Source organism: Lutjanus erythropterus, chromosome 20, assembly GCF_056507025.1.
Source record: "Lutjanus erythropterus isolate fLutEry1 chromosome 20, fLutEry1.hap2, whole genome shotgun sequence".
Taxonomy (NCBI): domain Eukaryota; kingdom Metazoa; phylum Chordata; class Actinopteri; order Lutjaniformes; family Lutjanidae; genus Lutjanus; species Lutjanus erythropterus.
Window position 1 is genome coordinate 22,846,184 of NC_139336.1, and position 144,179 is coordinate 22,990,362.

Genomic DNA, 144,179 nt, shown 5'->3' on the forward strand with positions numbered 1-144,179 from the left:
TGGTTCTTCTTTGCATCCAAATATGCACAAACATGGAACACAAAGTCCGGTTATGCCTCGCCTATCAAACGTTATGTATTTTTCTTCAAACATCAACTATAAGTCGGCAATTAGGACCATGCGCCAGAGACACTGCGCGCCTGGCGCGCACACACGTTTTCAGAACCACCCGCAAGCGTGTGTGCGTTTCGATCACTGTGGGTTCACAGCAACACATGTGTGTTTTTATGTTACAGAACGACCACAAACTTTGCTGTTGTGTTCACTGTCGCTGGTTGACATGAACACCAGCATGCAGCAGGAGGCGTTCAGTGACCACTGTAAGGATCCAGTGCATTTTTGCACTGAACATTAAAGGAACAAATGATTTCGTTCAGTTTTTATGGGCTGTTATGACGTGACTGGTCTTTATAGGGGAGGGGGGGGTAAAAATTTACATATTTCATATAGTGGAGGGGACGTGACCCCCGCCCCCCCGTGGCGATTACGCGCTTGCATAAATGTGCTTCCACTGTATGAACCATGCATGTCCTGTATGGCTGCAGGCTGGACTCATGTTCCTAAGATCACTGCATTCAAAATGGCACATACGCCCCCTCTGAAATGCAATGCTTTTTTTTTTTTACAAAATAAAAATGGAGCCGATAACTTTAACAGCAGGGTAGGAAGAGGAGAGAAAAAAAAGAACCCGTCTGGCAGCAGTCGATATTAAAAACATGCAGAGGGAGACAAGCTCGGGGCCTTCCAGAGTCAGGAAAAAGACTTCGGAGAGCTGCAGACAGGAGGAGATGGGTATGGCATTCCTATTTTCCCCCAGCCCATTGATTTGTATATGAAAACATAGCGCTTTTATTCTCCCCCCTTCTGGGCTCTGCTTCTGAGTGATCAGCTGATGAAGAGACTAGCAGCTCGCCGCTATGCTGGCTTGCTAATTCTCTCCCCCACAGCTGCAGCCGATCCTGATAGCCAGCCTGCAGATTGCACTCAGGTAAATATCCTCCTCCATCCATGTCTTTTCCTTTCCTTTCCTCTCTCAGGCTTCAGGATTCAGCCAGGCTACATCGCATGGGAAGAGAGGAAGGAAGAGATGGATAAAATGTGTGTGTGTGTCTGTGTAAGTGTGTGTGTGTGTGAGAGCAGAGAGAGGGGGGAAAGAGGAGGGAGGGAGTGTGTAGGTGTGTGTTGTAACAGATGAGAGGGAATCTTTGCCAGATTAGTCAGGGAAGAGGCAGGCTTGTTAGGAGATAGCATGGAGCATCACATGCACACACACTGACAGCCTTCCTCTGCACTCACACACATGCACACAGTCAATCAGCTGCGTTATACATCTCTGAGGATTACCCCCTCTCCATCCCTCCAGTATGCCTCTGGAAGGATTGCAGCCCCCTCAGAGAGAGCAGCGGGGCTTTCAAAGCCTGCATTTGAGCCGAGCGATGATGAGCAGGATCTCTATTGTTGCCTCTCTAGTGCTGTTGTCTCCTCCAACTCAATTATCTGCCATGTCTTCTTGGTTCGGAAGTGCAGGGATGCATTTTTTGAGGCTTTAATTTTTACAGTATCAGCAGTGTTTTGCACCGTCAATCTTTTTTTTTTGATGCTTGGGAGTTGTTATTTTTGTTTTTCTCTGACCAATGTGTGCAAAAATCCAATATTCCAGCATGCTTTCATGTCTTGTCCTTGAGAAATGCATCCTCACAAGCGCATGCTCTCGCCTATTATATGATTTAAATGCTTGTGTGTGTTACTGTCTGATTGATGCATCAATATTCTGTTAGGATTGGATAGCATGCATTCTCTATTTCCTCCTTCTCTTCTCTCCTCCAGCCGGGCTGCTGCTGCTGCCCCTGCTGCATGCATACTCATGTTTCTGGCCCTCTAATTGCCTTTGTGGAAAAAAAATACAGTGGTTGTTGCAGCAAGATATTCGGAAGGAAGCAGTGGTTGAAAATCCTTGTCAAACAACACACACCTAAAAAGCTTCTGTTTCATTTTTGTGCACGAACCGGAGAGATATGGGTTGATATTTTCTGCATTAATAGCATTTTTTTAAGGTGTAACATGGCTTCTTTAAGTGTATTCCCAAATAAAATCCAGCCTCCCCTCGATAGTCATCTGACATCAAAGCCTCCAGATAAAATAATCTGCCCTAAATTTGCAGAGACAGCGCAGCAGTTGGGTTGCTCCAGTCCAATGCAAATTTGGGATGCTATTGTGATAAATAAATAAACCCCCTCTTTCATTTGAATACAAAACCCATACTCTGTAATTCCGAATGCTTCAACTCCAGCCAGCACTGCTAATTAGGTGGAGACTGTGAGCGCCTTTAATTCGAGGGTTTCAGACTCTACAGCTTGATGTCTGAGGTGCTTCAGGTTTCTGTTTTGTGGCATATTAGAGGAATAGTTTGGATGATTTAATGTGGGGTTGTATGGGGTACATACAGTATCCTTAGTTAGTGTATTAACTACAGCAGATGGCAGTCAGCATGGCCCCGGTTTGGAAAAGCAGAGTACCAGCACTACATTTCAGATATTTTTTACCACTTTACTTTGCCATCAGACAGCCTTTTCCAACAAGAAACCAATTCTATAAAAGCCAAATATCTCTCTCTCCAAACCAACCAAACCCCATAGGCAAAATCAGTAATTTTACCTTGCACAACACAGGAGGTGCTGGTCTAGTGCTGCCTTGATCTCTTAGTTTGTCTGTGTTATTGTGTGACTTTGGTGAATCCAAACAAACCTTTTAAAACTCTGAAGTCACACAATAACACAAAAAGCAAATTGAGGCAGTTGTAGAACAGCAACCTCTGCGAGGTACAATTTCTAATTTCACCTATGAAGTTTGGTTGGTTGGGAGAGAGAGCTGTTTGGCTCTTTGAGTCTTTAGTGGGAGATAGCAGGTCAAGAGTATATGCCTCATAGAAGTGGTGCACATTACCTGAAATCTGGGAACCTGAAGATTAATTTGAAATGCAGCTCAGCACTCTGTGTGAAGTTTTTCTAGTCATAAACTTGTAGCAAACATCGTGCTTTCTTTAGGATCCTATCCAAATTTAGAAAGCTTCAAATGTGTAATGGCTTAGAACATTATAATTATTATTATAACTATGTTTTATCTTACCTCATGAAGTATTTATCTGAAGGGGTGCGCATAAGACATTACACTGTCATAACCATGTCATAACATCAGTGATGAACATGGCCAGTTTGACGATGTTAAAGTTAACATCCAGGAAATTATTCATGATACCGTTACAAATGAATTTGACAGTGTAATAAAACTTAATGAATCTTTATGGCAAGTCAAAAATGTACCTCTGTACTTGAGGCCAAGGGAAATATTCATGACACACTTATAATGGTTTTATAACAGCCAGAGTTACAACCAAGCGTATGACAGTTTAATGTAATGTCAAAACAGGAAGCTAAACAGGTTCTATAAGTTTGATAATGTCAGGTTGTCATGGCAAAGACATTGACAGGTTATGTTGTCTTGGTTAATGTCAAGTTGATATAACAAAGACATCTCAAACAATCAGCTTTGCATTAAAAGTTACATAACTGACTGAGTGACAGTTGGAACATTCATGAAGTCTCCTTCATGTTCATGACAGGTGTCAAGTCTTGATTTGTAACTGTCATTTACATTTTTAAATTCTTCTTAAGAAGATAGTCTATGGTATGAAGTGTGATATAACAGCTGATAATCTATTTAGTCTCATCTTTGAAGTGTTTTTTATTTTTTCTTTGGACACATGCTGCAAGTAGGCAGGGAGAATAATTGATTCTGCTTCTTTATTTCTTTTATTAAAATTAAAAGCTCATTGTGAGCAACTTTGAATTTAATATTGAAATTGTGACACCCCTGTTCATGACAGGAGTATGACATGGTTGACAGTGTAATGACAGTTTTATGCACACTCCTTCAAATAGAGCGTTAACCTAATTTTGACATTTGGAGATTTCTGTAAGAATTGCATTTTCAAATGATAAGATGTCGAGCCTATCTGTTCTGGGGATTGTTCAGAGCCCCCCTTGTTTTAAATATACCCATGAAAGCGAGAAATCGTCTGAATGCCCCAGATCTTTAGTTTGCGGTTGTAAAGTCTCATGAGGCTGTGATTCATGTGTGAGGTCACTACAGGTCATTTTATGCACTGACGTCAAGTTTCACTGCAATGAATTGGCTACTATCAGGACTTACATCATTATACATGAATGCAGTTTGTCTCATTTTTCAAAGAGTCTCAGTTTCCAGTCAGACTCCAGTTATGCAATTCCAATGCTGTTTACGGACCCCAGCATGGATAAATATTCACATAGAATAGGTGAAGACAATACATTTATACTGCATTCAAAAAGTACAGTTTTTGCCTAAAACTGTATGGTATTAGCATAAAGTGGACATGTTTGTAAAGAGGAAACTCTTGAGCAGCTATTCGACCCATTTTTATTCCGATATCTTGAAGTGAGACGTCCAAGGACTCCTTTGAATATTGCCATGCCAGTTTTACACTTTTCATGTGTTATCTAGCTTTAAAGCTGAGGCCTCTGAAAGAGAGTAAAGAGTATAAAAGGTTCATGTTTGAAAATACATAGTGTGTTTAGCAGCGTATGAGCATCCGACTGTCACATGAAGGTCTCATCGCAGTTGTCTTTTTGTTTTTCCTATTCCAAGTTGTTATTGTCCTTGTAATGCTGAGGTGTGAACTTAACAACTAAAGAACATGACAGTCTGTGTGTACAACATATACAGTACATGTTTTATGGGGGGAGAGCTGGAATGAAAGTCACACTTCTCAGATGAACATTGTTTTGAAAGATAACATTACAGATAGAGACCAATTTTCACTGTGATCAAAAGCTCACATGAGTGCTCTGTCAATACTGGGTGCTATTTTTGTACAAATGTGGAGCGACTTTGGTATAATTTGGCTTTGAATGGGAGCTGCATCTTGTAACCTTCAACTCTGTAAGTTTGGATCATTAATATAAATAAAGCTGGATGATGACGCCTCCACTTCCTCCCACTGTGCAAAACTGAAGCCAAAATATCAGAGATATACGAGTGCTGCCATCTTGCGCTGGTGACTGTTTTGCGGTCCCGACTCAGTCGTGAGCAGAGCTCAACTGTCAGTCATGGTGTGAAATCCCTTATGTCACATAATTAATTAAAAATAAATTTATCAGAAAAACAACCACTTGAACAAACATCAGCATAATAAGAACCTAAAATGACAGAAACCATCTTTGGGAAAAAAAAATATATTTCACATGTGCTTTGATGTTTGGCCAGTGTCCTGTCTACTTAAATGAAAGAGGCACAGTTTATGATCTATACTGCAGCCAGCCACCAGAGGGAAACAGAGATGTTTTGACTTTACTTTTGGGGAGCTGTCATGTTGTCCATTTTTATATTTCAGTGGTCAGGACGCAAGTAAAACACAGGTGGGTCAAAAATAATGTCTTAAACTCGAGACATTGTTTATATTATTCTTATTTTAATTAAAGAATATCTGCCAATGTTAGTATGTAAATGCAAACATATAACATCCTTTATCTTAATAAAAAAAAAGACCATTTATTTTAAATTTTTCAATGTCATCAAACATTTTACACCAACAGTAAGAACACTGACTGTTTTAACTGGAAATTTAACAGTATATCATTGTAAAAAATAACTTCACTTCACTTCATTTGATATTAATTAGCCTATTTTACTTTTATTTGTAAGTAAAATCAAATAAATGACAAAAAGGGACAACCAGTTCACTTTCTGTCATTCTTGCCCTGACTCTTGGCATATTCTGTTGGAGAAATATGACACAAACGTTTTAATAAATCCTGTGGGACTGCATTAGCAGCGAGGCAAAATAAACATTTGTTCTTACTGTAAAGTGATGAAAGAACAACTGTTGTTTGCTTGCTTGTGTTAAAATTATAACTATGACACATTAATTAATAACCACAAGAAAAAACCACCCAAAAAAATATTGCTTGAGTATATTTACTTTCAAAATAGCCTTCAAGGTGAAACTTGTTAGTAGTGTTGTCATGCTGTAATTAGCTGACACAGTTGGCATATCAGATTCGTATGGGCTCAGAGATAATCACCGTGTTACTTTCATACCGCGTTACTTTTGTACCAGCTCTCCCCTACTATAATGTTCCATTCACTTTATTATACTTCAGTTCATTTGATGCCACCAACACTCATCGCTCCCTCTTCCTGCAGCCTCAGACAGGAGAGAACGGGTCCCTGGAGGAGATGGAAGAGGACATCAGTCTGAAGAAACGTAAAAGCGATCCTCAAGGGGAGAAAGAACTGCAGGCCGGGCAGGAAACCGGTGAAAAGGTCAAAAGGAAGCGAGGACGCCCTCCAGCTGAGAAACTGCCTCCGAATCCACCTGAACTCACCAGAACTCTGAGCACACTGGTAGACATGGTTATCAACTACAAGGACGGGTGAGGGCGCTCAATTATTTGTGGACCGTGATGCAACTCTGTGAATTGTCAGTCGTGAACTGGCTCAGGAAGACAACTGCTTTGCTTTCACAGAGAGCCTGATGTCCTTAATTCTAATTGTTGAGTCCAGTTATTGACACAAAATCCCATTATCCCAAAATGCTGAAGAAAAGTCAAACAGAACAGGATCTTTATTGCAACAACATAAAAAATAAATAAATACAGAAAAACAATTTACATAGTCAAGGTCACATTATACATTTAAAACAGCTAGTGTCTGTGGCTTAAATCTTAACAAAAACTTTTGTATAGTTAGGAATATTAATGGAACTTGGGATGAAGGACTTCTGAAAGATATTTTGAGCTCTATAGCGCCTCCTGGAGTTCAAAGTCTCTAACTAGTTGATAAGAGGATGGAAACTCCTGTATCTACCAGGATACTCCTTGTCTTCTTCCTTGTTCTTTCTGTAAGAGTCAGGGGCTTTTGGGGTTTGTCAACTACTAATATTTTGCTTGCTGTCGACACGATCCTTGAAAGCTTATTGTGAGATCTACAGTTCAAGTGACTGTACCAGGCAGGAAGGTGAAAAGTTGAAACACTCAACAGTAGTTTTGCATATTAGCTCTGAAATCTGATAACGTCGAAGCCGCTGAAAACATACTCCGTATTTTCAGAGAAACTCACCTGCAAGCCCAAAACTGTAGGCCTACCAAGTTTCTGAGTGTCTATTTGTGCCTGGGTACGAAAAGACAGACAACAGCTGTTCAGTTTTTCACACCCAACCCACTTATTTCACCTACAGAGCATGACCTGTTAACTGTTACAGTTTTTTTAATTATTATTGTTGCTGTTGTTAGTTTTCAGGCTCAGTTTGGTGAGGTTTAGGCAAAAAACTACTTGTTTTGGTTTAGGGGAAGACTGGGTACAGTAGTACAGTTTTAGTTACCTCAAAATATTTGTGAAGAAAGTTTTTAGCATATAGTCTGTTTGGTGGTATATTGTAATAAGAGTAAGATAATTCAGCCATGCTAGAAACTCTGTACAGACATTATCTGTAATCTAGCAAGAGAACAAAAGAAGCACTAACCATGATCTCAGTGTAAAAGATATTATCACCAAACATGGCTATTCTGGCATGTTGATCAAACAGTTTCTTGATCTTTCGGCTTCCAGGTTGGGTCGACAGATCAGTAAAGGCTTTGTGCAGCTTCCCTCTAAGAAAGAGGTGCCTGAGTACTACGAGCTGATCCGAAAGCCTGTGGACTTCAGAAGGATCAGGGTAAGTGTCACCAAACACCCTCAGAACTCACACACTGATATCGTGATGATATCGTCACAGTGATATCTGCGGAAAGAAACTTAAACGAAGGGGGATCCAACAGCATGCATTAAAAGACTGCATTAAATCTATATCTGTATTAAATATCCAAACACCTCTCTTAGTAAACATTGATTGAGAGATTATGTACTTAATGCTTCGGTACAGTGAGGTGCCAAATAGATGATATGCATCTGAAATGTATAAAATAACTCCAGCTAGCCTAGCAAACCCTTATACAAAATAACATCTATTTATAAAGTGCACTTTCTAGAACCTAAACGCATTAAAGACTGTAGTGAGTCAAGCTTTTGTGGCAGGTAATTCCAAACCTATAAAATATGGCTCTACTATGAGTGAAAAATTTGCTGCCTGTACCAGAGGTGAATGATGCAATTCCCAAATTTCTAGATTTCAGATATACTTGACTTATATAAAGTGTGACTGTAATGACTTGATATTAATTTTTTTATGTGGCTTGAGGCACACAATCTTTTTTTTATTTAATATTGCATACCACATATTTTATTTTAGCTCTAGGTGTTAAGTAAATGTATGAAACAAGACTAAGAGTCCCCAGCTACAGTAGCGGCTTTGTGAGGCTTTACTTTGGCACAGTGGTGGTTTGAGTTTAATGCTAATGCCAGTATGATCAACACAATGCTGACAATGCTACCATGCTGATTTTTAGCGCATGTTCATGATTGTATTTAACATTTCCTGATTGGCACAAAAAGTAGCCGACAGCTGAGAATCACAGAAATGTCTTTTATCTTACAGGTAGCTGGTCATAAACCAAAGTTGAACCAAAGTATAATCAAGATTTTTTAATCATGCTGTTAACTGAAAAATTAAAAATAACCGTGAAAGTTATTGTAGTTCATCCTGAGGGGACGTGAATGTCTGAATTAAATTCCGTATCGATCCATCCGGTTAACACATTTTACTTAAAACAACAAATGTCAGCTTCATAGAGGAAAAGTCAGAGGATCACCAAAGAAAGGCAATTTCTCAGGAGACGAATTTAAGAAAATAGTCCAAGTCTCACATTGTTTTTAAATTGAGTCCATTTATGTCTAAGAGACACAGGCTACTCAAACACAAGATCTTAGTGTGAACTTTTTCTTTCCTCTGGGTATGGACAAAATTGCATTGCTTTACTGTGAGGCAGGATCTTGACAGAATGGCTAAAAAATATTGTATGACACACACAAACAAGAAATAGCTAACAAGAGCTAATTGGCCAATACATTTGACAACACTTATGGGATTGCTAACACTTGACATCATTATCAAGCTATCACGTATAGAGAAATGGTAAAGTCCAAATTGGTAGCATCTTTATTCTGTACCTCCTCACTCTAAATGGAGTTGCAGGTGTTCACTTCAAAATAAATGACCTAAATTTGTAAAACAAATCAGCCAAAACCTCGCTATAAACACAGGTAAGGTTTCATTTAACAAGCTTAGCAACAGAAAATGTAAGCTGTTACGTTTGGGATTCAGTCGCACATCAAAAGGTTTAAAAGATCAGAAAAAGATAAAAATTTGATCAAAGGATCTACTCATTCTCATGTTACCCAAAATCAGTGAAATATGCATGTGCTCCTAACACTGAGGCAGAAAACACTGCAAATAAAAATCATGTTCTTAAAAGTAGGATTTGTTGAAATAAGAAAAAATCAAAATTGTCAGCATGTACTTATCAGCCCAAAGTTGTACCGACCGTCAATATTTGGGACTGAATATGTCGCATTTCATATTAAACATAAATTCAGAAGTGGAATTGCTGATAAAATCATTCAATTTCACCTCTGACTGACTTCTCTAATGAGGGCCTTACCTTATCCTACATGACTTAAAGTCTGCACGCCACTAATGTGCTCTACTCGTGTAACTTGAGACCTGAATTTATACTTGAAAGGTTAAAGGAATTCTTGACCATTTTGGAAAAAATACTTATTTCCCCTCTTACTGACAGTTAGATGAGAAGATTGATAGCACACTCAGAGCTACAGTGGGGAGGTGATTAGCTACAATTAGCAGTCCAGAAGAGAGGGCAGAGCTAGGCAAAACGGTCTTTGGAAAAAAAAAATAACGGTGGAGAAACCATCCTGAACTCTTGTTGACACCATGAGGTTGCCAGGTAACCCGTGGAGCCTCCAGGAAGTGACTGGGCCCAGTCACGCAATAGCCTCCTTACAAACCATAATTTCATTATTTGCACAGATAAAGGAAATAACATAAATGATGTGTTATTTAATTAGCTTTAAAGCAGCTGGTGGGCAGATTTCTTTTACCTTTGGACAGAGCCAAGCTGATTGTTTCCCCTTTGTTTCAAGTCGTCTTTATGCCAACCTAAGCTAATTTTATGGTGCCAGCTTAATATTTAATGCACTGATCCTCCCATCTAACTATCTGCAAGAAAGGAAATAGTTAAGCATAGTTTTAAATGTTTAGGATACTCATTATTATGAGACTTTATATTATTTGGGAATGTATGTTTTGTTTTGCTTGTAATAATTCCCTCTCTTGGACTGCTACTTATTAAATTATTTAATAATAATAATAATAATTTAATTTGATTATTTATTATGTCTTTATCTGCTTCACAGGAGCGTGTGCGTAATCACAAGTACAGAAGTGTGGGAGATTTGGAAAAGGACATTTTCCTCCTGTGTCACAATGCTCAGACTTATAACTTGGAGGGATCTCAGGTGAACCCCAAGGATTTCTTTCATTTGAAAGCAACAATGTCGTTTTTCACAGACTCCATTCTGTTATTGCAGCTGTAAATGGGTTTGGATCTTGATGTGTTGAGGAACGACCCGTGTTCTGTTTATCTGTGTGTGTGTGTCTGCATTTGTGTCTCGCATGTGTCTGTGTTGACAACTGCAGATCTATGAGGATTCAATTGTCATTAAGTCCGTCTTCGAGAGCGCGAGACAGAGAATTGTCACAGATGAGGAGCAGAAAGAGACGGTTAGCGCCGGTCACAGCGATAACGGCCGCGGAGCTGAAGACCAATTTGTCCCATCAGCAGGTGAGAGCTAAAACACAAACATCAGGAGGGGTGCTGCTTTTACAAGTGACCAAATAAAAACAAATATGGTTTAAAATGGTCATCTTTGTCTTTAAAATGATTATTTGCCAGTTGTCCATACAATTAATAACTTGATGACGAGCTGATCATTTGAATCACTGATCTAAGGCACTGAGGTGATTATCAGCACTTTCCAAACTCATAACTCAGTTACTCAAGATAATCTGCCAACTTTGTTTTGAGCAGTTTCATGTAGGAGGTGCTTTGAGCACCACAGTTCGAGTGCTACTTAGTTCCATTCCATTGGAGAGAAGGCTAACATCGCTGCGGCCGATATCTCCAAAACTCACACCAAAACAATAAATAAATAGTACTACAGGTCAGAGACGCTACACTGTGCAAGTAGAGAATACAATGCATTTGCATTAGACTCATCTTGTTTTCTCTTTTTCTAACCAGTGAAACCTTTACCAGTCCAGCTAAAGACGGGGAACAAGGACGAGAGAAGCAGAAATACCATGGCCAAGAGGCTCCACAGTGATTTAGACAGTGACGAGGATCTAGAGGATAACACCACAAAAGATGAAGGTTGAACTGAAGGGCCCTCCAGTTTTTTTGTATTCTGGTTCATGTCTATTCTCTGCCACATCCCCTTTCACTGGTTTCTTCATTTCTCAAGCAAAAGAAAGGTCTTTGAAAATAAAATGGGAAAGACCACTCAAAGAGAGGCACTTATGAATCAATGCTTTTTTTTTTTTCTTTTAGATAGCTCATGCCATTCAAACACGTCTTGCTGCACATAGTGCTGTTCTTTTAATTCAGCTAGTCTTTTACAACAACTTCCATTTTATATGCCTTAGTCCCTGTGATTGCTTCTGCAAAATATTCTGTAAAAAAAACACCAGTTCCACTGACTGTTTTTAATCCATATATTTGATTGTATGAAATGCCTTCATATGTCTTGGAGCATGATATGTACAGTATATCTCTCCTGAAGCTGGCTCCTCCTGAGCGGCACTCGCTGATGACAATGTTGATGTGTTCAGGGCTAGAGAATCGAAGCACACAAGGAAGATGTTTTTAAAGTAAACAAATGAACACTGTAGGTTTGTTTAAAATCTCTGAATGTGATTTTAGAGATGACACATCTTTGATAAAAAAAAAAACAAAAAACATAATGGACGTATGAATCAAAGAGACTATACTTGATGGAATAAGTTTTGGTCAAATCAAGGGTACTCTAGTTGAACATTTGTATCCCTTGTGCTACAGTATATTCACATATTGTACAGTTTGTGTGAAAACTAAGTAAAAACTAAAATTTCTTTTCATTTACTCTCCTGGCCGTTGCCGGGAGGGATGGAAGAAATCATTGTTAAGACAATCCCTGGAAACATGTATCACTTAAACACTTGCAAAATAAATTTTACCAAAACGTCCCACTGGTTGGTGATTATTATCGTTATTAATAGTAGTCATAAAGTCATGTAAATGAAAAAGATCTGGTTTGGGAGGCTCACATAGAAAGCTACCAGTGTTTGAGCAGTATTCCCACGCTTTTGAGACCAGGAAGTGAGGCAGGGGTCCTTAGGGTACAGCTAACCGTTTTTATGCCTGATTAAATTAGATTTTTGTGCAGATCTGACGGAGCTGAGGTCTTGTAGAGTTGACAAAGTGTTCCCTCAATGCCAATCAAAATATACATTTTTAAACCATAATTCTTATTTAGCTTTGATTTAGAAGGGCTGCAGAGTTGACATGTTATGGTCGATAGGAATATTACTTAATGAATTTGTTGAAAAATAGAAAACTTGCCAGTGCATAAGCAGTTTTCCTGCCTTTTTGAAACCAGGAAATGAGGCAGGGGTCTTTAGGACGGAGCTAACCTTTTTATGGCAAATTAAATCATATTTTATGTAAAAATCTGACAGAGTTGTTAGATTATACATATATATTATTAATGCATTATCAGTATTGTTGGTTTTATATTTTTGAGGGCTTTTAAGACATTTTTGAATTGTTTGAAGTTGTGAATTCTTGTCTAAGACATTAAATATTAAAAATATTTGAAAATATTTAATGAATTACATATATTTCATAGATATAAGTCCTTGAAGAATACATTTTCACCAAAAAAAAGAATTTGAGTGTTGGTATTAATCATTTTCAATCTTATTTATTTATTTATTTATTTATTTATTTATGTAAGACATGATTTGTCCCATTTCTCAAGAATGGGTCACTGTTCACATGTTCAGAACATGTAAGTGGTCATCAAAGGATAAAAAAAGATCCACCAGAGGAGGCTTAAATATAGCAATTTCTCAGCCACATCTAACCTCTCCATTAAGGCAGGAGGTACTATCACACTCAGCACCATTTCATTTAGAGTGTAAACCCTGTATGTGATGTGTATTTTTGACAGTGTGCCAATAGGTGGTGCAAGAGAACTATATAATTGTCTCTATTTCTGGTTGCCACATGCTTATATAACACAGTCACCTTTCATTTTCTGCCCTGACCCACTTTATTCTCTGTATTAGATGCAGCAGTTGACCAGAATATTACATGTTTTGTACAGCACTTGCGAATGAAAGGTTACACCAAACCCTGGATTGTGACAAAATTTTATTCTGATAAATAAATAAATACCCAAAACGCAAGAGATGTGACACCACTTCCAAGAAATACAATGATACAGTGGTGGAAGATCTTAGATCTTTTACTTGAACCTACTGCAAGGAGTATTTAACTGGTTATGAAACAGTCTCAGTTTAATTCTGAATGACCTACATAAACAAACAAGACCACCAACAAGAAGATCAGCTGTTTCTATGTATAGTTGTTCTCAAGTAAAAGTACAAAAGTATTGGGATCAAAATAAGCTTCAAGTATCAAAAGTAAAAGTATTCATCGTGCAGAATGTCCCATTTCAGAGTTATACTCATTATATTACTGGATTAAAATTAGATTAGAAATGTGTTCATCACTTAAATATTGCCACTGGTAAAGGTGGAGCTAATTTTAACTACATCATTTACTGCTGGGTGGCTTATGAATTTCCCCCTAAGGATTAATATTTATTTGTTGATCATATTTTGTATTAGTAATATGAATCTGCAAAGCAAAAAGTAGCTTATGTTCTCAAAGTGTTTCCAGTTTGTTAGTAGCACACTGTTATTGCTCAACCATGAAACGTTTAGTGGTTTTTAGTATCTATAAATTGATGTTTACGTTTTGACGATCATCTCTCTCATGCTTCAGTCGTATCTTCCATGATGACTGCTTTTTTACGTCATGTGTCGCAGGGTCCCATCTGTGGCACATGTCACAGCCAGTCTGTGCCAATCCGCTCGCCCACCCCTCCAAGAGGTTCAATTTACATCAGTTAAAGAGGTTAAATTGGCACCAGTCAAAAGTGACATATGGGTAACATGGAAGCCTTCACCAGTTCACATGCTGTAACTCGCAAGTAACCCCCTGATATGACGCTGAATAGGCTATTGAATTTGCATCAGCCCGCCTCTGTCTGAAGTTTAGGGGCCAGTAGGGACTTACTAACCCCACCTGTAAGTTCAGGAGGCTGTAAGCACCTGAAGTTAAGTTATAGGTGTTCATTAAAAGCAACAAAAGGAATTTTTGCCCATGTTTGCCTCAATACAATCTTATTTTCTGAGAATAATAAATGATTGGTCAGTATTTCCTGAGGTAAATAAATGCAATAACCAACTAATTAGACAATAGTTTATCTGACACTTATCTGTTCACAACAAGTAGTGAATACAGATGGTTTTATTATATAACAGGACAAGTCGTCAGTTTAATCAATAACTGACATGTTATGGGGTAAACACTGACTGCTTTAAAGTTCCCACGAAGTCAAAATCTGCTCTGAGTTTGTCACACCACAGAAACATGTGTTATTAACCACTCAGCCAAATGTGAATGATTAAAAAAAAAATCACCACATATATATAAAAATAGGTCTCAATAGGAACTGAGCAGGAACTTCTCTCGCTGAGGTACGTTCATATCTGACCATTAGATAAGGTGAGGTGGGTGGGTTCATATCATATCAGGTCTGCCCAAAAAATCCTGAACACAGAAATCGTGATCAGCAGTTTACTGGTTTAACTCTACAGTTCAGAACTGAAAAGTTCTCAGTGTTTTCATGTTTTCACTGATGTCTTTAGAAGGAAAACTCCTTTACATTGACTTTAAGTGTTTTTATCACATATATACATATATACGTCATGGGTCTTCAACAGGGGTCCGCGATCGGGACCCCAAATTATTGTTTGATCATTTTTGAAAATAAAATATGAAATATGTAAAAATATACATGTTCTATTCTGCTGTTTATGTTTGATTTGGAACTATATAAGATGGCGCAACTTTCGTGCAGGTCGTGAAAGTTATAGTTAAGATCGGTGGAGTGATATGTAAGATGTGAGATGACAGTTTTGTTGTTAGTATTCAGTTGTCCTACGTTCATTCAGACACTAAAGTGGATCGAGTTACACAGACGAAGCTGCCCCCGTGCTCCTGCTTTACCCACAGCCTTTCATAGTTAAGTAACAAGTAAGTTTATAGTCAAGACGTTCAAAAACCTGCCTTACAGTTGTTGCTAAAGTAGCTAACTGTAGACTGTAGAGACTCTTAGGCAGATGGGCAACACAGTACAAGTTAGCAGTGACTCAGCTCTTGGTGCTGGGAGCCAAACCCAGCGAGAAGTAACCTATTCTCTGTTGACAAACTGGCCTCCATTTGTCTCTGAGGCTGTTTTGGTCCCAGTCTGGCTGTGTTCGCTGGGTGCTCTCAGTCATGAATGCTCTTTCTAAGCCACTTGTTGAATCGAATTTATTCACAGCCTTCATCGAAGGTCTAATGTGGTCAGAAATCTCCTGAGAAAAGCATGTGGATCTCTTACTTGTTAGACGTTCAACTCACTTCACCAGCCACCTGTTTACTTTGGTTCTTTGCTGTTTTACACGATGTCCTCCGGCCGCTCCCACAGTTTTATGTTGGGTAGAGAGCCGCTGGGATTTAACCATATGGGCTGAAAAAGAAAATCTGAAAGCTGCAGCCTGAGCTGATTCTCTGTGGGATTCTCAGTTTACACAAACCTTTCACATCTCAGAGAGTTGAGTGAATCAGAGACAACGAGGGAAGGTATCTGTGAGCAGGGGTGAGTGGCGAGTGTTAGATGGCGTGCTTGCATTAAAATTCAACTCCATCTCTAGTGCACCAGTTTACATCATTGCTGGGATATGAGTGAATGTATAATATGAAGCCGTGGCTACAGACACAAGCAGGCATTGATATTCAAGAGTCAGCTTGAGATTAGTTTTTGGTGATAAAATTACATGAGAGCTATGGGAGAGTGTTAGGGCCAGGCACGGGGAAAAGATTGAGAGGAGGAAGATTTAAATTCTGCATTTTGATAATAATTTTGAAATATCCAGGATAAAATTCACATGCAATTTTAACTTTATTCCGGACATATCGACTTCACTGTCAACGTTTCAGATGTATTCTCAGCACTAATATTTAAAGTTTGACTTTAACCTTCAAATGCAAATGAAAACAAATTCATCCTCCTCTGCTTATTCATCATTAAAGTGGCCCTGCTACTCCATCATATCAAACCACCACTCAAGTGTAATCAAGCATTCCTAGTGGAGCCTCTATCTAGAAGCTCAACATGTTTCATGTAGGAAAAAAATAGCATATACTGTATATAACTGCATGACACCATGATGGCAGGTGTCAGTTCCTCCTCTCACACACCCTCCCCCACCTCATACATCCACACAGCCTTTGAGATGGGAGCTTTGTGATACTGTTTAAGCTAAGGCTAACCCTATGAACACAAGCTTAATAATGTGGGACATAACAGTCCTGCTCACTGATATTTAGACCTTAGAATTTCCTTCTATCGGCACTGACGAATATCTGCCCGCCTGCTTTGGTCCCAGGATTTATTATAACTATTATATTACAGCCTGTTCTTGTCTGCAGTCTGAAGATGTAGTAGGCAGTGTAACCTTAGCTATATGCAAAAAAATAGTACAGTGTTTTAGTCACCAGCCTGTAGACTTGATTGACAATTGATTTTGACTTCACACTTCATTATTGCAGTTCTTCCTGAGAGCTGATTCTCAAGACTGAAGGTCAGAGCATCCTTGAGTGAAGCACAATGAAGGCTGCTTGTAGTTATGTGAGTACATTTTTGTAGCACAGTAAAATAAACAAAGCCAAGTGGTTGTCTGAGATACAGGAACTAAAAATTACCGCTTGTGCAGAGTATTTAGCAAAGAAGAGTGAGGATCAAGCTGTAACCAGTGGGCAAAAATATGCAAATTGTAAAATGTGTTTTGCTACAATGCCATTTCTACCCAAACAAAGCCAAAACAACCATTTCCCTGAATACAAACATATTTGATATTTTAAATACTCAATGAAATGGAAAAAAAATGACTCATGTAAAGTGCCCTTTCTCACTGGAAAAGTCTGCCACACTTTATATATCAAAAATTTAGTGTAAAGTTTTTATGAAAAAACTTAAGGGGCTATTTCTGAAGACTGCAAAATAAGTGAACTTAACTTCAGTATAAATTGAGATTGAGATTTTTTTCATTTTATTTTAATATAAACAAATATTTAAAACACACACACATCTACAGAGCTTTTAGAAAGGTGGTTCCAGCTTCAGGGGATTTAGACATTTAAATGTCAGGCTCACCCCACTTGCAAATAGTCCACCAAAACTAGTTCCCCATAGTGCTATTTTGCAGGGAAAACAGTTATTGCATCCTGGGTTTAGCTCTGCATAAGGCGATTGTTATTAGTTTAGTGAAACAGGCCTACAAAATTTATTTTATTATTTATAGCAGAATATCAATGAGTGGAGCCAATCCTTTCTCCAGCACGGGGCGCAGTGGAGAGAGATCTGGCTATGCAAGACTACAACGGAGTCCACTGTGTTGCACTACCATGTTTCTACAGTAGTATGGAATGGAGAAACCAAACACTTGCTTTCGATATGATCTTGAGCATTAGGCATGAGTTTCACAGCCACTATTTCTTCTAAACGCTTGGCAGGCGAGTTGGTTGTAGTTTTTCATCATGTCTGTGTGTTGAAGGTTTGCCAATCATTAGTGTCAATGTAAAAGTCCACGACATTCCAGATGGACAACTGAAAAAGACCACTCAAACATTCTTTACAGCGATTATCCAAATAAATAATAAACCAATCTTTCTGTTTTCCTCAGTGATAATATATTGATTTGAATTGCAGTTGTTCTCTATATGTCAATATCCAAATCAATCATCAGAAAACTCATGAGATTTTTCTCAACACGTCCCTGTGTTCAAGATCCAATATAAAATGTCAATCACCTCGTTCAGTCAAATCTTCTGCAGCGCTCCCCAGGTAGGATAAGATAATGAAAACTAAATAAATCAATTTACAATATTGCAATATGCTCCCGAACATTTAATGAAGTGCGGTGTCAGTCAGAAGTGAAAAGCTCCTCACAGATGTTCAGAGATTAACAGCGTCCTCAGCGTGGGGCAGCTAAAAGGCGTGGGCTCTTGCAGTAAATAGCTCAGGGAAACAAAGTGGCACGTATGTCTTCTTGATGAAAATCTCACATAAAATGACACATAAACCTAATGGAAGAGCGGGGATAGACATATAGCTGAAGGTAGACACACTAATGGCTTTTGGAGATTAGTGGGCCCAGAAGGTGACTTTAATCTGTTGAGAAGACAATCCATTTTGTCTTTACCCACAGGACACAGATTTAATAGATAGTTAGTGGGGTTGCTAATCACCTGTATTATCAGTTGATCACATTTATCCTCATTGCTCTTTCACTGTCTGTCTTGGTAGGAAAGTGTCAACACTAACATTTATCTTTCATTTAGTGCTTCATTTGGAGTCGGATCATTTTGAATATCTCATCATTTGTGTGACATTTTTTACATTTATCTCGTCTTCATCAAGGAGCCCGTCCCTGCAGATGGCTGCCAGCTACTTTTGAAAAACCTACACAGAGTTGGTCACATATTTTTCACTGTCATACGATTGAAAATCAAGTTTTCAAGTCACTAACCCACGCTGTCAGAACGCCGACAAGTTGGTTGGTACAGAATAGTAAAACGCATAAACTGTCTACTGCCGCAACACACATATGCTTTCACTAGAACCATAAAGGGTTCTTCGTCCTGTCCCCATAGAGTGAACCCTTTTTGGGTCCTAGTAGATTCTTGCAGAAAAGTTCCACTTGGATCCCTTTCAGAGAGTTCAACCTGGAACCCCAGATACCAAGACCCATCCACGAAAGACCCTCCTGTGGGCCATTTTTCACCAAAACATGAAACCAGCCTCGTTCTGGTTAATCTGGCTAATTTTGAACCGTTCTGATCTTTTCTACCAAAAAGGAACTAGTTCAGAATCTGAAAAGTTGGTTCCCAATTGGAACCAAGAAGTAAAAGGTTTTCAATGAGAACCAAAGTCGGCACTTCATATTCCACTGGTTGTTCTGTTTTGTTCAGCGGTCCTTGCTGATGACGTCCTTGATTACAATGGTTCCGCTCAAAATTGGTGAAAATGCAGGCTGGTTCACTAGATGTCACCAAGGGTCTAAGGTTTCTGAACAAAACAAATTAAAGAACCACATCTTATTTGGTGAAATATGGCCCTTTGAGAGGTTCTGATAATGATAACACTAAGAACCCTCTCTGGGGGTTCTATCTCAAGTCTTTCCACCTTCCTCAGTTCCTAATATGAGCTCAGCTAGACCTTTTTATATTCCAAGGCATTTATCAAGAACACACCCAGAGGGTTCTACAGAGAACCATTTTATACGATGATACAAAGACCCATTAAGTGCTATTTGGGTTGGCTCCACAGGAGAATCTGTTTTGGTTCCTTGTAGAACATTTGATGAGGTTCCACTTGAAACCATTTCGGAGAGTTCTGCCTAGATCCCAACATAAAGCGTTATACCTAGAAGTTAGAACCATCTGTGAAAGGTTTTAGCTAGAACCCCCTATGTAAGGTTCTGTGAACCCTCCTATGGTGTACTGCAATGGTTCTATCCAGAACCTTTTCACCTTCCTCAGGTGCTAACAAGAACTCATTCAGGGGGTTCCACCAATAACCTTTTTATATTCTAAGGGTTTTATTTAGAACCTACACAAAGGGTTCTACAAATAACTCTTTCATTTTATGATACAAAGGACCATAAAGGGTTCTTTGGCTTGACCCCAAAGGACAACTCATTTTGGTTCCTGGTAGAACGTTTTAGAAAGGCTCCACTTGGAGCACATTCAGAGAGTTCTACCTAGAACTCAGTATGAAGGATTATACTTAGAACCACATGTGAAGTGTTCCCTGTCTGAGGATTCTATCAGAAACCTTACAAGAACTCAGTCACAGGGTTCTACCAAGCTCCCTTTTATATTTGAAGGGTTTTATCAAGATCCCACACAAGATTTTATCTAGAATCCACCCTGGCAGGTTCTACTGAGAGTCTTTTTTATTATGACACAAAGAACCCTTGGCGAGCTGGTTCTTTGGATGAAAAGTGTTCTTATTGAAACCCTTGGTCTGACAGATGGACACTTAATTCAAAATAGGGTTCTTTAGATGGAAGGTAAAACATCAGGACTTCAAGATCCATGGTTTGGAACCCTTATCTCTATGAGTGTACAATTTGTGTAACAGAGCTGCTCTATCACGAAGAGAGTACCACGTTATTGGACACAGCAGCTTGAGGAATAATATCCTGAATGCAAAAATCAATAATTCAATTACTGTATTTCCTCTGCCGGTGTTGCTGTTCTCTGCTTCGCTGAGCACCGTGCAGCGTTCCTATAAACACTGTGATCTTGGGGACAACCTGGCTCTGCATTATGCTTTGGCAATGTACTGTATAGAGAAGATATTCTTAAGTCTGAGGTGGTAACTTTCTGGTTTAGCTAGCATGGTAAGTCTCATTTTAAAAAACGTCAACAACATCCACCTGTTATTGAACAAGCAGTCAAGGTAGATTTCTATGACCGGTGTGTTCATCCTCTTCAGGTCAAGGTACGTGCTGCTGCCTCCTCTTCTCAAGCTGTTCATCTTTCATAGGATCATAGAGCTGCTGGTGCAGGAGAGCAAATGTATCTTTGTACTTATCAGTGTCATATTTCAACTTCTGTGGGTCACTGTGGCTGCAAATATAATATCTTATCTTCTGAGGTGACGCTTTATGACTGTTGTCATTAAGTGTCATTCAGTCAGTTATGTTATTTTTGCATGAGATGACAACTTGACATTGAACAAGGCAAAAATGTCTTTGCTATGACAACTTCACATTAACCATGCGAGCATAACCTGTCAGTGTTATTGTCATGACAACTTGACATAGACAAAAATGTTGATGTGATGTGATTTCTTATGACATGATTTCTTATGACAACTTGACATTAACCAAGGCAAAAATATCTTTGTTATGACAACTTCACATTAACTATGACAGCATAACCTGTCAATGTTTTGTCATAACAACTTGACATTAACTGAGGCAAAAATGTTGATGTCATGTGATTTCTTACGACCGCTTGACATAATCAAGCCAGAACTGTCTAAGTGGTACATTTTGGACACCATTACAAAAACATTTGACAGTGTAATAAAGCTTAATACCATCTTTATAAGTCCAAAATGTACCACTTAAGTTGAGGTCAAGAAAAATATTCATAACACACGTAAAATGTCTCATGAAAGCCACTGACAAAACCAACCACATATTAAAATACAAAACTATACAGTGTCTTTAAGGAATGTCTCTACATATAAATACCACATGTGGCAATAATCAGGTATAAGAGAAGCAATGAAATGCTCACAGATCACTGATATTTTTTATATATTATGTATTAGTATGGGTGCATTTTTAACTGTTAGGGAGAAAAGGAAAGCGGTGAGTGATATAATTCTCAGTGAGTGAATAATATACCAGAGGGAGACAGAAAAGTGTTTTTCCATTTTTGTCAGGGGAGGTTTCTCAGCAGCAGATTTCCAGGAATATTTGAAAATGTCTCTATCCTTTTAAACTTATAAAACTCATGTCTGGGATAAGTAAATGCATGGAAGGGAAAGTTTCACTGTAAAAGTGACTTTAAAAAATAATTGATATCTGACATCTGACTTGCATTGATTCTTGTAGCTCTGAATTCTAATTCAGGCTCGTAATCTTCATATAACATATATGTCTACATCAACTGCAAGTTCATTTTAGGTGCTATTTTAGGAGCTTCACGGGACATTTCTGGCACAGAAAAACACAATAAAAAATTAGTTTGACTCACAGTATGTAGACTGGATATAAGCCTACCACTGGTTGCCTGTTTCAGATTGCATCCATCTATCTACAGATATCTACAGTCCCTGTTGCTATGGGAAACAACAACCACCTCTGAGATAGAAAGTAAGTTAGCCCCTGGGTTAATAATGGTGCACATGTAGACATTTGGCAATGTTGATCAGGTACAGGTTGAGGTACAAAAATAATATTGTAATATAACGGGCAATGTAACTGATTACTTTTGATACAGAGCAAAAAGAAGAGTAATATTATTTCTTTTTAAAGGAGGTGAAAAGCAACTTATTACAAGTTCTGTTTTTATGTTTTATGGCATTATTTAATCATTTTTTATGATTAAAAGTGGTCATTATTATGTATTAATTAAAGGTGGTACCTACATGATCTGAGAATTAATTATGGTCCATATTAGGCTGTGGGAATATATATGTAATTTATAGGTAATTCTGGTTATGTGTTTCTAGACAGTGTCACATTGAAGAGTTAAAGATTTTCATTAAAATGATTTTTTAGGTCCAACTGCTACAGTAGCAGAAGCACTACAACGGCTATTCAGCCTATAATGGCCCAAGTTATTAAAGCTATTATGAAAGAAATGAAAAGACTACTGGCCATACACATGTAAGACAGGTCTAACCTAGGCTGCACATATTAATCACATATCTTATAGAATATCTTGAAAGCCCAGTGTGGACCATACTGTAGCACATGACCATTGTACTGTTAGCATAATGTAAAGCAAAAGCAAGTAAATGGTCACATTTTCTGAATATCCAAGCCTACATCTCTCTTACGTTGTGCTCTCTGTTATGTCCATCGTCTGTGCAGCTTTACTGCGTATATGCTAATTTTCTTCTTCTTTATTAAAGGTCCAGTTTGTAATATTTATGGGATCAATTCACATAATATAGCAGACATTTAAGTATATTTGCATGAGTGTAATATCACCAGAAAATAAGAATCATTGTATTTTTGGTACCATAGAATGAGCTCTTTATATCTAAAGAAGGTGTGGGTCGTCCACTTCCATAGAAGCCCCCATGTTGCATTCACATGTTTCTACAGTGGCCCAAAATGGACAAACAAAACAGTGGCTCTAGAGAGAGTCTTTTGCATTTTTTTGAGTTTAGCAGCCACCATAGTTTCTCCCTCTAAAAGCTTGGAAGGGGAAGGTAAGGCAAGAGGTACTCAGTACCCAGTCAAAAGTACTAGCAATCCAAGCAGAAATAACCTGTAGTTCTTCCTTATATCCTGTGACATCACTGTGACATCACTGGATACAGGAAGAACAACAGATTTTGTAATATAAGTCAATTTTCTTGGTAAATATATAGCATGCGGTGAGGAATTTATTGCTTTAATTGCTTTTGACTACATTTACCATGAACACTGGCCGGACATCCACATGAAAAGTTGCAAATATTCCCTTTAACTTTGAGCTGGCCAAATCAAGGAGTGGTCTGAAGGTTTTTCCATCTGCAAGGTACATAAAAGTAACTAACTACACACTAATTTCCTGTTATTAAATCCCAACGGTGCTGTGTTTAATAGGCACTGTTGCTGGGCTGCTTTTTTCTGTTAACATATTTAATTTCTATTTTTGCCTACAAATCCCATTAAAATCCAACAGTGCAATAGTAGGGTATCTAAGGCCTTACTCTTTTGTGGCTTGGACTTTCACTGATGTCCGCAAACCAATAAAAGCACGTTAATGTACCATACAACTGCAGTGGAGGACGTTTTCTCTCATTTTGAGGAAAATGAGCACTAAGAATAGTCATTCAGAACAGATTGTCACAACATTCTGTCTTGGAACTGCTTGTTTTTATTTTTCATTAGTAAACTGTCGGTTTTTTATATTTTGCAAACAAGCAGCTTTGGCAGTACAATATCTTTAACCATATGTTTTTCAGTGCAAATCAAAGCATGGAATAGACCAAAAAGGGTGGATGAAACATATTTATAATACATTTTATGAACATATATTTATGTGTATGAAGACAGACAGGTTCACGCATAAAAAGGTACCACAAGACTGTGTTTAGACATTTTTCATATTTCCTCACAACCTTATAGTGATAAACAAGCCAGTCTGATGCAATCTATGTGCAGATTAGCAAAGAACCAAAAATTTAAAAACACAGCCAATATCATCAAAATAATCAGAAAAATACATTAACTATGCACTGAATGATACACTGTGTACACATCATGGCTCTGTCAGTGAGGTATTCTGTTTTTTCCTTCAGTCCCTGAGGCTGGTTATCTGCCAGATCTCTGATGTGTCACAGAGTGCTTTTCAGTGCAGTTCCTGCCTCATAAAACAGGTGCAAATTTTTATTATTATTTTTTTTAATCGTGAATCATTTACATTTGCTAGCTTGCTTGCTTTTTGCTGAGATCTGTTGGCACATTGTTACATTTCTTGCAGCAGCACCGCCACCAGATGTCAATCAGGAGAACGACAGCAGGAATCTGTGTCACGTCTTGTGCATTTGTGCAAACACAAGAAGGAACCACCCACTCTTAAAAATGTTGCTCTCTAGCGCTACTAGTGGTCAAAAACTCCACAGGGTACCTTTAAGATTTTGGCACAATACGTACATACATACATACATACTGTAGCTTCACAGATACTGACCAACAAAATTAAATGACAATTATTTAAGTAATAATTATACAAAATAATAATCATACAAAATAATAACAAATATTATTGCAAAAGAAAATATTAGTACAATGAATTAATACAAGAATTAACATCAAATATTTTTTTTAAATTAATATCTATCAAATATATGCACTCTTAACTGTACACATTTATATTATCTGTCACACTTTAGAACAACTTAACAACATATAAATTATGGTTATTGTAAAGTGTGACTGATAAAGGTTATCCTGCTCCAGTATCAGCATCATCACTGTTCGATAACACATCTTATATTGAGGTAACAATGAGGTTTCAAATGAAAGTGCACGTGCTAAAAGAGCAGAAACCCTATTTTCCAGAAAATAACCTTAACATCAGTGGTGTACATTATTAACAGAGCTATTACCTTTGTGGTAATGAAAAAATAATACCATCATTATTATGCGAGAATGTCGGGCCAGCTCACAGCCATGACAGCTACTTCAAATTCAGGGCATACAGAGACATAAGGTGTAGGTTAATACCTAAATGCACTGTGACAGTGTATAGACTCATGTATAGTCAAATGGTTCTGAAATACACAGAACATGCCTTGTATAGATGATTATAAAGCATTATAGATTAATAAGCATTGTTTCCATGTTTGATTCGGTCTTAAACCCTCTTTATGTACATTATACATATCTGCTTGTGCATTCTGTTGGTACAGCTGCACCCCTTTGTCACCTGGTATTAAAATGGAATCTGTATCCCGATACTTTATCCGGAGAGTAAATGATCCAATCTCGCCTTTGTGTTTATACCAGGTTCATTTTAATGCATTCTTAATCGGATCTCTGTCCTCCAGCTGCTTGTGAGTAATTTGAGAAGGCTGCAAATCAACCCCAGACTCCTTTTAAAAATCACAGTTTTCTGAGTTGTTGAGTCAGAGTAAACTTCACAAACTTTGTGAAACACCGTCTATAGCAAACTCTTAATTACTTAATCCCTCTTGCAAATTCGGCAAATGTAATACATCAAGTTATTCCTTTCATTGTATAAAAATATTGTGTCCGTATGTACTGGTGTGTTGCGGTTCCAGTGCATAGACGGGACCTATCCCTCCCTCCCTTGCCTGCTCTCTAAATTTGAACAACAACTTAGATTTTTTTTTTTCTGAAAACTACTCCTATCAGTGTTATGTTGTGTGTGAATGCTAGCATGTTGTACAGATTGCATTTGCAACTATCTAAGATCCAAACACAAAGCCAGTCAGACAACCTGTATATGTTTCTAGTCATGGCACATTGACATCTTGCATTAACATGCCTTTTTCTGTATCTGGGTAACACATCTGGATACAGATCACATACCAGCTGTAAACCTTGTCTCATTACATCTTGTATGCTCTGCTGTCAGGTGCACTTTACTTCTTTGCCCAAATCCTACCTCTGCTAAAAATTGTAACTTTCCTCTTTGACATGGCACTTTTTTAAGTATTCAAATTTCACAGTGCCCTGCGAGGAAGAAGAGAACAGGAGGGCACATTGAAGCTTTTTTTTTTTTATAAAAAGCCTGCAATCCTCTTCCCCTACCACTACATGTCACAGCTATCAGCCCAGCTCAACTGCCTCGAGCTATTAGAATATGCACTTTGACTGGAGGAACCTGACACAGTTCTCATCACACTGCCTTGCATCTCACCCTAGAGAGGTTTGTTAGCTTCAATTGCGAAAAATGCCTATATACTCCTTCATTCCTCCTGAAACATTAAAATCTCCCAGCAGCACGGGTAAAGTTCATTACGATCCTGAATAAAAGCCTGATTGAACTGAGCCATTAATTGAATCTAACAGGCGGTACTGCACCTTTGTAATGAGTTAACACAGTTGGATATGTTTAAAGTATGTGAACAACATAAACACAATCCAAGCCATTAATGAGAAATGCTCATGTTTGACTAATTTGTCAATATATTAATATTATGTCGTTACCTCGTTATGTTGCAGTTTTCATTTCCTCCTACTGTTGCTTCATGTAAAAAATATTGAGAAACAGTCACAGGAAACACAATGCATTCATTACCAAGGTTAGCAATAACATTAACCATGGTTGTTCATCAAAAACAAGACAATGAGGTTTTTATTTTTTGTATTTTATGGTCATCAGATCATGTTTTTGCAGGGGAGTAATGGAACAAGATACATAAAGAGCTGCAGATTTACATAAAGAGCTGCAGATAACGGGCTGCTCACCTCCAACTCTTCGGCAAGTTAACTAACTTTTAACTCAAGATAACTTAGAATGATTGGAGCCCTGCAATGTGAAAAGGCTTTGTGTATTTCCGACAAATCAACTGATGAACTGTATTAGCAACAGCACCTCCTCTTATCGACAGCTATCCTTTACTGTACTAAACTGTGGCACAGCCCACTAGATATTATAACGTTCCATCCATTACAAATTTGTTCTCACTAGCACTGGTCCCCCTCTTAGTTCACTCTCTATGTCACTCTCCCTCTCTCTATTTCATTGAGCTGGGGAGGCGGGGCCAAATTTGAATACAAACACCCCTGTATATTCTATCTTTAAGGACTGCTAATACCTAAGGGTGTTTTCCCAAATGTTAACTTTGATTGTTGCTCATTTAGTCATTAATATTTATTATAGAAAAATACTTTTAAAATAAGATTTCAGCGCCTTTAAACTCTTTGTTTACTTTTCTTTTCTATGTACAATATAATATATTCACATGAGCTATACAAATTGAGTCATGGTGACAAATGTTGCAGAGCTTGCAAGTATACAAACATCAAGTTTAATCACGTAATCATGAGGCCTGTGTTTCACTGTCCTTGAGATATAATACATGATTCTCTAGAAGCCTCAGATCCTTTCAAAGTGTCTGCACACTCGCAGTCTGTCTAAATCTGAGACACCTTCTCCAGGTCCTCCATGATCAGGTCCTGTTCTTTGATATCACTTCTACCAGCCAAGCATCCTCCTTCCTGACACAAGCACTTCCCATTCCCTACTAACCCTGATCTGACTCCAGAGCCCGATCGGCTGAGGGCAGCGGCAGGCTGGACCGGGAGCACAGCGTTCCCACGAATCCGATGGGAGTGGGTCTTCTGACGCTCGATGCCGGCAGAGCACAGCTGGAATTTGAACGCGGCCTGAAAGCCTCTGCGAAAGTTCTCGTTGAAGAACCCGTAGATGATGGGGTTGACGCTGCTGTTGAAGAAGGCCAACCAGTGAGCTAAGGGATACACGTAGATGTTAATGACACGATACTGGTGCTCCGTCAGGCTTGCGTAGTCACTCAGCATCATCAGCGTCCACAGGGGGAGCCAAGATAAGATGAAGAGCAGAGCCACAACCAGCAGCATCATTATAACCCGAGTCTTCTTCTTTGAAATCGTGTGACGACCCTCCATGCTTGATTTGCTGTTGCCAACGCCCTCTTCTGACGCTGTTCCACTGCCCCTCATTGGAGGAATGGTGGTCTTGGAGAGGGTGAAGCCGATGCGGGCGTACATGATGACAATAAGGCTGAGAGGAGCGAGGTAGATGTTAGCGAAGAGGACGGTGGTGTAGATTTTCCGCATCTCCTGATTGGGCCAGTTTTCCCGGCACCAGTAGAAGGGACGGGTGGCATTGTTGTGGCCAAGGACTATTCGCACCCTCTGCTCCTTTGTGACCTGGAGCATGACCCCAGAAGGACACATGATGGACACAGCCAGCACCCATATGATGACAATGATTAGCTTTGAGGTGGCGATGGTCAGCTTCTGCTTGAAAGGGTAGACGATGCAGCGGAACCTGACACAAAGGGAATGCATGAAGGAAAATGAGGCTCGCCCAGACAAGCACATAATAAGCACTGATATGATTATAACACTCACCTGTCTACAGCTATTGCCACTAGGGTGAACACAGATGCTGACACAGATATCCCCTGAACCATCCCACTGAGTTTACACACCACGCTGCCGAATGGCCATCCTGCAGGAAAGAGAATAACTGTTAAAATCGGCAATCAGTGCAAAAAATAAAGAGAAACAGACTGCAAGAATAGCTTAAATGCTAAAATTACTCATAATAGACATTCATTTGAGAGAACATGTCGAACTGAAAACATATAAAACAATAGTAATTACAATAAAATTAGCAATTAAACCCTTAACTTGTCTCAGTGGTATTAATTCAGGCATCTATAAGTTTTTTCTGGAGCAAATTTCAAGTATTCAATTCAATGTTTTGTAGCGCCAAATCAAAACAAAGTTATCTAAGGGCACTTTTCAAACAGAGTGAATCTATACCATACTCTTTATAAACCCAGTCGTTCCCACCAAGAGCAAGAGCCGACTCTGTCGAGGAAAAACTTCCTTTTAACAAGCAGAAACCTCTAGTGGATCCAAGCTCTTTAGAGCCAGAAAGAGCACAGTAACAGAAAGCCAGGTATTTGTAAAATTGTCTCCTCTCATATTAGAGTCAGTGTAAAGACAGAGAGTGCTCAACTGTGTCAAAAATTATTAATTAAAGTGACAAAAAAGCAGCACAATATTTTCTTTTATCTCATGCTGAGACTATATTATTCAAAATTAGTGATGCATCACAAGTAGTGCCATGCTTAGGCCCAAACCAGACTGAAAATGGAAATAGTAAGGAACCATTTAAAAGAGTATTCAAGCATTCATATTTTCTGACCTGTTATGATGTTGTCCACTAGCGTGGTTGGCATGCAAAATATGCCAACCAGCAGGTCACTGATGGCGAGGTTGAGAATAAACAGGTTGGTGACCGAGCGCATGTTCTTGCTGCGCAGCACAATGAAACACACCACCCCATTTCCCACCATGCACACCAGGAAGATGAGCAGGTAGGACACGGTGAAGACGGCAGCTACAGATGGTTTGTGGAGGTAGAAATCAACGTAGGTGATGTTCTGGAAAGTCAAAGGGTTCTCTTGCAAGCTTGAGAAATTGGAGGGGTTCAAGCCCTCCCACGTAGCGTTGATGACTGGATTGTGAGTCATGATGATATCTGTGTGTAAGAAAGACAGAGAAATACAAAGAGAGATAGACAGAGGTGTGATAACCTATCATGTGCTCTGTATATTAGTGCACATGTTCTGGGTTAAATATCTAATTAATGAAATGAACCAATTACAAAGCAGAACACTGTTAGAGACATGCTTCTGGCAGGAGTGCAATCCTTCACAGCAGAAAACAGGAATCAATTGGTAATTACATAAAACAATAGAACCTATCAAGAAATCAATAGTCCAATTCCTGTGTCTTTCAAGTATTGTGAGTGGGTTGATTCAGTCAAGTGTATGCTCTCTCACCTTCTCCAATGATAACAACATGACTGAAATGACCAATCTGTTCTGAGAGCAGAGGGGATGATAACTTGCCGATTGTTTACATCAATCATCCGAATCGAGCAATCTGGGAAGAAAATGATTTAAAACTATTTCTGACACGTATAAAATTGGTAAATTTTACACATCTTGAGGAATTTCGAAACTTTCTCTCTCCTAACTTTCCTACCATCTCTCCTTGTCCTGTTCAGAGACCAAGAGGCATTTTTTTAATTTGATGTATTCGTTTCTTGCAGCTCAACATTTGCGCAACTAAATGATTGTCAGTCACACTTTATTTTACAGTACACAAACAAGACATAACAGACAGTATTACACCCATTATTAGACCCTTATTAGGTTTTCTTAGTGGGAAATTGCAAGAGAACTATACTGTAAACTAAAGCGTATTGTTTCCCACAGTAATTAGTCTTTATTGGAAGTTAATTAGGAAACATTTCGACTTGTATCAGAAATCAAAGTGTATTATATCCCACTGATAACTTTTGTTAGAATTTATGAAAGGATAATTACAGATACATTACAACAGTGTATTGTAAACTTGAGTATATTATTTCAAATTTTTAGACTTTCTTAGAGGGTAATTAGGGACACATTATAACAGAATCTCTAATTAACCTCTAATAAAGTCTAATAGTGGTAAACTATACACTTTAGTTTACCATACAGTTCTGCTGTAGTGTGTCCTTAACTACCCTCAAATAAAGGCTAATATGGGTCTAATAAAGGGTATATTATTCAAATCTTTGTATAATTTAATACAAAATACAGCTTGTTATATGTTATTAATGTACTGTAAAATGCAGTGTGACCAGATTGTCAAACTGCAGCCTTTGTTGTGTGAATATTGTTTTCAGTAAACAGACCGAAGTGGGTCACATTTACATAGTAGTGAATATTTAATTGATGTCATGAGATGAATCAACATTTAGAAATTAATAATCACTTGCATATGAAATCATGCCTTGATAATTCCATTTTCACACTTAATTGCACAAGACACAAGAAACTTAATATCTTCTAATGAATTCTAATAGAGTTTGCATCAAAATGAGCTGTTATACATACTTTTCCCTAAACCTCTCAATTTAGTTTTTTCTTTGACTCAGATTCACACCTTTGTGTTTCTCACTCTTCAAAAAGACAATCAGAGTAAATGAGAATATTTGATTACAATACAATCACGTTCATCATGCTGCTTATTATACTGTAGAAAACACCAAAAAAGATTAAGATAATCTAAGTCTAGCAAAAAATCTGGAAAACTTTTTGAGGTGCGATCAGTTTTTGTTTGTCTTTGAGCTCCAATATTACATTTATCACATAGAAGTATTGTACTTGGCAAGTATGAGGCAGCATAAATATTGTACTTATAGTTTCAAAAGTCATGTGTGATGGTAATTTTGTCTTTGCAGTGCCTCTTTACTTTCCTGACCATCATATAGCCTTAAAGGTATAATATGCATAATTTTCCTTTAAAAAAATAAATAAATAAAGATAAAGATATGGTGTTCTGGTGTCTGAATCTGCAGGGATTCTGTCCTCTGGCTCTATGTCCTTATTTTTGTCCTTATTTTTGATGTGCTTGGGACACTTTACAAACCCAAAACATCAGTTTGTGACGTCCTGGTATCTTTCTGATGCAGCTCAGACAAATCCTACTGATTCTACCTTTAATATGTCCACAGTTTTATTATTTATGGTTCATTTGATAAAGACAGATACAGTATACATAGACAAACTGAAAACAGCTATGATAGGGTTTATAGCAAATGATAATTTGCTGCCAATCTGTCTGAAGACTTCCTCTTTTTTAAAAAAATAAAAGACTGGAACAGTGAGGCAAAAACTGAGTACAGCAAAATATCATGAAGCTAAGTAAAACAATCACTTAAATAATTACATTTAAAAACAAGACGAGTACATTTTTGCTGCTGAAATAAGAAGGATTTGGAAGCTTTCTTAAAAATGTTGACATTTGCAGCAGATTTCAAGTGATCATGTAGCGCGTTCCAAGACTGAGCAAAATCTGTTTCCCCATGGGATACGTTACCTTTCAGATATAATAAATAATGACAGTCTAATGTCTTTGAACGATTTGAAATATATATATAATCTACCTGGTTCTTTCTTTTTGTATTTGTAATCATGCACAGCCATGCAAACATATGGTGTACCCTGGAATTATCCTCTGCCAACACATCCAACGGTTGAGATCCTGCAGAGTTTAAATGGTGATATCGGCCTTACATTCATACAAAAACAATAAGACGCAACAAAAATTACTTGGCTATATCACCATACGATATGGATTGCAGATTTGAAAAATATGAAAAACTAGAAACCTGCTACTGGTACCTATGTCCATGTGTTCTTCACTTCTTTTCTCTGGTTTAACAGCAGACAAGAAATCCTTATCACAAGGTGGATACCCCCACATAATCTTCCTACCACATTATCTTAGCTTTAGAATAGAGAATAGAGAATAGAGAATAGAGGCTATTAAAAGAGAGACTGACCTGGTGATGTCCTGATATGTAGTTTACTGACAAAGTAGATCTTATTTAGCACAAGTGATAGAATAGAAAGTGATAAGATAATCCTTTAGTAGAAGTTTGCAGTGTTATAGAAGCAAAGGGGATAGCAAAACAGAAAAGAAGTGATCATAACAAGCAATAGTTAATAAATGAGTAATTGTTAAAAATAGGAAACAATATATGCAAAAAAAGGGTTAAAGGTTAAAATTCCCTAGGCTTTTATTTTCTTACCTCACAGGAAACAGAATCTGAGTTGTATTCCTTTCCTCTGTCCTTTAGAGATAGTATATATCCGTTTGACAGAAATTCCACTCTTTCAGAGCAAAAAGCGGCACACTCTCTTCCCTCTGTGAGACCCTGTGCATCTGCTCAGTGCGCCTGCCAACCACAGACTGCTGTAGTGCTTATAGATGACAGAGAGGAGATGAGATTCACTGGGGAGAGCTGTGCGAGGCGGCGCTGGTGCAAGGAGTAATATATGTCAAGAGGAGGTGCGAATATAATGTACAGAGAAGATGTGCACTCCCTTTTGACAATGAGGGACAGAGGTTGAGCGTGTGAAGACAGACACCTGTTTTCTTTGATATCAGTCAGTCAAATAGGTGATGGAGAAAGGTCACTGCTCATCTTGGATGAGTGCTCACCCCAGGTGTCACCTTTTACTTTTCAGCACTCACACCTTCGCTGCTCAAGTGGAGAAAATGTGAAGTCTAAGTGTGGCACAGAGGTCTCTCTGCCATCAAATCAAATAATTGAAGTACAGAATTTCAGCACATTCCACAAATTATAGTGAAGACAGATACTGTATCCAAAATATTTTCACATATTCAGGACATTATTATCATTATACACCAGTATACACAACACAACTCCTTCACATGAAAAATCTGAAAATTGAAAATTGTCAACCTTTGTCTGGTAGTAAGCCCCGCCCCCCTTGCCAAAATAATCCATCCACCTGATGTAGCAAATAGAGATGCTGATTAAACAGCATAATTATTGCACACATGTGCTTTGGACTGGTCACAATAAATGGCTACTCTAAAATGTGCAATTTTATTGCAAAAAAACAAAACAAAAACAGAATTATTAGGCACTGAGCTGTGGATATTTTCATATTTTTCCTCAGGAGGACAAAGTCCTGACCCACACTATAATGCCTCATACTTGCCAGCCCTCCCAGTTTCCCCGGGAGACTCATATTTTTCTTTGCCCTCACCCAATTTTCTCCAAGGGTCGAATTTGTCTCACATTTTCACACCTTTCCTTCCTTTTCATTATCACAGTGTGTTTCTGGCAAGTCTACAGTTTACACCCAGACAGCAGCACAGCTACACCAAATGTTGTTTTGTGATGCAGAACAGAGCTGCTTCAGTCCATCCATGCTCGCACCTCATCCTCCTCAGAGCAGTGGAGAGCATTAAGAAAAAAGAAATAGAAAGATTTTAATTTCTTATTAAAAAGTGGGGCACATTTTTTTCTATGAGCAGACTAACATGCCTTTAATAAAACATTTGTAAAATATTCATCTTCATCTTTGAAAATTTGAAAGTGGACAAGGTAAGGATAAATGCTGTGTGCTCACATTGTGTTTTCCAGCAAATAAAATCAGTTGCGGGCATTTGTTTGGAGAAAAATGTGTACTTGGAATTTTGTTATTTTCATTCTTTAATAGTCACAAGAATGCAGTGAACAAAGTCTATGACACTCCTGACCCCTAGTTCGTCCTACTATATTAAATGATCCTTATTTCTGAGGTCTCAGGGTTGCAAATATGCTTTGCCCCAGTATTCCTACACTCGTCCTAACCCTCTCGTCACTCCTCATGCTTAAACCTAACCAACCCAACAAAGAGAAGTAGCCAATCAGAGGCAGAATGGGGCGAGTCATAACTTTGCCCTCCTGGGAAAAAATTGTATCTGCAGCCCTGTGTGAAATAGTGCCTAATAAATGATGTTTTTTCCAGATAAAACTTAACATTTTAGAGTGGCTTTTGACTGTGACCAGTCCAAGTGCACACCAGCACTGATTTGAACAAATTTGTGAGCAACATTTGAGGGACATAAACCTTTTGTACGCATTGAAGAAGTCTTTTTTTTTACTTCAGCTCATGAAAATTGCAAAAACAAAAGGGTTGCACCTATATTTTATACTAATGCAAACAGAAGTAATGGTTGACAGCACCTTCAAGAGAAACTTGGCTTAGACAGTACAACACAAATAGAAAACAAGTATAGGGGTCAGGAGCACAAGTGAGCTTTAATGAGGGGTCAATATCTGATCGATGCAGGAGCGAGAGGTGAGAAAAAGGAGGTGAGGACTGAATAAGCAAAGTGACACCTGACCAGTGAGGAGCAGACTGAAAAGGAGGGCTGATGCATAAGTGGATGGATGCTAATGTGGTCGCCATACAAAACAGTTCATTACTGTCAGTGTCGACTTAGACAAACCCTTTAAGCCACTGTAACTGCAGTTGTTGCAGAATGCTTCATTAACACATTAAAATGCCTTGAGCGTAAATCCTGTCAAAACTGTTGGGGTTCTCATCTTAGAGGGAAGTGTGAGGGAGGAAACATATGTCAGCTAGAGTTTGCATGAAATTTTAAAATCTTTGACAATAGAGCTTTCGGGGTGAACTGAAGTTTGAAATGACTGCCACATTAAGTTATAAGAATTTTGTTGAAAGTGATACACAGAGAACATCCGACAATTTGTGATGGTTTGTGTATGTGTGTGTGTGTGACTGTGTGTGATTTTGTGTCAAGGACATGTGGAATATCAAGGATGTAATAAATCCAACATTAAAATTAAGCAGAGCCCAGTTAATCTCAGTTTAGTCAAAGTTTAGTGATGTAAACTTAAATTACATAAGAGTTTAATCGACACGGAGATGGACACTTAACTAAATTAAAATAAATAAATAAACAAACAGATTTGGCTCTTCATCAAAATATTGCATTGTATGCTAGCAAGCAAAAAGGCAAAATGCTACACTGTAAAGCAACATAATTAAAAGTTAAACTATGATTTAAACTTCTTTTTTTTAATTAGTCCTTGTTGATGCAACCCTATGCTCTTTCTGTGTTCAATTAATTAAAAAATAATGTTAAATTGTGAAATGGTAATTAGTTTTTACACACACACACACACACACACACACACACACACACACACACACACACGCAATATAAGAAACAAAAGTCATTCATTTCAAACAATTCCAGCAAGATGCTTCCCTCAGGGCGATGCTACAGAGTACAAACACTGCATAACATCAATAAGGGATCTTTTGTTCCCTGTTCAATAACGTCCGTTCCTTTAATCTGCACTATTGTGTGTTGAACGCGTGTTGTACACTGTCTATATGTTGTTTTGATCGTTGTACAATCGTTGTGAGGCGATGAGATTTGTTGTATTGATGTAATGTGATGTTTCTGGTGTATCTGGTGAGACCAAAGGTGATTTTCCTGCCTAGGCTGAACAATAAAGATGTTTTCACTCTATTCATTCATGCATTTTCTAATTATGCTTCTTTTCAGTTGATCTCATTAAGGGAAACAATTGAGTGTTTTTGTTTAATTAGTTTATTCTGTAATAACTGTAATGATGAAAATAGTGAGGCAGTACAGGGAGAGAATAAGATCTGGGTGACGATGAACTATGACTGGATAAAATTTGTTTATTTTTTTATTTAAAGGGACAGTTTGGATTATTTGAAATGAGGTTGCATGAAGTATTTAACCACAGTCAGTGTATTACCTACAGTGGATGAGGGTCAGTACAACCGCAGTCTGGAGAGGCAGGAGTCCCATTGAAGGAAGTTAAGTGCTGTACTGCTGTTAACAGATTCAACAGCAAAACCTACTTTAGTCATTTAAAATAATCAATATCTGTGTAGACTATATTTAGAATATTTTCACTGCTTTACCTTGCCATCAGACAGACTTTTATCGTCATCTCTGATCACCAGACTCCTTTGACAAAAACAGAGTTGCTGGTCTAATGCTGTGTCAGTGAGGGTTTTTTGTTTGTGTTATTGAGTGACTGGTGTTTTAATGATTCAGTTTAGAGCCACAGAGGTCACACAATAACACAATAAACAGACTGAGGCAGCAATAGAGCAACAACTTTTGTGTGGTAAAATTAGTATTTTTGCCAAATGAGTCTGGTTGGTTTGTATTTGGCTTATGTAATGGCAGCTTCGCCTTTTTTTGAGTTGTTAAAGATAGAATGAGTTGTCTGAGCTGTTCCTAAAGGCACCAGGAAGATACAGACGTCAAATGTTTTGGGGAGGTGAAGCGTACCGAACACAGCAAAATAATAAGAAAAATAAGGAAATACAGATGCAGAGCATGGGGTCTATTATATCTTTAAAATATTGACTCTGCCCACAGTAGTTCATTGCTCAGCTTCCTTTACCAACACTCCTGTTGCTTTTCCAAACTGAGGGTGCCGACCGCCATCTACTGTAGGTAAAACACTGACTATGGATAAGTTTCTCACACAACCCCACTTCAAAAACTCCTAACCGCCCCTTTAAGTATAAGTATTGGACAAATTAAAACTTTTACCGGTTCTCAAAAGTTGTTGCAAAGTTAATCCCCTTCCTTCTCTCCTTCCCCAAGGCTATTAGGCAGTTTCCAGTGGTGCTCTTTTTTTTCCTCCATGAGCTGCCTGTGCTCGTCCCTTCAGGCTACGTTTCCTATAATATTTGTCCCCAAAATACTGATGTCATTTACGGCTCATCATTGCATTTCACCTGACTGATCTCTGCAGGATCAATGCTCGGCACTTCTGTTTTTTATCAGCAGTGTGTTGAACAGTTTGATAAAGTAACTGGCTGCCGACAAAGATCATTTATTCATATTGGCTGTCCTCAAGAGTAAATCCACAAAAAAGGAGAAGGCAAAGGGAGAAAGAGAATAAATGAATTCCAACACTCAGAGGAAGCCATGTCTACATAGGGAGCAGATCTTAAAACATGGGTAATTAGCGTTCGCTTCCTCCGATTCCTGTCAAAACTTTCACAGCAGTGTTTGAAAAAGTTAAAGCTGAGCTGATGTCAACCTGCTGCTAATGAAAAAAACATGGATCAGCCTTTCAGTGTCATCTGAAGAGATAAATGCACAACCTTTTTTCTATATTTCTGCAGTTTTTTATGCTCATAATGGGCTTTTCATAATTGTCAAAGTCAAAGCTTTATATCATATACTGACAGTCATTATCTGCCCCTTTGTGCACCATGGGTAAAACCCACTGAAATGGGTTTTATCTGAATTGCAAAATACATGGCCTTTTATCATAGCTTTAAGAGCTGTAGGCTACAATGTGATGTGCTTTTAAAAAAAAAGGAAAATACATACAGTTTCTGTGATACAGTGAACTGCAAACGTATTTTGCAGATGGATGCATTTGGACATATGCTCCTAACTACACTGACAGTATCAGTGTTCGCTTGCAGCAGGAAAGTCATTAATTCGAAGCAGACATCCAGCTGGGATCTGATCTGTCTGTGTGGGTTTACATGTTCTCCCAGTATCTGTGAGGATTTCCTCCCACTGTCCAAAAACATGCACGTCTGATAAACCGGGAACTCTATAAGTATTTGTTTGTCTATACAGTCCTCTTCAGACATCGAAGACGTAACTTTGCTGACTTCAACCAGCTGCTAAAGACACAGACAGGAAATGTTCCTTACTGCTTTATTTGGATTTGACAAGACATTTACGCAGTGTTTTTGTTCTTCCACAGGCTGCATCAGCAGTAATGGATTTTAAAAATTTATTTTGCACCAGGGGGGGGAAGAATAGATTTAAGCATGATGAGAATACAAATATAATTATAATAATAATTTTCTAAGTCAAACATTTTATTCAGTTAAGAAAAGTTTACTGGGAGACAGGCAATGCCAGCAGGTAAGAGGCAGGCAGGTTCGGCAACAGGAGATCAGGCAGGTAAGGAGTGCTGGAAAGTCTTGCATGTGTGCTGAAGAACAATCTGGAGAAGAGTGGGAGTGCTGGAGACGCTTATATGCAGGGCTGACTGGGAATGAGCTGCCGCTGTGTTTGCAGGTGAGTGGAGTTGGGCTGATGAGGTGGGAGTGTCCGGCAGGTAGAGTGGAAAATTACTGAGGCAGAGGGACAGGAGGGAAACTGGGAGAATGGAGCTGGGACAGTTCGTCCATTCAGGGCTGCTTGTGAACACGGTGGTGTAACGTGGCAGCTTTTGTGGAGGAGGACCTTGGCTCATTCTAGGGTAACAAAAGCACAAAGATTCTTTTTTTTTTTCCAGGTGATTACACACTAATTAACATACACAAATGACTATTACATTCCATTCCATTCAAATGATCAGGTTGTTATCAGGCTTCTGCAGAGGCTTGATTAGCTGATCATGTGAATCAGGTGTGTTGGAGCAGGGAAACATCTAAAACATGCAGGACAGTGGGCCCTGAGGACCAGGATTGGGAAACACTGTGCTAATAAATCCCTGTAAATCTTACACACAGGGGTGAAAATGATCCACTGTACAATTCTTCTATTAGTAGAGTCTTGTTTTTTACAACTTCCTCAAGTAGAATTACAGACGATATACTGTAAGTATCAAAAACATTCATCATTTTCAGTGTTATATTATACTATTGATTAATTACGACTAATTAAAGTAGCACTAATAGCCCGTCAAAGTGGAACTAATTTTTACAGCTCTATTTAATTGTGAGCAGTTTAATCTATGAGTGCATCATAATATATGAAATTATTGTATGTTTTGTTAAAAATTTCCTAATCTGTAAAGTAACTATCACTGCAAATGTAGTTGACAAGTACAATATTTACAACTGTGAAATGGAGCAAAAGAATGGAAAAACTCTACACAGAACACTTGAAATAGAACAATAATTGCAGTCCACACCAATGGAAAAGAAAACGTGTGGCAGCATTGTTTTCTGCTCCATTTACCTCATTATTAAATTGTCTATGTAAAGTCCCCCTCCTCATCTTATTAACTCCCCCTGAGAACTATAATTGCAACATGTTTTTTTTTCCTTTGCTTTATGTAGATTGTACATGCATACGTTTGGCAATGCTTTTGTTTTCTCTTGCACATAATAGCGACAGTATAACTACATACTGTTCTTGTCACCGTGAGTAAAGTAAACCTCAGCTGCACTCTTACGACAGTTTTCTTGAAACATTATCTTCTTTGTATGAGAGTTAGAACAGAAAATCATTAATTAACACGTACACACACCAACATGAAGTGTCAGACAGCAGCCTAATTAAATCATAAATATAGACTGGGTTTTATTAACTGCAATATCATGAATAACAAACCAATGATTGCCTCAACTGGAAAGAAAAGGACACTTTATTTAGAAAAAAAAAAAAAACCTGACTGCGTGGTTTTATAACACCCAGGGGGAAAACACACTAATGGCTCCTCTTGACTGAGAAATGACACAATGAGCAGAGTCTTCACAGAGAATCACAGGACATTGTTCTGAACCTTGGAGACCATGTCATGGGGGCGATGTACAGCAGGTGTCGAGAGCCAGCGGGGGCACTGTCAATTTATTAAGAGTGTTAAAGCTGTTGGAGGAGGAAGCTGCTGAGCAGAACATCTATTTCTATCACTGGCATAAGTTGATTGTTTTTCCGTAGTTAAAGTTTTCACATTTTCATAGAAGTTATTAATGATATGCTTCTTTAAACTTCGTTTGATGAGGTGTCACCACTAATCTGACGAAAATGTAATGAGTGTTTTGAATAAAACTTGAAAGTAGAGTTAGGAAAAAAAAAGTTATACCGGCAAGATCTTCACTCAGTAAACATCCATATCATACACTCATGATTTTTGGGGACATTTGATGAAAGCATTGGTGAAGTTTTATCAAAGTAAACGCTGGTAATTGTAATAGATTGTTAAAAATAATAGAGGATAGTTATTTGGTCTCATCTGTAGAATACAGAATACAAATACAGTTCTTCACAGAACCTTTGGAAGACAAAAGAGTTACAGGTGAAATCCTCTTAAAATGTATTCTAGATAAAAACCCTTTTGAATATAAATGGGTTCTTGGTAGAACCTCCTGGGTGGGTTCTTGATAAAACCCCTGGAATATAAAAAGGTTCATTGTAGAACACCCTAGTGAATTATAGATGAAAGCCTTAGAATACAAAAGGGTTCTGGATAAGACGCCCTGAGTGGGTTCTGGATAAAAACCTTGGAAAATAAAAGTGTTTTTGGAAGAATCTCCTGGGGTTCTGGTTAGAATGCGCTGGGTGGGTTCTAGTTAAAAAATCTTTGGAAACAAAAAGGTTCTTGGAAGAATCTCTTGGGAGGGTTCTAAATAAAACCTTTGCAATATAAAAGGGTTCTGGGTAGAATGCCCTGGGTGGTTGCTAGTTAAAAAAAAAAACCTTGGGAAACAAAAGGGTCTTGGTCGAATCTCCTGAGTGGGTTTTCTGTTAGCACCCTTAGAAGGTGAGAGAAAGAGAGGGTTTTGGGTGAAAGTGAAGAAGCCACAGGAGTATCCTCTGGAGAACAATAATTAATATTTGACAGTAATGGATGATATGTCTATGTTAAAATCTGTGTGTGTGAATATATAATGAATTTGTTAATAAGTTGATGTTTTAGTTTTACAGAGTCATCGACACTGTATGACTGATTTAACTGCTCATCAGAGTGATGAACTGCAGGAAGAAACTGTTCATGTGTCTGATTGTTTTGGGGCTCTGCAGCACCTCCCAGAGGTGAGAAGATGGTTGTGTGCAGAGTATAATGAGGTTGGATTGATGTTTCATGACTCTTGAGTAGAGGCCACGTTGGCACCAGTGATTTTCTCAGCAGTCTGACTGGATGTTTGTAGTTTGTTCCTGTCTGTTTGGTGGACGATTCAAACCAGACAGTGATGGATGTGCAGAGAACAGACTGAATTACAGAGTAGAGCTGGATGGGCAGCTCCTGCTGGAAGGAAGCAAGACGTACGTCCTCTGCTGGGCCTTTTTGATTATGGAGTTGGTGTTGGATGCCCACTTTTGGAGAAATCTGGAGGCTTCCACAGCAGACGCAGTCAGTGTGGTGTCGAGGGACTCCTCCTGACATCTCTGAATTCATGAGCGTGATATTGGATTTAAGCAATTGTGGAACACAGTTTCTGTTGAGATATTTGATTAAATGCTAATAATTGTGTTGCCTCTTTGCAGAGCTTAGACCACACACAAATACGTTTCCACATACAGTTTGTTTCTTTTGGGAAGATGAATTGAATGATTTAATAGCTTGGAAACATTTTTTCAGAAGAATTTACAAAACAATTGATTCATCCAATTTAATATGTCTGTTGTCTATATATTGTTTCTCCAAAATTGGCTCAGGCCACTCGCCATTCACTTTAAATTAAATTTACACCTTTAAACATTACATTAGGAGTTCTGGATAAAAACTGTCCCCTGATAATAAATACAATTATTTTGTTGTTAAATTTTTTTATATTTAAGCCCAGAACTAGTCTAAATCTAACTTAATAATAATAATAGGAAATGGGAAAAGATCTGCTCCAGAGACGAGTTGGACTGTATAAAAAGTTATGATTTGTTTGTGTTTCTCCTATTTTTATCCAATTGTTTTGTATTTCCATTTCATTAATTGGCTTTCTTTTGAGTTACATTATAATGTCTTCATATTGTCATGAGTGTTATGTGTATTATTTGCCTGTATTCATTAAATCAACTAAAAAAAAAGATGATATATAAGCAGGAGCAAGGTGGGTGGTGGTATAATTCAACTTGGTTATGTATTTGCTATGTGCATTTTTGTTTACACACATATTTACATCACATTAACAACATTCAGCAGAATGTGATGTGTTTTGTGGACACATGCTGAGGCTCTGGATGGTTTTAAGGACACTCTGGTAGTGTCAGTCACGTAAATCCGTTCCTGAGCTCCGACTGTCACACCATCATTCATATTCAGTCACTTATGCAACACCGGTAATAATCCAATAACATTAACACGAGCAGAAAACACTGAGGTTCTCTCCCACACCAGCGCTTAATTATTACACATTTTTCCCCTGTTGCCAATGACAAGAACACAGTGACTCGCAGTAATGAGCCAATTAGTTTCATTACAAGCGACTCAAGTCCTGTGATCACGGAAACTATGCAGCCTTCCTTTCTTATCTCTGCTGTGAGGCTGAGTGTGATGATGATGGTGCTTACGGCTTAGCTCCTCAACCCAAGTCATCCCCTTAAAAACACACGTGCACTCCACGTGTCTCCAAAACCAGATAGAGATGTGCTGCAGTAACCACCATTCTTATGGTACTGGCAGAAATCATAAAACACTTCAAAAAAATATATATATATATAAATACAACACTTTTGTTTTTGCTCCCATTTTTCAAAAATCTTAGATGACATCTATGCACACAAAAGATTTCTTTTAAATTCAAAGGTGTCACCAGTTTCTTAAAATTCATGTTAGAAAGAACTTCTCTACCAAGGTAACCCATCCACCTGACAGGTGTGGCGTGTAGAGATGCAGTTGTTGCACAGGTGTAAATGAAATCAGTGTCACTCTAAACTGTGCAGTTTTATAGTGGAAAAAATACTTATTAGGCTCTGTACAATCACTATTTCACACAGGGCTACAGATACCATATTTTACCTAAGAATGGCAAAGTCATGACCTGCCCTACAGTAACTGCCCTAATGAGTAATAGCCAACCAGAGGCAGAGCAGAGCAGGTCATGACCTTGCCATCCTGGGAAAAAATTGGTAGCCGTAACCCTATGTGAAAAAGCCACAGTTCAGTGTCTAATCTGTGCTCACTAGCACAGAAGTTTATCAGCAAAACCTGAGAGGAATAAACATTTTGTGTGCACAGAAAAGATTTGTTTCAACTCATGAAAAATGGGCGCAAAAACAAAAGCTGTTCCCATCACATGTGGAGTAGCCCATCGTCCATATTATTTATCTTACACGTTTCCACTTTTCCACAATAACGCAGTTAGGCCCCTCTTTGAATGACTCTGGGACATTAAATATTGGATGATGAGAAACTGTTTTCAACTAAATGACAGTAAGACCGATTTGGTCCCTCCAACTCCAGCAGGAGTAAACAGTAGCTGATCACTTGGGGCCCTTGGCACCTAACCTTCACACACATGCCAGAAATCTCAGCGTCATCTTTGACAAATTTCACATGTTTTTTGGATAAAACTCAAATCTTTCCTCTGTGTTAATAACCTTGTGATTGTGACAAATGCCTTAATTTTCTCTTGGCTGGATAACTGCATGTCTTACATGTGTCGCCTGCAGCTGTTGCAGACTGCTGCTGCTAGACTATTGACTGACACCAGGAGGCGTGACAGCATCACACCCGTACTGGTGTCCCGTCTGTTGCCTCCATTGTTTTTAAAGCTGTTTACGGTGTGTCTGCAGTAGCTATCCCAAAGCTATGGAACCATCTACCATTTTCAATCAAGTGTTCCCCCTCTTTAGATACTTTTAAGGCAAAACCTAGAACCTATATGTAACCCTCTGTATGTTGTGCTGATCATAAACTTCACAACTCATCATCTGAAATATCTCTCAGGAGCTGCATGGTCCAAACATTTATCATAAGGATTAAATAATACACAACTATGCATTTAAGAATCATTGACTGTTTTATTGCTCTCATTCGAAACACTGCTCCATACAAAAAACACACAGACATCTGCTTCCTTCTGAGTAACCTATGGTTATTGAGTACACAAGATCTTTGTATAAAATTGGTTTCAGAGTTAGAACATGAAAAATAGTACATTTATTGTGGAATCAAAAGTCCAAAAGTCAAGATATACAGATCACAGAACAAAGTGGAAGACAATGTGGTTTTTGATTTTTGGTTATAACAGTCTTGCGCTTCACATCTGGACAGCGTGTGATTGTGAAAGCATTAATTAAAGCCCTTATTTTCACTACAAACCAGACACCACAGTGATTGTAATGTCATCTTTCTTCAAAGAATATATGCACATTTAAAATGATTGAGATGTATTACACTCAGACCTGCAGTCATATCCTAAAATCAAATGAATCAGTTTAAATTACAGTGTATGTATACTTCAATCAGACACAGATGTATGATCAGGTCATTGAATAATAAAAAAAAATTAAGACTCTGCACACCAGACTGTCACTAAATGGAATTTACTAGTGGTGCATGAAAGATAGTGTCAAAGTAAAATGTGAATTTTAAAATGAACCTGTTGCACAAACACTTTTTACCCTGCACACTACAAAGCAGTAGTTCTTCCAGGACTGGAAGTCACAACATTGCATTGCCTCACAGTGATTGATTGTTGATTTGCATTTAAAAAAAACAAAAAAAAAAAAACACACACACACATTACATAGTTTAAAAAAAACAAAACAAAAATTTACTCAAAAGATTGAACATTTCTCACATTAACAGCTTTTAAATAAGATCACATTTTAAAGGAAAAATCAACTCAAATAGGCTTTTAGGGTTGATTTCACAGTCAAGTGTGTGAGAATATTAAACTGCATTCATTTCGATGGCTTCAAAACGACAGGTCGTCACTTTCCCCATAATTTTAGTACACAAAACATCAAAAAAAAAGTTTTATTGATGTTTTAATATCAGATTTTCCTTGTATCTGTAGAGATAACATTTTGCTTTTGGGGTTAAAAAACATAAAATGTAAATTGGATTGGATTAACCTTTAAAACACTGCAAAAATCATACATAATTATTAATCTTGACAAACAAGAAAAACAAAAATAAAATATCTTAAGTGTCACAGAGCAAAAAGGAACTCAATGTGAAGATCCTATGCAGTGCCAGCTGAAAAAAAAAATAAATCAGTGTTTGATCACAAATAATTGCACAACAAATGATTTAATATATAATGCCTGGCACCTACAGAAAAATAATAAGAGGTAGAGCTAAATACAGGTATAATACATCTATATCTCCCTAAAACAGGGAAAAGACAGCCGAGTGGATACAGACCACAAGAAGAATACCTTCAAATTTGCACAAAATTTGGGGAAGTCCAACAGCAAATAATTTTTCCAAAGTTTAAATATAATAAATATAGAAAAAAGGAGAAATAAAAGAAAGTAGAAAGAAGTTCCAGTCTCTATGGTGTTCCATTTACTTCTTACCATACTGAGACAAACAAGGTTATTCTTACATTATCTTCTGGATGTGTTTTGTGAATATGCAGCCTTAAATGGATGCTTGATAAATAATGAATATGCCCATAAATATAAAATTAATGTCCTCTCACGACTGTGCACAGATGACCTTTTGTAGCCCTTTTGTTCATACAAATAAAGGAAGATTTCTCATGTCACGCCTCCAAATGCAGTACCTCCACTATGTTTTGATCTCAAGATTTCCGTAGTACGCGTAATATTTAGGAATAACTAAAAACAGTTCTATGAGAAAAGAGGCTGGTTATGTTTGATTTTATAATCTGTACATGTTAGACGGAGTTCCCCACAGATTTTTATAGAATGAATTAAAAACTGATCATCTGATTCCTGGACATTTCTTTTATGAAAAAACACCTTTAGCTGGACGCTTATTATAAATTATTAGCGTACGCTTTCATAAGATATTAATGTCCCATTAAAACTGCATACAAATGACTTGAATAGCCCTTTTGTTTTCTTCAAGAACTCAACGCAGATGAGCTCAAACGTAGCCCTCATTTAAAATTCAGTACCACCAAAGTGTTTTAATTTTAAGACAAATACTTCCAGCCGTTCTGATTTAAATCCTCACACGAGGAATATTAATAAAATACCATCATGAAGCGGCGCTATAGTACAAAATAGGATGTTTGCCATGTTGTGCTGGTTCTGCTGTCGTCTTGGGATAATTTCATTCACAGATCTGTTTCGGAGTTCTTCCTCCAGAAGTAACCGTTCTCCTCGGTGTTCCTATCTATCCGAATCTGAGGCAAACCCTTTGTGTAAGAATCCCTGTCAAGACTGAAAGAGGCAGAGATATAGAATAACATAAATATGCTGTTGTATGAAAACAGGATGAATTACTTGTGCATTAAATTTCAGACGGATATGTGTGATGTGAAAATGACAGCTGGTACTCACTTACTCAGCCACGGTGGAAGAATCCAAGTAGTGCTCAGCACGGCGAATGCGTGTTAAGGAAAGTCTGGGATTGATCTCCTGAAGGAAAATAACAGAAAAACATTTTTAAAAACACACTTTACAAACACTTGGCTGCACCAACAAAGATGAATTTAATTTAAGATTATTTCTAATCAAAGTTTAGCAAAACTAGGTTTAAAATGAGTAAATCCAGAGTTAAAATTAAGCAGATCATTCTTCATGTTAAAGTATAATTTACAGTTAAACCATGCTTTAATTTGGTTTAGAAATGAATCCTTGTTAGTACAACACAGCCTTAAAGTATGGACCACAAACACTTGAAGTATGAACCAGCAGAAAGGACAAGAAAAAGAAAAGAATGTGAGCAACGCAAAGCTGCTTTTAGTTTGAATGTGGCAGGTTACAGCGGTGTCAAAGAAAAGTCAAAAAAGCGCATTCAACCTTTCTAAAAATGTTTGTAAATGCATGCAAGAAGGCAGGTATGACAAGAGGAAATGTGAGCATGAAGCTTTTAGAAGCAAAGTTCAAGTAGCCCTTGAAAGCTGTGGCAAAGCAAACCTCGGCTAGTACTCACTATCGAATGATTTATCCCCCAACATGGGCTCCTGCTCCATCATATCCATAGAGATTTTTATACTGGGGATATTGGGATGGTAGGGGTAGTCAGACTGTGGGAGGAGGGAGGGAGAACATTAACACTTGTGGACATTAAATTAATAGTTTGGATTATTTGAAGTATAGTTAAGATTCTTCTCTACAGTCAGTTTATTAACTACAGTAGATGGTGGTTGGTATTGCTTAGCTTCCTACGCCACTACTCCTGCTGCTTCTCCAAACTGTGGGCATGTCGGCCACCATATACTGTAGATAATACACCGACTATGGATAAGTGCCTCATATAACCCCACTTCAAATAATCCGAACTATCCCTTTAAGGACCTACAGGAGGCTGTAGACAATCACATGACAACAATGATTTGGTGCACGTCGTCTACATAAACAGGATGTTTAAATATTTAGGTTGAAAGAATTCTTACAAATTCGATTTCGCTGTCAATGCTTCCCTTCTTCTTCTTGTTTTTCTTCTTCTCATCCTCTTTCTTCTTCTTGTCTTTCTCTGGGATGACATCGTCCAGGTAGCTGAGGTCATGCTGGGAGAACACATAGTCCATCGCCTTACGAACGGCAACCAGTGCCAAGATCTGTAGGAAAACCGTTTGATTAGCTTTCATGCAAAGACTGAGGTGTGAGCATTTGTGTTAAAGCAGTGGTTCGCGGCCACTCCTCACCATGACAGGGAAGATTATGGCAGCCACAGTAGACTTGAGGATCCAGAGGAGGGCCAGACACAGGCCCTGGATGAAGGTGAAGAGGTGGATCCGTCTCTGAGGGACGTGCCGCAGGTAGATCAGGTCCGGCTGGTGCTTGGCTGGCATCAGGAGCAGCTTCAGCCGGTCCATGAACTGACGCAAGCACACAGACAAACAGGTCAAGAGAATGAACATGCTGCAGACAAAAGCTTAAAAATATTTCTGTCAGTTTGTGATCAGTTTTAAGGCTGTAATGTAATGAAATGTAGTTACTTTTTCCTGTACGTTTTCCATAAATAAGTGTGAGAGACACACACAATTTGAAATTCAGTAATTACAATACAGTTACTACTCCCAATAATGTCCCGTTGTGTCATTAGCTTCAAGGTTGTCACCAGTAGTTTTGCTGACATGTTATTTCTTAGCCAGCCACCAGTAAATTTGCTTATTGTGTTGTAGCATCAAGCAAGCCACCATGAGTTTAATTCACATATTGTGTCTTAATGTCTAGCTAACCACCAGTTGCTTTGTTCACATGTTGTGGCTCAGCGTCTAGCTAGCCAGCAGTAGCTTTGCATTTAGCTTCTAGCTAGCTAGTTTTGCTTGCTTTTAATTGGTGAGGCTACATCTGGGTAGGTTTTGTTAAGAGTTGGGGGTGCATGACCAGGACTAAGCTAACGTTAGGTGGTGATGAATATATAATGTGGGCTGGGTGCTGGGCGTAAAACACAATGTATTATGTCCCATTTCTCAGTGTTAAATATAAAAGATGTGGAGGCTTTCGAGTTCTTTAAGAGGCACCATTGTAAGAGCTGTAAGGAAAATAAGGTAATTTAATTACTTAGTAATGAGCAACACTTGCAGGGCTCTGGTTGACGGGCACTAAACAAGTCAAACTTACCTGGACACCATTTAGAGACGCCACACCCATGTAGAGGAACACACCATAGAGCACAGGCATGGGAATAAACTGAAGAACACAAAGCACAATGAAAATATTAAAAGCAGTTTATAAAAAATACATTCTATCATGTGTAATATATTGCATAAGGGATGTTAGGGATGTTAGAGCTCTCTTCATACAGGTAAGGAGTATGTTTTATGTTTATTTTAAGCATCATTGCTTAGTTTTAAAAATAGTCCACAAGCAGCTTTTCTAGGAATGTTCTTTTCGTAGGCACGTCAGAGTAACCGGTTAGTTACTTGGCTGCCATCGGTGCAGGTCTGGCAACTATCTGCTCAGTGTTAGGCATCAGACTTAAATACACTACAATCTGACAAGCTAGTGCAGAAATGTGCAATCTAAACAAGCACACAATAATTAATCCAGAAAGATGCAAAGATGTGAAACAGCATGATCAGCTATTATTTAGACAACACATTTTGAATATTGCCCAAGGAAAGGAAAAGGAAAGAAAAGGGAGAGAAAAGGGGGAGGCAAAGGAAAAGAAAGGAAAATGATTTTAGAGGACCAGAGGCACAATATTCAAAATGTCCACAGGGGGGAGTTGCAGCTCTAATTATCTCCTCTATGTGACTTCACATTTTTGTTTTGGCAGCTTAATGTGGGAATGGAAACTCGAGAAGGCACTCAGCTGCAATTGGAGCTTAAGCCCTGATGAACATGCTTATTTCACATCACATTACCTCAACTATGGGAGTTCCTAATCGGATGAATGGAAGATTTGAAATTATTTTAAATTTCAGAGGGGTGACAGGAGTTTGTCCTAAAAGAGGCGGACAGTAATCCAGATTTCCATGGAGGAATTAAGAAGTTTGATCACTTACCTTGAGGATGGGGGCCATGAAGACAGAGAGTCCCGTCAGGAGGAACACAAAGATACCAGTGACTCTTTGTTCCCTGGAGCGGTGGAAACAAAGTGGAAAAAACAGATAAATGATCAATAAACCTTGAACATGAAAGGCATTTTTGGTTTCTAGCCTCATGACTCATTTTTTCAGCAGTTGTGAACACACAAAATGGGGCATTTTCCTAAACATCTATCTGTAGACCCCTACCTTCTGCTTGTATTTTCTTAAATTCTCCTTATTTTGCTGTGTTTAGGATGCTTTACCAGCACAAAGCATCAGTATTTCTGGTGCTTTTATAAACAGCAATTGACAAGTTATGCATATTTTATCTTTAAAAGTTGTGAACAGAAAAGTAAAGTTACATCACATCTGTGATGCCATAATAAGTCATGTTTAAAGACTTGAAAAACAGTCTCAGCAATTAAATCTCGATCCTGATTACTTTATCCATGATTCATTAAGTGGGATTGTTCATTTATGGCGTCCCCCTGTTTATTGTTGGAAAATACGTCTCACTCAAAAAAACTCATAAAGGGCTCTGCATTGACCATTTATGGTTAATCCCTGGAGTATAACAGGAGGACACGAGGGTTGTCCACCTGCACATATTCAAATTAATTCTCATTCATATAGGGAAAACAATGCATGACACATGAAATGGTCTTTTTTGTGCATGCAAGCTTTTTGTTTTGATTTCTCACAACATTATGTCCATCCAAATCACCTTAGTCTGCCTTCTATCCACCTGCTAGAGATTTTTTACACCTGGGAATCCAAAACAAATGTAATAAACTACTTGTTACTGTCGGAAGTTGATTGGACCATCATGTAAGAAACAGTTTAATTCTCAAAGGACATCAAGAGCTGTGTTAACTCACCTCACACCCAGGAACTTGGGCTGCTCCCCGGGCGCCGACGTCTGGGTCTCCATTTTCAGAGAGTCGATGTGGGCGATGGAGATGACGGTGGCGGCCACATACCACGGCAGACCCATGAAGGAGCAGACCATCATCAGGATGGCCACCCAGAACAGGTCCAGGTGATAGCCTGCCCCTTTCTGAGAGGAGACACGAGGAACGAGCAGAAGAAGTAGTTTGTCAGGAGTTGAATCATGACGGGAAAGACTTACAGTGAAACAAAGTGTTGATGAAACATTGATGACGCATCACAAAGCTTTCTCCAGACATTAAAATGATCTTACGGTGCCTTGATGAAAAGGTGTTTACGTTTACAAGCCTCTATATTATTTTGATTAAATTTGACTGTTTTAGGTCAAAATGATAAATTGAAATGATGGGACTTTGCAGGAATTCTGATGAAGTATACATCAAGAGGATTTCAGCAGACATCAAAATGATCTTATGGTACAAACAAATGTACACTATTACATGTATATACTTGTAAATAGTTTTTACAGTTCATTTTCTATTTTTGATTTGTGATTCTTGGTCCAAGAATCACAAATTCCTTGTATGTGTAGGTCTACTTGGCAATAAATCAATAAATACCAAGTCTATACTAATTAACTCTAAGTAATCTCTAAGTTATCTCCAGATGATTTCAAGAAAATTGGGAGCTTTAATGACATTAATGAGAGACATTCACATCCTACAGTTATCTTTAAACTGTAGATTTTACTATTTTCTGTTAAAAAAAACATTTAAGTATTATTACAATTGTGCAGACAGACATAATTTGCAGAAAATATATTTTAACAGCTAAATTAATATAGAAAATGTGGGAAAAGAACATTTTTCAGACAGTTTTGGGTGGTTGAATCATTTCCAAAACTTGGCTTTTCAGTAGTTTTTTTCTTTTTAATTGCACTTAGCATTTTTAAAATGAATAAAACTAACCTTTAGTTTGTGCTCTTTCCTGTTGACGATCACAGCAGTGATCTGCTGATCCATAAATATCAGAATGGTGACCAGAAGAGCAGGGAGTGCGGCTGCCAGGTACACCCACCAGGGGTTCCCGCCAAAAGGAGGAATAAACCAGCCCCTCAGTGGACTCGTGGGCTAGAAGAAAAGTAAGGAGAACGAGACCTTTAAAATGACCTGGACCCCTGTTACATAGAGACATCTGACTAACATATCATCTTATTTCTGCATGGACGCAGTCCAGATCTCAAATAGAACAGAAAAAATACCTTATTCAAAGTGGCTACTCCACACTTTCAGGGAGTCTGAGCGGAGGCTGAAATTACTGGTGCGTCATTACACAACAGAAATCTGTGGTTTAAGACTCTGTGGTCAAACAAAGCTAGCTCTGTACTCACAACTCTAAGATCCTCTGTGTTCTCACATCACCTATAATCAAGTTGTTATTTGATGCAGGTACCTGCTCCTCTACCCCATCGTTCCCCTTCCTCTGTGTCAAAGTGGGGGGGCCTAAACGCCAGCTGAGGAACATTTGAGCTTTTCAATCTCCCAGACTGGCTGTGCTTTAGTTTCAGGTAGTATGCATCACTTACTTCACAAACCACAAAGACAGCTTTATAGTGGGATTTTAAAGAATTACAGCTTTCTGGCAGAAACGTGGATCATTATCAGTGTAATCAGAGGAAAGTGCACCTGGCTGGCCACTAAAAACAACTCGCAACACACAATGAATGTGTTTGTGAATAAACATTTTTCTATTACTACTTCTTCCATGTTCATGTACCTTGAATTCACTTGGCACTATGAGCTTTGGAGTGTTCACGCCGACAAAGGCGTCCACGCCGCAGAAGAGGAGGATGGTCAAGATGATCGCAAAGTCACTGATGAGCTTCCTCACCTGGAGGGAGGAAATGTTCACATTAGGTTTGACAGTGTTTCTTCAGCCTGTAGCAGCATGAACTCTTAGCTCCGGTGACATTTGTTTCCTCATGTTTGACAAAGAATTACAACCTGTTAAACTACATGACCGTAGATAAAGAAACACTGGAGGATATTATCTTGCAGAGTCTGTTTTTCCTGCTTCAAGTGCAACTACATCATCATTTATGGTAAGTAAACACAGTTATTCACCAGTGCGTGACTATTAATTGTTAACAGGTTTTAAACCAGACCTAAGTTTTTTTTATTAGCCATGCAAATAGCATGGCTCTAGGGATGGCAATGTTGGTCTTTCAGATGTAAATATCTCAACAACTACTGGATGATTTGACATGAAATTTGATTCAGGCACTGATATTCCTTCCAGGATGAAATGTAAGATGTTTGGTGCTACCTTCACTTCCCATCCAGCACCATCATCTGTTTGTCCATTACTTTGGTTTACTACAAATACCTGAAAAACCTGAGTTCACAACTCCAGCTTTGAGTGATTGTACTTTTTCTAGTAGGATGTCAGAAACTTTTGAGGTCCAAGCTGTATGGAATGAAGTATTAGTCTGTAGTAGTTAAAAAATTATTTTTTTCCGATCTGGCAGGACTTGAACTGAAATTACAGCTGCACATCTGTTTAATAGGTGCCATCACTCACTGTGGTGGGGAAGAAGCGGCTCGTTTTAAACTGCTTCAGAGCCATGGAGCAGGCATAAGTCCCAAAGAACAGGATGAAGGACATCAGGGTGATGTCAGGCACGAAGCCACAGGTGTCTCCGACCAGCTCTCCTTTGTACTTCAGACACTGCTCCCTGGTCAGGGACGCCCAGGTGGCGTTCACTGGCTGCAGAGACAAGGACACAGACGTCTCTTTAACCAACAAGATTTGAAGAAAAACAACTTTGTCAAGGAATTAAACTCCAGTTTTCAAACTTTGAATCCGTGCTACTAAATGTCACAAAAACAAGGTCGCCACATACCAGATCAGTACTGTTCGTCCAAGCAGAGACATCAAGGAGTTCTGATGAGTTGCCTAGTAAAGCGAAACAATGATATCTAATCACCAAAATGAGAATTACTTGCAGTATCACACTCGCTGTTTTTGATCTGTGTCAACATCTCTCTCCCTAACAATCCTGCCAAGTCATTCACGACACAGAAACTGATAGGGCTGTTGAGAAAGTAAACAGTGGTATCTACAGGCCGACACATACTAGTATCACTTGTTATCTCTACTGTAAACACTGCAGAAATAATGTTGAAAGCTTTGTTTAACATACAATAGTCACGTCACTGACAAATGGGACAAAACCAAATACAGTGTTCAGCTTTCACTGTCCGGTATCACTGGTGATACTGAGATCCTGATGGCGCCCAAAAAATAATCAACAATGAGGAGTTTTAAAGCAAAGGTGGAATCAGACACTGTCTATGTTACTGGATAAAGTGAAATCTATCTTTACTTGGCTATTCCAACAATTTCTCTTAAAGGGATAGTTTTGATTTTTTTGAAGTGTGCTTGTAGAGGTTGTACTTAACAGTACTAACAATCTTTGAGGCAATGAAGACAAAGGCACCAAAATAAATAGATTCATAAACTGATAGATTATATTTAGGTTTGCCTGCTGCAGTGTACATTATTATTACTCATACAACCCCACTTCAAAAAATCCAGACTATCCCTTTAATCTGCTGTAGAAAAAGCCGAGACTACGTACCAGGAACGCAGTGGCAGCCGTACTGAGTGACCAGGTTGGGATCGTAGTGCGACTGAATCGGGTTGTGATGGCCCAGCTTTATCATCTTTTTAAACGCGTCGTAGATGAAGATGAAGCTGATGAGCGCAGAGAAGCCCTCCTCGGTGAAACGCGTGAAGTATTGCACCAGGAAGCTGGCGTCTGTGGCGACCAGCACCAGACAGAATATACCCGACCACAGGCCGATCCACAGCCGGAACTCAAGGTAGTCGAAGCCGTTGTCTCTGAGGAGGAGGAGAAGGGACAGATTTGATACAAAGGAAGTGTTAATTTAGTACAATTGTATTCCTACAACTCCATATTGAATTTCCAAGTAGTTATGATCCCCCCCAACAATTCACTGTACTTTCAAGTCCAACCTAAATTCTGTTTGACTGGTCATTTTGGTGTTTTGAAAGGTTAGTTTGGATTCACTGTAGTTGCAAAATAACACACAAAAAAACAAACAGATTGAGGGAGCAGTAGACCAGCAACTCCCATGTTACGCAAGGTAAAATTGCTGACTTTGCCTTTGGAGTTTGGTTGGTTTTCAGACTGCAATTTTTGACTTGTATTTATTTCCCATCAGAAAAGGCTGCGTGACAGCAAAGTAAAGCAGTTAAATTATTCTAAATGTACTGAAACTTTTTTTTTAAGTGGCTAAAATGCTTTGTGTTGCTGATACTCATAAACTAATTATGGATAAGTACCTCATTCAACCCCACTTAAAATAATCTGAACTATCCCTTTAAAGTGTTTCTAATGGTTTGTAGGTTTAAGTAACACTCCGGAGCCCTTCAAAATAAAACAATTTTGATTTTGAAGCTGTGAAACACTTGCAAAGAGACCATTCAAACACCTTTGGTCTTTATGGAAAATATGTAGTATATACACATGGTACACATATCCAACAGCTGTAGACAGGCTAGCAGCTGCCACTGACTCAGCAGACGTTGACTTGAGGCATGGAAACATTGGGAGGACACAGACGCCACAACATTCTTTGCTCACAGTGTAAAATTAAATGAGAGTGAATTATTAATAATGGAACATCATGAGCATGGTGTTTGGTAATGCTAGAAGACTCTCTCCGGGACTGGAAGGGAGTACAGTGGAAGGAGGAGGGAGAAGTCAATATTTAACAGCCTTTAGCACAATACACGGCAGGTATTATGAAATTCCATGTTAAGTCAGCACATTAATCACTTCCCAAAAGTTAAACAGGTGCACTGCATGTGTATTAATATACAAACAAAGTGCCATAGAATACATTTTCGTTTTTACATAGAGAGTGCTATGACAGGAGGTCTTTTGTCGAATGTCCTTTAATACTATTACGTCTGGTTCTACACAACGATGTCTATTGTGTTGATCTTGTGCTCGACTCAATTAGGACAGAAAGCTCACAACAAAAAAACACATGGGAAATCAACTTCTGTAAATGTGAAATTATTTGTATTCCTTGAGCTTTTATTAATATTTGATTTATTTATTCATATGGGGGCAAACAAGGACAGAATCTCTGTAAACAATCAAATATCTGCCCTGTGGGGATGGACGACAATCTATGAATATCTCCCAGGCTACAGCTCACTCTTTCCTTCAGCCTCACTGCTGCTACCGAATAGGGCCGTACCCCACCCAGAATTTTGTCAGTCGAGTCAAATTTGGCTGATCGATATGAAGATTTGACAATTTGTACTTTTTTTTTCAGTCCACCAACACACTTAATTCATAAATTCTACCAGTTTTACCAGTAAGACTCACATTTTAATGGCTTTCTTCGTCATCTGTGATATGAAAACACTGGATTATCACACAGTCAGGGAAAGTTCAGGTATAATTAAGTAGACTTGGCATCCTATTGGCGATTTCAGCAAAATCTTTTTCACTATTTTCCCTGCTGCTGAACGAGTCCATGATCAGTAACTGCTCACCTGCTGAAGTGGAAGAGGAGTCTTTCGAAGACGAGCACCGGGCCTGTGCTGCTGAGAATAGTCAGAGGCTGACCGGCCAGCAGGCAGAACACTGCTCCCGTCAGTGCAGTGCCCAGGAAACTTTCCAACACTCCCTGCAACACAGACATAAAAACAGACTTTACACACAGCTCATGGAGCATGTCACACTGTGACAGTTTGACTTGCTGCTTGAGTTGTTATTGAGTATCTGGGGTGTGTTTAGGTGCTGCATCCTGGCGCTGAGATCCAGGGTGTCACAATACATTGAACATGACTCCACTTTAACCATTGTGGAATTAATTTGTTCAGATACATTCTTTCATCATTTTTCTCAGCTGGAAGTTTTGTTTTCCCTATACACATCGCACAGCTGTGAAGCCGACCCACCAGGACATGTTTGCTTAATTTCTGGTCCTGTCAGTTGTTCAGATGCTACTTTACAAGCCTGATGCTACATTGGTACAATAAAGAGATGAGTAAATGACAACTAGGTCATATATCGGAGACCTGCGCTGAGAAAGGGCAGGTGAGGGCAGGGATTCCCTCTGGTGCGCTCAGAGTGGGATTGAGGAGTTCTGGCGGTGGGGGGTGGAGGGAGATGCAGCCATGACGAGGCTGCAGCGCCTGAGTAATCTGGATCTGTGGTTATTTACAGCCTGGGTAAATCCCTGAGGCCGGCGCTCTGCAGGTCTGCCGTGGCGCAGCTCTCTGCCAGGAGAGAGGCCAAAGCAACGCACCATAGTGACGGGCGGTACAAGCTCATATACAATCAGCCGTCTGAGGCGCCAGGATGGATGCAGCAGTGTGTGCTTTTGTATCGCAGTTGTACCAACTCGTCCATATGCAGCCCTGTCAACAGCAGGTCCAACAGATGGATGCAGTGTGAGCCTTTGAGCTCTACATTAGCATGGCTTATCAGCTGAAGTTAACACTTTTTGTTGTTCATTAGTTGGGGACTTAACACAGAGAGCTATAAAACATCTTAAAACAGATTCAGTCTCGTGCCACTGTCATCAAACATTGCAGTTATGCATTGGCATGTGCATTTGAGCCAATTTACTAGCACTTAACTTTTTAGTCTAGTTCCTTTCACGCTGTGTGAGCAAAATAAAGGCTCAGAATCATCTCTCTGCAAAACACACCCTACTTTAGCATTAGAATTTATCTAGAAAAGATGAAACATTTTGATTAAGTGCATCGACTTTTTTGTCTCAAAGGGAATGTGCTGTGTTAACTGCTCATTTATGACTGTTCAAGGATCATTCCACCACTTTACACATGAGGTTTAGTTTACTTGATGAACTTGAAAATCTGTTTTGACAGAAGCATGTCATTGCTTCTAGCAGGTGCCATTATTTTCCTTTTATTCTTTTTAGCCCCTGATCCCAGTATGTTTTGTATCCGATTACTGTCTGCTGGATGCATTTTTATATGAAACCTTTTATTTTATGCTGCCCATCTTGACCAGGGCTCCATGGCAGAAGAGTGATTGAATTTCACTGGGACCCTCCTAGTCAAATAAAGGATATATATAAATAAAATAAATTCTTGTCATGACTACTATTCACTTGGCAGTTATGCCTTCTGTGGCCCTATTGGGAGCTTTTTAAAGCTTGAAAAAATAACCATGATGACGTTGTCGGGGTTTTCTTGGCTTGAGAATTAGTAGTGAACAGCTTTTCTAAGAAACGGGGGCTGTGGTCTTTGAAAGAGGATCAAAATTGACCTATATTGGGGATGAAAAGTCAGGATATCTTGGCCTCTGCTGCTTTGATTTTGACCATTGTTTGTGAGTCCTCCAACTTTATAAAACGACAAAACAAATCACTGGAGTAGCCCTTTAATTCCATTTTTCGGTCCTTTAATAGATCCAACATCCTTTGCATTATTTCGCTTTTTTTTTTTTTTCAAATAAAAAGCTGTCATTCACACATTCGGTCTAGGGATGGATATTTGAGCAAAATATTACTATTAATGTGTGACAAAACAGCCTTACAATGATGTACTGAAGTGCTGCAGAGATGCCCTGGCCTACAAATCTGTAACAGAACATGTTTGTTTGGTATATGCCCTAACAAATCATGATTTTAATAGTTTTTTTCAGTGAAAATTGAGTAGCAATAATGATCATTCCCACTAATGATGAGCCAATCTCAATATCTGTCAAAATAATCACAATATATATATTTTTTAATCATTATGTAGCCCTCATCTAGTCACTACTGTGTGATTTAGGTCAGAGTCCCCTGAACCCAAACTGGATCAATCTTTTGAGTGGTCATATTTCGGTAGGGGTTCATGTTTCAGGAGCCAAGTTAAATTTTGGCAGCAAGATTTGTTTTGTCTACAGTTGGGTGTATACAGCAGCTGTGTGGTTTTCCCTTTCAATGTGCACCAGTTTCTCTCTACAAACTTTACTTAGGCACAATAAAAATGGCTGGGAGGTTTTTACCTGCATATTTTCTGTAGCATCACCAAGTAACCCTCCAAACGTGATCGCATTGGTGACCGTGCCCAGATAGATGAACAGGATGGTGGACAGAGACTGGATATGTAGGGCATCATAGAAGTCACTGGCAAAAAACGGCAGCTTCCGCTTGACATCCAGGATGAGACCTCCACAAAACCTTGAAGACAGAACCGTTCATGTTAGTAGCTGCAGCATCATTTTATGTAATAACTTGGGCTTACTTTGAAAACAGTTATGCCAAAGATTCCAGAGAAAAGAAGACAAAAAGTTATACAATAGTGAAGGGCTTTCATTGTTCCTCAGTTATGGAAGACTAGAGGAGTTATGATTTTTACTTAACACACAAGAATCAACAACAATCATGTCATCAGAACGATAATGCCCTCATGGGGGCACGATCCCACCCAAAGGTATGAAGATCATATCAATTTTACACATTTACTCTATCTACAATCATTTCATTTGAGGAAGTGACATTATTATTACTTTCTTGTGCGCTGGAGCTCCTCTCCAACCTGGTGTCCCCCTCCCCCTCCGTGTCCCGCATCATGGGGAGTGTCGCCGTTCATCTGAGGCGGCTCTAATCCAGCATACATGTTCTTCCTTTAAAACAGAAGATAAACACAGTTACATTCCACAAGCGCACAAGACTTTTCTTAAGAAGACATTTGTGATCTTTTTACATATATACACAAACATGTCTTTAATTTTGATAATGTTTGATTCATTAGCAATAAAATACATCCTTGCTCAGCTCAATACACTCAGTAGCTTATGGTGGCTAATGTTAGCTCATATTAGCAAACTTCAGGTAAAAGCTGTTGAAAAGATTGTTTGTTCTGTGACCTCTGGCTTTTCTACACTTGTGCTACTGTTACAATAGCTCAGTCTTTCAGCTAAATGCTAAATACTCTCGTGCACTTAGCATTTTAAGCTAATAGCTTAACAGTCTTGTGCTACCGTTACAATAGCTCAGCCTTTCAGCTAAATGCTAAACAGTCTTTTGCATTTCTGCTGCTGTTAGCAAACGTTAGGTAAATATTACTGAAAATGGAAATTACAGTCTCCTCTCAGACTTTATGACTCTTCTCCACATGTGCTACTGTTACAATTGCTTGGCATTTCTGCTAAAAGCTAAACTTATGAATATTCCATCTTTTCCATATTCTGTCAATAAATCCCAACCAGTCAATAAATTTTATTTGGAGCCACTGCTCAGCAAGTTGCATAGTCTCACTTTAAGAAACACAGAACAAGGTAACATAGGGATTTTTTTCATGGTGTCAAATATATGTTCATGTCACACAGTAGATAGATGTGTTAACATATTTATGTGCAGTGACTTCATTCATTTGGATTAGGTGGTGTGGATTAGAGCAGACCTCTTGTCTGAAGAGGGCAGAGACTTGGGAGGCTCTATCCTGATGTCAGGGTCCCACTCTCCAGGAGGCAGGACGATGACCTCATCCAGGAACTCCTCGATACCAGCCAGCAGGTCCTGTCTGTCCTTTGCTTTGTAGGCAATATCATGGAAGACCTGCCAGCAAACAAACGTGACCAACCTATTAGTAATCTGCCAAACAATAATGTAACATGTGCGTATCCTGACAGAAAAACAACAAAATGTGCAACTACAATGAATCACTGTGTCCCTGGCATCAAGCGAATAGGACATGTTCTTCAAAGTGTAGCAGGTCACTGAAATGCAAATCATGATGACAGACCTCACCACTATAAAGCTGACGGAAACTAAGATTTCACAACATACACAAATAATGAGTCATTATCTGTGCAGCAGGTAGAGTACTACTGGCCTCTCATAGGAGAGCTGGAACGTTAAAGTTTAACCTGAGGAAATCCTGGAAAAACACTTCCTATCCTATCCTGCCATGTTGACATGCAAGATATACTGGGAAGAGCTGAGGCCTGTGGGAATTTCCTCTCAGGGTTAGGAACATTACGAGCTGTCTGTTAACATTCCTGACAACGCGGAGAGGTTAAACCAGGAGATATGAAGGCACACACCACGGATACAAAGCACACGGAGCTGAAAATATTGGCGTACGTGTTGTTTGCCTTGTTGTATTGCATTTACTCTGCTCACACCAAAACAGATTTGTCTCCCACAACTTCCAACACAAAGCTTAACGAATGAGCTACAAGTTCTGCCAAGAGGACCGGCCAGGCAAACTGCTGTGATGATTAATACAGCAATATCCGGAGAGCTGAGAGATTTGGCAAAAGGACAAGAGCTTGAGGAGGTGTAGTTAATCGGTGCAACAGGACCTTATAAATAAATGAGGAAAAGTCATCAGTATTGATTATCTTGTCACCTTTTAGCTCTGCTAACAGCGTGGCTCTAGGCATCTTTCCAAAACACATGAGCTCACACTGCCTGACTACCGTCTGACGTCTTATTTTCATGAAAGAAAACACATATAAGATAATGAATGCAAACGACGAACAAGGCTGTTGTTTGGGAGCTGAATAAAATGATTAGATGGGCTTATTACTGACCTGTGACAGCCACAGACTGGATTTTTTTCCTTTTGTCAGAGCGAGGAGAATTAATGAGAATTCAAAACAATGCGGCGAAAAATGCTTCTGAATTACATCACCTACTCCAGCTTTAATTTCTAGGCTAGCATCTGCCAAAACCTTAATGGGGTGCATCGCTGTCTGGAGGATCAGACATCTCATTCCAAAAGAGATCTCCAGATGCTGTTATCTTAGGTTTATAAGCAATCATGGATTAATGAATTAAATTAGAGCTAAAAGAGGATGAGCTCTATTGTGACAGGGCTTATTTAGCCTTTTTAATTGATAGGACAGCTGTAGATGGACGGGAGAGGGGTGAAGACATGCAGGAAAGGGACTCAGCCTCTGTACATGGCCATCAGGACTCCCAGATCTATTGTGTTAAGGTTCATTTAAGTGCTCTGTGTCAGTCCTGTTGCTTTACAGTTTGAAACAAAACCAATTAAACAAAGCTTATTAATTCTTGTAATACTTGAAAGACAAAACATAACTTTTAGAAAAACATGGCATCCAAGGTTAAAATAATCCCTTAACAACCTCACCAATCTGCACGTTGTCAAGAGCGAATAAAGTGAAGCTAAAAAAAAAAAAAACTTAAATTAGAGTCTTCAAGTACCTCATCTGACATCAGAGTGGCGATGGCTCTTCCAATTTCATGATAGGACTTTGCTTTCCCTTTGGGTCCCAGCAGGACAAAGAGAAACCTGAGTAACAAGAACAAGAGATGTTATGGGATATTTTTCATACATTAAGCCAGAATCTCCTGGTGATATTTTTTTCAATTAATGATGCAGTTATTGTATGCTCTACCTCGTGGGCACTGGGACCTCGGTCAGGGCCCCCAGCATGACAGCCTGCTGCAGACGGACAAACGCCACGAAGGGGGTTTCCAGAAAGTCTACCTCACCGACCAGCACGTTTGATGCCTCTGCATCGCGGGGCAGTTTCTTCATGAACTTATTCTTCAACTGTCACGACAGAGAGAGATAAAAATCAACCACTGAAAATGTCAGGAAGGACTGTAACAATGCAGACATAAGAAGGAGATCTTGCTCAGTCAAACCATTTTCCCTTTCTCTGTCACACGCAGTTTGATCAATGATGGATGTGACATTTTAATAAAGGAGGTGATTAAAATATGGCAGGCAGAGACTGACGTGGTGTTTTTACTGTCTTTATAAGCACATAAGAACAGGTAGTACCCGCCCTTTCCTAGAATTATGTGCTGAGCAGCAGCTTGACTTTATGCCATCTAATAAACGCTCCTTTACTACAGCGTATGACATTGCATCTACAGTCTTACACTAAACTCACAAGTACGCTGTGCTAAATGAGAATACACACACAAGCTGTGGATGAAAGAAAAGCTCACCTGCAGGGAGATAATTAACAAAGGTACTGCTGTTATGTCAAAGGCCAGAACATTTAGACAAATCTACAGTTTTGCCAACTGTCGCTGGAGTGTAACACCAGTTGTTACAGTTTAACTACGACTGCTTTTTATCTACATGCGCTGAATCTCCACAACACACGGCCAAAAAAAAAAAAAAAAACATTACAGTTGGCTTCTCGATCATTAGTCATGACAGGCAGAGAAACTGCATGTGTGGGTGATAGAAACTCAGTGATGGGAAACAGTGAGCTTTTGTTGCACAGAGCAGAAAGAGACACAGGGGTCTTATCTATCACAAGCTCATGCATACACACAGCCCAACACATGACCCTGCATAGTGCTGCTTTGTGAATGGAGACCTTAAAGGGCTGGTTCTATTTTGAAGTGGGGTTGTGTGCGGTACTTCTCCACAGTTGGTGTACTATCTACAGTAGATGGAGGTCACAAAATCCATAAAATCTATGTAAACTTAATATTTTGTGTCAAATTATCATTTTTTTGATAAGTAACTGTGTAATAAGAAGGTTAATGTACTGCGAGCAGGTCATTATTGCAAAACAAACACAGTGTATGTATTTGTCAGTGCTCTGGATAAAGTCAACAGCAAAACGTATTTTAACCATCTACAAAAAAACAAAAAATCTTAATCTCAGTCTTGCTGTCAGACAGCTTTCCCCAACAGAAAACTGCCATTACATCAGCAAAATATTGCTCTATCTAAACCCACCAGACTCCAGTAACTTTACCTCACAAACACAGGAGTTGCTGGTCTATCATAGGCCTGATTGTTTAGTTTGTTTGCTTGATTGTCTGACTTTGGCAAATCCAAACTATCCCTTTATTACATAAAAGTCACACAATAACACAAAGAAACTAACAAATCAAGGCAGCTGTATTCCAGCAACTCCCACGTTCTGCAAGGTAAAATTACTGTTTTTGGCAATGGAGTTGTTTGATTTGGAAAGGGCGATATTTGGCTCATATCACGGCGGTTTCCCATCAGAAAAGGCCGTCTGACAGCAAGTAAAGCACTGAAAATATTCTAAACGCAGCAGATTTTTTTCAGGTGGTTAAAATATGTTTTGCTGCTGACCCTGTCTACAGCAGTGCATTGTTCATCTTCCTTCACTGTTACTCCTGTTGCTTGGCCCGACTTTGAATAAAAACCTCATATAACCCTACCTCAAAAAATCTGAACTGTCCCTTGGTCACTTGCACACTTTTATATGACTATATTGCTTTGGACTGACTGTTTGTACTTGACTTTATTGTTTGTGTGACCAAATATGTTTTATTATAATTGGATTGTGGTTTTATTGTGTATGCCATTATTTTTACTGTGGATTTTAAGGTGTTTATCTGGAGCAACAGATTAAATAAATTTCCCCCTGTGGGATAATAAAGTTGATCTGTATTAAGTCTCTTCTATTAGGTTCTACAATAGTTTGCATACCATCTCTAAGCAATAATACAGCAAGACACAAACACATTACCTGATCCTTCTCCGGTTTGTCAGAGAAATCACTCAGGCTGTTGGAGGTGAGGTTTCGATGGGCAGTAGTTGGGCTACCTGCAGAGAGGTAAAGGCACAGTTAGGATCAAAAGACGCCGGGCGACGACTGCACTGCAGAGCTTCAAATGAGACATTTCTGGCCCGAGGTGGTGGATGAGTCCCAGAAAAGGAAGGCACCAGAAAAAGTACACGAAGAGAGCCAGAAAACCCAGGGCCTGGCTAAATGTGGCAAGGCTTAAGCTTTAGGACTCGTGCCAGATGGCCATTCATTCAGGCGCCCCAGAGAGAGGGGAGAGCTGGGAGACGTGGCCGTCTTAGACATCAGCAGAAACATACTTAGGCAACTATTGGCAAATGGGTGAGAATGTAAACTTTGGAACTCAGTTTGACGTGGTCCATTTATTCACCCGCTCTTACTGACAACATTAGAGAACAGAGTCTACGAGATTTTAGCTTTCCGTTGCCAAATAAATATTTGGTTAAGCACACTGGAAGTTAATGAGTGAAGCTTTTTTTGTACCAAATAAACACACATCCAGCTTTTCAACACACTAGACTGAAGGAGAGCTCAGCTGCACGTCCAACTACGCTGCTTTCAGTAGCCGTGACCTCACTTACAGAGGTATCCCATGCTGGAGCTCCTCATGACCTCACATGGTTCCTCTGGGTCTTGTGGTGTTAAACAAGGCACAGGGTGCTCAAGGGTGTTGCGTGCTATAACATCCCAGATGCAGGAGGTCACAGACAGTATAGACCCAAAGAGAAGGAAAGAAAAAGAGAAAAAAAAGACAAGGCAGGGAAGGAAAGGAGGAAGGAGGAAAAAAGTAAGAGGCTGTATTAGTAAAAGAAAGTTAATGTTAGGATTTCAGAAATCAGGAGACAAAAGAGAATAAAAGGGGGAAACCGTTTGGGTTAAATTAAATGTATTACCATTTTCCTGGCTGGAAAACAGCCTACTTGCACTGGAAACACTCTTGCCAATGTCGGCAAGGGAGCGCAAGTTGGACTTCTTGGTCTGATGGCGATGCTTCCGTAGGAGCGTGTACATGACCTTCTCCTTCAGGTCCGCCTTCAACTGACCACTCTCAATCTGGCTGTCGGTGATCATCTCTGTCAGAGGGAAAGATTGAAGAACAAGATTTGAGACACCCTCACTTAGAAACCCCTAGTTGGAGTGTTGAATGAGTGAGTGGTTTCAGAGACAGGCTGTGCCGTATACTGCATCTATTGCATAAAAGCAATAAAAGAGCAGCCACTCAGAACAAACAAGTTAGCTAACACTAATGTTCATCCTAATGTAGGCGGAGTTTATTTAAGATTTTGAGGTTTCGGTAACATCTGTATAGAACTTCAATGTTCTTTTTGGTAAATTTACAACAATGCTAACTCTAGAGATAATATACGGAGAGGGGGCTAAGTTAGCAGACACATTCTAGCTAATGCTACAGTTCAGGACTGTTAGCTTACACCACTGTTGGCTACTGTTAGCTAACTACAGTTAGCCATTTAGTATGTCAGCTACTACCACAGGTGGTGGAACAATGAAAATTAGGACAGCTTAACAGTAATCCTGAAGTTAGGAGAGTTTATTTAAGTTTTTGTGATGTTAGGATGCTAGTGTGATACACCTTTTTCTATCTTAAGTTTAGAACTCTTCATCTGGCTTTTTTCCTAAATCAGGTACTAACCTGTATTGCCATGGTTACCAAACAGTTAAGACAGGATCTGCACGTTCGGACGTTTCTATAACACCGCTCCTCGTCCACTTACCGACAACCTGTGGCAGTGTGGAGGCCTCCAGGTCCAGCATGATGGTACCCTTCTCAATGCACATTTTGAGTTCCATCAAACTGTGCAAGGACAGCGTGGCCACGTGAGGCTTGCTCCAGCGCTCGCCACCCTTCTCCACCTTCTCCTCGAACTTGATCCATCTGGACAGGGGGAGGACAAAAGACGCATAGGTAAGAGGACCGTTGAGATGTATTTACATCAACCTTGCCAATAAACCTGGTGTTCCTCAAAAGGTCCAGATGCCAGAGTCTATGTAACTGTTTATTTTTTTTCCTCACTCAGACAGGTTCCTGAAAGTAAAGGTCAATGCAAAATATAAATAAGAGTACAGAATAGTGGCTTTATAAGTTTACGAACTACAAACAAAAGGAGACAAGATGGGTTTTCTTTTCTTTACAAAACAACCCTACAGTGTTTTGAATTGGTCACAGTTCATAAGCCAAGAATAGGGGAAACAGGGCAGCATAAAAATGAAAAATAAATCAGCATACGTGAGCAAATGCACTGCATGCTGGAATGGCGACAGTCTATCGCAACTTTCAGACATGAGAAACCTGACTGACATTAGTACCATGGATGAGCTTAGCCTTGAAGGTAAGACTCAAGACAAGGATTCTTTTTAATAATAACGCCTCACATGTCACCACCACAAAGAGCCATTCTCCAGAGGCCTGAGGATGGGGTTTCCTCGGGGGATAGAGTATCCCGCTGGCTGTGGTCCACACGCCTGTGACTAGCCGTCTTACCAAGGAGAGGAGCCTGACCATGGAGACGCTGTCGACCTCAAGGAGTTCATTTATCTTCCCTTCAATATAACCTCACTTCTCAAAACAGGACAAAGTATTAAAAGTACTGGTGATTAAAAAAAAAAAAAGAAATACTTATCACGAGTGTGTAATTTCATTATGTGTGTAGGGAAAAAGAAATGCTCCTTGGAAACAACTTTAGACAATACTTACCACGTGCTGACTTTTCCTTACAAACTAAATTACTAGAAACTTCACTGGCAGACACCAATTCATTATGATGAATTTTTATGTAGCTTTGAATGGTAAATATTCTCTAAATGATATCATGCATTGAACTTGAATTAGGACCTACTTAAAAATACAGCTGCTGCTACTGCTTAGCATTGCACTCCTACATCATTAGCGTGATAAGAACTTCCTAAAATGACAGAAACAATCTTTGGGGGAAATTTATTTGACATGCATTTTGATTTTTAGTTTGGCCTGTGTCCCATCTGCTAACATGAAGGGTGTGCAATTTATGACTTATACTGCAGCCATAAATCAGGCTATATAGTTACTGCAGGTATTTATTAGAAAATAATGGATATTATGTGAATTCTGCCACAAGGGGTCTCTCACATTAAAACAATATCAAAAGATGTAGTTTGACGACATCATGAAGTAGTGTGGGATCATGGGAGTTGCTGTCTTAACTTTTAAGTAAACACACTGTTCATGGATGAGGCATTTTCATGGGAGGTGAAGCTACTAGCAACTAGCTAGCAATGACTAGCAGGAAATGCACCTTTATCTTGAGTAAATTATGGATTTCTCTGCATTTGAACACTGTTGAAACATTTAGGATTGTCAAAGTCCACAACTGAATAAAATATAACATGTCCAGTGTTTTTAGACATTTAATGTGAAAATGTTGCATATTATATCTTTAAAATGCTAACAATAGAGAATTTTTCTGTACGTCTTGGATAACTTTGCCCTTGTCGTACTTCCTAACCAAAATCTGGCATAACTGTATCCCTCGAAGCCAGATGAGCTTTTAACTGACAGAACATCTGGCCTTTTCACAATTTAATTAGACAATAAAGATTACAACATATATGTCACATATGGACCGTACAGAGCTATGTAAAAAGGCACTTTAGGAAACCATTAAAACATGATATCCATATTTTTATTGGCTAAATTTCATGTGCCCTAGAGCCAACTGTAACATTAAGTCTTGTTCTGGCCATGTGGGAGTTTCTGCCTTTTCCTGGTCCCACAGAGCAGGTACTACAGATCTCAATCAGATAAGAGTAGTGGACTGGGAGTTCACTGGAGTACGGCCTATTTCCCTATGCACACAAAACACGATTATTCATAAAGGGATTGTGTTGCGCTGACTGCACCGGGACTGAAGCAGGAAACTTTTGACTACACTTCCCATGGCTCTTAATGTAAAAAAAAAAAAAAAAAAGGGTGGGGGGTTGACAGATAGATTGCATGTCTGGCTGAAAACACTCTCAGATCAGTGACTCACCTGGCTGTCTCCTTCCACTCCATTTCCTGCCCGTCCACAGATAGCAGTTCGTCCAGCTCAGTGAAGAGCTGAGGAGGTGGGGGTCCATCGTCCTCCTCTCCCAGGATAAACCTGATTCTCTCAGCTGGAGAAACTGTGGGGAGAAAGAAGCAAGTTAGGAAACAACAAACCAGTGAATCACTTTAGCAGAGTTATAGCAACGAGCAATGGGCATCAGATAATTTCCCCTTTATGGGATTAATAAAGGATTATACTATCTTAATTTGTTGATAAAGATTCCTGCCATCTGAATTTTATACTAAAGTTTTAATTCTGGTTCAGCATGATTAAAATCGGTGTTATTGACACTACGTTACTGCTTCCCATCAGGTCAATAATCAGTCAATCCATGTCTTTGTGCTGCTGTAACATGAATTTCCCCTCTAGAGAGGGAGTCACATCATCAGGTCAACACTTCCTGATTCCCAAATTGTGCTGACACAAGGTGTTTTCAGCAGACTTGAATGTGGCTGCAAAAACTGAATAGACGAGATAATCTGGCTTTACCTTGCTGTATTTTCATAAATTTTTGCATGCATTTTCCAAAGTGCACACAAGCAGACATTTAGTTTCTGGTAGTATTACTTTGCAGGGAAGTCTCTCTTTGCCGTATAACAAGCTTCTCTTGACCAGCTTGAACCCTTGAGAATAATCATTGGTATTTCAGCTGGAAGGAAAGACTTTTACAACATGCACATGAGGAAGAACATTTCCTTCCTCCTAATGAGGAAGAACTTTTACTTCGTTCTGAGAAAGGTGTGACAAGATATCTGTCATCATACTGATGTGTGAATAATGATCACTTAAATGTTCCATCTCCTAATCAGAAATGATGGACACAAAGAAGCAGAGTATGAGCTCAGGATTTTCCATGTTCGGCAAGAACCCTGATCAAGTCCTAGTTATACAACAATAATGAGAATCTCAAGATTTTATATCCCGTACATTAATGGTTGTAAGAACTACTTATTCTTCTAGGAAAGTTGTGCAACTGCGCAGCAATGAGACAGTGGCGGTTAAGTGGTGAGTCACAAGGGGCACAGGTCGATCCCTCGACAACGTAACAGTGCCTGTAACCTTTTAATCCTTACACTGTGCAGCCAAGCTTAATTTAGGATGGTTGTTTTTAAAATAGCACTCCTCTGTAGCAAGAAAATCTAAAGTTAAGCTACATGAAGGACAGGATTGGTGTCTCGCAAACACTGGAAACAGCTTCAGGATATGGAACACTTAGTGTTTGACCAAGCAGTTTTGTGCAGCACACACCAGTGTCATCCACCAGCATCCCAAAACAGAAACACAAGAGGCGGTTCAGTCATCCTCACGACCACAAGGCCTCTCCGTTGTCCTTTTGCTGTCTGAAACTGACTTTTAACGCGACACTCTCCTGACGCCACATGGTGTACACAACACCACTCACCTCTTAAGTCTCACAACTGGTGTTATCAATGAAAACCAGGCCTTTGTTGTGGTTACACACAACTTTTAAGTGGACAGCTCCACAGGGTTTGCCAGAATCAACAGGATTACGGGGATTTAGATGGAGGGCAAAACAGCGGAAAATTCAACAAGTGGAGGGCTCTGTATGCACATGTCTAGTGCCGTGTGTGTTTTGAATTGGAGCTTTTGTCGTCTGGCACATGTCAGCCTGAACGCTACCCACATATGTCTGTCATATATGTATGTTTATCTGCTGCCGTAGCATACAACCACCAAAAGGTCCTGACACTTTCACACATGCTGCTTTTAGGGATCTCTACACATCACTTGAAACCTCAGGATGCACACCGGCCATTCCAGATACCATAATGCAATTCTGACACAGGGATGATGTATTTTTGTAGGCCAACCCAGTAGATGGTGTCGCTCTGATTCCTTCCACAAAAAGCCACTGGGATTTTTCCACTGGATTTTGGATTAGTGCAGAAAATAAGCTCTGTGGCAAACAAAAGTTTATGATATTTACATGTTTTACTCAGCAAGATAATTTTCACAAATGGACGCTTTTATCTTTTCTGAATCGTAAATGCAGTCGCCAGAGGTTAAAAGCTAACATTAGCTAGCTAGGCTATAAATGAACTACACAGCACTTGCTTGACTCAACTTCATCCCCAAAAAGTGACTAGTGTTCAGCTTGACAGTGTTTGGGTTGATTGAGTTTAATGTCTGCAACGACCACTGCAGACCCTTTTAGCCTTTTCAATCCACGTAAAAGCTTCAAAATTCACAAGTTGCACCTTTACAGTCCTAATCAACATCTTTTAAGCATCTGCAAAAATTTGGCTCTCTTTTCAACACAAACAAGCCTACCACATGGCATATTTAAGTACAGGAAACAGAAAGGAGGAAGCTGACCAAGGTTTCAAGCCTGCTCAACTGTGGTGGGAGCAGAGAAGTAGAAGAGTAAAGAAACTGGCAGGAGGCAATCTGCCCCCTTACTGAATAAAGAGCAAAAATCTAATATGAAAATCTTTGCAGGGGGTCACAGAAATGGTTTACTGCTGAACAGGGGAAAAATGTTTATGCCAACAGTGACTACAGCCTCATCATACAGTTGATTCTGCCCTCTCATTCAACCGTACAAGACTGTTTAGAGTTCAGATCTGGCACAGAGATACAGAAGGATGAGACAGACGTAGGAGTCTGTGTGTGTCTATGTGTGTGTGTGTGTGTGTGTGTTAGAGGGGGCATTTAAAAGTGAACCACGGTTCCGTTTAAAAACCTGCTTCTCTGTTTACTTTGGTTCCACTTCTGTCCCTCCCATCTGCTGATTTACCGTCTGATTCTATGGATGAACAACCAGTTACACTGTTTGCCTTTATGAATGCCACCATGTTTGAACCGTACACAGATTAAATACTACAGGGTAAATTAAGGGCGTTCATTTAAGACCACAGAGATTTGCAAAAGGTCTTGAAGGAACAGACTGTACATGTAATGTTTACTGCTACTGACATTTAGGTGGCAATTTATGACAAAATACCATCTTCATTGCTACTGTTCTCAGTTTTACGACACTGATAATGCTTAATTAAGCAGTGAACAGTTATAAAGCTATTATCAAATCAGCAAGCACTTAATCTAATTGCCTTTTATAGATTTATCAGTCTCTCTGTTCTGCCGTTACCTTATGTAAGAGATATGCAACTATTAAAGACTAAAGACTCTTAATTGGTAAAAAAGTTCTATTACAATGTAGTTTACCTGCAACCAAACTTTGACTCACAGAGTAATCAGATATGGCCTGCGACATCTACAAAGGGATTAAAAGAGTGAGCAAAAACGCTTATCATATCATGGCACCCTCAGATGACTAAGCACACAGACTGGTTTACACCTGAGCATGAGGTGTAACAAAGGAGGATTACAGCGTCAGAGGAGCTAGCAGCAGCGTGAGCGGATTAACCAAGTGCTTGTCTGCTGTGTGGAGTCTGTGAACCGGCAGCTTGACGTGATTCCAGCATGACCAAGAAAGGTGTGCTTGTAATATTTTATTCTTGTTCAGTCATTATTTCTTATTTACTTCTCACAGCCATGATTATTCCCTCAGCATTTAAATGTGACAATAATGTAACAGCTGCTGCATTAAAAATAGACGATGATGAAACTGCTGTAAACCCCTCCTGACGCGCGAAACTCCGGTCCCACCCTTATCCGTACCACACAGTGTCATAGTCCTCCTGTGCCTAATCTGTGATAGGAAAATTCCTTAATTCCCAATCCATTTAGAAGCATCCAGTTTGCCCCGAGGTTTGATTTTTGCCAATTTTCTCCCACAATTACTGCAGCCGAGCAATTACAGATTTAGTTATGCAGCGAAGTGCATCAGATACTGGCTTATTTTGCTAGTTGTTGTCTTATGGAGGCAGGAAATTATGGGTTAGTCTGGCAATGAATCAAGCCATATTCTCCTTTTGGTTACACTTTCTATGAAAGTCATGTGTACAATGCATTAAAACTTTAATGCATCTATAAAGGCTTTACAAAACTCTTTATAAACCTTGCTGGAAGTTTTCACGCATGATTATGAACATTTAGGAAGATTTATGAATGCTGAACTTATAAAACATTATGTCCACCAATTATAAGGCTTTACACCTCCATGCAAAAGTGACAACAGTGTTTGGAAGAAGAATCTGAGTCCCGAGTTACAAAGCACATTATAACTACCAAAACCCTAGAAACCAAACCAAAACTCTCTCTTTTAATTGAAGACCTAGTTTCTCTGCGGTTCCTCAGCTGATCCACCGTTCCTACTTTGCCTTCAGAACTATTTTGGCATGCCTTACAGTTTTCTGATGTATCTGCTTCTCTATCAGTTTTACCTTATCTAAAAGGGTGTTGCTCGAAAATTTTCTCCCACTGCAATCACCTTAAGATTTCTCCACCACATGTCCGCAGAAAGCGCCGACTGCTTCATGCACACTTGCCTGCACAAACCAGACAAGCTAAACTCTCCACCTTACTGTACCCTTTCATATATCACTACAGACTTCACTACACATGCAATTAAAGCATTGGTTTGCCTTCAGGTATGTGGTGCTGTCGTCATTGTCCATACATGCCCCGATGTAAATCCCTGCCTTTTCCCATCTCCATCCCATTTTGAGACCTTAATGGTTACCTCCACCAGCAGCAAAGCGGGGTGTAAACACTCTCCTGTTATGCCAGGTTCCAGGATGTGCCATTTTAAGGTGAATTCCAGTATTGTGGTAATTGTACACCTTGCGAATAGATTGTAATGTTTGCTGCTTTAAAAAAGAAAAAAAAAAACCCACCCAGGTCGTTTTTAGTGGTGGTATAGAGCCTTCATCAAGGTTTAGAGATACAACATGGGGATCCCCCATACAATTATATGGCTCATTTACTGTACACTGATGCTAAATCATGGAGGTTCTTCTTTTAATGCTTTCCCACCCAAGTCTTCTCTTATAGGAGAACACATGGGTTAAAACTGACTTATATCTACTTATACTCTGAAATTATTATTCCTCCTGTTCTAGGAAACGATCTTGGGATTAATGCTTCTACCACGCCACTTTCCTAAGCTTCTATAAGTATAAGGAGACACATCTGGTGTGCTTTCCTGCAGCAGGAAGAAAACTCTTGAGCCCGTCATCGATCTTAATGTGCATTTTGCATCTCATTTAGCGCCGTTGGTGGAAAGTTGATGGATCCTTCCTACTTCTTTGATTGTTTTTCGCAGTACTGACGTCGTATCAGGCCCACTTGTTGCAACAATGTCCTCCTCCAGCTTGTGACACATCTTTGTGCTGCCTCCTCTGCTTCGCTTTACTCCTTTCTTTCCTATTTACTTGGTTTTTAGCTTCTGTGAATCCTTTCTCACAAATCCCACAAAGACCCGTGTTAATCATCAAGGTGACAGATAATACCCCTCTTGTATTTACTTTACACACTTTAAGCTAATCCGGTGTCATTTTCAGATTAGTATTCAACATGTTCCCATCCTCTCGGTCTATTAATTCCGTTGAGTGTAGGTTGCTGCATGGTGATTTTGTTTTTATTTTGTTTTTGTTTTTTTCTTGGCTGCCACCCCACCCAGCCCTCCCTGCTCTGTTTGAATGACTACCTCCTTCACAACAGATGCACTAATATCCTGCCGGCTGCGATTTGCGGGAGTGCTGGTGGAGTTCACCCAACATCTCATGAGTGCTATAACCATTACTAAATGTTACTTCTGCACACTGGTTGCATTCACCAGTTTAATCTGAACTCACTGAGGGGTTTGAGGATGTTCGCAGTGGATTCATCTGCGTTCTCTCCATCTGACTTGTATCCTTCTGTGCTCTGCTCGGGTCGTTCCCGCTTCTCCTTGTGGCTGGACTTGCGTCTGTGGCGCCTCCTCCGATGGTAGCTCTTGGGGACGTGCACGCCGATGTACACAGTGTGGTGACCTGCCACAAACACAACAGAGGGAATGCAGATCAGATTACACTCACAAAAGGAAATCACATTAATCCTGACCGCTGGTAATCCCCATCACCGCTGGAAGGACAAAAACAACGGGGACTGGTTGATCTTGTGTGATGCGTATTCAGATCCTTTACTTAAGTAAAGGTACCAGCACAGCAACGTAAATCCTACCAAAGTAAAAGTCTGTCAGCATTAGCAGCACAGTGTAGTTAAAATATTAAAGTAAAAGTGCTGGTTTGGTCTTTCTGACTGATCATTTAGAGCTGCAACAAGTAACCGATAATGAATCGATCATTAAATAAAATCAGCAACTATTTTCCAGCTTCTTATATGTGAATATTTTGGTTTCTTTACAGCTTTATGACAGTGAACTGGATAACTTTGGGTTGTGGGGCAAAACATCTGAGGATGTCGTCTTGGGCTCTAGGAAACACCGATCAACATTTATCACCATTTTCTGACATTTTACAGACTAAACTGCTAATCGATTAGTCAAGAAAATAATCATCAGTTGCAGCTATAATATTATGAGTCTGACATCATTAGATTACTTCACAAGGACACTAGATAATCTAAAGGTTCATAGAATGATCAATGGGAAACAAGAAAAAGTTCTGATCCACCAATCTGTTTTCAGTCTCTGGACTTTGAAAAGACTGTGTTTCGGTACGTGCTTTTTCTCAGGCAGAGGGCTGAGGGTTCTCGCAATCGGCATAAACCAAATTACCACGTCACAGTTCTTGCATAAATCCACTTTGTTTCTTTGCACAACATTATGAAATGTTTGTTTATCACAAGGCTGATCTGACTACTTTTTTATTTGTGCTGATGACAAAACTGTTGGTAGAAACTATTGGTGTTTCGTGGCCTAGAGATACAGCCTGTCCTCAGTCAGTCGAATTACCAAATTAAATAAACGCTAACTATTTCCTAAACGGCAGCTCATACAGATAATGACGACTTATTGTCTGCAGGAAGTAATTACAGAGATGGAGAGAGAAAAGTCTTACAAATACTGAGCTTAACTAACCAAGTTAGCACTGAAGCAACCGTGTCTTTTTTCCCCCAATTCAACTGTGCATTCCATAAACATATCTTGTGGTTTTTAATGACATCTCTCACACTTCAGTGGTCAGTCATGCTTCCTTGTAAAAGCCAAAAACATGCGAGGTGCACACTGAAGAAAAAGTCCTCTGCATTCACACAAGCAGCTGACACAAAGCCCAGAATCTCTGACATGCTTCTCTTTGTGTGCACCCTTAAATGTTGGTTTGCGAAATATGTTGAATGCCTCAGTAAATGCACGTGGGCGTCTCCACATGAATTCTTTTGTGGCTTTAGCCGACAGCCAGCAGTGGACAGGATGAGAACACTTGAAGAAACATCTTCCTGTGCCGACATGTCAAACTAAAGTGGAAATTATTCATTCGATTACGTGAGAGTTTTAAGTGGGGTGGATGGAGAGATAAGTTAAAGCTTATCAATCAGTGAGATAACGTGCCGGTATTCATCGGTGATCTTACCTTCCACTTCCTCTTCATCGCAGACATGTTTGACAAAGGACGCTCCTCTGTCCAAGACTGCTTCATCCTCCATTCTACAAGGAAAAAGCAAAAAAATAAAAAAACATAATTAAATATGGGTCACCACATAGGATAGGAGAGAGTATCAGAGTCCAGTTTGAAATCTGAAAATCTTATGCCGCCTGACGAAACCTTTCATAACAGCTCTGATCTACACATGAGATTAGTCGTACCAATGATGAGATATTAAAAACACATTAATGTGACGTGTCACTAAATACTGTATAACACCTGTTACACTAAGTAAAATAAATGAAGAATAACACAATTGAAATCCTATGGCTTTGTTTTATTTGTTCTGGTTACTTTTAAAAAAATCTTCAAATATTTTAGTATAATTTAAAACTTACAAAATTGAAACTTAAGTGTTTCTTTTTTAAGACTTCTCATTGGCCCACAACCCCTTGGACCCAACCAGGCAAATCTTGATAAACAATCAATCATTACCGTAATTTTTCAAGAAAAATGGCAGAAAATGCTGTTTTCTGTCTTTCATAGAAAGAGATCTCAAGCTTTTTGATGTTTAAGTTATTAAACAGCATTCGTTCTAGGGATGTGCTGATCCAGTACTCAGTATCAGTGGGATACTGGCCAAAATCACTGGATCAGATATTGGTGTGGACTTGCCTGCTGCATGAGAGAATAATATTCACCTCACAGTTTGAGTCTGATGGGTTTTTTTTAGGTGTCTGGGATATGGAAAGTGCATCCATACAAATGTATTATCAATAGTTTAGTTGTATAAAAGAGGGGAAAATGACCATTTTAGATCAGTACTGACGGACACTCAAGGTTGCAGTATCGATATTGGACACGACAAAGTTGTATCAACCCATCCCTTGTTTGTTCAACCAAAAAAAATGTGTGTTACCAATTGTGTTAAATGTATCAGAAAATATTAAGGTTTTACGATACACGGTTTATCATACCACATAAATTTCAAACTGTTTCAACCCTATTCTGACAAAAATCAAGTTCTTAATAAACACAGGAAAGACTGAAATAAAAGTTAACAAAAGATGCAACCAAATCTTACAATGACTTTAAAAAAAAAAAAAAATCTTTCAGTGTCATTTTCAACCCTCAGGCCAACAACCAAGGCCGGGCTTTTATTCAAATCATAATTTAATGGCCCATAGACTTAAAGTCGGGTTACCACGAAACACAATCTGATGATAATGGCCAGTATTCAGCGACTTCTTATTCAATGTTGTGGAATATTACCCCAACAACCCACTTTTCTCATTTTGCAGCCATTGACCTCAAACAAAAAAGACCATATATTACAGTGAGTAATAAAGACTTCTGCACTTCCAGCTCCACAATCACTCACTGTTGTGATATTTTGTGCAAAACTATGAGCAGAATGCTTTAAAACATGATGAATAACTGCACACAAAGGCTTCAAAACCTGTTCACCTGGCAAGCTTTAAAGTGCATTAACATTTTTGATGTTATGACAATCACCCACATGACCAAAATGTCACCTTCCCATCCACCTACAGTGCAACACACACACACACACACACACACACACACACACACACACACACACACACACACACACACACACACACACACACACACACAGTGAATAATAGTTTCTTCTTTTCCTCAGTGACAGGACGTTTGAATGACATTGCACTTTCATCACAGTGATCTGACGGATCTGAATCATCAGTTGTTTTTGAATGACAGCCATCACGGACTTTCTAGAGCACAAAGAAGGCCTTATGTTTACTTTCTGGTCCCATCAACGTCAGAGACATCTTCATAGGTCACGTGACCTGGATTTTCCTTTGATCATTGAGCTTCAATCTTCCTGGAAGGTTAGAAAGGAATGTGGCTCCTCCAGTGCAGCGAAGTGTGGATTAATCCAGGTCATGACAGCTGGTTCAGGTCACAATGTACTGTATTGCAAACAACGCTATTATTTTCAGTCTTAATTAACCTGCAGTCGTGTTCGTTGTTTGTTAATACTGTGGTTTCCAAAAGCTCAAGATGGCGTTTTGCCCACAACCCAAAGGTATTCAGTTTACTGTCACAGAAGAAAAAAAGAGAACAGAAACGAATCAGGGAAATTTGACTTTTTTTCTTTAAAAAATTACTAAAACCGATAACTAGTCATTAACAGTCCCAGTTCCCTTGACAAACAGAGTCGTAAAAGTTGGGAATTTATCTGGGAGTTGACAACTAATCAGTCCAAGCTGTGACAATTCATTCATTAAGAACCAATTATTAAATTAATTGCCAACAACAATTTTGATAATCTGAGTTTCTTTAAATAAGTCCTTTAATACTTTGACAGTAAACTGAATATCTTTGGATTGTGGGCAAACAAGACATTTTTCACTTTTTTTTCTGACATTTTATAGACCAACAACTAATTGATTAATCAAGAAAATAATCAACAGATTAACTGACAATGACAATAATTATTAGCTGCAGCCTAATAATCGATTAATCACTGCAGCTCTAATTGACAGTTTTGGAAAAACGGCAACAAATTAAACAAAACACAGGCTTCTATCAACAAAACATAAAAGAAAAGGATAGTATCTCATTACATTAGGAAAAATGTTTAGTTTTCATACAGCCTGTGCCTCCAACTCAATTCACTCCTTCAAACCGTTCTGGGACGACATAAGCGTGTCAGTGTCAAATTAAGAATTCATCTGCGGTGGCTACTCTGACCAAATGCTTGCAGAGAATAGGTTTGTTAAACAACTAAAAATAAATATTTGATTTCGGATGCGTTTCAAGAATGTCAATAAACACGTCAACAGTTTCCATTTGCAACTGAACAATCCCCAACTGAGGACGACACAATTCGAAAAAACGAGGGGATGGGAGCAGTGTACACAAACGGCTAAATAAACAAAGTCAGGAAGGATACAACTTGTTCCTCCAATTGCTCTGCAAGCTCATCTGAATTTCCCCAGTGGATATGGTATCTGACCCTCGAGAGACACGGAGGTCTATCGCTGATAAGCAGGCATAATGTTGAGCCACCGGCTCGGAGATCAAATAAGAAGTGATGGAGGAGTGACCGGGCACGGCGCCAAGTTCACAGGCAATACCAATACAGTGATTAGCCTCTGTACCGTCCTTTTGTTGTCTATTGTTGCTTACAAAAAAAAGCGAGGTCAAGTTCCCACACGGCACCATGTGGAGAGGGCCAATGGCGCTATCATTTAGCTCCAGATTTCTTTGTCTGTTCTGTTCAGCTTGCACTCCCCTCCAGGACAGAGAGTACAGAAAATAGCACCAGCTTCAGGGAGTTACTTCTTTGAAGAACTTATTATCCTAGCCTTAAAGGGATAGTTTGGATATTTTAGAAGTGGGGTTATATGAGGTTCTTATCCATAGTCAAGGTATTACTTACGGTAGGTGGCAGTTGGCATGACTCCAGTTTGGAGAAGCAGCAGGAGCACTGGTGTGGGAAGCTAAGCCATGCACTGCTGTGGACAGGCTCAATAAATAAATATAAAATAAAATAACATTACGTAAGCCAAATGTCGCTCTCCCCACACCAACCAATCTCTATGACTGAAATTAGCAATTTTACCTTGCAGAACACATGACTTGCTGGTCTACCACTTCTGCAATCTGTTGGTTTGTTTGTGTTATTGTGTGACTTCTGTGATTCCTAACTAACCCCTTAAAACACCAAAGTCACACAATAACACAAACAAACTAACAAATGAAGGCAGCAGTAGACCAGCAACTCCTGCGCTCTGCAAGGTAAAATTACAGATTTTTCCTATGGAGTTTGGTTGCTTTCGAGAGAGAGTAGTTTTTTTTTTTAAGGTAGCCAATATACATTTTGTTGCTGACTCTGTCAACAGCAGTTTATAGCTTAGCTTCGATGCTGGGACTCCTCTCTGCCTCTCTAAACTGCAGACTGCCCTGTACTGTAGGTAATATACTGCAAGGTTTCTGCATGTCCCGACAAGTTTATTTCAGATGTTTTAAGACCATTGTGAATCTAATTTTAAGCCCTGTTCCACATCTATATTGTCAAAAAGGACAAGAACAATTTGCATTAGTCGTTACTGGGTCAACACTACCTGGCCAAAAAAGTCACCGCCTGGATTTAACTAAGCAAACAGGCAAGAGGATAATTACTGCAGTGATTAATGTGCTTCAGCTGGCAACAAGTTATTTAACCCTAACTGATGCAGTGAGTGGCTTCTCATTTCTTAAACAACCATGTCAGAAGACATATCCTGTGGTCGTGGAAAAGATGCTAAAGGGTCAAATTATTGGCCTGCATCAAGCAAAGAAAACAACTAAGGCGATTGATGAAACTACTAAAACTGGGTTAAGAACTGTGTAGCCCTAAGAAAACTCCTCAGTGAGGCTAATCGGAAAAAAGGCTTCAATTTGCTAGAGAGCATAAAGACTGGACTCGGGAGCAATGGAAAAAGATCATGTGGTCTGACGAGTCCAGATTTACCCTGTTCCAGAGTGATGGGGGCATCAGGGTAAGAAGAGAGGCAGATGAAGTGATGCACCCATCATGCCTAGTGCCGACAGTACAAGCCTGTGGGGGCAGTGTTATGATCTGGGGTTGCTTCAGTTGCTCAGGTCGAGTTTCAGCAACATTATGAGCCCAAAAAATTAGGTCAGCTCACTACCTGAATATACTGAATGGGCAGGTTTTTACATTAATGGATTTATTCTTCCCTGATGGCACGAGCATATTCCAAGATGACATGGCTCAGATTGTGAAAGAGCAGTTCAGAGAGCATGAGACATCATTTTCACACATAGATTGTCCACCACAGAGTCCTCAGCTCAACTGGGAATCTTTGGAATGTGCTGGAGAAAACTTCACACAGTGGTCCGACTGTCCCACCATCAATACAAGATCATGGTGAAAAATTAATACAGCTCTGGACAGAAATAAATGTTAAGACATTGTGTAAGCTTATCGAAATGATGCCATGGCAAATGAGTGCTTTAATCAAAGCCAAAGGCGGTCCAATGAAATATTAGAGTGTGTGACGTTTTATAAAAATAATGTTTACTTTATAATTTAATTTAAAACCTGTCAAAATCATATTTAAGGCATTTTAAGATACTGTAAGATCTAAAATTCAGATTATTGGATCATAGAGCTTTTAAGGAACTGCAGAAACCTCACTTTCACTGGCTAATCTGAACTGTCCCTTTAAGTGTTGCTGAGAATTCACATAGACAACAAATGGGTGGTGCCTTTTTAATCCAAACATTGCACACAAATGCAGATGTTTCCAGGAACACAGCTCAGTCTTGAAGAATTTACTACTGCACAGGTACCAAACTGCTGGTGATGGCGAGTGTGTGTGTGTGCATGGAGGCAGGTCATGTAACAGGGCCTCCAGAAAAACCGTTGGCCACACAGGAGAGCAAAGGAAGCTCATGTTGCAGCTTTACTGCTGGCTAGAGCCAGTCAATGGAGCCATGTTAATCACTCCACACAGAGGCCTCAGACAGGGAGACCCTCATGATGAGAAACATACCACAGGTGGTGCACAGACACGCAGGATTCAAGAGAAGAACTCAGCATTCCTGCTCTGAATGCAGTGCTAAATCAAAAAGGATTAGACTGCTATGGAAAGTGGAATAAAGGCAATGTGAAGAGAGGAGAAGAGACTTAAATCTACTCTACAACGTCAGTCAGCAAAGTCTAAATGACTTCATATGAGACCAAACAAAGGCTAAATGCATATCTTGTGTATGAAAACATAAGGTAGATAAGATGCAATGTCTTCGCATTCATGTCATAAGTGCAGCAAATCTTCTTGATCTTCTTTTTCATTTCCTGCTATGACTTCCTCTTCCTGATTAATAAAAAAAAAAGCTGGGCGAGGGTCAGAGAGAGCAACCAGCTGCGTTCATCTCGCGCTGCCGGTGAACTTCTCTCACTTTGCTTCTTTTCTCTGTGACCTCATGAGGCACGCTGGATAAACCTGTCGGTGCGTGAGGAGCCAGGATCAGCTGCTCGGGATCAGGGATCATCCCCATCCCTTTACAGAGTGACGCACCCAATCCCACCGGCCAGGTTCACCACGGGGGTTGGGTGCCCCCAGCAGCGCAACGAGCGATGATGATGATGATTTGGAGCCTTAAAGTGACACTCCACCCAGAAGTGATCTTTGAATGTCAAACATTCAAAACCTGAGGGCCTGAAAGGTCGCTGTAAAAAATGTTGAGCTCATTTCTTAGAGACATAACAGAGGCAGCAGTCAGTGTGTATCCAGCCAGCTAAAATGAACTCTGACACTGAAAAGTTAAATGTATAGTTCAGTTTATTTAATGTAGGTTCCCCAGTCAGGAGAAGCAGAGAGGGGCACCAGCAAAGAAGCTAAGCAATGTACTGCTGTGGACAGAGTCAGCAACAAAATGTATTTTAGCCACTGAAAGAAAAAAAAAGTCAGTATCGGTTTAAGTGTACACTATATTTAGAATATTTTCACCACTTTACCTTGCCATCAGACCATAAGAAGTCCATAAGTGAAATCAGTAATTTTATCCTGCAGAACACAGGAGCTGCTGGTCTATCACTGCCTCGATCTGTTTGTTTTTTTTATGTCATTGTGTGATTTCTGTGTTTTAAAAGGATAGTTCAGATTCACTGGAGTCACACAATAACACAAACGAGCTAACAGACTGAGGCAGTGGTAGTTTTCTGCGAGGTAAAGCTGCTGATTTTGCCTGTGGAGTTCCGCTTTTTTTGAGAGAGAGCGATATTTGGTTCATATAGCTGCAGTTTCCCCTCACAAAAGGCAGCTGGACAGCAAAGTAAAGCAGTGAGATTCTTAATATAGCTTTTAAACTGATAGGGATTTTTAGTGGCTAAAATAACTTGTGTTGCTAACCCTGCCCACAGCATTTCATTGCTTAGCTTCCGTGCTGGTGCCCCTCTCTGCTTCTGCAAACGGGGGCCATGCCGACTACCATCTACTGCAGGTAATATATTGACCATCAATAAGCACCTCATAAAGTACTACATTTAATAATCTAAACTATCCCTTTAATAGATACACTGATGTTGTGCAATCACTGCAAATAGAAACTTGGATATCTGTTCCACACACTTCAAAAAACCTCTACACCGCAGACACGTGTGAATAATTAAAGCTTCATATCAGCATTTCAAACCTTTATCTTTTCAGATGGATGATGTGCCAATAATATCCATCACCCCTAATTTTAGGTTATATAGACTCTGTGTTCCCTCTGATTTGCCAAAGTCTCTTGTGACCTCTTGTTTTAGACCGCTGAGTGGCGAGATCGGTTTTGTTTTGTTCATTCTGAAATTTGTATTACAAGAAAAATGACTTTGGATTATAAAAGATCATGTCAGTAATTTATAGATTTCAAAATCAAAGCATCAACGACTTCACAACAAAAGTCTGAGTAAGAAGGTCTGCCAGAAGTGACAAAGGCCACATGCCATGTGATTCTGCATCTCTTATGCAATCACTGAATTGTCATTTACTCACTGCTCCTCGCCTCCACATTGACTATTGAACAGAAGAGGAAATGGACGGATATCCATCTGCACAGTCACAAAACATCACTCAGCACAACAGCGCACAAAAGGGCATTCAAGATTCCAGTCAGCACCAAGAGGAAGAGTCGCACCAGTAAATGGATGGCACTAAGTAAAGGAAAGAACATTTCCCCATTGCAACCAGTTTTCACAATCACTACATAAGACAGAAGAATGAGGAAAGTTTTTACAGTTTCTGCAGCCATTGTAAAAAGAGGGCAGGGCACTGACGCGTTATGTCACTATAGGTTACTCTTGGTTTCACTCATTGCTTCTTGTCAGAGGTGTGTTGGTAACACTTTGAAGGACTGTGTCCAACCTTGTAGGGGAGTGGAGAGATAAAAGTGTAACTTTTTTTGTATTCTACTTGTGAAGGCCTCATTGCACGTGTAAACATGAAATAGAAAGTAAAGAATAAGCAGTGCTGACAATGATCCTGATGAAGACGCGTGTCATATTAAATATTTTAACCATGTAAAATAAATGCATTTTAATTTTGCACAACCCCTACAGTGTGCTTTGGACTGTTTTTGAAGGGGACTTTGACTTTTTATTGAGACTACATGAGCCCTTTACAAGAAGAATAAGCCCAGTGCACCTGAAGTATCCAAAGAACACCTATATGTGATGATCAGAAAACCCCAGCAGCACTTCTGCTCTGTTGTCTTCATATGACTTATTTGTATTTCCCTCTTTACACAGAGATGCCTTTACTTGGAGAAACCATATTTCATTGTGAACAATGTTCATGTCCTCTATCAACATCATTTAAAAAAAAAATCATTTTGGATAAATAGATTGGACGCAATCAAACATGAAACTAACACACAACTCTCTGTCACAACAAGAGAAACCAAGCCTCAGGACAAATACAAAAGTTGAACAAATCTGCTCTAATTAATGTTTCTATTATTCATTGAAGCACATAACCATGTTACTATAAAATCAATTTAGCATGCTAATATTGCATCGGTATGTTCCTAACTTCCATGTTTTTGGAATAGGTTTGATTTTTTGTGGTGGGGTTGTATAAAGTACTTATCAATTGTCAGTGTATTAACTACAGTAGATGTCAGCTGGTACGCCCTCAGTTTGGAGAAGCAGAGACGAGTACCAGCACATTCAAAATATTTTCACCATTTTAACTTGTCAGACAGCCTTTTCTAAGGGAAAGCATTGTGATCTCAGTCAAATATCCAAACCAAACAAACTCCATCGGTGAAATCAGTCATTTTACCTTGCAGAACAGAGAGGTTTCACATAATAATAAACACAAACAGACGTAAAGATTGAGGCAGCAGTAAATCAGCTACTCCTGTGTAGGACTAAGCCCTGTGGAGTTTGGTTTGTTTGTTTGGCTTATAGAAAGGTGGTTTCCTGTCAGAAAAGGCTGTCTGACAGCAAAGTAAAGTGGCAAAAATATTCCAAATATAGCATACACACAAACTAACAATGATCTTTTTGAGGGCGGCCTTTTTTAAGTGGCTAAAAGACATTTTGTTGCTGACCCTGTCCATGTCGGTGCCCCTCTCTGCTTCTCCAAACTGGAGGCATGCCAACTGGCATCTTCTGACTATTGATAAGTACATCATACAACCCCACATCAAATAATCCAGACTATCCCTTAAAGAGAAAATGTGTTGCAACCGTCCACGGATACTTTCGTCCCTGCTCTCCCCTAAATATCACGGAACAGGCTGTAAATCATCACACTGGCTAAAGATGACGATAACTAGTTGATGAGTTCCAGCTGCATATCAGAAAACTGCATGCAGATCCTTAAGTGAGTTTCCATGAAGTCTGATTTGTTGCTGCTTTGGAAACCTGCGTCATTGCGCAACGTGGACGCACACTGGCCCACGCTGAATGTGGACTTTTGGGGTGTCAGCTCATAGACCACATGGTCTGTGAGGCGCACACATATACGCACACACAGCTTTATTCATAAAGTTTCACCGGAGACAGACAGACAGCTCTCCTCTCCAACACTTGGCATGCGCTCCCTGCGTCTCACTAATCGATAGTGACAGCTACTTGGAAAATAGATTACCGGCCGGCGGCCGTTCATAGCCGCAGAACAGTGGCTTATCCAGCCGAGGGTGCGACTCAAATGAATGAAAATATTTATTATTAGAAGCCTGGTGAGGAATCTACTGAAGTTTGACCCAAGATATGGCACCAGTGGCGAAGTAAACCCAGATTTACGCACTGGAAATGGCTCAATTCCACATTACTTGGTGATTGATTCACCTGACGCCCCATTTACGCGTTTTCACCTGGCCACGCTACAAGGCAGAGTTCCCAAGTTAGACAAGGAAAGAGGAGATAAACTTACTTCTTTTCGGAGGTCATGGTGACAAACTTTGCCTTTTTTCAGCAGACCAGAAGTCCTTCTGCTTAGCTCTTCTGTGTTTGGAAAATCTTCACCACCTCTTCTCAGTAGCGCTTTTTTCAAGAAGTGGATCAAAGTGAGAAAGAAGTCGAGGAGCTACAGCTGCTATCTCGCTGGGACGGTTTCTCCGACTCTACAAATCAAATTTAACTTGTTGCAACACACAATCCACATATCTCGTTCAGGTCGGTGACATCGTGAAGAAGAAAAGTCTGGCTGAGTGTCTGGCTGGCAGGCAGCGTGTGTGTGCACAGACTCAGCGTGTCTTTTTCCATATTTAAAGTGCCATCCCTCCTCCTGCGTGACGCCACAGGGGGGTGGAGGTCACAAAGTTACTCCTGGGTGGCGCTTCAAGTGCTTTCACTTGACCATTTGTTTCACTATTGTTCACTTTGCATATGAAATAAACAGAGAAAAATCAAGAACTTTTTCATTTAGATACAAAACCCAACACTTTGGAGCAGTTTGTCCTTTTTATTTGTAAATCTATTTTTATTTTTCTATATATATATATATTTACTACAGGAAGGTTATACTTTAAACACTTTCTTAGATATTAACTACAGTCAGTGATGTTTTTTAACACTTTTTTGAAACTGCGAATCAAAAACTGAAGAGTTTCATATCTGCGTGCATTCTCTGTAGTAATATTAGGCAATATAAATGAAAATGAAGGTACCTATTTCAGGTATCTTTGACCGGATCCTGTTGAAGCTACCAGGTAAAGAGAAGCTCAGCAGTCAAAAATAGCTGACTGAACTGCTGCGATGGAGACTGGCGACATCTTCTGGAAAAGACGCAACAAAGGTTTCTGCTGGGTTCAAGTTCCCGTTCGTACAAGGAAAAAACAGTACAAACAGTTTGCATTAGTCTTGACTCAATTTTGGTTTCGTTTGGTAGCTGTACCCTTGTGATCAATACAGATTTACCACAAAAATAGATTTAAAAGTTAGACTGAAGTTAAATCCAACTTTATAAGAGTAACATCAAGTAGCATTGACTTAATAATTCAGTTAAATTTTAAGACCTTGACAAAAATATTTTAGGCATTTTAAGGCCAAAAGCGGATTATTGAATTTCAAACTTTTTAACGACTTACAGAAACTATTTGTAACTGAGAGAGGAGGACCAGTTGTGACATGAAGGATTTATAACTGGATATCTGCTTTTATTCAACTTTTTTTTTTCCAATTTCCTCTAGTGGTGGAAAGTATTCAGATCCTTTACTTAAATGAAAGTATTAAACTTTGAAAGTACACCACTACTAGTTAAAGTCCTGCATTCAAAATAAAATTAGTAAGTGAAATATAAGTGAAAGTGTGTGATAAAGCCCAACAGCCCATACTTGTCGATACTGGTATTTGCATATACAGCACCAGTCAAAAGTTTGGACACACTTCTCATTCAGTGTTTTTTCTTTATTTCTATTATGTTTGTACATTGTAGTTTAATACTGGAGACATAAACACTATGAAATATGGAATTATGTGGTAAGAAATCATGTGTTTTATATTTCAGATTCTTAAAAAGCAAAATGACTCACACACAGTCTTCTGCAAAGACTGCAAGTGTAGAAAACTCTGTGAGTCTTTTTGCGTTTTGTTGTTGAGCAATGACCTTCCTCTACACACCTGTCTATCTATATGTGTGTGCGTGTTTGGATTCATATTGCTCCTGCATTAGTGTGTATGTGGGAGGCAGAAAAAAAGAAAATTATTTGAAAGAAATTCATTTAATCCTTCAGTTTATCACAAACATTCAAATTCAAAAGTACCAAATTTGGAATAAAAAGTAGTTTTACTGGACAAAATCTGCAATCTGAAAGTCTGTAGTGGGATAAAAAAAAAAAAACTACAATATTTCCCTCTGACAAAAAGTGGAATAAAAGTATGAAGTTGCATGAAATGGAAATACTCAAGTAGTACTTAAGTAAATGAACTTAGTAACTTTCCACCACTGCTTTCTTCTCAGGACTCATTTTTAAAGCAGCCGTGGTACATAACAGACATCAAGACACTCCAAATGATTTCAAGTATTTCAAGTTTATTGTCATTTGTTTACGGACCACTCGACATGAATTCTCATTTGCACACAAAATATAAATACACAACAGCAAACAGTAATAAAAGTTTTTAAAACTCTACAGGCCAGATAATTTTTGATTATACAGAAAAGGAATCGTCATTGTTGAGGCATTAGAGCATGTTAAAAACATAATACCGCATCCCCTTCTTCCTCCTGTGAGCACCGATTATATTTGACAGTGATTTTCACAACGTGCTCAGGAACTCTTTCACCTGGAAAAAGAACCACAACACACAAGCTGTTAGCAAACACTAACACCATGACAGTCATTTATTTTATCTGTTTCGGTCCAACTTCTATCCTGGATGACACCAACTGAAAAACAAGTTGGGTTTATGTAATATGTGCAAAGCATCGTGGGCGGAACTGCATCCATTTCCTGGGAATGAAATCTCTTAACAAAGCTCCTGTATTTACCATCAACATTAAACTGCAACACAAGCAGCTCCTCAGGCCTCATTTCCATGAGGTGAAACCAGGGTGTGTGTGCGCCATTATCTCAGAGGTGACACTCAGCAGTTCATACGCCCCCCACTCCGAAAAAACACATTTTAAATACTTGATTTCAGCCTGTTTTTTCTTAAATAGCAAAGTATAGAAATGTTTTAAAGGTTCAACAGTGTGTTTGTGCAAAAAAAAGTCAGCTGCAACAGATGAGATTTCATATTTTTATTAGTAATCAAGTCAAATTCTTCACTTTAGCCCTTTATTCAAATTGGCCTTATTGCAAAAATCCCAGTGTTAAAGTACTTTTTGTCAATTATTCAGTCCTACATAAAGTGCAATGATTAGACAATTGAAAGAATATTAATTACCAACTATTTTGAAAATTGATTGCTTCATTTTTAAAGCAAAAATGTCAAACATTTACTGGTTCCGGTTTCTTAAATGTGAAGATTTGCCACTTTTCTTTGTCATTTATAACAGTAAATGAAGAGTCTTTGCACAAAAGAAAAAAAAGCCATTTTAAGATGTAACTTTGTGCTCTGGGAAATAGTGATGACATTTTTTATATTGTGAAAATAATTGTCAGATTAATCAATTTGTTTCAGTCCAGGTCCTAAAAGTCTAATTTTCCATCCATCACCATCACTCACCTTCTCAATCATGTCAGCACTCTTGGTTTTGTTCCCCTTAAAGTCTTCATTCACATCTATGGTTAAGACGGGCACATCACTGAGATACTCAAACTCCATGCTGTGGACCAGAGGGGACACACGGTTAATGATGCTTAACAAGCCACATCCAGGAAACAACAGCTTTTTTCATGTTGCTCAAGTTTTTTTCCCCCCTCAAAGCGACGGAGGTCTCATCTTTTTAAGCTTTATTCGTTTCATAAACGCGTCACTGTGACAGATGCAGATCACATGCACCCAAAACTGTTTTAACCTCTTCCTTGTCCTCAGGTTGTTGCATTAATGGGGGCTTTGTCTGACGGCCACGCTCAGTCAGATAACTAACACTCCTTTCTTCTGTAATACAAACACATCTGTTGTCCAAATCGAACTGACACAAAGGTCTGTGTGTGCTCACGTCATGGTCTTGTGCTGCAGCCAGCTCTCGTGTTTGAAGTGGAGTTTCTCCAGATACTCCAGAGGGATGTCCTGCTCTTCTTCTCTGCCTCTCAGGTGCAACCGCTCTAAACATCTCTACACACAACAACAACAACAACAACAACAACAACAACAACAACAAATGATTAACATCTTTGTTAAGTCTCATTTAATTTTTTTTTTTCTTATGGTCAATTGGCATTGAATAACAGTGGTGGAAAGAGTACTGAAAATCTGTACTCAAGTACAAGTACTATTACATTGCTAAAATATTACTCAGTTACAAGTAAAAGTACTGGGGTTAGAAAAATACTCAAGTAAAAGTACGAAGTATTCATCAAAAAAAACTACTCAGAGTATTAGTTACTTTTATCCGATGATGTTACCATCACCTCTCCAGACTAAAGCTCTAAATTTTGTGTTTTGCTTTATCAATAGTTAAAATACTAACAATCAATTAATCATTAATGACTGATTTGATACAAAACAAGTATTCTTTTTTTTTTTTTTTCCCTCTCATTTCAAGTTTTTATTTCCTTAGTCACCAAATGTCTCCAGCAGACAAAATAAAGCTAGATGAGGTGCAGTTACTGCCAAAACTATTGATTAAAAATCCATGAATACATTTTTAACTGGTTAAATTCTTAATGAAAAATCAATTAAAGATCAGTCATGAACATACTTTGTTTTGTTTTGTTTTACATGTCCTGGTTTTCATTGGCTTTTTTGCTATCAAATCACTTTATTGGCTACAAAAAATGCTGATAAAAGGTCTGGATATTAATTCAAATTGCACTCAGTACTCGATTTTAAAAGTAACTAAGTAGGTTACATGGCATAATGAATACTTAAGCACAAGTAAAAGTACAGACTTGAGAATCTACTCATAAAGGTACAAGTACCCCAAAGAACTACTTAATTACAATAATTTGAGTATCCGTAATTAATTACTTCCACCCCTGTTGAATAATAATGTAGTAAATGAGGTGAAGGAGACTGGGACCTCTGGTGAAGCTCTGAGGTAGATGATACCGTCCAGCTCGATGTTCTTGCCAAACTGGTTGTGCAGCCAGCCGTGCCAGTCCTGGTACACAGACCACTCTGTCTCATTCAGACACTCGCTCTCGTACAGGTTGGCTGCAAAGATGTACCTGAGACACGGGAGGGGAATTCATCAACAAACACTTTCAGCTTTAATTTTTTTTTTTTTTTTTAATACAGGATGATATCACTATTTTGGCTCCGTTGGCCTCTTCACATGACTGCTGTCATCTTTTAAAACATTCTGACACATTTAGTTCTGACTGCATTCAAAAACATTACAGTTCAGCCTACTTTGAAGTCTTGGATGCTGCAGCATCCTTGAATGCATCTTGTTTTTCCTGACTAATGAAATTTTGCATATAAAATAGCAGATAATAGATCATAAATAGATAGATAAAAAGATATATAGAATTATATAAATAAAAAAAATGTGTGTTGCTGCAACAAGATGCACTATTTGTGAGAAAAAGAACAGAGGAGCCACACAGCAGTAACACAAATAACCTCTTCAAACATTGTACAGAGGCTGAATAAAAATAAGATATTTATTCATTTTTTATATCACTTTTATTAGAGGTCTAATATTTCTGTAAAATAGACTTTTTTTTACACTTACTAGCAAACAGTTTATTTTTTTAATTTGACTAACATTTGCTTTTGTTTCTTATTAATGGCCGGTATGTGTCATGTAATTTTCTAATCCCTATGAGTATTGCTAAATTCATGACAAAAAGTATCTGCATCATTTATTTTTCATATATATATATATATATATTTTTGACATTTGTTAATACCTGTCACTATAGATGGAGCGTTCGAAGAACTGCACAGGATTCTCAGCCTCTCGGAGCTTCCCATTGGCCGACCTGATCTGAGCTCGTACCCGGCTGATGCAGGCGTAGCTCTGGAAGGTGTAGGCCCACCGCTCTGGTTTCTCGTACATCATCTGCAACACGTTGCCTCCACTCCTCTGAGACGTGGTCAGCTCCTACGACATAATGGATAAAACTGTATAAAGTCAACTGACTCTGCAGTGGGATCAATAATCTATACATCAAGTGTGCAAGTGTACAGTTGAAGTATTTATAGATTCACCACATTAGTAAAATCTGGTGGTCATTTTTAATTTGCAGTGGCTATGGTTTAGGAACAGTATGTCAAACTCGTAGCTGACATTATAATCATTTTTATCTTAACTGACATGTTAAATGCAAGTGAAGATTTTTATAATTGATTACATTTATTTTGAAAAATGTAAGAAAAAGATTTTTAATCCATTTCCACACAAGGTAAATTAATTCAAATTGTTTATATTATTCAGCCAACCACAACCCCTAGGCTTGAGATATGCTTATATTGACAGTTTTCTTTTTTAACCACCCATTTGTGCATTAATTTCTGAGGACCATCACTCTAAGCAGATGCAGGACACATGAGAAAGCCATGATGCATATGGATCCATATGCAAGTGCGTAGTTATGAGCAAGAATCTCTCTGGCCTAAATTTATTTCTATTGTATAAATCCTCACATTGAAGAAGTTGCAACCAGATGTTTGGAATTTTTGTTGTAGAAATTACTGAACAGTTAAAAATTTAAAGTGTTGCCGATCTTTTTTTCTTTTCAATCTACAAATTGTTGCAGCCTTAAACTCCTTATGTCATTTCAGTCATATCTTCTTACCTATAGTGCATTTTTTTTCCTCTATGAATGCAGCAGTGAGATAATTTACATTTTTATCTTGAGCTTGAGATGATAAAACAACAATATCCAAGACCAAAGATCGAGGCACTCAGTCAATATAAAAAGGCAAACTTACACATTCATTTTTCCAAATATCCTTCAGTTCCGTGTGATGAGCTCCATAAGTGAATCTGTTGAACTGTTATCTGCGCCACGATCACCAGAGGGCGCATGACTGCAGCAGGGAGCCTCATTAGAGGACTCAACAGTTGTACATACTGAGAATACTCCCCTGCTATCACTTTACACTGTACTACAGTGTGTAATGCTGCAATATACAGTATCATTTTGCAGAGTTTATAAATGCACTGACAGAGCAGCTATGTGATTTTGGCTCTAACTTTACACTGTAAATAATATACATATTTCTATTTGTGTACTGCAAATTCATGATGGTCATTTTGACTCATCCCCAATATATATGGCTGCACAGTTAAGGCAAGTATTATTGAAATATGACAAAGTGCAATATCCAAATCACAGAGGAAGAAACATGACAGTGATGTGCAGATCTACAAATGTTCTCTACCAGATAAAACAAAACATCTTGTTTGGTATTGACCCAAACAAATGTCAAGTCATCATTAATCGTTTTTCATAATTCCTACTAGTCGTAAATCATATGACAGTCCTAATATCTGTCAAAATAATCTATGAATCTTATGTCATTTATGAAGAAAATGCCAAAATTCTGATTCCAGCTCCTCAAATGTAAATACCTGCTTTGGTTTTAATTACAGTAAACTACATATATCTGTGTTTTGGGACAAAGAATAATATGCATCCTTCTATTTGCACTCTGCAAAGTTTCTATGGACATCTTTCCCTGTTTTCTAATACTTTAAACACCAAATAATAAAATTGAGGAAATTTACCAACAGATCAGTCAGTAATGAAAATAACTGACAGTTCCAGTCTGCTAAAAAAAAACCCAATGATTTATCCCCAATTTTGAGACTATGCATGTGTAACACAAGAGAATCTGCTTTGAAGTGAAATGTACAGTACAGTACTAGCTCAAATAAATAAAGGGAGTACCTCAATCTTTCCTACATATAATAATAATAACATGTAAAGACTAGCTGATCAAAAAAATGAATCCCAAACTATTCGTTTCAGTCATTTCTTTTTTTAAGTGCAGATGAACATTTGCTGGTTCCAGATTTTTAAATGTGAGGATTTGCTGCTTTTCTTTATTATTGATGACAGTAAATTTGGAGTCTTTGGGTTTTGGACTGTTGCTTGGGCAAAAGTAGTAATTTGATGATGTTACTCTGGGCTTTATGAAATTGTGATGAACATTTTTCACAACTTTCTGACATTTTAAAGACTAAATTTTTGATTGCTGATTAAGTGATGGTAAAAATAATCAGTTGCAGCCCTGACACATATATATGGGCATGCTGAACCAGTGGAAATGAGCCTGAGGGCGAGGAGGGAGGTTAGAGAGGTTTGCCCCCCCAGTGATGGCATGTTCATCTGTCCAGAGCGGGACCATCTGTTGCTCTGGGTGTGTGGTGACCAGTGACCAGTGCAGATATATGGACAGATGGCAGCTGCACTCTAAATACAGATGAACACTCTCCCAGTTATCTTAGCATGTTGAATGAGTGTGCAGAGGATTGGAGGATCTTGTTCCTCTGAAGCACCAAAGTACACAAAGAGATTTAGGATTTATTGACTAGGATGCAGTTGATAAACATCGTTTTGCCTCCTTGAGCTGACGCAGCATTTCAATGCATTTTTGTGTCTGTAAAAGGATAAATTAGGACCATTATTTGAAATTGCATGAACTGTATGCGAGTACCTCAAATTCACTGCCTTTTGTTTGCACATTGCACCACCTGGCGATGGGCTCTGGTACAACCTCCCAGTCCCCGCTTTCCTGCTCCAAAAGGCGGACAAACGTGGATTTACCCGCCGCTGAACACAAAGGATGCAAGAGAGGCAAGTTCAGTCACATCCAATAAAACATCTAGAAAACACCGTGCAGGTATATCAGCTATTAGCCAGTAGTTTCGACAATGGAGGCAGTAACAGAAGTTTGGCAATTGGCGGCAAGATTTTAATGCAAAGATTATCGATCATTTAAAAGCAATCGCCGTCTGAAATCACAATCAAAACATAGAAAACTCTCACATGCACCACCTGCCAATCACATTAGCTTGTGGTTAAGGTTTTAAGGTTGTTCGTTGGTGAAGTATGAGCTCTCCACTCACCAATATTTCCCTCGATTGATATCCGCTTTATCCTTTTCTCCATCGAGTCGTTCAGGGACTCGTTCATGGACTTGTCCAGTGGATCAGGACAGGGCCTCTTCGGAATAGAAGGCATATTTTAAAGCCAATAAATATAAGTGCTTCTTGTTAATCAGAGCTGGTGCTGCTGCAGCTGCTGCTTGTTGTTGTTTAAAGTTTGGCGGTAACAGACGTCAGGAAGAAGCGGTTTGCACAGATGTGTTTCCGCCCCGGAAGCAGCTGCAGTCAGGGTTGCCAGGTTTGCGTTTTTTTCCGCGGAACTTGGCGACGCTATTTGTGTGTACCTTAAAATTGAAGGCAAAACGAGAGAAAACAACAACAACCAAAAAAAAACTAGCACACGGAGCCGAAACAAGTCACACGCTTGCCCACATAAACAAACACAAACACGATGCTCTCCTCGGCTGATTTTGTCACACAGACCTGGCAACCCCGGCTGCAGCTGCTCCTCCAGGAGAAAGAAGTATTTAAAACTCCACAACAAGTGAAAGTATGTCAGTTTTGGCAGCAACATGTTTCAACACTCAAAGTTTGCCTTATACTTATGTTATGTATTAATGTGTAAGCCAGGTGTGTCACACTCATTTTAGTTAATGGATCACATACAGCTCAATTTGATCTCAAGTGGGCCAGACCAGTAAAACCCACTGAATAAAATAATAACCAGTATATAACAAAACTTGCAAATCCCCCTCCTCTTCATTACATGTGCATTACAATATACAGATCACAGTGCGTCTACAAATGCACAAACTATATATTTTACAACAAAAAGTTGTTTTTTAACTTCTTTATGATTCAAACAACTTGTCAAGAACTAGAAATTCTTTTAATTTAGACATTTCCACTCCTGCAAAGTAATTCTGGCACCACCAAAATGGAAAACATGGAAGCTACTGAGGGAGACGGTGAAATTATCTCCTGCCTTACAAACCATGTGCAAATCAATACTTTTGGCAGTTTCTTAGCAACAGGGTTCAACCAATTTTGTTTTCAGATAGAAGTCAGATACAGATTATTTTGCACCGAAGCTTCACATTTACAATATTTTCAGATATGACCACAATAAGTTTTTATTACTGTATACTGAATTTATGACTGCTTTAGCATTTTTTGCACTTTGCAAAGTCATACATTGGCCTGGATTGGACCCTTTGACACCCCTGATTTAACTTATAACAAAGTAAAAGTAGTACCTAATACTCTACCACAAATACAAGTACTGCATCGACAATGTTGTTTAGGTAAAAGTACTGTCAACAGCTGGTTGAACAGGATCTAATTTGTTCTGTTTTATATATTTTGAGGCAGGTCAATCTGTAACAGCGCATCATATTTTCTGAACTAATTCTATATTTTGTTAAAACAAATTATACCCATTAAGTAAATGTAGTGAAGTAAAAGTACATTTCCTTGAAATGTGGCAAAGGAGCAGTGTAAAGTAGCCTAAAATGGAAATGCAATAATGAAGTACAACCACTTCATAATTATTGATTCTCTTCTTAAAATAAAGTAAATGTACTTAGTTACTTCCAACAACTAATGCTTCAGACCAAACAAACAACTGATTCAAAGAGTCAAGACCACCTTTATTTGCCTTGTAAACAGCATAAATCAATTCAGTAGCATTGAAAACCCCCACCAAGCCATTATTTACAAACATTTCATCAATTATTACAGTCGAGGAGGAAAAACTGTAGGCAATAGGCTATGTTATGGGCATTTCATAAGGATGAGATGCTTTCAGGATGACTGATTCTCTATTACATTTTCAGATATCTGGTGAGCAGTAACATTCATAATAGCTAGCTAAGGAAGTGGAAAAAAGATACTCAACGATTAAAACAAACAAATATTTTAATATCCAAATAAGGGGAAGGGGGGAAGCAGCCTCTAAAAAGACTCAATGCATTCTTCAAACCAAAAGCTACCACTCCATGCTCGCTGAAAATTATTTTTAAGACAGGTCTAACCCTCAGTATTTACATGTGTGCATTGAAGTATTACACTTCTCGGACAAAGAAGATATATAAAATGTTCATGTCACTGTTTTTGAAACCAAACCTGAAAGAGAGGCAACTCTATTTCTATCATACACCAGAATTTAAGCACTATAAAGTAAAATTAACATTGGATAAAGTATGAATGAGCCAATAACCCTTTTAGTGTTTCGTGTCAATCATTGCATAGTAAACTACACTTTGAGATTGGGGAAGGGTTCATGCATCTGCTGTTTGAAGCACAGCGACAAACAAGTCAGACCATACAAAAAAAACATAAGAAAATCTCACATGTGCCTTATCACTAGCCAATTGCAGCGGAGGTTAAGCAATTCAACATTCATTTGGGGAAATAAGAGGGAGGAAACAAACTATATGATCAGTCACATGACACAGCTTCTCACAAAGCACAGTCTATGCAGAAGAAACATTCAGGCGAGAGAGAGGTCAGGAAAATTGTTCAAAGTGCTTTATGGCTCGGGAGATAAACAAGGGATGATGCAGCGTTAATCCAATTCAAAATGCTTGTATTTTTAGACAGCGGAGGTTCTGACTTTAAACACAGGTCTCTACTTCTATTTGCAAACAATTATATACAATTTAAAGGGATATTTTGGCTTATTTGCAGTGGGGTTGTATGAGGTACATATCCATAGTCAGTGTATAACCTATAGTGGATGGCGGTCAGCATGCACCTAGTTTGGGGAAGCAGCAGGACTATCATGTAGATGGCTAAGCTAAGACAGCCACCAAAAATAAAAAAAAGAAAAGAATTAACCTCACAGAACACAGGAGTTGCTTGTTTACGTCTTTGGGGATCAGTTAGTTTGTCTGTGTTATTGTGTGACACCTGTGTTTCACAAGGTTAGACAATACCACAAACAAGCTAACCGATCAACAGCAACTTCCATGTTCTGACTGTTTTCACCAAATGAGTCTGGTGTGTTTGGAGAGAGCAATATTTGACCTACGGCAGTTTCCTGTTAGAAAAGGCTGTCTGAAAAAAGCAATATTGGTATAGATATTTTCATCACTTAAACTTGACTGTCATTTTGTTACTGACCCTGTCCACAGAATTATGTACCGATACCACTACCTTGACTTCAATGTCGATTCCTGAACAATACTTTTTTCAATACAAATTTTACTGAATCCATTCCAACAGAAACAGAATCAGATTACACATTATAGTACAATTAATCACTTCACAGGAAGCTGTTTTTACTCTGCACACTGTACTTGACCTGGATAACTGGACTAAAATGAAGAAACTAGTGTAATATCTGCACAGTATAAAGCTAAGTACAAAAGATAAATAACTGTCAAAAGGAACATTAATAAGAAACAGTAGTTTACCAAATCCAATTACCTTCTCTGTCTTAAAGAGCAGCTAGCTCAAAGTCTGACAGTCAACGTCATGTGTATTCCTCTACTTTTACCTGTTGGTCTTTAACAACACCATGTTAGCTGTCAGAAACGCTCTCTCCCTCAGCTCCAAGTTATCGATCCCCTACAGTGGCCTGCAGACGATGCGTGGGGGTGTGGTGCGTCGAGCTAACAGGTTAGCTGCACTGGCTAGCTATCAAGCAGGACTTAGTCTACAACATGGAATGTCACACAGCAAATCACCAGCATTAGATCTTGACACATGCATGCTGCATGCATATTTGCTCCCTGACACTGATGAAAATTACTCTGGTGTTCGGTTGGTGCCATAAAAGTTTGTTACCCAGCTCTAGTCCTCCTCTCTGCTTCTCCAAAGTGGGGGCATGTCGTTAGCCCTCTACTGTAGTCAGTACATTCACTATTGAGTACCTCATACAACCCCTCTTCAAATAATCCCTCTAAGGTTTTAGATCCCTTGGAGACTTTTCCTAAAACTGTGTTTCTACTTACGTTTTTTTTGGGGGGTGGGGGACTAGTACATAGGAACATGTCACTAGAAAATGCTAAAAGTTCAGTTAATTTTCAGTCCCTGCTACAACATAACAATATTCTAACCTCACTTCTATGTCCTTCAACACATTCATTTATCATAACCTGCACAGAACACGTAATTTGTTAAAGAGACTTTCTAACTAACTGAGGATAAGTTTGGTGAGCAGGATAGTTTCAAAGAGAAAAATTAGGTTCGAACCATGTTACGGCACAAATAGAAAAAGGGATGTAAGAGGGAATTAAGAAGCACTAAAACTTAAAGGGAAGGGGGGTTGGAAAATTTAATGTTTTGTCAATCAAGTTAGTGGTATATGGCCGTTATCATCTTACAGTCCTCACTGTTGATATAGGGCAATTATGAGCCATGCTAGGCACTTAGGGTTCTTTTGTATTGACAGATGTGGGCTATTACAGCAGTAGACCGCAACCTAGATCCTTCTATGTAGATTAATGAATAAAATAACTAGCTACTGCCGTTAAACTGGCTTAAAGGCTGGCTTAAATTCTCGCCGTGACACCAACAAAGCCCTCCTATTATGATACAGCAACTTTGCTTCCCTGCGGGTGAGTTAGAAATGGGAATCTAGTAAGAGCATGGGAACGCCTCCTGTCCTGTTGCCATAAATCAAAGTGAAATAACCCAAAAAAAAAAATCTGTGCAGTGTCATAGAAAACTAATGAACATATGTCTATATTCTCCTAAATGTCAGCCCTGACTCAATACTGGGGATCTTTCCATACAGCTAAAAACCATCTTCTCCAATATGTTAATCTGTGGTTTGTTCAATTAAGTGTGTAATCCCTGATTGCATTAGTCCTGGTGCCTTTAAACCTATCAAGACCCTTCCTTCTTCCTGGCCTTATTAAAAACATTTCCCCAAATGGAAATATAGTATATACTGCATACATACAGCCAGGGTGGGGTGGGTATCTGTGCAAAAACTAGAAGACCAATAAAATAAGGATTACATTGCTGTTTATCTATCCTTGGTTGTCAGTTTTTCGATCAGCTCCTGAAGTGGGACCAGCTCTTTCCTGTCGATGAGGTTGAACTCCTGAACGAGACAAAGGAAAAGGAGAAAATATCAGATTATCCACTGGAGGAGGGCTGTGTGATATGGACAAAATTTTCTATTACAATATGGGTAACAATAACAATATATATCACGATATAGGTAGTAGTCATGGGCCACCACAAATTGATTTTCCAACGCATTTCTCTCAGTCATTTCTAGAAGGGAACCCTTGATTTCCAAAACTCTTCTGGGATTTCACAGCTCTGGGGTTCCCTTCTAGACACAACTCTCTCTGAGTCAAGAAAAACAATCAAGGGAAATATCTAACGATAGACATTTTTCTCTATATTTGTATATTGTCATTAAATATATCATCATATCAAACAGTTGTTAATATATGTATAACTTAAGTGAAAAACTCACAGAAGTCAACAACAGGGCCAGAGAATATTTACCTGAACAAAAAAGATGAAGTGTTTGAACGATGTGTTGAGGTGGGCCTCCTCTTGCAGCTGCATGACAGAGTCAAAGTGCTGGTGGTAGATGTGAGCGTAGACTCTGAACAGGCGCTTCAGGATGGTCTTCGCCACTGACATAAAGTTTCGCTTAAAGGGGACACCTTGGGAACAAAACAAATTCTCATAAAACATACATATAATACAGACAGTAACTGTGTTTCCATCCAAATGTGTGGCAAATTTTATAGCAACAGTTCTCAGCTTCCCAACTAGCAGAGGCTTGTGCCGTTTAGTGTGGAGCCATAATAGAGTTGTATGGCAGCCAGCCCAAATAGGAGAAGCCAATACCCGTGCCAAATTTCCAAGTAAATCGGCAAAAGAAAATGCAAATGAATGCTTGTTTCCATCCGCTGCTGTTATGCGATTATTAGGAGTTGGGTCATCAAGATTAACAGTTGGTGGTGCCAATTCTTGAGCTAAAAAAACCCCACTATACCAGCCATTCGCTGCTGGGTCTCATCTAGTGGGCTGCAAAGGCAGTGGTAATGCCAAATGGTTACACTAAAAATATTTTAATTTGCAAAGCTAGTTAAATGTGCTCAAGAAGTCACATAAAATAAAAACGTCAAATTAAAATGCACAATTTCAACGACCAGTTACATCTGAAAACCACCACATTAATCACAACACATCATCAGGTAGAGACAAATGTGTTTTGTGACTGTAGCTAGCTAATGTTCCCTCTGGCACAGTAACACGAAATGGATTTAGTTTTTAAAACACAAAAGTGATGTGGGAGACAATCCTGCAGCAGTAAAATCTCAAAAGTGTGTGGTGAGGAAATATGACACTGAATACATTAAATTTGGATTCATAACAAAGGGGCAGTGATGCTGACCCAAAAGCACGTGTTGAATGTGGTAAATCCAGTCAAATGAAATTGCTCCTTTTCTTGCTATGTTATGTTTTTACCCTCATTAATTTCAGAAGGTGGTCCTCAGATTTTTTTTAATGATCAGAAATGGGACTAAGTAACACTACGCTGAAAAGCCCTGGATTTACAACATTAAGGACACAAGATGATGTAATTAAGAGCGGCTGTCAAACCTTAAACCATGAAAAACAGTGAAGAAAACACAATTGAAATATGGCATGTCTGTTCAGAGATCTGTGCAGAGTGAAAATGGAGCAATGAGGAGACTGAAACGGCTGATCAGTCATGTGAGTTAAATGAAAAACTTCAGAAAAAGTGCTCCCACCACATTATGTGCATTAAGTCTTTTTTGAAAAATGCAAAAAGCACCTCAAGTAAGCATAAAAACCTGTTTTTTCTTGCAGAACTTAGGAAGTTGAGTTGAATTTTGGTCATCAACTTTTTCTGCTGCAATCCTTCAACATTTGCATAAAAATATGTTGGTTTCTTATTTTCAGGTGATTACACACTAATGGAAACAAACCTTTAAATATTATAGTCCATTTCTGCCATATTCTGTCAATAGTTTATCTTAAATCTCACACACTGGACCTTTAAATACAAGAATGCACTGGGAGGACTGACAGACACATAAAAAGTTCACTCATAATCTTTTTTTTTCCTTTTTATCTCTCCATTGCCACGGTTAATCTCAATAAGCCCCAAAAGCTCAGAGGAATGAAGGCAGATGCAGCTACAGCATGTTCTCTGGATTGCAAATGTCTTCCCAGGCAGGTCAGAGCACGATTTATACCAAGTGCAAACAATCATGACAGCAGCACAGAACGTGTCGAGGGTTCATCTGTAGGTGGAAAATTCTAATGGCATTACAACAGCACAGCTCTCTACATGTCCTCAGATGTGTTGTGCGGTTCTCTTATGATTCGGTGAACATTTGGGGAGTACAGAAGACTGGTGGAGAGCTTCTTCCTACCGTGAACAGGGAGATACAGTACATACAGTACAAGTCAACATCAATTATTCAAAATGAGGGGGTGACAGACAGGACAAGGAGTTCTAGATTAAAGCCACAACACAAGGCTGGACATGCACATGGCACACTCTTCTAAATACTTTGTTTATTTGGATAAGAAACCCAGGAATCTTAACCATTTATATGTTAGGGGATAGTGCTTTTTGGTGCATGTTTTGCTGAAGATGGTGAGATGCTTTAAGGTCCCCCAATACAAAATGAACATCTATTTCCTCAAAATTACTATTCTTTTTTTATAGCTGATCAATCTGTTTGTTTTGTTGTATTATTATTAATCAATTAGTCATTGCTGTTACTTGCTTCTCTAACATCAACACTATAACTGCTGTGTCTTCCCTTGAAATTTCCATTCCGGGCTGGAATGACTGTTAGTGTCCGTCTGTTTCACGTTAATTAGAGTTCAAATTAAATCAGTGTGTTTGTTTATCGTCGGAAGAAATCATTAATAATCTTTTATAAGGAGTAGATGTTTATAATGGTTAAAGTGATGTTACTGGAGTCTGGCAGGCAATGAGGCAGTCACTGAACTCCAGCTCTGGAGTGTATATTTTCAGAGCAGTGGGTTTTTGTTTCCAGGATAACAGGCTTAACTGTACATTGACAGACAACTGGTGGTTATAAACAGCTGATGAACTTACAGTGTAGGACTCCTCCTTGCTTGTTATTGTCAATATATAATGCTGCACTCATCTTGCGATCCTGCAGCGCTCCTGCGGCCCTGCCTGAGCTTCCCCAAGTCAGGGGATGAGGGGGTGCGGGTAACAACTTGCTTCAGCCATAGACGGTATATTAAATAGTACTTCAACCTATATAATATACTGTCTAGGTCTTTGGCCTGCAGTAGTCATTTTTGGACTTGCAATCATTCCATATTGCTTCCTTAATATGTTTTTGTAAAGTATCACTTCCTCTAAGGACACAAATGCAATGTTAGTCAATTCACTCAGCCCTAATTCGATCACTCCAGGTGAGCACCTTTAGTCATTGGCTCCCTCCATGCAGATGTACTGAGGGGTAGATGAGACATTTATTTGGGCTGGCTGCCATCCAACTCTATTAAGGCTCCACCCTAAACAGCACAAGCCCCTGCTAGTTGGGAAGCTGAGAACTGTGCTGGTATGTATGTTAATTCTAACTCTCTATTTTGTTAACCAGAGAAAATACACCTGGATGCATCTGTGAAATGTGACTGAATTTGTAACTAAGCAAACAGACAATATTTCCATCTGCTGACACCTCAGATGATCTCCCCAGTGATCTATCCACTTGTGTAATGTCTCTCTCCTTACAAATTTCTTTTTTTTCCACATCACACAGCTTCAACCTTAATTGCATGGTGAAAATGAAGCCTCTAAGTCCCCTTTATCTAGTGCAATTTGCATTTTATTAGTTTTAACATCCACTCATTTTGCATGGCAGTTGAATTTCGCCGAAAACACAAAAGGTGTTTGCTTTTTAGTGATAAGACTTCTGTGGGCTGCAGAGCCCTTTTTCTCCATCATTAGACATCTAATCACTGCACAATCAGCAGGTGTATGAAAGAGCTGAGCACTAACAGAAACCATAGAAACACATCAAACCCACACACAGAAAAGACGGCTTTGACAGGACAGAGAAAAAAGACACAAAGCGTACCAATCTTTGAAGGGAAAAGCGTCTCATCATCAAGCTGGTCTTGCACCCAGGTCATGAGGTAATCGATATACTTGGGAGCAGAGCATTTGATCGGCTTCTTGATGTTGGTTCCATCAGCCCAGTGGTACTCATACCTACAGGAAATACAGATGAAAAACATTTTATTTTGAAAATATTATGGATTCCATCTCAGTCAGACAACAGATGTGCACACTGAGTGATAGCTCCCAGCAAATGTAATTTAACAGAGCAGTGTTTCGATTTAACAGAGATCCTGGTCAGGCACTGCCCATCTAAATTCATACTCATTCACCACTGACATAATTTAATGTACAACAAAGCAAATTTCTGGTTTCATATTCAGTGCCTGTGCTCTCACATGAACCCTTTCAACCCTACAGAGGTTTGGTTTTCCCTCTAAATTTTAGTGGCTAGTCTTCAGTCTCCGTAGATTAGCTCTGAATGTCAAATCCAAAAAAAGAAAAGACTCTGAGGAAAAGAGAAAATTTAATACTTGCAGCCAAAAATGGCTCTTTTGAGAGTAAAGGCTGCAGACCCCTGGACTAAGCGGTCTAAAACAGAGTAGAACAAGGGCCTCCCAGGGGGAGGCTCAGTGAAAGGAAGTGAAAGGGAGTCATCAAAGGGAGATCACAGAGTATCTTAAATGTGTGTAATTTGGTTAAAGAGATAGTCCAGAGATAGAGTAGTTTGAGGGAATTTTACCGTTTTTCCCACTTTGCCAGAGTCAGAAACAAATAAATTACTTTAGACAGACCTTTTTTTATGTATTTGGTGTAGCCTGAAGTTATGTCTTGTTATGCATATGTACTAGGCTATATCGAGTTGATTACTGAGTGTCTATGAGATCAATTTAATTGAGAATGTAATTATGATCCCAAAGACATGCAGGAAACTGAATGAGACTAAGCAACCCCTGAGTTGCTGTTTTTGTCAAAGGAGTCTGACAGTTCTGAAGACAACATAGATGGACTTCTTCAGTTTCAAGATAAAGCAGGAAAAATATTCTAAATATAATGTACACTTGAGCTGGCATTGATTTTTTTTTTAGGTGGCCACAATGTGTTCTGCAGCTAAGCGTGTCCACACCAATAGATTAGCTTAGCTTCCATACTGGTACTCCTGTCTGCCTCTCCAAACTGGGGGTGTGCCAGCCACCATTTACTGTGGGTAATACACTGAATATGAATAAGTACCTCAGATAACCCCACTTTAAAAAGCTTGAACGATCCCTTTAATTAAATTTAAATTGCCAGATTTCATGCTACTTGATCCAAATTATTTTGTCCCACTGACATCACCCACACCTCACATCCTGCTGAGTTTCAACATGCCAAGATGAGCGTTGAGGGTTGGTTTTATGAGACTACAAACTTACTTGGGACCAGCAGACATGACTGGACAGCTTTCCTCTGTGCAAAAATCTGTGATGGTGCCATACAGCATGTTGATCTGGTTGAAGAAATCCACAGCTGAAAGAAAAAAGCAAAGAGAACATATTTAAATGAACCATACACAAGACCAAATACTGTGTGTGCCAGCAAAAATAGCTGGCATCAAGTTTCCCCAGCACAGCCCCTTCACCCGCCCCACTTCACTGTTCAGTCCAAACTGTAGACCAGGGCACACTCTAGTTATCTGCAACAAATTGTGTTATCGCTCATTCCCAGGGGCACACAGCCAACTCTGGCTTCCCATCAGTTGGAGAGATCCATTTAAAGCACTGGCAGTGTTAGTGTTGGTGTTCTATTTGCTAAATCTCACAGAAGAAAAAGTCATATTGAACAGCTGATGTGGCATATGTGTTGTGTTAGGTCCCGTTTAAGGAGCTCCCTTTTAAGTTTGATTAAGTTTATTCAGTCTCCAATAAAGATGTCTTTGTCCAAAATTCAGTTAAACGCTCAATAATAACTTAAAGTTTGCCTCAAGACACATTTAAAAGCCTGTAAAAATGTTCTGCTATGATTAATATTTTGTTAAAAAAAGGCTTAAAAGGTTTAACTCTCTCTTCCTCTGGCCTCGTGTCTCATCACAACTGCTGCTTGCGCTATGTTGACTGGCTTGATGGCTAGTGTTAGCATTAGTGGAAACGCCGGAGAGATGCAGCCGTACATGTTTGAGCTTTAGTCAGACCGAGACTCAGATGAAATGTCTGTCGTGTACCAAACTGGTGACTGGCAGATGTATCTGAATGATAAGTATAGTTATATTTTATTTGTGATGTTATTTGTTAGCTTTTTAGGTTGCAACTGGCAGTGGCTGACAAAGCTAATGCTAACTCCTGCTCTCTGTACTGACAAGTCTGCTCTACGTCGGAGGTTTCGGGCTTCTTTGCCTGCATTTGCATATTAGGCAGCGTTTGGCTTTTGAATTTATTATATACCAAATCTAGATTGGGCTGTTTGAATCTCAGATTTTTGGGAAGTGCACAGACATGTCCCTCTTGAGTAGAGGAATATGAAAACACCTCTTCACTGACAAACTTTACTTGGATACAAGCAGTATAGTTAAGGCCAGACATTTTTTTTTGGACATAAACATAAGAAAAACACATTTTGAGTGGAGGGGATCTTTAAAAAATGACATATTCTGGAGCTAAATGCCCTTGTTTAAGTTAGATGTAATGCTTGCAGAAAACCCCAACTAATCTTTCTTATTAAACTGTTTCCTGTCTTGCTAAGTCAGTAAGCAAAATGTCAGATGATTCAGAAAAATTACACATAATTACTGGTTGGGGGACATAAATAAACCAGGATCGTCGCCTCTGCCTTGCTCTCAGCTGGTCGACACATTGCCATGACAGGTGTCAAAGTCATCACCACCATGACAGATTTTCATAGAGTCCAGACTGACAGAGGTGTATGCAAAGAGACAGCTGAGCTACAGAACATCAGAGATGCACTTTTCAAGCACTTTGAAAGTAACTAAACCAGAAATTTCCAGACTCTCAAAGCTGTTATCATCACTTCCAAATTGTTCCTAATTGCCTTATTCCCACAACAATTAATGTATATTATCACTTTTTTTAAAAACTTACCAGCTGTTTGTATTTGCTTTAATTAGGTTGAAAACCAAGCAGTGTGCAGTTTTTCCCCTACAATACAAGCCTGGTGGGCTACCAGGCCAATGGGAACCTCACCATGGCGATTTTTTTAATGCCAAATAGAGTAAACACTGTTGACACCAGTCCAACTGAAACTGAAACAGTCGAAAAAATAAGGCTGAACATTGAAATCTGGCTGGGACCCAGCATGGCCACATACAGCCTGTGGCTGCACCACGCTACCCATGCTAAGTTCCAATTTGATGATCTCACATCATTTTAAAACAACTGGAAATGTCTTTATCTTAAGATTTATTCATGGTTAATTTTATCTCCAAGCAAAGGAAAGCAAAGTTTAGCAGTGACCACTGTCTTTATGATGTGCTTATGTTTTGCAAAAGTAACACAGCTAATTTTTATGCAATAGATGCACGTTATTAAGTCATCCTCCCCTTGTGGCTACTTTGTTTGAACTATTGAATATACAGAGGGAGCAAACTTTTGAATGCAAATTGGCTTTAAACTGCTGGCCAACTGCTGTGGCATCCCATGTGCCTCATATTTTAAGGGTTTTTTTTTCAGTGCATACCCCTAGGCCTGAAAAAAAAAAAAAAAACGATTTAAGCTTATTCCCAACACTGAAAAACATGACAGTTGAAATTTAGCATTTTTTTTTTCTTTCAATAGTTTGTACAAACCCCAAATGAAATGCTAGAATTGCTCACTCACTAACCACCACTGGCCATCTGGTGGTTAAGATCTGTGCAATATAACCTTTCCAGTTTGATACTGGCTGGGCATGATCCTCTCTCTCATTCTAGTGTCATGATCCATACAAGCAAAACACCAAAAAAAGAATCTAAAAAAATGAAGTGACCTGCTTCTCGTGAATAGAGATCATGAGGAAAGTCATAAACTTGGTGATGGGAGAAGTTATTCTAACTTCCCTTTATTGTGCAAGTCAAAACAGCTCACGCAGTACTGACTAACAACCATATATTTCTAGCAACCTTTCATGAAACTGGAGGGTACAAGCACTTAAACGATGACATACCAAGTCATCTCTCAACAAAGCTAGAAAATGCCTGAACATGTTGAGTTAACAGAGTAGATAATAGCAGATGAATACAGTCAATCTTATTTGGTTTCTTGTGCTCCAACAGGATTCCTCAAGGCATCAAAAACCTATGAAGAACCATGAAATGCAGGCAAACCAAATCAAGAGACTCAACTGAAAGCAACAGTCAAATCAAATCAAAGAAAAACTAATTTATTGATGCTTTCACTCCCTTTCTTTGTGTTCTTAATAACACCGGTGTAAAAACTGGTCAAATCTTAATCACTTTATGTCTAACTGTAGGAAAAGGACTTAAGCGAAAAATTTAATTCAACTGCTTGCTTGCCGAGACACTGAACATCTCAAACCCCAAAGGCACTCTGACGCAAGAAGAAATTAAACTTCTACCGACCAGACCATTTGTCTCAATTTGGAGGAGAGTAAACAAGGTTCTCAGAGAGTACAGACAATAAAGTCTATTTAACATTCACAGTGGTTTTTCCAGCATGAATGCACGTGGTCTTTAGAGGCTATGCCAAGATCTTACACCCTGATAGTTCACCCTCAACTGATTCTTGATGTGGACTAATTGAGATTTCAGGAACAGAGCTACTGAGAAGCATGAAAACATTAAGACTAAGAGAAGAATGACAGATATAAAAATAAAAAGGCATGTGAAGGCACAATCACTCTACCAGGAATCTGAACCTTCAAACCCCAATTCTAAAAAAGTCAGAACATTGTAAAAACATGAATAAAGACAGAACACAATGATTTGGTGAATCTTGCCCCATTCATGCTTGTGAATGGCTGAATCTTTCGAGGATGCCCCTTTCATACCCACTCATGATACTATCATCTGTTGCAATTAGCCTTTTAACCTGTGGGATGATCCAAACAGCTGTTTTTTGAGCATTGCACAGTTTTCACAATCCTTTGTTGCCCCTGTCCTAACATTTCTGAAACCTGTCGCAGGCATGAAACTCAGAATGAGTATAGCTCTATTTACAAAACACAATCATGTTTATCAGTTTGAACATTAAATATCTTGTGTTTGTACTGTATTCAATTGAATACAAGTTGAAAAGGATTTTAAAATCATTGCATTGTGATGTATTTAAGTTTTACACAATGTCCCAAGTATTCTGGAATTAAGGCTTGTAAGAAGGTGTCTCAAGAAAGGGGAGAAAAAGGTCAGACTGGTGCTTACTGTTGACTGCGACCCATTCATTTAAGTCTTCACCCTCGGGCAACATGACTGCCATGCGCAGGTTTCCACTTCCTAGCGTAGCCTCCGCATGTTTCAACAGCTCGTACTGATGAGAACCCTCTGGGATATTCTTCCTGGGCTTGAACGTCCTGGCTGAACGGGCTCCACTGTGAGTCACATTTCAAAGAGGAAGACAAACAGCGTGATAAATAAGATGGTAGACAGATATGGTGACAAACCATGAGTTCACGGTGCCCTGTAGGTAGGCGAGGGACTTCAGCTAACAAGGAGTCAGGACCGTTTTTTAAAAACAAGCTGACAAAAGCACTGAGGTCTCTTTGACTTGATAGGTTTGGCATAACCAGAGTGGAGGACCAGAACAGTATGTCTCTCTGTGTGCATAATGAGGCCATTTGGAGAGGTACTGTATTCAATCCCTCACTGCCCCATTAAACAAGAATTTTTGAGAGTCATCACAACATGGTAGGTCACACACTCAAACAGTTTTTCATTTCATCAGAGCACTAACATCTACTAAAACCAATCTACATCAAAATCACCATTCTATATCTTATTTTATATGCAGGCGGTAATTCTCTTCTTGTGACAGAACAATGGTTGAATGAAAGGTCATTAAAGGAACCGCTGACGCTCACCTTGGTGTGAGTTGCTGAAATGTCGGCTGTTAGGGCTGGGTATCCGTACTCAATACCTTTAAGGTAGCCAATAACCGCAAGCATTGTTCAATTTAACATTTTTATATTTTAATGATTATGATTTGTCCACCACCACAGCAGCCACAAGTGGTGTGGTGAAGTCGGCCACAGTGTAATTGATGGAGTTGGAAGTTCAGCTTGCCAAGATTTCACCGCAATGTTTGAAAGTATGGCTCTACTAAATGCTCGTGACATCTGATAGAAAAAGGCTAAATGCATAAAATGCTGGAGAAGTGCTTCAGGAACGCACATGGTGGATATTGAATGAAGTAAAAAGTACGGATGCTGGTGCTGGAACTTGTAATTTTTAACGATACCCAGCCCTAGATGTCTGCCTTCTCTTGAATATATATTTATATAATAATATATATAAAAGATGCATTCGAAAAAACTAAACAGCAATGTCTCTTTCCAGAAATCATCACGCAGTTGGGCAAGATAATCCACAAACCTCGTTCTGTGGCAGACATGTTTAAGGCTGATATCTTCAAAACTTTGCAACTCACACCAAAACAGTACAAGGATAAATAGCGCTACAGGCTCAAGGAACGATTTACATATTTTTTCACTTTGGGGTGAACTGTCCCCTTAAAGTTAAACATTGTCCATGGCCTCTCCTTCAGCTGAAATGTACATTTCATCAACTTAGCATTAAACAATTAGGAATTAGATTTAGAGGGAATATGTCAGAAGTTTGCATCACTTTTATATGTTCAAAATTGAGTAAAAATAAAACAAATTCTGACTGTCAAGCTTACTACTGATGGAGGTCCAAGGTTGGCAGTCTGGAATAATCCGAGGCACTGTGATTGTGAATATAAACATCTTTTATTAACTCAACTATAGTCTACTATTATACCATTATTCGACACCAGCTATTTTGATAATTGATTAATCTGTTTGAGGTATTTCTGAAGAAAAATGTTTCAATGCTCTCATTTAAGCTTCTTAAATATGAATATTTTATTCCTCTATGACAGTAAATGGAACATTTTTGGTTTGTGAACAAAACAAGACATTTGAGGACGTCCTCTTGGCCTTTGGGAAAGACTGATTGACATTTTACATCATTTCCTGACATTTTATAGAACAAACAACTGATCGATTAATCGAGATAATAATCTACAGGTTAATCAGCAATTATCCTTAGTTGCAGCCCTACACACGAATATTTGTTAAATTACTAAAATTACTTTTTTTGTCCAAGTGCAGCACTACCTAAATTGTCTTCATTACTGGTTCAAACCCGAGTGTCATAAGTACCCAAACTTAAAGTAAAACGTATTAACTTATTAAACCTAAGAAATGTTTCCCTGAGGCTGAGTGTTGGCTTTTTAAATTTGACCTCTCTTCTTCCATTTGCCTAAAATCAAACTCACATTGGTGCAGAGGGTGCATTTAATGTCCTCCCTCTGATTTCATTCACCAGCTGCCTTTTTTATAGTAAGTAGGCAGCTAAATACCTGCGACACAATCGTGTTCCCGTGTTTTTGGTTATTGGAGATTAATGAGTGCGTTCTGTCAAAAAATAGGCTGGATTAGCTCATAGCAACAAAGTGCTCACACCAGAAAATATCCAAGCCAGACTGTGCACCCCTCTCAGGTAAAATTAGCTATAGTTTTACTTCAGTTTTATATGAGATTTTGAGGCCGAACATAATACTTGTTACTCTTAAACTACAAATAATCTACTATCGATGCCGATGTTAATGCTCATGAAAATATGTAGAAAGCAACACGAGTCGCATCAAGCAGTCGGAGGTGACTCCAGGAAGTAGTCTTATCCCGTGTTGTGCTATGGCTAGCCAGCTAGCCGTGTAACGCTAACACCACTGATATTTTCCGAATCGTAAGGTAACTTACAAGGTAAGAATAACATTCATGATATAAATATACTCACAATAAAAAGCTCATGTTTCCTCAAACTGCAGATAATAACTCCTCTTGGCGAATAGCTAACAAGCTGAGTAGAGGCAGACCGAAAGGATTGTTTGTTCAAACTCTGTTCCTCTCACGTCCTCTGGTTCCTCTTGGGCTTCCTTAAAAGGTCCTTGTGAAAAAATTAAAGTACGTATCACTGTAGTATAAATAAATAAATGTTAGTGTGAAAGAAAATATAATAATTCTACAGACGGACTGGTCCACTGGATGCTGCTCTGTACGCTGAGAGGCAGCAGCGTACTGAATGTAGTGCTAACTTCTTCATCTGACGTTCAAGGTAGATTACACGCATTTGTGTCGTGTGCTGTCACCTGGTGGACAGAAGTGGTCAACACATCTTCAATTATACAGAAGAAAAAAGTTCTTTAATTCTTATTCAATTAAAGTTTTATTAGTCTGAAAGAGATGTAACAATATATGGAATATTGCAATTAAATGTCTCAACACCATCATGGTATACACCTTAATACTAATAATTTTTTACACATGCTTTGGTCATTGCTACCTTTGTTTTATTTTCATAAAGAAGAAAAGCAGAATAATGTCAAGTTAAAATGGAAAATATTGTACAAATCAGTTTTATTATTTAATAAAGGTTTCAAGTTGTCCTTTTACTTTATTTTTTATTTTGGTGTGGTATTATTGTACCTTGAGGTATTGATATGTTGCATACATATGGTCTGATAATCAAACAGTCATTTTATTTCACCTAATTTCCTATCATATGGTTTGATATAATTTATTTCCAGTAAGTGGACACATGGGCATATTTTCTGTAACCATAGCTGAGTTATACGTTTCAAAGCAAAGATCCTTATATATTGGTCTCTCTATATATACATATAAATTATATATCTTTCCCAATATATGTATAAAATGCGACAAAAGTATCATTTTCACACAGTAATGCCAGTACATTATATTTAACTTGATAAAGTTGTGTAGTGTACAAGTGATGTGTAATCAAAAATAACAAAAAACATAAAAACAATGCAATGAAAACTTAAAGACCATTTTAAAAGACAATAGGAAATTCTTGTCTCCTTCCACAAATCAAAGATGAACAGTTAAAAACCCTGTAAAAAACATCCACTTATTTACAAGTTATAAATGATATATTTATATCTTATATTGTATAGGCATGTATAGATGTATATACTGTACATGCCCATCCATTCAGGGTTTTTTTTTTTTTACCTATCTTTCTATTTTCTATTATTTAGAAATGTTGTCATTTTATTTTATATATTGTTATTGTCGTATTTGAATAACACGTGTAGCCGCTAGATGTCGCTATTTTACGTATACTCAAATTATAAACCAACGGTGACATCACGAGGCCTTCAAACAAGCCGTGGTGCCTTCAGGTGCTGCGCGAATATGCCAACTTTTTAGGTTGTGCTCCAAACCTCTCATATCCTTTACTCGTTCTCCTCTCTCTCAGGCAGCCAAGCGGTTTCTGAAGTTTTTTTTAGCGTACATCAAACACAATTTTGAGGTGTAGTTGTTAAGTGATATTAATAATACACAATATACTGGTTTGTTTGGCTGGGAAGAGACTAGCACTAGGACCGCTCCGTCGTGTGTCAGCTGACGAGGCAGCCAGATATATGCGTCGCGAGCCTGTATGGCCCGCAGCTTCTTCAGCTTGTTGAAAACGGATGTGTCCGCTGTAACAGGCCCATGTCTGATAACCCAGACAGACGGTCACATTTCTACAGAAAGTCAGCCTCGCTCGAGCACGTCGGCTCAGTCAACACAGGTAAAAAGCTTCTCCGTATCTCAGATTATTTTACGAGTCCAGCTAATGTAACGTTAACGCCTTCTTGTCTCGCGCCAGTGAGCCGTTTGCTGACAAATCCTCCTGTTATTTCTTTATCCGCAGCAGCAGCAGTAGAGCAAGATGGAGTGTGAGTGGAAGCCAGACGAGCAAGGACTTCAACAAATTTTACAGCTGCTCAAAGAGTCTCAGTCTCCAGATACGTCCACACAGAGATCCGTCCAGCAAGTATCCTTTGCTATAAACCAGGCGTGGATGATAACCAATGTTTTATGACTTATTAGTGCTTAAATTGTCAGTTAGACTCAACAGGCTAGCCATAGCTAACACTAGCCGAGGTGGTTACCGTTATAAGCAGGTACGCAGGTGCTGACCGGGTGGTGCTTTTTGTCTCTAACTAATGAGCTCAGCAGGCCGTGCCCCAGCGAGGTGCTCAATTACCCATGTCTGGACATCTGTAACACAAGAAACCGATATATTATGGCCAGGTTATTATAATAGTTTGATAGTCTGCAATCAAAGGTCGCATGTAGGCTTGATCCAGCAGTTAATCGCCTCCACATACACACCCACACGTTGCTTTAATATGCTCCAGCAAAATTAATGAAGTTAACAGCCAATTCATCTGTCACTCATCTACTGTGTATCATACACACGTTAATCTGTTAACAACACTGGGCAAAGCTGTTGAGTTTAATTTGTAATAGGCTTATGACCAAAGATGATATATTTACTGTACACATATGGTTTTACATGTGAAATGACATTGTTTCAAAATAGTTTTAAAAAGCCTCTGTATGGTAATGAAGATGTAATGAAGATTGTATTAATGGTGGCAGAATACATCCAATTAGTGTCTGTCTATTGACATAAATCATCTGACACTATAAACTAGAGATGTAACAATAACAAAAACTGAAAGTACAATAATTCCACAATTTAAAGTGCACAATATGACATTTAGCATGGTATTATTTATTTATATAGTTAACAAAACTATTACAAGGACAGTGCTCATTAATAAGCATTTCTGTAAATGTCCCATTTTAGTTATCTTTGCTACTAATGAAGTGACAGCTTGAAAAAAAAATCTGACATTTAAAGCCTTTTTTTTCGGTCCATATAGAGCTGCTTTTTTTTTTTTTTACCTAAGAATATGCAAAACAATTGGCATGAATTGTCTTTGTAAATTAAAATATGTAATATCCGTAGATATTGTATAGATATTGTCATATATATTTGATTTGTTGTTACAGCCTTAAAGAATGATCTGATGAAGGTTGTGTTAATGATGGTATAAAAGTGTTCTTGTGTTGTTATAAATTATCTTGCAGTATTAACTTAACATCAGTATTTATAAGAAATATCATGGTGTTACACAAAAATGTACATATTAAGCTTAGTTATAAATGTTTTTTTATTACAAAAATCAGAGATGTATGATATCTGATAGGGATGAAACATATCAAATATCACAACATATCGGACTGTGACAATGTCTACTGTGATAGAAAAGGCAAATCAGAAGCACTTTAAGTTAAAATGAGGAATACATTTTATGAGGAGATATTACTTTTATACAAACAACCAAAAATGTATAATTTAGTAGAGGACATCATAACTTTTCTCGTTTTTTTAATGTTGTGATAAACATTGTATTGTGGACTTTTTATCATGGTATTGTCGTACCTTAAGTTTTGGTATTGTCACAACCCTACGGATCGATATAAATCATCTTACACTATAAACAAAACATGAGTCTTTAAAAGATATGTTAGTTTAGGTGCAAATAAGCAAGTTTTTTTTTTTTTATAAATGCACCATTATCCAAAAATGTCAGGACAATGAAAAGGAAAGGATTTGGATCTAAATCTTTTTCATCACTACAAAAATAAGATCTGTAGGATCTGAGTATTTGAATGAAATAAATTAATTAAAAGTAATTAAGGCTATGTAACATTGTGCATTATGTCTCATAGATTCTGGACTGTTGTCAGATGCATATATAGTGCAGCATTTTGTGCAAGTCACCACATACTTTTGCATTAGAGAACAATTATTATCTGCTGCTCCATGCTATCTGGTTGCATGCTGATCCTAAATGATTTCCTTATGTAACACTTCATACATACTGCATCATTAACTCATAGACAAGCTGCTGTTATAGCCCCTAAATATGCCATCTGGCTGGCTGCATACAGTATTTAGTCACGTCATGTGACATATTTATGATCTCTAAGAAACACACACACAGATACACTGTTATAATGTTACATTACACTACCACTTGACTATGTAGACTTCTGCTCTTTCTGTATTTCTTCAGATGGAAAAAATAATGTTTTGCTGTCACTACTAAGCGTCAGATTACAATACTAATGTGCTCACAACCTTTTAACATACTAAACCCACAGTTAGCACCTCGTCTTCCTCAACCACTGTCCCCAGAGACTCGAGCAGCTCAACCAGTATCCTGACTTCAACAACTATTTGATATTTGTTTTGACAAAGTTAAAATCGGAAGGTAAGCTCTCCACCTGTCTTTTTCAGTATGTCCTTTGTCACATCTGCATGCCGTGTTCCTAGATCATCTGATGGCACAAGACAGGATGAACGTCAGATATGTCATTTTTACGTAACTGCTCAGTGACAGGTCTGTTTGGCCATGACTCGGCTGACCCGATGGCATCTTTGCCACAGATGATGTGGCGCTCAGAATATGGGTCACTCTAATTTTAAACCTAATTCCTGGCACCACTCAACTCTTGGCTTGACTGTCTGCACAGTAGATGACCGAAATGTTAAGTGGTGTTAAGACATTTTAGGATGATGTTTCTGGATGCACTATTGCTCTTAACTGAGATGCAACAAGCCACAAATATTTAGAAATGAGTAGAATAACAAATCTTGATATTAGCTACCCATTTATAAGGAAAATGTATTTTGACTTCATATAAATAGTTCTTGTTGTCATCCATTGCATTGTGCTGAGTTGAATGAAAATGAATGTGAAGGCAATAAGATCCTGTGAGTAATCAAACACAAAATAACCAGTAGCCGTTGTCTTGTTTATCTTACAATTCATTAATCTGTCTTTTCTCCACCCACCAAGATGAACCCACGCGATCCCTGAGTGGGCTGATACTGAAGAACAATGTGAAAGCCCATTATCAGAACTTCCCTAATGGTGTGTCTGATTTCATCAAGAGCGAGTGCCTCCAAAACATTGGAGACTCATCTCCACTCATCCGGGCCACTGTGGGTAAGTTTCGTCCTCCTCTGGCTCAGCTGAATGTGATGGCTCGCTTTTCAGATGCCACACTGAATATTCACTCACCATAACTTGCTGGTTTGCATCTACAAAAGAAAAATATCCACTCTAGTACTGTGGTATAAGGACTGGTAAAGAGCAGTTTTTAGGGATTTGCATATTTAAACGTTGAACCTACAGCTACATACTTAAGTTATTTGGGAGATGTCAGAATTTGTCAGTAGATAGAGTCCACATACACAAAGCAGATTAAAAGAGTGAGTATACCAATGAATATATTAGCAAAATAAATTAATCATATCATGATGTACATCTCTTTTGATGATGTTTCCAGTTGGCATATAATAAATATAATTATTTTCTTCTTAAGAACAGGATTCAGACTTTGTGTATTGAATGTGTCATCCCTTGCTAGAACAGGGTATTGAACACAATACCTCTTTAAAGTGTGTGTAAGTAGCACAGAGCAAACATGTCGGCATGATTAAGGGCAGCTTTTAATGTCTCAACTCTAGACTGCAAATGTCACATCTACGTCACGCCCGCCTGATGACTGCGTTTACGAGACACTGGAGTGTCTCGCCTGTGCCAGTCCATCTTGTCTGCACATTTCAAAGCTTTGAGTTGCAAAGTAGAAACTAATCTGTCTGTGCAGTTTTCCTTTGATAGATGTGAATATTCCTGATCTATTTTTTCCAACAACACTATGCATAGGATAGTGTGGCAGGGTGGAGTGTCATCAATACAGAGACAGTATGAGTGCCGATAACAGCATTCAGGGCAGACAGGATCTTGTTCATCTGAGCAGTAAGGTTGTCTTGTGGCAGTAAATGTACGGTGAATGTAAAGTTTGCTCATCATAAACACTGTAACTCCTTGATACCAAAGACGTTTCTGTGTCTTGCTTCCTAGCTGCTGGGTAACCGTGATGGGAGTCTGTTGGATTAAACCTAGGTTGCAAAATGTAGATAAATAATTGATTCTGTGCCTTTTTTATTGCCTTGAATTAATGTACATATTGTTGAAAAAATAGACTGGAAACATAAATAAATGCTTCAGGTTGCAGATATGCTCATGAGAGACACCGAGCTGATGCAGACAGCAGCATAGATTAAAATGAATGTTTCTGTGCATGAGACGTGCGTGAAAACGGCATCTGACACGCACGTGGTCCAGACAGGGGGTAACAATGTAGAAACATGGTGATGCCTGCATAGTAGTTACAGTAGCCACACAGCTGTTCATCCTAACTTGAATCTATTTAATTGCTGCATTACATAGTGTGTCTGTGTGTGTCTTTGGTAATAGGGATGCATGATACTGGACTTTTGCTGATATCTGAATGCTGATATTTTCAAACTCATTTTGGCTGTTTGCTGATACCAGTATATGCACATATTTTTTACATTAACTGCAGAGAACATCAAGTCACTCCTGTAGTGTAACTTATTTATTTTATTTACTTATTAGCCCAACTCTTCTTGTGATACCCCACTGGCAGATGCAGACGTTAAATATAGTGTACACATTCACTGAGCAAAACAAGAAAACTACTGCTGTCAGGTTTTATTCACTGGTGCCTGTTTCTATTTGCTGTTCATGCTGACATCATTGTGCATCTCTACTTAGCAGACTAATAGTAAATCCTTTCCACAACAGGTATCCTCATCACCACCATTGCCTCCAAGGGAGAGCTACAAAACTGGCCAGAGCTTCTACCTAAACTATGCTTGCTGTTGGATTCTGAGGACTACAACACATGTGAGGTGAGGATGAACACAGGCGATATAGGTGGGATCTGAATTTCTGCTCTTATCTTTTAGTCCCCATCCAGACATTAATGCTTGTCTTTGACAAAGAAGAAGCACCAAAAAATATTCAGTTCTGTCATAACAGCACAATGAAAATGAGAGAAAAAAATGTTGTTATCTAACATTGCATAAAACAGAGGTACTGGATGACATTTGAAATCTGAATAAAATAAATTCTTCTGACAAAACTAACTTAGTTACCATTAAATGTAGGTATAAAGTTAAAAACAGAAATTTGTTACACATATTCATGCTTCTCTCACTCTCAAGGGAGGCTGGTTAGATTTGTCCACATCCAAATCCTGAAATTAAACATGACATGCTATGATGACCTCCTACCCCCAACCAGTTTAATCAGCAAGTATTAGACCCAAACATGAAACTGGGACTGGCTAAACCAGTATCCCTATTGCATATCATTTAGGGATTATGGTCACTTTTATTTGAAATGTCATTTTTGTCTGTTTGTGTAGCCACAGCTTTTTTGTCTTAGCTGTGTGTGTCTCTGTGTGTATGAGAGAGAGAGAGAGATTAAGTGTATGCGCATTTAAGATCATATGTCACAGCACACTTGAGCTATAAGTCACCGTGTCTGGGCACACACAGCGCTGCACGTCTGTTTTTTTATTTATTGTGGAGAGGGAAGAGAGCTGGGTCAGCTATAAAGCAGCATCTGGATAGCATCCTGCTGGCCAGATGAGCTGAAGGCAGTCTCACAGCTGGAGCGGCAGCCACAACTACAGATTATTCATCATGGAATCAGTTATTCTCCGTCTGAACACCATTATGACCCCATTTTCTGACTTCACCCAGAATAACTCTAATAATTTGCATTTGATCAAAAACAAGGTTTCTGCAGGTCCTCAAACAGGCTCCAATCCAATAATCTTTCAGAATTTTAGGCTTTAAAATGTTTTTAAAATGTCTCAAATAAGATTTTGACAGATGTACTGATCACACTGTAACAACTACAAAAATAAGAACCAAAATTGAACCAATAACCACTAAAGCAAGCTGTGCTTGTACTTACTACAGTATGCACATGAAATAGGTCTTAAATTGTATTTACAGTGGTGTTATACAGGTCTTAAATAAAGCTCGTTGAAAACTGTGGAAACCCTAAAAAAAGAACCTTCATTATCAAATTTTTAACAAATGTCTTAAACTCCTTGCGTCTCTACAATAAGGCTGGGCAATTAATTTGATAATCCGTCCAATGATAATAAAAAATAATGTAATCACGATTGAATTGACTTAATCCTTTCTCATTGCATTTCAGAATGATGCTCTTGCTTAGGGCTGTTATTTTCTTGACTAATTAATTAGTTGTTAAGTCCACAAAATAACAAAAAATAAATGTTCTTTTTTTGTTGAAAACCCAAAGATATTTCATTGTTTGTCATACAGGAGTAAAGAAACTAGAAAATATTCACATCTAAGCAGCTGAAATCAGACAATTTGGACATTTTTTTAAATGAAGAAAATGACTCAAAAAATTATTTTGCAGTCAAAATAGTTTAAGGGTCAGTTAATAATCAATTACTCATTAGAGCGGTACTCTTTTTTTGTCTTGTGTTATATATCTAGTAATGACCAAAATAATTATGATTATGATTTTTGCCATAACCAAGCAGCCCTACTCTACAGTATAATATTTTTCATGTATTGATTGCATCAAGTGGAAGTGCTTGATGTCATTGGTTCTTGATGATATCAGCACATCTCCAGTTACTACACTGAAACAGTGGACAAATGCTCCATTGCAGTGACCCCACTATAATTATTATACGATAGCTTGTAGTGGGTCTTGGAGCATCTGGTCTTTGTAATGGTGCCGCACCCATACTCAGCTCATAAAATCCCTGATTGTTAATATGCTGTCTGATGTATGTGCCTGTGACATCAGCCACTATACGGGAGGTAGATACATTACATTAGAGAACATGAATTAAGTAGCATGTTAAACTGTCATGCTAAATTCAGCTGCGTTGAAGGGCATTTCAAATGTATCCTGGCAGGATTACTCACCACCCCTCCGGAGCAGGAATGTTCACATGATTTTCACTGAGCTGTACTATCTGAAATTTAAGGAAGAGGTGTGACAGAAAAAAATGTCTCCCCCTGTAGCACCACACACAGCCCGCGTCTCTTATAAAAGCTCATTCAGATGCTGAGATTTAGGTCAGCTATTTACTGCAGAGGATCTTGAAGTGTATGTGTGTACAAGGCTTAACACTGAACAGCCACCAAGTGTAGCAACTCCTCATAAGACTGACTATGATTTTGAAAAGCAGCTTGGAAGCTGGAAAGCTTCTTAGTGCCCGATGTTGAAGATGGTTAAGTTGGTGCTGGATGAAAAAAAGTGTCTTCTAATCCTGCAGGAAAAGGTGAAAAATATATATTTAAATGCTTTCACGATATTTTTGGCTGTTTATCACCATGCTGAAGTCCAGTGTCGTCATGGTGGGGAGGCAAAGGTACTCTGTGCTGCCATAGATCTTTTCCTGCTGTTTCCATGAAGTGTTGTTGATTCTTTTACAGCCCGACAGAGCCTCCAGTGTGGTTATCTACTTGTTTAAATGGATGTGGTGAATTTTCCCAGTAATGTTAATGGCAATAATGGTACTTAAAATTGATTTAAACTGCTACAGGGCGTTTGATTTGAAGGGGCAATAAATATAAGTTATCAGAACAAAACAAATTCAGTTTGCAGGGATTCATATGCTTGTTGGTGCTGAGATTTCTGCTATCTGCTACATCTAAAGACAGAGCCCAGTCCTATTTCTGTAGATATGTGGTTAAATAAAGGTGAACAGTACTTATTGTCCATAACAATAATAATAATAATAATAATGATAATGTCTGAGACCTCTGAGACACATATTTATTGAAGCTGAATAAGGCTGTATGATAAAGCAAAAATATGATCATGGTAATTTTTTGATGAATATTGATGTTTTCAACTATATGTAATCTGATAATGCTGCCAGTTTGAAGATTGTTCTGATAATAACTGAATCCTGAAGAAACCAGAGGGTTCATTGGTTAAACTATCAAATTTGGTTTATTAGGATGAAAACTAGAACCTGAATGATACTGAATTTTCGGTGCTGATACCGATATTTAGGGAGTAAAACAATTCTGATAAATGTATCTGCTGATATTCCTTGTACAGAATATAATCTCCAGAATGTAGAGTATATACATGAACACATTTTTTTTTTACAATGATTCCTCAAAAGGTGGTTAATACTTAACAAAAAATGTAATGGAGGCAGGATATTTTACAGTTTAACAATGAACTTGAAATGTTATCAGTGCATTGAAACTATCAACAGTGTTTTTAATAACTCTAAATAACTATAAATAAAAAAACACAAAGAGGAAAATGTATGTATTTATTTTAAACTGAATAAAGGAGGAGAATCAAATATGCTGTCTATATAGCTAACAAATGAATAATAAATTAATTTCTGCATTATGTTCTGTATAAAAAAAAGTTTTCATATCGGTGCATTTAGTACGACATGTATGCTGATACCAATATAGACGGATATAGCTGTGATAGGCCAAAATCGGTCAAGTGATATATGGGTCAGGCTCAGATACAAACTAGGATAACATAATGTAGCCTAATCATTCAACTGTGCAAATATGACTTGGTTTAGTATATGTTATATGTATGTGTATGACAAAATAAGATATAGAAGAATATCTAAATGTAAACATTCAACTTTGCAAACATGCTTTAGCTGCTTTAACAAAACAGTTAGTTTACCTTGCAGTTTTTTCAAATAATGTAGTGGAAAAGATTTGTTGTGTTTCATGTCTTGGTGGGCACTGACTGCCTTCATATTTTGGTCTTAATCTGCACTTTGTCATTCCCTTTCTAACCCTTAAAAAGATAGCAAACTCACAAGTCTGGTCTGTTGTTAATTTGCAGTTAAATATTCACAATGATAGACCTGTGCACATGTGCCAGCTCTGACAGAGGAAGCTGGAATTTATTAAATCAGTAGAGTCAGATAGCCAGCCTGTTAAAATAATATTGTGATTTTGTATCATTACCAGTGTCAATAACCTATCACAAAAAAAACATTTTAAGCTCTCTCGGGGGCCCTCAGCAGACGCTTAGTTCACTTATGCCTCAGGCTGGCTCTGCACTTTCATTTAGCTTAATTGACATTGTGTTTCTGTCTTTCCTCAGCTTTGAAGGATAACTATCAGTTTACTATCTGCTCTTGAGCATTAGGAGCTCCTTATGGCTGCGTAAAACAAACTGGTTGTGGATTAAGAAGGGGCAGCAATTTAGGCAGGCAGAGTAGCTGAAGATGTCACTTTTCTGCAAGCGTGTAATCTGCTTGTTCACCAGGTGTTTGATAAATCGACTACAGCTGTTATGATTAATTGATTATCAAATTAATCACCAACTACTTTGATAACCGGTTAATCGGTCTGAATAATTTTTTTTAAGAAAAACAGTCAAAATTCTCTGATTCCATTTTTTTTAAATGTAAATACTTACTGATTTCTTTATGACAGTAAAAGGAATATCTTTCAGTTGAAGGCAAAACAAGACATTTGAGTTTGTCATCGTGGGGTTAATGCTGATAGACATTTTTCACAATTTTCTGACATTTAATAGACCAAATAACTGGTTACATAATTGGGAAAATACTGAGATTAATTGACAATAAAAATAATCACTTGTTGCAGCCCTAAAATTGATCATATGGCCTGCATATTGTTGCATTTGCTGCATGAAAAATGAACATCACTCCATTGTTGTGGGTTCTCGGCAGAGGCAGCAGACTGATTGGCTGTTGTCACATTTATTTCTGTTCTGTAAGAGGCTTGTAGATCTATACACATTGAGTAAAATGTCTAAACTTTATCACAGGTTATCAAAAACATATTATTGCTCAGCCCTAAAGCTGAGCTTCTTTAGGAAATATCCAATCTCAGACTTAAAATTAACAGAGCTACTACCAATCACGTAAGGGTTTTTCATAAGGAAAGCTCTTTCATGTGTTTTGACTACACCGTAACCCTATGTGTGTCAGGTGGATCTACTGTGGTGTGTATTGTATCTCCTTTGTACATGGCTCTTGACAAAAAACCAAATGAATAAGTGCATTTCAGTGAGATTTTACTACATTTATTGTAGAAAGTTAGTAATAATCTGTGTTTCTCAAGAAATGCTTAAGGCATTTATTTATGTGGCACCATTCAGACACAAGGCAATTCAAAATGCTTTACAGGGGCATAGAAATAAATTAAAATAAAACATTAAGAGAATATTGAAATTGCATTTAAAAGATTGTAAAACAAAAGGAAAAGGCAAGCTAATAAATAGTTAAAATGATAATAACTAAAATGTCTTTCAGGAAAGTTCAAACGAATGTTGACATCTGCAGATGTGCACAAACCAGGATGAATACCGTCTACTCGACAGCAGAGCTTTTAAATGTACTAGAAGCAGCAAATATCCATGTCGTGCAGAACTCATTTTTGATGGTGTTGACTGTTACTATAGAGACACCAGATAACCCACACCATTACTGCCACCTGCGCTTTGATATCTATTTCAGGAATATATTTGATTGCTGCCAGTGTACAATTTTAGTGGTTGTATACACTTTGTAACCAGAGCAATTAAAAACGTGTGAATACATGCTGGGCTCCGGCCGTTTGATCAGTCTGCATCAATATATCTGTGCAAGATGATCCTCATCGCTCTGGTGCTAAATTATCCTCCACAGCAGTTCCACTCTGATCTGATGTCTGCTGAAGTTTGGCCTAAAAAGAAGGTTAGATTGTAGATTGGTAGCTTAACTCTTTTTAGATAGTTTTATAGGCATATATGGCATAAAAGTCTGGTGTAAGCAAAGTCTCTTAAAGCTCCAAGATGCCAAGCTGACTAATGTTATTTACACCATTGCGAGCAATATGGAGGCATTTTATGTTTTTATTCTGTTGGGGGTGTTTTTTACATTTGAAAACTGGTCACAGTTCACTTCCAGTGTTTGGTAGATTCTGCAACACTGTTTTCCTGTGCAGGCTCACAAAATTAACATGATTTTATTTATAAGACGTATCACCCAGCCCTGCAGTAAGGTTCATGCATTTCTATAATACACAAAACAAATAAATAACACCAGTTCAACGCCTTTGTAACATCAGGAACTGCAGCTGTATTGTGGTCCTGTCTTATTTGTGGTTAAAGAGCAGCAGTTGTAGGAAGAACCCCCTGTGCAACCACACTGTCCCCTCTCTGCGTGCTCTATAAAAAGACATGAGCAGGTGTGTTGAACGCCAAGTGTAATGTCTGTGGGTGGCTTTAAATAGGTTTTGCCTGTGAGCAGTTTTACTGTTTTGAAAAATGGTAGTTGGAAAGCAGTTGCAGTGGTGTTGTGAGGGTCAAGTTGAGGGCAAAAAAACCATGTACGAAAAAGCTCTGTCACCTCAGTGCTCATTTGTAACTTCACATTTCCAGAACAGGAGTCTGAAGGAGCTGTTAAGTTGACTAAATGCATGCCTCTCTGTTCCCTGGCTCGCTGTCATCTGCGTGACTTGCATTCTTGCGTTTAACAACCTTCCATAGCAGGAGTCTGAGGGAGGATTACACTCTAGACGCTTGAAGGCCACTCCCATTTCTTTGCCCTTCTCTGTTGACACACGGGCACACCACAGTGGGAGCGGTGTTGTGTTCTGCTCCATGTTTTCACACAGGTAAAATTTCAATGGAGCTTGATTTCACTGATTATTTGTATCAATTAAATCTGGCATCAATAGTGTTCTTGAGTACATTAAAGGGATAGTTCAGATTGTTTGATATCAGATTGCTATCAACAGTAAACCTACCTTATACAAGCCAAATATCACTCTCTCCAAACCAACCAAACTACATAAGTGAAATCAGTAATTTCACTTTGCTTGCTTGCTGAACTTGGGAGTTTCTGGTATATCTTTGTATGGATTCACCAAAGTCATGCAATACCACAAACAAATTAACTGATCAAGGCAGTGGTAGACCAGCAAGTCCCATGTTCTGCTAGGTAAAATTACTGATTTTGCCAGTGGAATTTGATTGGTTTGGAGAGAGTGATATTCTTTGTGCCAGGCAAAGCAGTAAAAATGTTTTAAAATGACTATATACGTAAACTGATGATGGATCTTCTTTTTTTTTTAAAGTGACTTTTTAAAGTGATGCCCTTCTTTGCTTCTCCAAACTGCAAACTGGGTGCATGCTGACTGCTATCTACTATAGATAATAGACTAGCTATTAATAAATACCTCAAACGACTCCAGTTCAAATAATGCAAACTGTCCCTTTAAATCATGAGCTATTGAATTACATCATGTCTAAATGCGGTGCGTTCATTTCCACAGCAAGTCTCATAGACATCAAATACCTTGTCCCATGTCTTTTTTTTCCATTTCACTGTCGTGCACACTGAAATGCATTTTCATGTTATCACCATTTTTTATCCCAAAACTCCATAATGTTCTGCCTATGAAACTTATTGTATTTTCTTGTTCATTGTACACTCCCTGGCAAGGTGGATGCATGTGAGTCATCTGTGTACTAATGAGGGAGATGATTTAATTCAGCTTATAGTTACACTTTGCTCCCCCCTGTTTGTGACCTTGACACAGTCGCAGCCTCAGCCTCCTCATCTTTTTGCATCACTTCGGCTCCTTTTTTTTTTTTTTTTTTGAGACCGTTTGGTATCTGTCATCTCAAAGGAATGCCGACATGGGAGCGGTTTCCATGGAAACACATTTCAGACGGCGTCGGTATCCGTGCTGTGCTGTTGTATCTGCTTCCTCTCAGACTGTCTTTCTGTGCGAGAGACACTGAAGTCTGCAGCATATTGTGAACATGCATACTAACCATCAGTAGAGCAACCAGTAATAAGAAAGAGATGAGTGTGTGTGTGTGTGTGTGTGTGCATGTATGTGCGTGTGTGTGTGTGTGTGTGTGTGTGTGTGTGTGTGTGTGTGTGTGTGTGTGTGTGTGTGTGTGTGTGTGTGTCTGCTTGCCCACTGTCAGAAGGTTATTGGAGCAGAAGTAGATGAATCCTATTGAAGATCATGGTTGAACACATTGTTGAGCACTTGCTCTGTGCAAAAAACTGGAACACAGTCCTCTATATCCATATGGACATATGATATTACATTTGTTCACTTGCAGAGCTGTAAAAAAATTACAAATATATTGAGAATGTATTGCACAAATATACAAAAAACAAACCCAAAAACAACAACAAAAAAAAAACTAAAGAAACAGAAACCTGATTCCATTCCACCCCCACAGACTCCTGTCTCTGGCTGTAGTCTAACCTGCCTGGAGGTTGGGTGGGGGTTGAGCAAAAAACAGAAATTCCTTTCATAAATCTGTAACATCACCATTATCATTAGCCACAGTATTTCAGTAATTTGGGATATAATCTGCCTAATTGCAAAGTAGAATTACAGAGTTATGAATTCTTAGAATTAGTCTTAACAGTGTGATTCTCCCAACATGATATCATGGAAAGGCATGTAAGACATTTTGCGTCTTTCGTCTATGCGTTTTAAGCTTTTCGCATGTCATTTAATGCTGTTAAATCCAGAGCATATTCATTTTTGGATGTGCAGGGAAGGACAAAATCAGATGACCTTCATCTTCATGGTTGTAACAGTCAGGTGACCTTTCTTAACAATAATAAACACACGGTTAACATTGTGAAATGATCAGTTATTTGCATATGAAAGTTAAAATAAGGAAATATTGTTTTTGGTTTCATGTAGGAGACCAATATCAGTCTCCTGGGTCAAAGTCCTGTGTTTATTTGAGCCATACATCGTCCCTAACCACCTCCATATGCTCTCTATACCACATGATCTGGCTTTTTTTTCTCTCTGACATTCACATGAGAAATGACATGCTGTCTCTGCACAATATAAATCAGTGCAGACCTAACTGGTGTGAAATGAGAGGCGAAAAGCAAAAAAGGCAAAATGGCTTAAGACATTATTGTTATTCATATGCAATTTGATGATACTAGGCTGGATTTTCCTGACATTCTCTGTTGTTTTTTCCATTTTATTTTGTCTCTCAGGGAGCATTTGGAGCCCTGCAGAAGATCTGCGAGGACTCTGCTGAGATCCTGGACAGTGACATGCTGGATCGTCCGTTGAACATCATGATCCCCAAGTTCCTGCAGTTTTTCAAGCACAGCAGTCCTAAGATTAGGTATCACATTTTCTTCCTATGCTTTCCATTTTTTAGTGGCTACAAAATCAACTTCCAATCATGCCAACATCAAACTTGTGTCTCTCCAATTAAGTTAATAAGTAATTTCCAATGTACAGTATGACAGAATGTAACGACCACATTATCGAGTAAGAGAGGAAGAAGATCTTTTTTTATTTTATTTTGCATGTTTAGAATAAAGTTGAAATTGTATTTTGAATTTATCCTCAATATTTCGACTTTATTCTCAAAAGCAAAGATTAAAGAAAATCCTCTTGTCTTTTTTTCCCCCCTTATGACTGGCCCTAATTCTCTTCTACCACTACTACACTGGTTTGGAAGATCGATGGCAGATCTTCAGATAGAGCATTTTACATGAAGTATATCTTAACTCATAAATTAATAATCTAGTCAGAATACTTTCTGTGGGGTTATAAGGCAGATGAAAGGCCTAAGTGTACTAATCGTATGATTGGTCTCAGTCTGTTGACATAAGACAAGAATAGTTCATATTTGCAGGGTAACTCAGTGGAGATGGAGCAAATAAGAGGACAGGGGCAGCATTTATAGCGTGTGACATGTGAGAAAAACCAGTCTGTGTGGCTTTTAAGTGGTTGTTATTGTGTTGCAGGTCTCATGCCATCGCCTGTGTCAATCAGTTCATCATCAGCAGGACTCAGGCGCTCATGCTGCACATTGACCCTTTCATTGAGGCAAGTCTGACTGCGCTTTGTTGTCTTTTTTCAGTCTCTGTGTGGAGACACATAAATATGTGCTGTCTGGAAGACAGACGGTCTATCCCCAATGAGAGTGACCTCCCTCCCTCAGGTCATAATCTCTCACTTCAGTAGATACTAGCTTCTGCACTGACAGCTTGTTTGTGGTTTATTGCTCAGTTTGTCAAAGTCCTTGTGAAAAGGTTCAAGCTGTGATTGTGTTTTACCTTTGACTATATGTAGTCCTTTTTCTGGACTTTTAAATTATTTTTACGATTTGTAATGTGTTGATTTCATTGCCTGTTTATGTGCTACTATATTTAGGACTTGGAAGAAGTGATACAGACAATTAACTTAAAATAACATGCAACCGGGATATTTTTCACTGGCTAACATGTTGTCTATAATATTGGAAGAAAATACTGTGAGTTTTTGGGCTTTTAATAACAACACATGCCATCCTTAAAATGTCAAGCAGTAATAAACTATATTTTACAGTGGTGTTTCTGTTCTCTGTAGAACCTGTTTGCACTGGCGACAGATGAGGAACCAGAAGTTAGGAAGAATGTGTGCAGAGCTCTCGTCATGCTGCTGGAAGTTCGCCTGGATCGTCTCCTGCCACACATGCATAACATCATAGAAGTGAGTGCGTTTGGGGGTTACAGGCTGAGAAAGTGAGAGGAGAAGAATAAGGCTTAGTTAAATACCGGTGTAAAGATTGTAAATAAAAAGTGTTAAGTGTAGGAGATTAAATGTCTCTCAATTTCATCTCAGTACATGTTGCAGAGGACTCAGGACCAAGATGAAAATGTTGCCTTGGAGGCCTGTGAGTTCTGGCTTACTCTGGCAGAGCAGCCGGTGTGTAAGGAGGTGCTGTGTGGACACCTCTCCCAGTAAGAAAACACACACTCATGCACACACACACACACACGTGTACACAATACACAGACTGACACTCCAGAGCTAATATTGAAAGCTGTTGATTCATAGCAACCTTGGGTGTAAGTTAGTGAAGACCTTGTACCAGAATGATATTCTTCTTCTTCACCTCAGGACGGCTGATTAAGAACCCTGGCCGTTGACCTCAGCTGTAACATCTGTCACCACACTGTCACATTAAACTGAGCCCACAGCAGGAATCACATGTGAGTGATTACCTGTGAGCTCTGACCTATCCTTGCCCTTTGTTCTCATAATTTTTCCTCTGGCTTCTTCCCCAGACTCACTCCGGTGCTTGTCAACGGGATGAAGTACTCTGAGATTGACATTATCCTGCTCAAGGTCAGTTTATACAGCCTAAAATTTGAACCTGTAGGTAAGACGATGAATTGAGCCATGACTCAGGTTGACATGTGTTTCAATCAAGTTGTGTGAATGTGTGGCGTTCAAATACATGTGTGTTTTATACATTTTAACACAAATATTTTTAGATGTTGGTGTAACTTAAATGGTGATTGTGATTTCACTTGCTTTCTCCATTGATTTTTTTGTTTGTTAAAGGAATTGTTCATATTTTTTTTGATGTGGGGTGTATAAAGTACTTATAAATAATCTGTGTATTACCAGTACATGGGGGTCTGCAGGCCCCCAGTTTGAAGAGGCAACAGAAATACCAGTGGTGGAACCTAAGAAATGTACTGCTGTGGACAGGGTCAGCAGCACAACATATTTTAGCCACCTAAAAAAAGGCCTACCCCCCAAAATATCAGTATCTGTTTAAGTGTACACTATATTTAGAATATTTTCACTGCTTTACCTTACCAGCAGGAACATCATTACTGACTCTCTTCACAGTATATTACCTAGCTTCCTACACTGGTAGTCCTGCAGTTTCTCAAAATCCACTGTTGATAATAGACTGACTATGGATAAGTACCTAATACAGCCCCACTTAAAAAATCCAAACTCTGCCCTTAAAAATAATGTAATTGAGTTTCTTTAATCTGGTACATTCGTCATCAGGGGGACATTGAGGAAGACGAGGCAATTCCAGACAATGAGCAAGACATCAGGCCACGCTTCCATCGCTCCCGCACAGTTGCCCAGCAGCATGAGGGCGATGGGATCGAGGAAGAGGACGACGAAGATGATGAACTGGATGATGATGATGATACTATCTCTGATTGGAACCTGCGTGAGTTCAGTGCCTATGTAACAGGGGCTGTGTAGATCTCCCTCACCCTAAAACCGCATATTGATTACTTGTCTTGTGTTTGTGTGTACTGTACCTGTGATGTCTGTATGATGTTTGTCTGCACACTTCTGTGTTTGTATGTATGTCTTTCTACTTTCCACCACACATCAGGTAAGTGTTCAGCTGCAGCATTGGACGTGTTGGCCAACGTGTTCAGGGACGATCTGCTGCTGCACATTCTGCCCCTTCTCAAAGAGCTGCTCTTCCATCCAGAGTGGGTAGTTAAAGAGTCTGGCATCCTCGTGCTGGGGGCTATAGCTGAAGGTAAGAAGGGAATGTAAAAATTAGAAAATGTAGGGAGTATGAAATCAGAAGAAATAACACTGTTCCTATCCCCATCTCCAGGCTGTATGCAGGGCATGATCCCATATCTGCCTGAGCTCATTCCCCACCTCGTCCAGTGTCTGTCTGACAAGAAGGCCCTGGTACGTTCCATCACCTGCTGGACGCTGAGCCGCTATGCCCACTGGGTTGTCAGCCAGCCCCCAGATACTTACCTGAAGCCTCTAATGACGGAGCTGCTCAAACGAATTCTGGACAGCAACAAGCGAGTGCAGGAGGCTGCTTGCAGGTGAGCAAGAAGTCATTTTATGGTACATTAGGAACCCCTGTACTGCATTTGGATTGGTATTGCACACACATTTTTCCCTAATGGAGATGCATCTAGATTTCTTAAAGGAGAAATCCGTAATATATTTACTGTATTAAATAATAAAATGACCATGATATGTCATCAGAGAGAACCACACTACCCGTTTCATTTTTATTCACTTTACATGCAGCCAAATTGTGTTAAATGTTTGCTTCGTTTAAAGAGAGGTTTAATGAGCAGCAATTTCAGAATGAAAATTTGTGATGACTTGGATGATGGGGGCTGATGGTGGGGGCACTTACGATGTTACATATTTCACCTTTAATGGTGCTGAACGGTAATAGTCACACAAATTGTATTGTATGTTTCCTTCCCTCTCCTCTTTTTTTTTTTAAATCTCTCACAACAGTGCCTTTGCCACTTTGGAAGAGGAGGCATGCACTGAGCTGGTGCCCTACCTGGCATTCATCCTGGACACACTGGTGTTCGCTTTCAGCAAGTACCAGCACAAAAATCTGCTCATTCTATACGACGCCATAGGAACACTGGCAGACTCAGTGGGACACCATCTCAATAAACCGGTATGCAGAACAGAAACAGGGACTCGTTTTCACTTCCTTCTGAATATAAAATTGGTACTTCCAGTTTATGCCCTCTTCCTCATTGCACTTTTATAATCCATGCACAGAAGGTAAAACAAGTATCAACAACCCCCCATGTTTCATAGATTTGTTTCAATGTATGGATGAATGCATTAAGGTTTGTAATCATCATACTAGCTCATTAGTTGGATACTTACATACTGTGTCTGTAAAGACTAAAGAATTTCATTAGTTTTAATGTTGACTAATTTATTTGTCAGGAATACATCCAGATGTTGATGCCTCCACTGATCCAGAAGTGGAACCAGCTGAAAGATGAAGACAAAGATCTCTTCCCCTTATTAGAAGTGAGTTTCTGTCATGTTTTTACTGCCTTTACATATTGTTTTGCTGACAGTGTGGCAGTGTGTCAGTCCAGTTCTGTGATGGTAACATTGTATGAACATGCCGCTGACTGTATCCACATCCTGCCTGCCTTCCTCAGTGTCTGTCATCTGTAGCCACTGCCCTGCAGAGTGGCTTCCTGCCCTACTGTGAGCCTGTGTACCAACGCTGTGTCAACCTAGTCCAGAAGACCCTTGCTCAGGCCATGGTGAGTGTGGAGGACTCACCACTGTGTACACATACACCACCTCTCTCACTACATTTACCAAAAGAGCACATTTAAGCTGCTGGACCTTTTATGCTCTTGACCCTCCTGTGCAACCAGGCCAGACTTAAAGCTGCTGTAATCAATATGTTTGTAGTAGCAATGGATCAAATGAATATGTGTTATTTGAAAGGATTTGCTACTGACAAACAGAATTATCAGCTGATTCTCAGCTCTACTGGGCTTTTTAAGCGGCTTTAAGCCCATTGTTTTGATTTCGTGGCCCTCAGCTTTACTGTTTTGGTCCAGTCTTGTGCTCTAATCAACCTCCTTTTCAGACATAGCAGGTGGATTTATTCAGCTAAAGCTGAGTTCACAGTACCAGATTTTAGCCCTGATTTTCCACTCATCAACAGGTTTTTTGAGATTGCTGACAAAAGTCCCCAGATCAAATATAAATTGCAACACATACCGTAAGTGAGGTGATATATGTGAACTGTTAAAAGACACAATCCAGAGCTCATCAAGAACTCATCGGGGCCTTGCAGACTCCCCAAAAGATATCAAGCAGGTTTAATATCAGGTTGTGTCTGGGAAGGCTTGAAGAGACATGCAACGGTTCAAACTAACTGCTCATCCAGCAGCAGTGATGCAGTGCTGTGCATGTTTGAAGACAGACAGGTCTGTTAATGCAAGACAGGAACTGTAACATGCTGCATGATAATCCAGTATTAACAGTCTGATGTCACTTCTAGCTTCTGTTTTAGTGACAAAACATAGTTGCAATGTTTTCTTTATAGGCAACAAGAAGTGGTGGTATGCTACTACTAAAATAACACTTTAATTACCAGAGGACGGGGAAGAAGAGGGCTGAGTTTGATCTCTTTAGAAAAAGATGCTATGTTGTGCTAGGGGCGCTTCATATCCAGGTTAATTAACACACTAGTGAGTAAAGCATATAAAGGGAGAGGAAAGACGCTCCGTCTTCACTTTAGAATCCTTATTTTATACTATGGAAACTTCATATCCAGGTCATGTAGGTCTGCAAATGTGAGACAACAACAGTAACACCCTTCTCACTAATGCATCAGTATGTCACTTCTAGTGTGTGTTTTCATGGCAAAACATAGTTTGGAGAGCAGACTCATAGGGAATTCCTAAGGTCAAAGATCTTGTAATATGTCACCTCTAGTCACTGATGTAGTTTGCAAAGCGCAGCAACTTCAAGACTCACGATTACAAGACAGAGAGTTGCGTAGTGAACGGTACAGCGATCTGACATCTTTGAAAGTCAGTCAGTGTGACCCAGGCAGAAAAAGGTTCAGTAAACTCACTGTATGTTACAGCACCAAAGAGAAGACAAAGTCAGCAACTGGTTGGTGAATATTCTAGATTATTTAATCAAATAAATGTTGCTTTGTGTGTAGATAATTGCTTGCTAATACATTTGTAAAATCAGCTTTATAAGGTGAATTTACTCTACCTTATGTCAGTGTTGTTGTTGTTGTTTTTGCAGCTTGTTGCACTGCCACCAAGTGGCCAAAAACATAAAATAATACATGTTTAATGTACAGGGACACTTTACCTGCAATCACTAAGGGAGTGGATGGCAAAGTTTCAGGATAGAGAGCTGACTTAATAACTCAGATTTAAAATTTTAATTTGATGATCTAGTAGTTATTCATACTAATTTAATCCAACTCTTATCCTCTTCTCTATCATCCTTCACTCTTCTAGCTTCATCAGTCACAGCCAGACCAGTATGAGGCCCCTGACAAAGACTTCATGATTGTGGCTCTGGATCTTCTCAGTGGACTGGCTGAGGGTTTGGGAGGCACCATTGAGCAGCTGGTTGCCCGTAGCAACATCCTCACCCTCATGTACCAGTGCATGCAGGTGAAGAGCTGTCAAACATGCCACTTATCTGATAAATGAATGAAGTGTCTTGCTCAACTTTTTGTTGTTCTCTCTTCAACTGTGCAGGACAAAATGCCAGAAGTGCGTCAGAGTTCTTTTGCTCTGCTGGGGGATCTGACCAAGGCTTGTTTCCAACACGTCAAACCCTGCATCGGTATGTAGTGAGCCATTAAAGGAATAGTTTGGATTATTTGAAGTGGGGTTGTGTGAGGTACTTATCAATAATCAGTGTGTTAACTACAGTAGATAGAGGTCAACAATGCCCCAGTTTGGAGAAGCAGAGCGATGGGGTACTATCACGGAAACTAAGCAATACACTGCTTGAGCAACAAAAGGTATTTTAGCCACTTAAATTAATAAAACTTGAAAAATAAATCAATGTCGGTTTAAGTTTACACTACCTTTTTTTGCTGCTGTCCACAGCAGTTCATTGCTTAGCTTCAATGCTGGTGCCCCTCTTTAGTGCTGACTGGCATCTACTGTAGCTAATACACTGAGTATTGATAAGCACCTGATACAGTCCTGCTATAAATAATCAGAACTATCCCTTTAAGTCTGAAACACTGGTTGGCAATGAGTTATCTGTCAGTTGCTAAGTTGACTTGCTTTCCTTCTTACAGCTGATTTTATGCCCATACTGGGTACTAATTTAAACCCAGAGTTAATATCTGTGTGCAACAATGCAACATGGGCAATTGGAGAGATTTCTATACAAATGGGTGAGTGCTTCACAAATCACCACTAACGGTGAATGTTTTGTTATCGAATTACACAGTAACCAGTCAACAACGATTTCTTTCCATGAGTTCTTGTTTTTCCTACACCCTTAGGGCCTGAAATGCAGCCGTACATTGCCATGGTGCTGCACCAGCTGGTGGAAATCATTAACAGGCCCAATACCCCAAAGACTCTACTGGAGAACACAGGTACCACTCGGTGGCAGTGCTGAGCCAGCCAGCCAGCTCGCCACACACAGGGAGGTGCTCATACACTCAGGTCCATTCAGCCAGGATTCACCACACTCATTAGGGTGCCTGTCCTGCCCTTTAATCTCTATCCAAAAATCCCTCCTCCAAGCCATGAGCCTTACAGGTTTCGCTGGTTTCATTAAAGCATTCCAAATATTTCAGCTATTGATTTGCAGCCTGGCAGCATGGCCTGTAAACGGAGATAAAAGAAAACGAAAGCCCGGGTGAGTCCCGGTGTGAAATTCTTGACACTCTTGAATCGAGCGAGCCGTGTAAGTGCCCAGTCTTGGAATTAACTCATGTGGACTGACTGTGCACCATCAGATGAGGTAGAATACTCAAGCAGACAACATACAAAGTACAGGCAGTGTGTGAGATAGATAGGTGAGTTCACAGCTTCACATAGTTAGCTGTTTCTCAACACTTAAACAATATCTACTCATCAATGATTGAGAGAACACCTAAACTGACTAAATGTAGGACACCAAGCATAGAGCATTAAAAACAAAAGGTTACACTGTACTCTTGTTTTTAACCAATAGAATTGGAAATTATGATTTGACAAATCAACAAGATGCATGCAAGGGTGAAGTGTAACCTGCCTAAATTAAAGAAAATCTAGGGACTCTGTAGATGTGTTCCTGTTTGTTTGCTGTCAGTTTATTTGTTGCTTTTATTTACTGTTCTTTAAATGTGGATGCATATCTGCCAATAGATGTTAAATGTTGTTAAGAATGGCCAATGTTTGATGCAGGATACATGATAATCATAAATGTGTCATGCCAGTCGAGTTTTATAAGAATTAATTCATGTTTGCATTTGTTGCATGTTTAAGGATTGGGCGATAAGTTAACATTTCTTTCCATAACAACCCGTGATTGCTGATCTATTTGAGCACATGTGTGCCCCACGAATATTAAGATTGCAACATTACAAGTGCAATATGTATTTGTTATGTCCAATAATTAAACAAAATAAGCTGACAAAATGTCAAGAAAGGCAATATCCTTACCCCAGTTTTCCTTATGAACTTTAAACCTTCTGAATTCAAGTCTTATTAAGGCCCTGTGTCCACCAAAGTGTTTTTTTCCAGCTGAAAGCACCAGGCACACCTCTGAAAACACTCAGCTGGGAGCGTGTGAGAGGGCTTTTGAGGTGCAGAGTTATTTCAGCTGAGACGCTCTGGTTGCCATGTTGTGGAACATCTGTGGAAGTAACAGTTAATTTATGTACTGCAAGCAACCTAATATCCCAGTTAGTTTGTGCTATCAACAAATACTGAGTGGGGTTTAAGTTGGATGGAGGCCAGTTCAATGTGTACAAGCATGACACAGTTTGCAGTAGTCTATTTGTTCCGCTCTCTTCCACTGTGATTGGACAGCTGAGTAAAAAGTGACCATGACGAGCATAGCGTTGTACCCAGAGTTGACCATTTTTTAACTGTTGGTAACCAGAAAAAACAGCAAACCCTCAGTGCAGAATAGGTGCTAAATATGCAGTGTTCCCATTGGAAGCTATTCAAAAAATACACTTCCCTCTGGAAAAACGCATTTGTCGACACAGCCCCCTAACCCAACAGACAGAAGCAAAATATAACCCACCAAAACCACCTTGGTTAGTCTCTCCACTGTTCCAACAATCACCGACCCTTTTTTTGGTCGCGTTAAGACAAATATTCAGGCTCTACATGCCATTTTCCTGTCACTCATTCCTCGGCTCAGTGGATGTGGTCTGTGCCGCTGAACGAGAGTCTTTCGCTGAGTATTGGCTTGTACTTGTTCTTTAGAGATAGACCATTAAATTACCAAAATCAAATTGCCAATATATATCCAATCGCCCAACCCTGGCATGCTTTCAGTCTATTAATTGAGAACTCCAAATCAAAGGATACAAAATTAAAAGACAAAATCAGGTGTCTTGGCCACGTGCAAATCTTTCATCTGTCATAGAGAACCAGTTTATCACTGGAACTAAATTTAAATCTGCAGCCGTTTAACACCACAGTCAGTTAAATGTGGGTGTGGCAGTAAATTCTCGGAGAGTGCATGGCAGCACTTTTCAGTTTGTCTCTGAATCAGCTTATCCTGCACTGAACTTTATTCTAATGAGCATACCATCTGCTTTCTGCATGTGTCATTGGACTGTTCATAAATGCCTGTTTGTTAATGAGAATGTTGCATAGTTTTGTGTCTCTTAAACTTAGGTCCTCCCTCCTCTCTGCCTCATAAGAACCTGCTGTGCTGGATACTAGTCTCCCTCCATGTAGTTGGCTTGGAGTAATCTGTCATTTCTTTTCAAAAGAACAAAAAAAACATTTCTGTTTTCTTATGTAAAAATTAACATTTGTGAGTTTAAGGGAGAAATCTCTGAAAGCCCTCATTTTTAGGCTGGTCATAAACACATGCTACACCTTAGGTAGCCTGTGTCCTCTCATTGGATCCCACATTTTAAAATCAAGCTAATGAATTTTAATCTGTTTTGAATAGCTTTTTCGATCCATATGATTTCTGAAAGCAGATGCCATTGTTTGCCTTTTTCTATGAATGTCCTGTCAAAGTTGTCAATGTGTTCTCCCTTAAACGTGTTGTATGTTTTTTTTAGAGTGTCATATTTTACATTTCCTCCCCCCTGACTGACGGGGCAGTAATAATCAACGCTAGTGAAATCTTCTATTTATTATCATACACAGATTCTGTTGATTTTTATGTCTCTGAGTTGTTTGTTTTTTCTTTATTTTTCTCCTCCCCCTCCTCATTGCTCATGTCTTGGTTGGCGTTTGGTGGTGTGTAACCGTGATTGCGTTACCTTAGCAATAACAATTGGTCGTCTTGGTTACGTTTGTCCTCAAGAGGTGGCACCCATGCTACAGCAGTTTATAAGACCCTGGTGTGTATTATTCAATCTTTTATTTAATTCATCTCCTCTCTGCTTTTCTTCCTCTCTTCTTGTCTCCTGTCTCCTGTTGCTCCCTCTTCTCCCCTGTTGCTCTCCTCCTCTCCTCACTTTCCTTCTCAAAAAGCAGTCTTTTCAGTTTGTTTCGTTCTTTTCTTTCTTATCAGTTTGTAATCATTGCCAACCATGTGACTAACCCTGTCCTCTTTTAGGTCCTACTTGTGATTTTTTTTTTTTTTTGCCTCAGTAGCACCTTCATGTATTCTACATTAATTTGTTTAATTTCTAGTTTTTTGTCATTTGTTAATTGTCGCTAACCTAAAAGATGCATGGGATCAGATTTGTCACATGCCTGCTGGTTCAACAACCGAGAAAGGATGCAGTTCTTTGCTGCAAAAGAGCACTCCTCAATCCCTTTCTCGTTTAGTAAAAGTCACCCAGCTGCATGTGCCTGTCCCAAAAGTGACCCCAAACCTTCTCTAGTCAATCTTATTAAAAGTAATGTTATTTTCAAGGTGCTATAGATGAGGTTTTGCTGAACACACTGCTCATAGACAAAAAGTGAAGTTATAAGAACTCCAAGCAGTTTTGTTAAAAGTAAAATTGTTTGATTTGTTTTGTTTAAATCTGTTTTGTGTGCATGCTTGACTTCTTGTGGTTATCGCTCAGGTCATGATAGACACAATTTTTCCTCACATGGATGCATAGAGTATAGTATGTATTTACTGATAAGGAAGACAAGTATTGACGATGATTAGAAAACACTTGAACATTACATTCATGTTAAGGATGTAAATGGACTAGATTTGTTTATTGCTCGTTCTTGAGGATTGGGACAAAACCATATTTTGAGAGAGGTGGTGATTTTTAGTCATCAATTAGGCTGGAAAAATATACTTTAAAAGGTGTCAACACAGATGTCCTCTCCATTGAGTATCTGATGGAGTTGACACAGAGTAGAAAAAAGTTTAGTCATAGTGAATAGCCATTTCATTTTTTAAAGTTGCTAAAGGTTCTCATAATAGTTTTGATTTAGAAGGTGTATGGAGTGGACATGTTACGTTTGAAACACATCTGATAGCAATATTATTTAATGAATTTGTCAAAAAATAGAAAGTTTACCTACTTGAACTTGAGCAGATTCCCCCTCCTTTTTTAAACCAGGAAGTGAGGCAGGATTCTTTAGGGTATAGCTACCCCTTTTTATGCCTGATTAATGTTTTTGTAAAAATCTGTGACCCAGCTTTAAAGAGCCAACGTTTTCACAAAAAGTATATTTTTCAACAAAGGCATTTTATACCTCTGTTGTCAGTGGGTTTTGTTAGTTTCAGAATTTGAAGGCTGTTAACACATTTTTTAATTATTTGAAGTTGTGAATTCTTGTTTGGGGCAAAGATGTTTTAAATGTTTAGAAGTTAAGAAATTAAAACAGACAAAAATGAACGTAACAAAATAATTTGTCCCAATTTTCAAGAATGGGTGTTATTTCTCACATATATAATGTTATTTGCAGTAGTCATTTAGTGGCAGTTGTTTATACAAGTTTTTCTAAAATTGTTACTACTTTTCTTTTATGTCTGGTGTTAAATTTGGTCGTCCCTGTTGTCAGGTGCACCTCTCTACGAAATATAAGAGACAACGAGGAGAAAGACTCTGCGTTCAGAGGAATTTGCACTATGATCAGTGTAAATCCAGGTGGTGTAGTGCAGGTGAGGTCAGCAATTCCATGGTAGTGTGCTCATTATGTTGTCAGTTGCTCTGCAAAGTGGAAATGTTGCCTCACATCTCTTCTCTGGAACAGGATTTTATATTCTTCTGTGACGCAGTGGCCTCCTGGGTAAATCCAAAGGATGACCTCAGAGACATGTTCTGCAAGGTAAAAGCTGGAAATTGCTAAAGAATTTACTGGATGAAATCACGATTAAAAGTAAAATGTCAGCAAAACTGAGATGATTCACTCAAGCAATTGTATTCAGTCACCCTGTCTGCCCCCCAGTGGTCAAATGGAGGAATAGCAGTTTCCACAGTTGACATGCTGATAATAAACTTGTCATGCACCAGATCTATTTTGAAAGACAGCACTCTGTTATAACTTGGTATGAACTTCTCTCCCGGTGTTTGATTTCAGATCCTTCACGGGTTTAAGAACCAGGTGGGAGAAGAGAACTGGAGGCGCTTCTCAGATCAGTTCCCCATGCCACTGAAGGAGCGGCTGGCAACCTTTTACGGGGTGTAACTGTCTCCACAGCAGTGTGCCTCATCACTGGGGTCAGTCTCCTCTCAATGATTTCAGTATTTAAAGTTGCAACATGTGAGATATTTCCAGAATTTAAATATAAAATGTTCAAAAAATGAACTAAAATTATATGAAGAAATAACATTTCTGATGTTGTGTGTGTATTGTGTTGATATCTACTGAAGTTAGCATGCTAACCAGCTAGCCTTGTCCCATCCTGTCTTGTAATGTTGCTTTATGACTCAAGAGGCAATAGTCCGATCCCCCCATAGTTTCAGCTGGGAGATGTGTTCAGGTGGCAAGGATGTTACTTTTGCGAGCTCCCTTAGTGTTAATAGTTTCCAAACTGGAGGCAATGTGATAAGCAAGCGAACACCTGATTGTTTCAGTTTTTTAAATGAGGATGTCCTCATCCTCGCCATGAGTCAGTGAACAACCTGAGTGATGTGTTAGTTGCCAGCCCTGGTTCTGTTTTTCAAAGTTTTGTGCTCCTGCTTCACTTCCAACCTATATCCTTTGTCAAAATCGATGCTGCCATCCTTACTGTTTTAGTTTCTCCTTATCAAAGCAACAAGAGAGACAACAAGAGACTAATTTATGGGGTTGAGAAGTGGCACCCTTTTTATTGGAATATCCTCAAAAAAGGTGCAGTTTAGAAGGAAAACAGGAAGCTACTGGGGGTTGCAAGTGAGAAACAAATTTGACTAAATGAAAATGAATAAATAACTGCTGCTTATCTGGACATTTTTTACCCTCCATCCGCTCAAATTTGCTTGCTCACTGTTTGTTAGGTAGGTGTGATTTAAGTAAACAAACTAAACTCACAAAATGTCAAGAAAGAAAAAACATATGTCCTCTGAATTTAAGTGTTTCTTTTACTGAACTAAGACAAGTTTGTTCATAAAACACACTTCATACTTGACAGAAACAGGTCTAGCCAGACGCAAGCCAGCTAAGAGTCACTAGTTGCATGGCTAACTCAGTGAGCTGCAGCTACAACGAAAGATAGTTACAGCAGAGTATAATCAGCAGCAGTAAGCCGTAACTTTGGTAATATGAGAAGACATATTTTACACGTTGCTCTTTAATCTAAAAGAAATGTTGGTGTAGGATTGTGTTGTATTCTAATGAGGCCTTTCTTTCTTCTGCACAGGTTATTCACAACGGGAGACACTATAGGGAACCTCTTTTACCCAGGGAACATGTTACCCTTTACTAGGGGGGAAGGGTCTGCCTGCTGAGGGGGAGGGAAGGGGTGCGGACCCCTCCCTGAACTGATGGAAGGGGTGGGAGGGAGGTGGTAGCTGCAGTGCTCACTGCCCCCATGCACAGGCAAAGGGGGGAAAGGGGCTGGCAGAATAACCTTATCATGGGAGGAAAATTAATCTAATCACAATGAGAAATAATGAAATCGAGCACCTTTTTCTTTCCATTTATTCCCCAAACAACTTGTTTTCTGTTACTCAAACTACTGAAAAGAAACGTAAGCAAAAATGGAGAAAAGTTTGGAAAACTCTGTGAAGCATTTTCTCTTTAATTTTGGTTAGATGAGTTTGCACATATTGAAATTTTGTGCAGAAAATGGTCTTCAGAGCAGATTTATAATAATTTCCGCCAGATAAACGACATGTAGACGAAGAAGTGGAAGGTTCATTAAGAGATATTTTCTCTCTAAATACAAGGATAGCTTCAAACTAAGGAAAAGCAGCGGATGCAAAGAACGCATCATTTTGGATCTAGATTCACAATGCTGCATATCACCAAGAATAAATGATCACCTATACAGTTATCAGATTTTTTTCAGTGTTCCTATTCTTTAGCAGGGCAAAGGCTGTTAATTATGTTACTGGAGAGCACAAGATTTACTTTAAAGAGCAGCTTTTCTGGGAATAGGTAGCATGCTTGTATCATTGTGAAAAGCTGTGGAACATTAGTGATGTGTGTTGCGTTTGACAGCTGTCATTGCCCTGTGATAAGGTTCTTCTTTGACCTTGTAATTTATCTATTTACAGTACTTTTTTTTTGTTTTTGTTTCCTCTTACCAGAGAATTACGGCGATCGGCTGTAATGTAGCATGACTGGGTTTACACGGCAAACTTTAGGACATGTGTAAAATCTTGGCTGTGATGTACTGTTTGGAGTGAATCTCCCAGTTTGGTCTTGTGGTGTGAATGTTAACATGGACATTCATCAGCAAGCATTAGCAGAGCTTTAGATGCTTACAATCCTTTATATTGTCTAAGCCTCATGAAGGAAAAGTGAAGGAGAATGACACGAATCCTGTCTTAGTGATTTTTGTGACTTTGGCTGTCAGAACCATGCAGTCCATGAATGAATGTTAAATATGTTTATTTCTCAATGTACTGAAGTTTTTTTTTTTCCTTTATTGGGTGTTTGGGTGTTTGGCTTCTTGTGCTAAAAGCATGATCTTGAGGATGACTGTATAATGTTTTGGGTGGTTGTGTTTTGTGGGGTACTTGGATGCTTTCATCTCTTGCATGTTGGTGGCCCCTCACACCCCAACATATAGTGGGAGGGGGGATTATGGGAGGGAGGGGAGCTTCAATTAAAGGGACAGCTCGGATTAAATGAGGCGGGGTTGTATGAAGTACTTATCCACAGGCAGTGTATTAACTACAGTAGACGGCAGACGACATGCCCCCAGTTTGGAAAAACAGGAGGTGTATCAGTGTAGGAAGCTAAGCTATGTACTGCTGCAAAACGTATTTTAGCCAATACACCATATTTAGACATTTTGTCAATTTATTAAGTTTATTAAGCTTAACTGTTTAATGTGCACTTGTCACGTGAGAAATAAAAAGGCAGGTGTTAAGAGTGCATTAAGTAGTTTAGTAATTTTCTGCCTTTTTTGCAGTAACTGTGTTGCTTTTTAATGTAATATATTTTTTATTCTCCATAGCTCTCCATTATAACCACTTGTTCATATTGACTAAACTAGGTGTCACGTGTTTGACCTATGTCGGGCAGAAGAAGAGTCAAATGAGGCCTCTTTAAATCTGAACACGCTCTGAGGTGGAGGAAAAATGCCTGGTGATACCTGTTATCTCTCACTGAGGTTTGAGGTTTTTTAAAGCCAGCTTATGCAAAGAAAGCCTTGCTATGTTGAGCTTGCTTAATAGTACAACACTCTGATATACTGCTGCCTCAGTCTGTTACTTTGTGTTATTGTGCGACTTTGTTGAAACCAAACTAACCTTGTAAAACACCAGAGTCACAATAATACAAACATACTAACCAATCGAGGCAGCAGTAGACCAGCAGCTCCTATGTTTTGTGAGATAAAATTATTTATTTTGTCAATTGAGTTTGGTTGATTTGAAGAAAGCAATATTTAGCTTATATAACAGCAGTGACAAGGCAAAGTGGTGCAAATATTTTAAATACATTTATGCTGATATTGATTTTTATTTTAGGTAAAATACATTTTGCTCCTGACCCTGTCCACAGCAGTTCATTGCTTAGCTTCCTACACTGGTACTCCTGCTGCTCCTCCAAACTGGGAGAGTGTCAGCCACCATCTACTGTAGGTAATACACTGGCTAAGTTAGTATCTCATACAATCCTGGTTGAAAAAAATCCAAACTGTCCCTTTAAAGTTTTAAAAAGTACATAGTAAACATTAATGTTTTGCAACACTGAGACGAT

The 144,179-nt window shown here is 38.9% G+C and overlaps 6 protein-coding genes across 14 annotated transcripts; 2 read left to right on the top strand and 4 right to left on the bottom strand.

The window, feature by feature from the left end:
• The first annotated feature begins 547 nt into the window (after window positions 1–547).
• On the top strand, window positions 548–12,272 carry LOC146308517 (SWI/SNF-related matrix-associated actin-dependent regulator of chromatin subfamily A member 2). Of its 3 annotated transcripts, XM_084746065.1 has the most exons (7): window positions 548–792; window positions 948–988; window positions 6,241–6,470; window positions 7,645–7,750; window positions 10,405–10,506; window positions 10,688–10,832; window positions 11,292–12,272. In XM_084746065.1, the coding sequence occupies exons 1-7, from the start codon at window positions 717–719 to the stop codon at window positions 11,423–11,425; spliced, it is 834 nt and encodes a 277-aa protein (XP_084602191.1). In that variant the 5' UTR covers window positions 548–716; the 3' UTR covers window positions 11,426–12,272. The 3 variants fall into 3 exon arrangements, with proteins under 3 accessions (XP_084602191.1, XP_084602190.1, XP_084602189.1); XM_084746064.1 differs by lacking the exon at window positions 948–988; XM_084746063.1 differs by having other exon boundaries at window positions 749–988.
• A 15,119-nt stretch (window positions 12,273–27,391) lies between these two features.
• LOC146308518 (neuropeptide FF receptor 2-like) lies at window positions 27,392–29,887 on the bottom strand. Its single transcript, XM_084745713.1, has 3 exons — window positions 29,556–29,887; window positions 28,751–28,850; window positions 27,392–28,667 (listed from the first exon to the last, which is right to left on the bottom strand). Exons 1-3 carry the CDS (start codon window positions 29,881–29,883, stop codon window positions 27,770–27,772), a joined length of 1,326 nt encoding a protein of 441 aa, XP_084601839.1. The 5' UTR covers window positions 29,884–29,887; the 3' UTR covers window positions 27,392–27,769.
• Window positions 29,888–44,429: 14,542 nt separating this feature from the next.
• On the bottom strand, window positions 44,430–86,306 carry LOC146308519 (electrogenic sodium bicarbonate cotransporter 1-like). Of its 6 annotated transcripts, none has more exons than XM_084745477.1 (27): window positions 85,967–86,298; window positions 76,029–76,102; window positions 74,310–74,486; window positions 68,533–68,665; window positions 66,241–66,401; window positions 65,401–65,580; window positions 65,089–65,184; window positions 64,451–64,527; window positions 62,375–62,532; window positions 62,181–62,268; window positions 60,409–60,563; window positions 59,513–59,629; window positions 59,009–59,183; window positions 56,536–56,669; window positions 54,581–54,843; window positions 53,843–53,895; window positions 53,521–53,706; window positions 52,717–52,830; window positions 51,909–52,070; window positions 50,931–51,109; window positions 50,029–50,101; window positions 49,142–49,210; window positions 48,220–48,393; window positions 47,968–48,132; window positions 47,505–47,598; window positions 46,914–46,987; window positions 44,430–46,789 (listed from the first exon to the last, which is right to left on the bottom strand). In XM_084745477.1, exons 1-26 carry the CDS (start codon window positions 85,981–85,983, stop codon window positions 46,944–46,946), a joined length of 3,318 nt encoding a protein of 1,105 aa, XP_084601603.1. In that variant the 5' UTR covers window positions 85,984–86,298; the 3' UTR covers window positions 44,430–46,789; window positions 46,914–46,943. The 6 variants fall into 6 exon arrangements, with proteins under 6 accessions (XP_084601603.1, XP_084601602.1, XP_084601605.1 ...); XM_084745476.1 differs by having other exon boundaries at window positions 46,910–46,987; XM_084745479.1 differs by lacking the exon at window positions 47,505–47,598 and having other exon boundaries at window positions 46,910–46,987; window positions 85,967–86,306.
• A 1,740-nt stretch (window positions 86,307–88,046) lies between these two features.
• Window positions 88,047–94,841, bottom strand: dck (deoxycytidine kinase). Its single transcript, XM_084746337.1, has 7 exons — window positions 94,667–94,841; window positions 94,255–94,370; window positions 91,500–91,693; window positions 90,665–90,812; window positions 89,642–89,757; window positions 89,206–89,305; window positions 88,047–88,320 (listed from the first exon to the last, which is right to left on the bottom strand). The coding sequence occupies exons 1-7, from the start codon at window positions 94,779–94,781 to the stop codon at window positions 88,294–88,296; spliced, it is 816 nt and encodes a 271-aa protein (XP_084602463.1). The 5' UTR covers window positions 94,782–94,841; the 3' UTR covers window positions 88,047–88,293.
• A 3,679-nt stretch (window positions 94,842–98,520) lies between these two features.
• On the bottom strand, window positions 98,521–111,968 carry LOC146308521 (MOB kinase activator 1B). Its single transcript, XM_084745904.1, has 6 exons — window positions 111,664–111,968; window positions 109,048–109,214; window positions 105,116–105,209; window positions 103,720–103,853; window positions 100,115–100,278; window positions 98,521–99,698 (listed from the first exon to the last, which is right to left on the bottom strand). The coding sequence occupies exons 1-6, from the start codon at window positions 111,675–111,677 to the stop codon at window positions 99,621–99,623; spliced, it is 651 nt and encodes a 216-aa protein (XP_084602030.1). The 5' UTR covers window positions 111,678–111,968; the 3' UTR covers window positions 98,521–99,620.
• A 1,617-nt stretch (window positions 111,969–113,585) lies between these two features.
• Window positions 113,586–142,772, top strand: tnpo1 (transportin 1). Of its 2 annotated transcripts, XM_084745452.1 has the most exons (24): window positions 113,586–113,712; window positions 115,933–116,008; window positions 116,597–116,746; window positions 118,415–118,521; window positions 127,674–127,807; window positions 128,439–128,520; window positions 129,043–129,165; window positions 129,298–129,416; window positions 129,744–129,804; window positions 130,486–130,657; window positions 130,829–130,981; window positions 131,063–131,288; window positions 131,719–131,890; window positions 132,172–132,258; window positions 132,396–132,503; window positions 134,238–134,396; window positions 134,484–134,571; window positions 135,038–135,136; window positions 135,248–135,343; window positions 138,196–138,271; window positions 139,887–139,986; window positions 140,079–140,153; window positions 140,406–140,545; window positions 141,667–142,772. In XM_084745452.1, exons 1-23 carry the CDS (start codon window positions 113,608–113,610, stop codon window positions 140,511–140,513), a joined length of 2,676 nt encoding a protein of 891 aa, XP_084601578.1. In that variant the 5' UTR covers window positions 113,586–113,607; the 3' UTR covers window positions 140,514–140,545; window positions 141,667–142,772. The 2 variants fall into 2 exon arrangements, 1 of the variants encoding a protein (XP_084601578.1); XR_014772600.1 differs by lacking the exons at window positions 138,196–138,271; window positions 140,406–140,545; window positions 141,667–142,772.
• The last annotated feature ends 1,407 nt before the right edge of the window (window positions 142,773–144,179 follow it).

Excerpts from the sequence above, each read along its gene's own strand:
- dck (XM_084746337.1), bottom strand. The coding sequence starts at position 94,781 with ATGCCTTCTATTCCGAAGAGGCCCTGTCCTGATCCACTGGACAAGTCC. Across the intron at positions 89,758-90,664 it reads ACCTCAGAGCTTCACCAGAG|AGATGTTTAGAGCGGTTGCA; the intron begins GTCCCAGTCTCC and ends TGTTGTGTGTAG. Across the intron at positions 88,321-89,205 it reads GTGCTGACATGATTGAGAAG|GTGAAAGAGTTCCTGAGCAC; the intron begins GTGAGTGATGGT and ends TTCTTTTTCCAG.
- LOC146308517 (XM_084746065.1), top strand. The coding sequence starts at position 717 with ATGCAGAGGGAGACAAGCTCGGGGCCTTCCAGAGTCAGGAAAAAGACT. Across the intron at positions 793-947 it reads CTGCAGACAGGAGGAGATGG|CTGCAGCCGATCCTGATAGC; the intron begins GTATGGCATTCC and ends TCTCCCCCACAG. Across the intron at positions 10,833-11,291 it reads CCAATTTGTCCCATCAGCAG|TGAAACCTTTACCAGTCCAG; the intron begins GTGAGAGCTAAA and ends TTTTCTAACCAG.
- LOC146308519 (XM_084745475.1), bottom strand. Across the intron at positions 65,185-65,400 it reads GTTTTCCAGCCAGGAAAATG|CACGCAACACCCTTGAGCAC; the intron begins GTAATACATTTA and ends GGGATGTTATAG. Across the intron at positions 52,071-52,716 it reads TAGTGCCAAGTGAATTCAAG|CCCACGAGTCCACTGAGGGG; the intron begins GTACATGAACAT and ends CTTTTCTTCTAG.
- LOC146308521 (XM_084745904.1), bottom strand. Across the intron at positions 103,854-105,115 it reads GTCATGTCTGCTGGTCCCAA|GTATGAGTACCACTGGGCTG; the intron begins GTAAGTTTGTAG and ends TATTTCCTGTAG. Across the intron at positions 100,279-103,719 it reads GCTTTTCCCTTCAAAGATTG|GTGTCCCCTTTAAGCGAAAC; the intron begins GTACGCTTTGTG and ends TTTGTTCCCAAG.
- tnpo1 (XM_084745452.1), top strand. The coding sequence starts at position 113,608 with ATGGAGTGTGAGTGGAAGCCAGACGAGCAAGGACTTCAACAAATTTTA. Across the intron at positions 128,521-129,042 it reads ACATTGACCCTTTCATTGAG|AACCTGTTTGCACTGGCGAC; the intron begins GCAAGTCTGACT and ends TGTTCTCTGTAG. Across the intron at positions 132,504-134,237 it reads AGACCCTTGCTCAGGCCATG|CTTCATCAGTCACAGCCAGA; the intron begins GTGAGTGTGGAG and ends TCACTCTTCTAG.
- LOC146308518 (XM_084745713.1), bottom strand. The coding sequence starts at position 29,883 with ATGACTCACAATCCAGTCATCAACGCTACGTGGGAGGGCTTGAACCCC. Across the intron at positions 28,851-29,555 it reads AGTGGACAACATCATAACAG|GATGGCCATTCGGCAGCGTG; the intron begins GTCAGAAAATAT and ends TCTTTCCTGCAG. Across the intron at positions 28,668-28,750 it reads GTGGCAATAGCTGTAGACAG|GTTCCGCTGCATCGTCTACC; the intron begins GTGAGTGTTATA and ends CCTTTGTGTCAG.